This window comes from Notothenia rossii, assembly GCF_949606895.1.
Source record: "Notothenia rossii genome assembly, chromosome: 9".
NCBI lineage: Eukaryota > Metazoa > Chordata > Actinopteri > Perciformes > Nototheniidae > Notothenia > Notothenia rossii.
Genome location: NC_136907.1, coordinates 20,919,105 through 21,060,973, shown reverse-complemented (window position 1 = coordinate 21,060,973; position 141,869 = coordinate 20,919,105). Strand labels below are relative to the sequence as shown.

At 41.7% G+C, this 141,869-nt stretch overlaps 11 protein-coding genes and 1 long non-coding RNA gene across 18 annotated transcripts; 6 read left to right on the top strand and 6 right to left on the bottom strand.

The window, feature by feature from the left end:
* Positions 1-4,164: 4,164 nt before the first annotated feature.
* LOC307019835 (olfactory receptor 52D1-like) lies at positions 4,165-5,133 on the top strand (the record flags this gene model as incomplete). Its single annotated transcript, XM_079650939.1, has 1 exon — positions 4,165-5,133. The coding sequence occupies one exon, from the start codon at positions 4,165-4,167 to the stop codon at positions 5,131-5,133; it is 969 nt and encodes a 322-aa protein (XP_079507065.1).
* Positions 5,134-30,087: 24,954 nt separating this feature from the next.
* LOC307017603 (connector enhancer of kinase suppressor of ras 2-like) lies at positions 30,088-68,203 on the bottom strand. Of its 5 annotated transcripts, none has more exons than XM_079647225.1 (22): positions 68,079-68,203; positions 61,001-61,164; positions 53,984-54,186; positions 52,606-52,711; positions 49,030-49,071; positions 48,815-48,934; positions 46,402-46,461; positions 46,184-46,252; positions 43,023-43,169; positions 40,937-41,070; positions 39,515-39,720; positions 39,257-39,346; positions 37,401-37,591; positions 37,233-37,281; positions 36,926-37,104; positions 36,745-36,818; positions 35,753-35,824; positions 35,467-35,534; positions 34,532-34,632; positions 33,967-34,453; positions 31,315-31,517; positions 30,088-31,230 (listed from the first exon to the last, which is right to left on the bottom strand). In XM_079647225.1, exons 1-22 carry the CDS (start codon positions 68,089-68,091, stop codon positions 31,183-31,185), a joined length of 2,826 nt encoding a protein of 941 aa, XP_079503351.1. In that variant the 5' UTR covers positions 68,092-68,203; the 3' UTR covers positions 30,088-31,182. The 5 variants fall into 5 exon arrangements, with proteins under 5 accessions (XP_079503351.1, XP_079503348.1, XP_079503349.1 ...); XM_079647222.1 differs by lacking the exon at positions 68,079-68,203 and adding an exon at positions 65,331-65,804; XM_079647223.1 differs by lacking the exon at positions 68,079-68,203 and adding an exon at positions 65,331-65,804 and having other exon boundaries at positions 40,937-41,055.
* On the top strand, positions 59,737-60,422 carry LOC307017604. The gene is made up of 3 exons (XR_013802224.1): positions 59,737-59,802; positions 60,171-60,223; positions 60,307-60,422. It is a non-coding gene; the product is annotated as an uncharacterized lncRNA (long non-coding RNA).
* An 864-nt stretch (positions 68,204-69,067) lies between the features above and the next one.
* On the top strand, positions 69,068-77,924 carry nlrc3l1 (NLR family, CARD domain containing 3-like 1). Of its 2 annotated transcripts, XM_079649089.1 has the most exons (8): positions 69,068-69,123; positions 70,172-70,257; positions 71,238-71,499; positions 72,296-72,397; positions 74,604-74,681; positions 74,780-74,888; positions 74,986-75,226; positions 75,707-77,924. In XM_079649089.1, exons 3-8 carry the CDS (start codon positions 71,312-71,314, stop codon positions 77,281-77,283), a joined length of 2,295 nt encoding a protein of 764 aa, XP_079505215.1. In that variant the 5' UTR covers positions 69,068-69,123; positions 70,172-70,257; positions 71,238-71,311; the 3' UTR covers positions 77,284-77,924. The 2 variants fall into 2 exon arrangements, with proteins under 2 accessions (XP_079505215.1, XP_079505214.1); XM_079649088.1 differs by lacking the exon at positions 69,068-69,123 and having other exon boundaries at positions 69,857-70,257.
* On the bottom strand, positions 77,921-80,489 carry LOC307018717 (interleukin-1 receptor type 2-like). Its single transcript, XM_079649092.1, has 5 exons — positions 79,490-80,489; positions 79,369-79,410; positions 79,226-79,288; positions 78,768-78,894; positions 77,921-78,633 (listed from the first exon to the last, which is right to left on the bottom strand). Exons 1-5 carry the CDS (start codon positions 79,584-79,586, stop codon positions 78,456-78,458), a joined length of 507 nt encoding a protein of 168 aa, XP_079505218.1. The 5' UTR covers positions 79,587-80,489; the 3' UTR covers positions 77,921-78,455.
* A 138-nt stretch (positions 80,490-80,627) lies between these two features.
* On the bottom strand, positions 80,628-92,662 carry rnf121 (ring finger protein 121). 2 transcript variants are annotated; one of them, XM_079649090.1, is made up of 10 exons: positions 92,519-92,662; positions 91,880-92,041; positions 90,132-90,169; positions 89,568-89,709; positions 89,148-89,302; positions 88,466-88,573; positions 85,653-85,773; positions 84,975-85,108; positions 83,819-83,920; positions 80,628-81,169 (listed from the first exon to the last, which is right to left on the bottom strand). In XM_079649090.1, the coding sequence occupies exons 2-10, from the start codon at positions 91,955-91,957 to the stop codon at positions 81,049-81,051; spliced, it is 999 nt and encodes a 332-aa protein (XP_079505216.1). In that variant the 5' UTR covers positions 91,958-92,041; positions 92,519-92,662; the 3' UTR covers positions 80,628-81,048. The 2 variants fall into 2 exon arrangements, with proteins under 2 accessions (XP_079505216.1, XP_079505217.1); XM_079649091.1 differs by lacking the exon at positions 92,519-92,662 and having other exon boundaries at positions 91,880-92,160.
* A 138-nt stretch (positions 92,663-92,800) lies between these two features.
* LOC307018713 (ribonucleoside-diphosphate reductase large subunit-like) lies at positions 92,801-100,254 on the top strand. Its single transcript, XM_079649087.1, has 19 exons — positions 92,801-93,008; positions 93,786-93,874; positions 93,996-94,173; positions 94,397-94,497; positions 94,587-94,646; positions 94,729-94,768; positions 94,871-95,033; positions 95,150-95,291; positions 95,754-95,837; positions 95,939-96,100; positions 96,412-96,491; positions 96,581-96,782; positions 97,183-97,332; positions 97,422-97,643; positions 97,721-97,797; positions 97,884-98,019; positions 98,725-98,820; positions 99,538-99,726; positions 99,810-100,254. The coding sequence occupies exons 1-19, from the start codon at positions 92,990-92,992 to the stop codon at positions 99,999-100,001; spliced, it is 2,382 nt and encodes a 793-aa protein (XP_079505213.1). The 5' UTR covers positions 92,801-92,989; the 3' UTR covers positions 100,002-100,254.
* Positions 100,255-101,723: 1,469 nt separating this feature from the next.
* Positions 101,724-107,701, bottom strand: LOC307019834 (short transient receptor potential channel 2-like; the record flags this gene model as incomplete). The annotated part of the gene is made up of 13 exons (XM_079650938.1): positions 101,724-102,565; positions 103,036-103,153; positions 103,246-103,318; positions 103,397-103,524; positions 103,609-103,801; positions 104,066-104,158; positions 104,264-104,426; positions 105,004-105,204; positions 105,281-105,455; positions 106,052-106,216; positions 106,318-106,518; positions 106,598-107,290; positions 107,687-107,701. 13 exons carry the CDS (start codon positions 107,699-107,701, stop codon positions 101,724-101,726), a joined length of 3,060 nt encoding a protein of 1,019 aa, XP_079507064.1.
* A 1,845-nt stretch (positions 107,702-109,546) lies between these two features.
* Positions 109,547-128,660, bottom strand: rb1 (retinoblastoma 1). Its single transcript, XM_079647561.1, has 27 exons — positions 128,203-128,660; positions 127,164-127,284; positions 126,416-126,519; positions 126,000-126,134; positions 125,875-125,913; positions 125,445-125,494; positions 125,115-125,225; positions 124,617-124,762; positions 124,422-124,499; positions 122,606-122,715; positions 122,444-122,521; positions 121,649-121,736; positions 121,436-121,552; positions 121,290-121,346; positions 120,940-120,971; positions 120,714-120,790; positions 120,390-120,613; positions 113,052-113,167; positions 112,587-112,729; positions 112,183-112,328; positions 111,989-112,093; positions 111,782-111,895; positions 111,508-111,656; positions 111,101-111,131; positions 110,852-110,994; positions 110,716-110,762; positions 109,547-110,612 (listed from the first exon to the last, which is right to left on the bottom strand). The coding sequence occupies exons 1-27, from the start codon at positions 128,307-128,309 to the stop codon at positions 110,548-110,550; spliced, it is 2,733 nt and encodes a 910-aa protein (XP_079503687.1). The 5' UTR covers positions 128,310-128,660; the 3' UTR covers positions 109,547-110,547.
* On the top strand, positions 113,713-116,160 carry lpar6b (lysophosphatidic acid receptor 6b). The gene has a single exon (XM_079647562.1). It carries the CDS (start codon positions 114,474-114,476, stop codon positions 115,572-115,574), a length of 1,101 nt encoding a protein of 366 aa, XP_079503688.1. The 5' UTR covers positions 113,713-114,473; the 3' UTR covers positions 115,575-116,160.
* LOC307017789 (lysophosphatidic acid receptor 6) lies at positions 116,370-120,306 on the top strand. Its single transcript, XM_079647563.1, has 2 exons — positions 116,370-117,715; positions 118,787-120,306. The coding sequence occupies exon 2, from the start codon at positions 118,842-118,844 to the stop codon at positions 119,820-119,822; it is 981 nt and encodes a 326-aa protein (XP_079503689.1). The 5' UTR covers positions 116,370-117,715; positions 118,787-118,841; the 3' UTR covers positions 119,823-120,306.
* Positions 128,661-130,454: 1,794 nt separating the features above from the next.
* slc6a7 (solute carrier family 6 member 7) lies at positions 130,455-140,702 on the bottom strand. The gene is made up of 14 exons (XM_079647221.1): positions 140,327-140,702; positions 138,197-138,434; positions 137,578-137,709; positions 136,919-137,126; positions 135,547-135,685; positions 135,291-135,425; positions 135,074-135,177; positions 134,864-134,988; positions 134,634-134,746; positions 134,406-134,543; positions 134,209-134,308; positions 133,802-133,920; positions 132,183-132,356; positions 130,455-132,096 (listed from the first exon to the last, which is right to left on the bottom strand). Exons 1-14 carry the CDS (start codon positions 140,390-140,392, stop codon positions 131,929-131,931), a joined length of 1,959 nt encoding a protein of 652 aa, XP_079503347.1. The 5' UTR covers positions 140,393-140,702; the 3' UTR covers positions 130,455-131,928.
* Between the last annotated feature and the right edge of the window lie 1,167 nt (positions 140,703-141,869).

Below are 141,869 nucleotides of genomic sequence, written 5' to 3'. Positions count from 1 at the left end.
CGTAAAGAACCGGGTGATTTGCTACCGTAATATCTCGTTGGAATATGAGGAAATGAACTGCGGTCTGGCTCTCCCAGTCTGGAGCGCTTTTGGGTCGGCTGGGTCCATTTTTGGTCAGTTCGTTCTGTCACGACCTCGACACAAACTGGAGAACCCAAATGCACGACCTAGAGACACAGTCTTGAATGTAACAAAAAATATAATTTCGATGAACAAAAAATCCCTCTTAACAGAGTAGGTAACTAGTATAACAAAAAACGCTCACAAGGAGGAAAAACAAAACGTAAAAAAAAAGAGAACTTAAGATGAACTCTTACCCTCAGTGGTTGATGTTAAGTTTACAAATATGGTAAAATATCACAACCTGACTTGACTGGAATCGATCCTCTCTATGCTGAGGCCTGGCACGACCATACGTGGAAACGAACAAGACGAACTGACACAGGACAGGGGGAGACAGGACTATTTAAACATGAGGTGAGTGGAAACAGGTGGAAACAATCAGGGGCGGGGCAGACGGTGGCGATGGCGGGAAAACACACAAAGGGAGGAAGTAACAGGGCCTGAAAAGAAAGACAAGAGGTAAGTATAAGACAGACATGACATGACGTGAAATAACATGAAAACCTGACTTGACATAAATACCTGACTAGACATGAAGTGAAAGACATAATACATAAATATAACTAACAAATTTGACGAGACACAACAGCCCGCTTTCTGTTCTCTTTTGTGTAAGGGGTCAGATCTTTCCATCTTACACAGGATATTAGAAACAGATGTTGCATTGAGCGTGTCTTATGTGTGCTTTGACACGTTTTGTAGAAAGGCTCCTGCACCTCACCCTCAACTTCTTCAGGATTTCTCTCCAGGTCTGCGGTCAGTTTTGCATAACGCTACCCAATGTTGAAAGAAGTACGCAGATCCTTTACTAAAGTAAAAGTACAGATACTATGGTCTTAAAATAAGCCACTCCTGGTAAAACTTGTCATTTCTAAATTTGGCTTCTTCTAGTACAAAAGTAAAAGCATAAAAAAATGCTTAGAATATACGCATTCTGCAAAATGACCCGTTTCAGAAATATATAAAGTACAGAAGAATTATAAGCTAAATATACTTCAAGTATCAGTGAAAGTACTTGTTCGTCTTTTCACAGTATTTTATTATTATGGCTTTAATATTATCTTGTTTTTATACAAGTAAGAGCATTTTAGTATTGAAGTTGGTCAATGTGGACCACATTTTTAAATGTGTAGATTAGTAGGACAGTACTACATTTTACTATATCAGCATATATGTGTTATTTTGTGTACAAAGTAACTAACTGTTAAAGTAAAAATAAATGTAGTTTAGTAAAAAGTAAATGTACTTAGTTACTTTCCACGACTGAAACTCTCAGGAAATCTGGGGGCCAGTCTTTGAATGCTGGAGGTTAGTTTTCGTGTTTATGCTGTTTCATTTGGATTTAACAGTTGTGTTAGAGCCAGTATTTTGATTTGATAAGAAAGGCCACCTAATCGTGACGTCTGTAGTCAACGCACTATAAAGGACTACAATTCCCACGGCGCCTGTGCTAACGCCACAGTGATGGGCAACCTGTTGAGAGACGCCGTCGAGGAACAGTTTTTAACTGTAATGTAACATACTCGTACTTGCACTCGTACCGTATACGTGCACACGAACCCGTACAAGTACCCTTTAAGTTGTGAAGTTATAAGCATTATCACGAAAGAAATAATTCCTAAGTTGTTTGTTTTATTTGAGTTTTGCCTATTTCTTTTGAATATTGTAAAGGCCTATTTTTCTTTGTTGCATGTGCAAAAGTTTGTTATTTTATTTTGAGCAAACACATCGCAACATCTTCTAAACCATCGGAGGCCAAGCAACACTTTAGAACTGTCTGTTTAAGGCGTCTAGTGGCTTGATGGAAAAACAAGGAAGGAAGCCACGACAAGTTGTATACATGCCTGGTTAACACACACACACTCACAGGCTAGTTGAACTAAGTTTTAGTGATTACACCAAAACTATGAGTAGACATCCCCCAAAATCCATATAAGCAACTGTGGTGAATATGTGAGAAAGGGAAACTGAAGAAGAGGTTCAGGAAGCCAAATGATGCATTGAGAGACATTTGAACCTTAAAATGAGCTTCAGTTTAATATGAAGAGATTTCTGAATGAAAAGCAGAATGTGGACAGCATATTGATCATTTAAATAAATGTGCTACAACTAGGGGTGTAACGGTATCCGTATTCGTCCCGTACCGTCATGGTTTGGACGTCACGGTTCGGCACATGCAAGCAAACGACGAATACGCCTTTTTTTTTATGAGTGGGAAAAAAGTCTGTCATTCAGGGCAGTATCCATTACACTATTTATAATCCAGGGGGCGGTATTGCGCCTAAAAGCTGTTTGCCAGCCGCCCTCAAACAAAAAATGAAGAACAAGAAGAAACACAACAACAAAACGAACAAAATACAAGAAGGAGAAAAGTTAGTATGGCGATTTTAGATAACACACAGGAGTTATATAACCCACCTGCTTCTTTTAAATCAGCTGTGTGAGAACATTTCGGGTTCCCTGTGGACTACATTAACGATGAAGTGTGCGAGTGGTGGATCGGACGAGGACGCCGTTTCTCAATCGCGAGGATACTGGCTTCGTAGTCACGTACTTCCAAGTCACTTCCTTCAGAAACGAAGCAAGTATACTTCCAAGCCACGGCTTCGGAAAACAAAGAAGAATGGAACAGGCTAACAAGTGTGCCACTCTCTCTAACGGTTTCAACATAAGCTGTACCGAAAATAAATACCTCACGATGTCTATCTAATTATGAACTTACTTTACAGTACTTTCACGGAACACATTTTTGGTGATAACAAATGCAACAAAGTAACATATTTACCAACACATGTTCTACGCCACTACATACTTACATTTAATTGTGTGCTGTGCTGCGTCGGTTCAGCCATTCTCCGCAAGGGTTTTTGAAATTGGTCCGTGCGCAAAGCATTGTGGGGATTTGAAGGACGCGAAGTCTACCCATGTGCAGCCTCGAAATTGCCCCCAAACCAAGGACGTGGCCTCGGTGGAATTCCGAGTATGCTGGAGATTGGAACAGTCCTTCGGCGGCGCTCGATGACGTAGTATCCTTGAAATATTGGCTTGGAAGCCAGTTTCCTCGCGATTGAGAAACGGCTGTCGGCGTTGTTTGATAGCGGTGCGGTATGCTAATGGGAACACACGCCAAACATGCTAAATGATATCAGAAGGCATCACCCAGATTTGCCAATCACCGGAGCCCGCAAAAGGCAACAGCAGTTCAACAGCTTATCCCCGCTGTTTTTAATAAACCAATAGACATGAAAGCCGTGCGATCAAAATAAATAAGAAGCTTTTGGCATATGTTTTTCAACTACTATGCGCTCTTGAAACACTTTCTTATTATTTATGATGTAATATTTTCAAGACATTCTTTTTATTTTTTCAGCTTGATGAAACCTTTTTGTTTGACATCAGCCATTATAGATAATATGGCCATCTGAATGTGCGTGGTACTGTTTGTGGTTTGTTTTTAACTGTTTAATACAGTTAATTATTCAAAATGTCAGAGTTCCTTTTTTTTAAACTGAAACTTGCACTACTGTTCAAAAGTAAATAACAACAAACCTGGAATTATGCATTTGGGACTTTTTTTTGCTTTTCCTTGTTGTACCGAACCCGTACCGAACCGTGACCCCCAAACCGAGGTACGAACCGAACCGTGACTTCTGTGAACCGTTACACCCCTAGCTACAACCTTTTCAAAGGTGTCTCAATCCATCTCAGCCATTGCTTGTACATTTCCATAACTTACATCATACAGGAAAAAACTTTCATAACTATGGTAACAAAAAGCACATTGATGAAAAACACATCGCTGGTCTACTTTGAGCCATATTAATAGGGCCACCTGAGCCTTGAGGTGCACACTGTGTGGAGGGGGCACACAGGTGAGTGCAGACTCAGGGTGTGTGTGTGTGTATGTGTGTGTGTGTGTGTTTTGCAGTCAACTCAGAATCTTTAGAGGATATGTCAGCAATGAAATTTTTTGTCAAATTTGTTATTTTGAACAATTAATATTGTGTTAGATTTCACCATTCTTTCTTTTCAGATTGAAACATGGATAACACCACAGCCCTAACATTCACAATGACTGCATACATTGCCATGGAAAACTACAAACACGGGCTGTTTGCTGTGTTCCTCCTAGTGTATTTCATGATTATTACTTTGAATTCCTTGCTCATCACTATAATACACCAAAAAAAAGAGTTGCATCAACCCATGAATATGTTCACGTGCATGTTATCCATCAATGAAATGTATGGCAGCACTGCATTGTTACCTGTGATTATGGCTATGCTCATATCTGAGATGCATGAGATATCTGTGAAGTGGTGTATGGCTCAGGTTTATTTCCTACACACATATGCAAGTGCTGAGTTTTGCATTTTAGCATTGATGGGATACGACAGATATGCTGCCATCTGTTGCCCCCTGCGTTACCACAGCATCATGTCTTATTCAAATATATGCAAGCTTGTTGCATTAGCAAGTCTGTACCCTCTCATTGTGTTCGGATGTTTTTACTCACTAACCATACAGCTCAGTTTCTGTGGAAAAGTAATTCCAAAATTATACTGTGTGAACATGGAACTGGTTAAAAATGCATGTTCAAATGGTAACACATCGTTCATAAGCACTGTGGGACTTGTACTTATTCTGGTTTTTGTTGTGCCTCAGGTAGTGATGATTGTTTTCTCTTATGCATACATTTCAAGAGAGTGTAAGAAATTACCCAGAGAGTCCCAGATAACTGCTCTTAAAACTTGTATTCCACATTTATTATCTCTTCTAAACTACACCATCGGTTCTTTGTTTGAAATTATCCAAACTAGATTTAACATGAGTCATGTTTCTGTTGAGATGAGGATCTTCCTCTCATTATACTTTATCATTATTCCACCTATTGCCAACCCAGTGCTGTATGGACTGGGCACTCAAATAATAAGAGTTCATATACTGAAACTGTTTGTTAAAAATAGGATAGTTCCAAGACATTTAGTAAAGGCAATAGTTGCAGCTTAAATAGAGACTAACAAGTGTTATGTTGTAGTGACATTGCAGTCAAAACTTTTAAATTGTAAAGAACAAAAACATTTATTTGTAATGCTTTTTATCAAGTGGTTAATATTTTAAGGTAACCTGGGTTACCTCAACTGTTAATGTTGTTTATTTTGCCATCTGTATTTATTTGCATTGTGCTGAAAATGAAGTTATTCTACATATCCTGTCATTCAAATCAGTGGTTCAAATTTGGAAGTGGAAAACAAAAAGGTTAATTTTAAGGAATTGAATATGATACTCTTCTCAGATTTGATGATATAAGTTGCTTTCGTGTTAACTCATATTTATGGTAGTCAACACCTAAGTGTATAATAAGTATAACTATGAATGTAGAGTTTATAATATTTTACTGTTAAAGTATGCATTTGAGTCATTACTGACCCTGTTGTATTTTTTTATAAAATAATCATTTTCAAAAGGAAGAATTTCAGACCTAACAAAGGAATTGCTTGTAATTTGTTGTGCTGCATTTATATGTACATTGTAATTCTGCATTGTAAAAAAATTAAAGAATATATAAATAGTTTTGTGGTAATGTTTTATCATAATTAAAGCCAACACATGAATATAAGTTTCAAGAGGAAATATAAGATTATTTAGTATTTATTGTATACATTGTGTATTTTATAGCGCAGCCAAGTGTTTAATAAACCCTCTTATGAGTATATTTAGGATGACCTGTGACATAATATTTGCCAAACTGCTGTTTTAATTATTTAGATCACATTTATGAAGGTTAAGTGTCAAACCGGTAAACCTTTTGTTTTAGCACAATGCTTGCTTTTTATGCTTTATGCTTTTGATACTTATTAATATATTATTATAATATTATCTTTACCTCATGAACCGAACATAGTTACATCATTTTGCAGTTTAACACATTATGATTCTGCACTGTAAGTATCCAACCCAGTCTCACGGCATTGTGTGTTATAGTCACGACATTTAATCTATTGATTCGTGTTCACTAACACGATTTTCCACTTTTTTTCGCGTCACACAATGATTTTAAAAGCAATGTATTTCTCATGGTAGTATGTTTCGTGCCTGCAACACGTCTTTTTGTCCGGTCCGGTCTTGGAAGACCGGAAGCTGTGTGGTTCATAAAAACATGTTCTTACTCAATATCAAGCCACGATGATTGTTTTTTATTTTAAATCGTATAATGTCTGACTTTTTTTGCCGTCTGCAAGGAAAAAAAATTCGAGTTACCCAAGAAAAGTCCAAGTCAAGTCCGAGTCACAAGTCTTCATGTATTAATCTTCGTGGATGTATGTGTACATTGCTTTTATCCTGTCATGTTATACTAATGTGTCTATTGAGCTGCTGTGAAGCCAGTTTGGCTACAATTCTTGTAATAGGTGCTACACAAATATAAAGCTTATTACTAATATCAATATTATTATTAGGGTTCTGAGACCAGATGTCGGCGAGGACCCTATTGTAACACACCGAAAACAGGGAAAACGACCGGCAAAAACTCATAAAAATGAGCCTAAATCATGATAGTAGGTAGCCCGCGCTCCTAAAGTGAAGTGGGCAAAGCCCCCGCAACATAATGTGAAAACTCACCAAATGTTGTACGCGTGTCAGAAGTGGTGAAAATTGCGATGTGCAATTGATTCTGGAACTTTACGTAAAAAATTGCGTTGTCCACGCCCACTTCCGGTTAAAAGATAAAGCCCGCCACTTTCACGTTAACAAACGAAACTCGCTACGCATATCTAGGGTGCGGAGATGAACCAAAAAGACTCTTATAGGGGTATAAAATGACGTACAGGAAGTCGGCCATTTTGCATTTGGCGTTGGAAAAACGCGATTCATCTGTTTATCCTCCGTACTTTAACTATCTCCTCCTCGGGACTTTATTCGAACGACTCCAAATTTGTCGGGTAGCGTCTCGAGACATGGGCGACAAAACGATAGCACAGAACTTTTTTTCTTTCGCACAGCGTGATTTCGCGCCAAAGTTCGTGTTCGCTCGTTGCTAGGCGATCCCTCGCCATGGAACACGATGATGTCATAACACCAACTGACATGCTCAAAACGCCACATAACTTCACATGATGGTTAACACTGCGGCCCTGAACAGCTCTACTTTAAATCTGATGTTACATAATGTGGCGTTACCATGGCAACGAATCCCTCGCCATAAAACACGGTGTCACTGTAACTCCAATGGACACTGCCCGATCGTCCCGCAATCTTCACTTGTATGTCACCGATCCATGCCTCAACAGCTCTACGTGAAATCTGAGATCTCACCGTATGCCGTTTCCATGACTACAAATCCCTCGCCATGAAACATGGTGTTGTCATAACTCGATGGAAAGTCGCCCAAACGGCACCAGACTTCTGATAATGGTGAATGGTCCGGCCCTGAACAGCTCTATGTCAATTATGGGGTGTCATCATATGCCGTTTCCATGGCAACGCATCCCTTGCCATAAAACACAATGTTCTCGTAACTCAATGGAAAATGGTCCAAACAGTACCAGACTTCAGATGACAGTTAATGGTCCGTCCCTCAACACCTCAATAAGACAATAGTGAGTTTTCCTCAAAAGCTGTTGCCATGGCAACGTATCCCTCGCAGTTAAGCACAATATTGCTATAACTCCTGTGGAAATGGTCAAAAAGTGTTCAAACTTCACAAGTGTCCTAACGGTCCAGCCCTGAAGACATTCAGATTTCGTCAAATGCCGTTGCCATGGTAACAAAATGGTAGCCATGAAACACGGTTTTCTCATAACTCCATTGAACTTGCTCCAAACGGCCCAAAACTTCACAGGTTTGATAACGATGCAGCCCTCAACAAATCTAGGCGTATTATGGGGTGTCATCAAATTCCGTTGCCATGGCGACAGATCACTCGCCATCAAACACAATGTTTATGATACTGCTGTAAATCCTATGCACGTTGTCTGATCGGCCCGAAACTTCCCATGTGTTGCCAACGGCCGAGTCCTCGAGACACCTACGCAACACGTCGACGTGCGGACAAAAGCCTGCAGAGCGTCGAAGACCCGCTCAACGCTGCTTGCTATTTTTATTATTGTAAATGACCTTTAATATGTCTAACTATATTTAAAATGAGTTACCTTTTAGAGAAGTGATTATATTTGTATGCCAATATTTTCTTATGGTAAAGTTTTCGTTTTGCACTTTTATTTTGATAGTAATAAGATCAGGACTCTTATTTTGAAGGAACTTTTACCAGAAGTCAATGGTTAATGGAGCAGTGTAAACACACATGTATAATGGAAAATTAACATATACTAAATAGTTGCATTGGGTTTTTAGCAACTGGCTGATAAGGGCACAAGCTCTTACGTTGGTAATGATTGTATAAAAGCAAGGGTGTGCAATAAACAGATACCATCAGAGTCTGACCATCATTCAGCCGGGGACGCTATATCAATCAAGATTAAGCCCCAGAAAGATCATGGCTACTTAGCATGCAAAATGACGACATTGTAGAGCAGATGAAAGGGAGTCAGAGGTGGTGTGTTCAGAATGGAACTCCACACTTCTGCTTGCTACTACATGTCAAGCTAGTATAACAACCTACACACGGTACCTTCACTAACTGGTCCGTGTTGCAACACACAATAATACCACAGTGAATTATGTCCCATAATGTGCCCCCACACAAGCCCCCCCAGAATTCACCCATAAACAAAGTATGTGCGTTGAGGAGGAACGACAGGCCGGCCACCACGACTCTTGAGCATGGAAGCCGGGATAGCAACCCCCGCAGGGGCGGTCACCGGAAGAGGCGGAACCTGAACAATGGGTCCCAATGCGGTGACAGGGATTAAGGCCGGGGGGCGGCCCTGTCGCGGAGGCCGTGTCAGCACCACCGGCTGGTCCAAATCCAAGTAGGCTGCCTTCACCCGGTCCACCGAGACACACTCAGCCTTACCACCCAGGTCGACCACCAGGTGTTTGTACCCGTGTTCCCAAATCTGGAAAGGTCCATCGTAAGGAGGCCGCAGGGGACCCCTGTGCGCGTCGTTCCAAATTAAGACGTACCCCGCCGAGCGGAGATCCGCGGGAACCCGGGACACCTGAGTACCGTGTTGAGCAGTGGGAATCGGAGCAAAAGCCTCGGCGGCGTCCTGCAGGCAAACCCGCTGGGCCGACGCCGAAGAGGGAGCCAACGCGTTAGGGAGGAAATCCCCTGGATCCCTCAGCGGCCTCTCAGCCGTGGAACACTGCAGATCCTCCTTAGGCGCGGTCCGCAGGCCCAGCATTACCCAAGGCAGCTTCTCGACCCAATTGCCGCCCTTAAGGCCTGCATGGAGCGATAGAAACGTTCACAGAGGCCGTTAGCCTGAGGGTGATAAGCGGTTGTCCTGTGAAGCTTCACCCCCAAACCACTCGCCACGGCGTTCCAGAGCTCGGACGTGAACTGCGAACCCCGGTCTGAGGAAATGTCCGACGGGGTGTGAAAACGACACAGCCACGTCGCAATGAAAGCCCGGGCTATGTCAGCCGCCGATGTTGACACGAGAGGGACCGCCTCCGGGCCAACGGGTCATCCTGTCCACCATGGTAAGGAGATAGGAAAAGCCCTGAGAGGAGGGCAATGGACCCACTAGGTCGATGTTGACGTGGTCAAACCTCCTCTCTGGCACCAGGAAATGCTCCAAAGGGGCCTTCGTGTGGCGGTGCGCCTTCGTGTGGCAGCCACGTGCTTAATGTCTGTGGTGAACTCCGAGATGTAAGAAAGCTGCCGCTGCTGACGTGCAGACCAAGGCTCTGCCACTTTTGACATGGCGAACGTGAGCGGCTTGTGGTCAACAAACGCCGTAAATTCACGGTCTTCCAGCAAAAAACAGAAGTGCCGCACTGCCAGCCAGAGTCCAAGGAGCTCTCGGTCAAAGGCGCTGTACCTGCGTTCCCTGGGCGTCAGCGCCCTCCACCCACTGCTCATGCACCACACCAACGGCGTAGTCCGATACGTCTGTGGTAATGGAGATGGGAGCCGTGGATGATGGGTGCGCCAACAGGGCCGTCTGAGCCAGCGCGGTCTTGAACTCCTTAAAAGCCACCTCAGCATCCGCCGTCCAGTCGATCTCCTGGATGGGGGCCTTACATTTCAACGTCTCATACAGCGGCCGCATAATGTAGGCAGCCCGGGCAATGAAACGGTGGTAGAAAGTCAACATCCCCAGGAACTCACGGAGCGACCGGGCCGTGTGCGGGCGAGGAAACGCTGCAACAGCCTCAACCTTCGCCGGAAAGGTTGCTGCACCACCTTTGGTGACGCGGTGTCCGAGGAAGTCAATGTCAAACACCCCGAACAGGCACTTTGCAGGATTGATTATCAACCCGTGTTGGCTGAACCTCTTGAAAAGGGCTCGGAGGTGAGACAGGTGCTCTTCCACCGAAGCGCTGGCGACGAGTATGTCGTCCAGGTAGACGAACACAAACAGCAAGTCCCGCAGCACCGAATCCATCAGGCGCTGGAACTTTTGAATGTGCGGCACCGGGTAGCGGTCAGTTGTCGTGGCGTCGTTGAGACGGCGGTAATCCCCACACGGGCGCCAACCGCCATTCGGCTTGGGAACGATGTGCAGAGGAGAGGCCCAAGGACTGTCAGACCGGCGGATGATACCCAGGCGTTCCATGGTCGAAAACTCTGCCCTCGCTACTGCAAGCTTAGAAGGGTTAAACCGCTGGGCCCTGGCGTAGACTGGGGGACCTTCGGTGGTGAAGTGGTGCTCCACCCCATGCTTGGTGGTGAGCGCAGAGAAAGTGGGCAGAGTCAGGTCTGGAAATTCAGCCAACAGCCTGAGAAAACTGTCCGCCCCCGACAGCGAGTCCGACAGCCCGTCGTACGCCGCCTTGCCAAGCGTACACACAAGGGAGGAAAACGCCAAGGCATCAACCAAGCGTTTCTTTTTTACTTCCACCAGGAGTCCGTGAGACCATAACAAATCTGCCCCGAGGAGGGGAAAAGAAATGTCTGCCGTCACAAAATCCCAGTTGAACCGCTGTCCTCCAATACACAAACACATAGGCCTCACGCCCTAGGTACGGATGGGGCCGCCATTAGCCGTCGTCAACCGCGGTCCGTGTCGCCCTCGAGTGACGTCCTCCCTCGACGAAGGAACAACACTCCGTTGAGTGCCCGTGTCACAAAGAAAAAAGCTTCCCGAGACACTGTCGCTAACAAAGAGAAGCCTGCTCGTGCCGCCAACGCTCAGGGCCACTACTGAGCGCTGGCGCTGGTTTCCTAGAGGTTTGTAACTGCAGGGAGCGATGCATTTCTTCGCCCGCGCGTGGTAAAAACACTCTCCTGTGCCCCCACGCCAGCTTGGTACCGTCGCGGCCAGCCCCCCCCAAGCCTTCTTAACTGGTGAGGGGGCACTGAGCATCACAGCTAGCGCCTCTGCACCGGTCTGCTGGGTACTTTCTTACTTCTTCCTTCTCTTTGTCTATACCTGTGTACTCTCATGTTCCGATTAACCCAGCTTCCCCAAATGTATTTATTTCCGGGATCCGGAGTCATGGATGATCCTGCGGTCCTGTGTCCTGGATCGCGAGCCCTGGATCTTGAGTCGTGGCTGTGGTCCTGGATCATAAGTCCTGGATGGATATCCTCGTCGATTCATCTTCCTATTATAAACACATGCATTTCCAAAAATGTTGACTACCTATGTTGCAAATGTATTATTGTTACGGCTGCTGCCTTCCTGGTCGTCTGAGTGTTTTCAGCTGTGTGTGTTCTATGTAAATGAGCTGTGCGGTTGCCCTCCCGGCATTGGCTGCCTTCTCCTGGTCCGCCCCTGAAGATTGCGATTGGAGAACTCCAATCGCAGCGCACAGCCGGCGCACACCTGTTGGAGATGACTACAAAGCTTGGGGACAATCATCATTCTGGAGGCTCTGTATGTGGACAGATGCCTCTCGCTACTTGCTCTTTGTTCTGGGGTTAAACTTGTGTGATTAGTTGTGTCTAGAGTAGGTTAGTTAGAGTGTAGAGTAGCTTAGTTAGTGTTTAGAGTAGTTTGGGATTCTGTGACGGTTGCCTTTAGTTTAGCTGTGTTTTTGTATAGATTCTTTGCGTTAGTTGTAACACTTTTAAAGTGAGGTTTTGTTTCGTTCTTTATTTAGTATATTAGTATTTATTTTCCCTGTATGTCTTTAGACTCACCTTTTAGAGTCCTCCGTTAGTTTGGTTGCCCATTTAAACTTGCGCCTTTGTGGCCTCTATTTGTTTGTTATTTAAACCGGTGTTTTTGGCTCTTTTGTTTGTTTCAGGCTGTTTGCCTGCCATTTTGTTCACTTGTTGTGCATTAAAACCACTTATAATTATACCAATACCAATCTGGTTGTGTTGCTTCCCTTTGATTCCCCTAGCTCAGAAGGGAACGTAATAATTATCTTTTCGATTTACACACGGCATCTATTGCACGTCTGTCCGTCCTGGGAGAGGGATCCCTCCTCTGTTGCTCTCCCTGAGGTTTCTCCCATTTTTCCCTTTAAACTGTGGGTTTTCTCCGGAAGTTGTCAAGGAGTGAACTCTGAGGCATGAACTCAATTGCACGACTCAAAACTCAGACTCGGATAGTGTTTAAAAATAAAGACTTTACTGGGATTTGCACAGTAATGAAAACAAGAAAAAACAAAACACTCTTTGGAGGAAACTTAGAACAGTGATCAATAACATAGATCCGTGAGAAGTCAGTGAGATAAGCAGGAACGTAGGTCATAGAGAGACAACGAACTGACAATGAACCGGAGGGAGCTAACACAATATATACACAGGTAAAGGGGACACAGGTGGAAACAATCAGGGCGGGGAAAATAATCAAGGACGCAGGAGACAGAAGGGGGCGTGAGCGTGGAGGCCTGAAATGAGAGGGAGACTTAATTAAGGGAATAAACATAAAGCACAGGACAAAGGGACATGAAAAAACTAAAGTTAAGAATAAACTTTCACTATAAGTTTCTTAGACATGACAGAAGTTTTTCCTTGTACGATGTGAGGGTCTAAGGACAGAGGGTGTCATATTGTCATACTGATATTCTGTACAAACTGTGAAGTCCACTGAGACAAATGTAACATTTGTGATATTGGGCTATATAAATAAACATTGATTGATTGATTGATTGATTGATTGATTGATTGATTGATTGATTGATTGATTGATTGATAGATAGCCAGGAAAAAACGGTCGGCCTCTCCCGCCAAGGCGCGGGGTTCAGTAATGGACGTGTTGGCTAGCGCCGTCTGAACCCGGGAAGGCAAGTGGCGCAGCAACGTCTCCATAAACAAAATCCGGGGATCTAGGGATCCCCCCCCCCCCCGCAGATTCAGCATTTTTTCTCCATGAGCTGAGCTGGCTTGCTGCCTTCTAGGCCTTAAATGTCAAGAATCTGGCGGCCCCTCTCCTTAGCAGATAAGCTAAATGTCTTAAAGAGCAACTTGCAGGTTAGAAACACCAGTGAATAAATGTGTAGGAAAATGATGAATACACTAGATTTTCAAAAAAATATACAGAAATATACACTACAGTGACATCTGGCGTCGTTTTAGAAAGACATTTTCACTTCCGCATAAAAAAGCCTCCGCACGTGACCTCCCGCGTGTGACGTAACATGGGGGAGAGCGGCCGGTCTAACGTATGAATAAACATGGATCACAATGCTAGTTTTGATACGGAAGAGGTTGAAAATATATATTCGAATGCATATGATTATAATTATGAGCCTGCTATGCGTCCAAGAGACCAGGAGCAGCCAAGGATTAGAAAAAATAACGGCCATCGGAGAGAAATGGAGCTTTGGTGTGTGGAGAACCAGTGGAGAACAGAGTAGCTGTCTTGGTGAGTGACCGGCGTTAGCTACATTTAATGTTAGCTAACGTCAGTCACATCACAACATTGTAAAGTTAGCAATCATATATCAGACTATAACTAAAGTAGTATTGATAATATAGTAACGTTACTGGCAGGACTGTTGATACTGATCCATAACAGAAACGAATGCGCAAGTATCAGCCGTATCTCGCGTTACCTAATGCAACTCCACACTACGTCTTACGGTGCTGTGTACCGGAGGGGAGACGCGAGATACGGCTGATACTTGACGATCTGGCGGAGAAAGGTTGTGGAGCCTCCGTTGATATGCCGTTGTAAATAGATTGATGGAAAGCAGGTGTGTAGTCGGGGAGGGTGCACAGCTGATTGCAGCAGGTGAGTGGAGGTTGAAACGGGAGCCAGGAGTGACAGCCACCACGCACACACAAACAACACAGACAGGGGGAAACAAACACAAAGTAGACGGCTGGAGCAGTACAGCCACCACAGCGTTACCTAATGCAACTCCACACTACGTCTTATGGTGCTGTGTACCGGAGGGGAGAGAGAGAGAGAGCAGCGAAGGGGGGAAGAGAGATGTAATATGGTTTCCTGCTAAAGCTGTGGAGAGTATGTGCTGCAGGGAGGTGGATGCACAACGCACCCAGGAACGAAAGCTAGCTACGGTCCTTTTCCCGTGATGGAAACTGTAGACTCGATGTCCTGACAGGCTGGAGTTTGTGCAACCTGCACAAACTCCAGCTCACCATGATTACAAATGGTGAAATACAATGTAAAATTACCGAAAAAAATACCAGCCCACTAAATCACAACCGCTCAAACCAACTACAAACTACTACCGCGGATTGGGCAGAGAACGAGTCCGAGAAAGTTGCTCCCCCATGCGACGTAATATGACGCGTTTGACGTTAAAAAAAAGCAGTTTTTAGTAGCAGAGCTCAAAAAGGCTCCTTTTCCTCTGAATTCCTGCCGTTATGTCTTGTAAAACATATCAAATCCTGCATTAACATTCTTAATTTTAATTTTCAGGCAAGGTTGAGCATAAATGTATAGTAAAAAAAAAAACCTGCAAGTTGCTCTTTAAGGAGAAGGGCCTTAATCGCCTCATATTTGCCATGGTGTGGGGGGTCTGCGATAAATCCAACCAACCTGGACGACGTGGAGCTCCCCAGTGCTGCTACCTCGTGAAAATATTTCACGTTCCCGTCACGGACCTGTCGGCAGGCAAAGTGTGCCTCCACGTGTGCGAACCCGCTGCAGCGGCATGCTCCCAAAACTCCGGCAGTTTAACATTAACGTCGCGATCAGCCATGTTAATGCTCCCATGTCATGCTTTTCCGGTTATTACCCGTCCCCTTGTGTGTTACGAAGGTTTTTCTGCATGTAAACAGTGTGCTATCACGAAAACGTCAGGGTCACCAGTGTAGAGCCGATGAAAGGGAGTCAGAGGCGGTGTGTTCAGTATGGAACTCCACACTTTATTTATTTTTTTATCTGCTTGCTACTACATGTCAAGCTAGTATGTCAACTAGGCTTGGGCGGTATCATTTTTTTCATACCGTCACACCTTGCTGACATCATACCGTGGTATACGGTATATGACGGGATGACTTGGGTCGACTTGAGTGAGGTGGCGTTCGAACGGCGGCAAATAGAGGTTTCAAACGGTATATTATATGTTCGGTGTAAAATGCAGCCCGAGCCGGGAGACGCTCGTAAAGTGCCGCGACGTGCGCGCAAGTACAAAACAAGGGCTGCATACATGACACATTGTGCAAATGGCACATTTTGAGATCGGATACAGGACGCGTTTGTAGATGTCCGACGTTGTTCCCATTGTGAGCTAAGTTAACAATATATCATCATACATAAAGATTTTCCGGGAGTAAATACTTGACTTATTGAATAAAGTTTGCTATATTCACTAACTAGTTTGGCAATATTATTCCGTGCATGTGTTAACCTTATTTCCATTTGATTCATTGGATTACTCGCGTGAATGTTTAGCACGTAAATGCTTTCGTTTTTAAAACCATCCGACCTCGACTACAAAACCATCAACCAGTTACATAGGATTAAAAAATGTCAACACTCACTCACCCCGTCTTAAACATTCCCAAAGAAGTGCCTCTGTCTCTCGTTGTGCTGGATGAAGTCACTGGCGAAGTCATTGGGAGTAAACCCAAAATAGTCCCAAACAGGCGCAGAGGCATTTTTCTTTTTTACTAGTTCTCCGAGTTCGGGGCCGGCAAATGCTGCCGCCATCTTGCTCAGCTCAGCTCTGTCTTGAGAGCGGGAACGACGGACTGCCCTCCCCTGCCCTCTGCTGGCGCGTGCTGTGCATTACAACCAATGTCGTCCCTGTCAAAACTCCGTTTCAGTGTAATAGAATGAAACGCATCTGTGATTTGGCGCACAGTCTGTGACGTCACGGTATTGAAAATCATACCGACGGGATTTTGAAATACCCTGGTATACCGTAATACCGTCATACCGCCCAAGCCTAATGTCAACCTACACACGGTACCTTCACTAACTGGTCCGTGTTGCAACACACAATAATACCACGGTGAATTATGTCCCATAATGTTCCCCCACAACATTCGGCATGTTAAGTAGCCATGTGCTTTCGTGTTATCAGCTGAATCTTCATTTAATGATTAGATCACGTTACTCAGATGATAGTGTTCAAGACAGCCTATATGTCTGAACTCAATCCTTAGAGTAATGTGTTACGGAGCCTTCTCTTCAATCTTTTTTCCACATAACGAGCATTTTGCGCTACTCTTTTCCAATGTGGAAGCAGAATGTGTGAAAGTGGACAGCACGAGGGGGGTGTCTCTAGATATCGTTAGACTAGAATAGCGGGGCCCAGTACGTGAACTCGCCTCGCATGTGCACACGCCAGGATAGAGGACATCAGACTACAGAGAAAACTTGCTCGAGTCCGAGTCCAAGTCGGAGCGTCAATGTACAAGTGGAGTCCGAGTCATCGTGGGGGGAGAAATTCACGAGTCCGAGTCCAAGTCATCGTACGCGAGAATTCACGAGTCCGAGTCCTAGTCATCGTGCGTGAGAATTCACGAGTCCAAGTCCGAATCGCGTCAATCAGTGCGCGAGCCGATATGAGTCACGAGTTCCGAAAATCGCCACTCGAGTCCGACTCAAGTCAGAATCCAGGACTCGAGTACTCCATCTCTGGCATAACTACACCGTAGTTGTGTATATGATATGTCAATAAACCTTTGAAAATCTTGTAAACCTCTTGGAAACCTGTGTGTATGTGGAACTTCCCCTTCGATTATATTGGCTCTAATGGTTAAAAAGAGGTGTCAATCACCAACATCGACCAATGGGTTCCAGAGAAATGGCAAATCCACCCAAATGACCCCAAAGGTGTTTTTTGTTGTTGTGCGTTAAACCTCTCAAAAATGTGAAATGTCACTTGTTTTGCATCAATCTTGATACAGGGTACTTATATGTTACATTTTACCCAGATTTAAATTATACTGTGTTGCTGGGTAAGGACATAATACAATATATATATTCTTTCATCACTATGGATTCCTTTTTTCAATTAAAAAAGTTACTTTAGACCTGAGCCTGTAACAGTTTGAGACTGACCGTTGAGCGGCCCGACCAAGCAAGGAGGCAGAGGCAAAATGTCCAAAAATATAACCCCGACGTGGGCATTTATTAAAATCATGTGCACAAAGTTCACAGCCTCAATCCTGCTGTTCTCCGTGAACACATCCTGCAGCCACAAAGATCTCACACACACTACCAGCCTCCAAACAGACAAGGAAACAGAGCCTAAATACCTACACACTAATCAGCACAACAAGACACAGGGGAGGGGGGAGCAATTAGACACAGGTGAGGGGGAAGGAGACAACATAGGGCACCAGGTGCACACAATCAGCAACAACATACATGGGGAACAGGGAAGTTGTCGTCAATATACCCCACACAGTACAATGACTACATAAACACGTTAACGAGAGCTCCTCGTTACATTCCCCCCCTTTTCTCCTAAAGCGCACAGTACTTCAATTTTCATGTACCGGGATAGACAGTCTGCCACCAAGTTGGCTTTCTTCAAGTCCTTGAGTGTCTAGAACGGACATAATAGATCCCTCCCCTGAGGCTATGGACAGAATAGATCCCTCCCTTAAGGCTATGTACACACTAGATCCCTCCCTTGAGGCTATGGACCTAATATATCCCTCCCTTGAGGCTATGTACACACTAGATCCCTCCCTTGAGGCTATGGACCTAATATATCCCTCCCTTGAGGCTATGGACACTCTAGATCCCTCCCTTGAGGCTATGGACCTAATATATCCCTCCCTTGAGGCTATGGACACTCTAGATCCCTCCCTTGAGGCTATCGATACTCTACATCCCTCCCTTGAGGCTATGGACCTAATATATCCCTCCCCTGAGGCTATGGACACACTTTCAAACGTTGTCATAAAGTGCTCTTCCTCCAATTGCTGATCTCTGGATGTATTGAAACCATAGATTGAAACAGACAAGAGACTTCACCATGTTTGTCAATTCCTCCCGTTGCTCAGGAGTTTTGTCTGTCGCCGCCCCCTGCTGGACAGCCGGTGCACTGTCATCTGGCTCCATCTGTTGCGCTGGCTTCTTTGTTCCTCCTCAAAGTGTTTGTTAGGCCTTTACTTCTGAAACCACTTGTGAAGCTGTTTTGGCCTGTTGTAAGGCGTTGGTCTGCCTCTAGCACGACCCAGGTTCTGTAGACTCCTCGTGGGTCCGGGTGCGCCTCCTCGGCCTGCAAACGCCGCTCCTCCCGCTCGTCTCCCGTCTCCTGCTGCTTGTCTCTCGTCTCCTACTGCTTCAGCCGCCGTGGACCCCTGGTCAGTTCCAGGCATAGCCACCACAAGCCGCGGTTCCTCTCTTTGGTCCCTCTTCTTTCCTCTCGTCAACTTTACCTCCTCACTTGGTCAATCCCACTTCTGACACCAATTGTGAGACTGACCAAGCAAGGAGGCAGAGGCAGAACGTCCAAAAATATAACCCGACATGGGAATTTATTAAAATCATGTGCACAAAGTTCACAGCCTCAATCCTGCTGTGCTCCGTGAACACATCCTGCAGCCACAAAGATCTCACACACACTACCAGCCTCCAAACAGACAGGGAAACAGAGCCTAAATACCTACACACTAATCATCACAACAAGACACAGGTGAGGGGGGAGCAATTAGACACAGGTGAGGGGGGAGGAGACAACACAGGGCACCAGGTGCACACAATCAGCAACAACATACATGGGGAACAGGGAAGTTGTCGTCAATATACCCCACACAGTACAAAGACTACATAAACACGTTAACGAGAGCTCCAGTAACGGCGTCTCAATACATTCAGTAAGGGCAGCGAGTGAGACGAAGATGGGATTGAAGATTGAATGTAACAGAGGGTGTTTGATCTGTTGAGAAACTGAAGGGGTTAATAACCTGTGAAGGGAGCAGATGTAGGCTACTGTAATCTCTGCGATCAGGGAGGATTCTCAGAGCGTTTACATGAGTGGGTTTGAGCAGGAATAACACCATGCTAGGGCCTTAGTTTAAAAAGACACTGGGTATGTGAGTTGGAACAACTTTTTAAACTGTAGGTTGAATGGAGGCCTACACCTGGTACGGTACGTCCGCACAGCAGCTTTGAAAAAATCTTGAAAATCTTGGAGCTGGGCGTGTCTGAGAGCTTGGGGATTTTTGCGAGCAACGCGATCAACAACCAATCACATGAATATCCCGCCCCCGACGTACAAAGCAAAAACCCCCGGTTCTTCTCCACTCAGAATATGTGCAGAAAGGAGTATGACATTGTGTGCATTAATGTGATAATAAATATAGTCTATGATGTGGCAGAGGTAAAGTGTCAGAGGGAAGTGCTATGATGAACATGTATGAGATTAATGCCTATGGTGCTATTTTATGCTACATTCCATGCTGGCTAAAGATACTGTCTATGCTTGCTAGCAATGTTTAAACGAAGTAAACTGGATATAAAATCCCCAACAGGCGAAAACCTAACAGTTTCACCCACTATCTCTGCCACCTCCATCCATGCCTGGTTCCTCCGGTTTGTATCCCGGTAAATAGTTGTGGTCGTAAAGAACCGGGTGATTTGCTACCGTAATTTTTCGTTTGGAATATGAGGAAATGAACTGCGGTCTGGCTCTCCCAGCTTGCACGCGGTTTGATTGGCTAGCGCTTGTACTGTCAGATTTGCATAAACGGGAATTGATTGGCTGACGCTTCCAGCTCAGCTTCAAAAGTTGAACATTGCTCAACTTTTGAATCCGGAAAATCCTGAAAATCCTGGAAATCTTCGCTTTGCTTCCCCACAATGCAGTTCGGCGAAAAGCGAGGCAAAGTGACGTCATCCCCATTCAAAGTCAATGGGCAGAGAAGCGTTGGAAGATTTTTTTAAAGCTGCTGTGTGGACGTACCGTTAGTATAAACAAAGCCTTACTCCTTGAAAGCAAAGTTATATACACATATTGTACAGTGGAATTCTTACAAGCACTCATTCTTCACAACCACAACCACGCTCAGAAAAACAAGAAATTACAGTAATTGAGTTCAAATCTAGCACTAAACCAACTGGCTAACAATTTTAGGCCATTGATTTGTCAGTCTAAAAGACTAATTTTGCAGTTCTCATTCATAACACTCCATTCGATGTCTCACTATGGGATGCGCCTCATCCGCGGAGCAAACAGAAGCATCAATCTCATTACGCCAATCCTGATTGGCAGGTGATTCTTGACGTCAGCGTCAGGGAATCCACCCCCTATAAGTAGCTTGCGCTACGCCGCATGCGTCATTCATTCAAACTCCTCTTCTCGCTTCAGACCACATCTCTATATTGGTAGCCGGGCTAGCTCACACAGTCCACAGACGGAACCAAGCTAACCAAACTAACTTCGGTCGACGGGCGCTCGCCGGCTACTTTTATATATACTTCTGCAAGAAGACTGTCGGTACTAACATACCAGTTAGTACCGCATTCGACCTCACCTTTTTTCTTTTGTCCGGAAATCAAAAGGTAAGGTTTTGACTTCAAAATAGCAGCACACCACGTTGCTAGCTTGTCTCCCTCGCTATCGACACCACGACGGCGAGGACTTTTTTCTTCTCTTCTCACACCAGAGAAGAAAGGAATTAAACGACTATTAACACACCAGTTAATACTCTTTGGAAATAAATCTACGCCGTCGCTTTTCTCCAGATTAAGGACGGGTTGGAAGATTTTTTCCTCTGCAACTTTCCTGTTGAGAGCGGGCCCTCTCCACGCCGTCACCACGGCGGGCAAGATGGACGCCTCTCTCCCTCACACCAGAGGAGTCAGGAACTCGGTTGCTCAGCTCTGCGACTGTGGGTTGAAAATTTCAGGCACAGACACACACCAGGTCTGCTCGTCCTGCCTCGGGCTGGAACACGCCCAGGAGGCTATTGGCAACCTCAGCTCGTGCGGACATTGCTCCCGCTTCACCCGAAAGAGCCTCCGCCGACGGCTAGCGCGCCAAGTTAGCTTGTCGAGAATGGACCTCCTCATGTACACTGATGCGCCGGATGGCTATCAGGACACGAGGGCGCCCACCGCTAAGATTGAACCCCGCACTGTGTTGGTCTGGGGCTCATCTACAGCGGCAGCTGCAAAACCAGAGTCCCGCCCTGTGTCAGGCTGGAACTCGGTAGCGGCTAGAGACGCGAGATTGGGGCCCCACGCTACACCAAGCTGGGGCTCCCAGCTGGACCTCACCATGGCAGTTCCTTCTCTCTGACTCGGATGTGCAGGAAGAGGACATCTTCACGCCATCAGCTCAAGCTGCAATGCCAGGAGCGATGGCTGCTCCCCCGGGCGATAGCACACCAGCTTCGCCCTGTCTGGGTATGGACCTGCAGGCCGTGTGTCAACATGCCGTGTCCAGGCTAGACATTCCATGCCCTGAGATGGCCAAGGAGACCTCTAGGTCCCGCTACGAGGGGAAAACTGTGCCCCAAGCAGCGAGGAGAAAGAGGCAACTCCTTCCATTCTTCCCGGAGATGCTGGATGAGGTGTCGGTCTCCTGGAGAGACCGTCTGTTCAGCAATAAGGCCCCAATCCAGGGTGCCTCTTCCCTGGACTGTGACGGTATGGAAAGGCTCGGCCTGCTCCGCATACCGCCCATGGAACCGCTGGTGGCAGATCACCTCCAACCGAGGCTAGCTCCGACACCAAGCAGGAACCCCACGCTACCGGTGAAGGCAGACCGATTGCAGTCCGCGTTGGCTGATCGGGCCTTCAAGGCCGCAGCGCTGTCCGCCAAAGCACTCAACATTTCCTCACTGCTAACTGCCTAGCAGGCAGAGCTCTGCGGGGATCTGTCGAGCGAATCTGGGCCGGCCATATGGGACGAGATCGCAGCGATCACGGACATTTGCCTCCGGGTGCAGCGCTGCGCGGTCCAGGCCACGGGCAAAATAGTGGGCATAATGGTGGTGCAGGAGGGAACCAGGTGGCTCGACCTGACCAACCTCCCAGACCGGGAAAAGGAGGATGTATTGGACATGCCTATCGTTCCCGAGGGTATTTTCGGCTCCGCTCTAGTCTCAATGCAGCGGAGACGCGAGTCGAAAAAGAGGGAAGACGAGGCCCTTCACCTTTGTCTCCCTCAAAGGGTCCAGCCGCTACCCGCAAAGGTTTCACGGCAGTCCTTCGCCCGAGATGCCTCACACCCTGCCCGGTTCGACATACCGAGGCAGCAGAGGCCACAGCCCCCCCGAGTCCCCAGCCCAGGCAGGAGACGAGGGCGAGCTGGCCGAGCAGATCTCCGGTTATGGCAGCAGCCGACCCAGATCCTCAGCCACCTGACGGGAAGAAAGAAGCGGGCAACCTGACAGCCTCCTCTTCTCCCTTCTGTGACAGAGCTGCATTCCCCAGCTCCAGATGTGTCCCGCTGCCTCGAGCGATGCCTCAACGCCATCCTCAAGTGCACGAAAACACATGTCTGTCACATATTGTTGTGTTTTTTTCTGTATAAAGCATTTCCGCTGACTCATCCAGGCTCAGGCCGAGGGTGCAGCTAAAAAAAATGAAATAAAACAACAATAAAACAACAATAAAATCAATAAACAGTCCGCCTATTGTTCCCTTTTGAGAGCAGCTACGGCCTCTCTCAAAAGGCGGACATTGGACGGGTCCGTGAAGGCACCTCCGCCACGCGCATGCGCAGTGACGACTGGGGTTGTGAAGCCACCATCATCACGCGCAGGCGCAGTGGCGACTGGGGCTATGAAGCCACCACCGTCACGTGCAGGCGCAGTGCCGGCTGGGGTTGTAATAACACCACCGTCACGCGCATGCGCAGTGTCTGTGCGGATTGTCAAAATGGGGTACCACCGTGTTCAGACACTAGAGGGCCCCATAACACAATAAATAAAGACTCTGTGGGACGGAGACGTGACATCTCTGCTGACTCTAAGGAGAAAATAGTGGAAGATGCTCACAATGTCCGCTTGGGTTTTCAAGAAGTCACCCCCCCCCCTCGCTTCTCGGGCGTTCTGTATTCACAGGCCCGAGGGGAGTCAGCCCACATTCTAAAAAGAGAGATCCTCTCGCTTCCAGAAAAGAAGGCTATATCTATAATACCCGCCGAGCGGAGTCAGAGAAGCTTTTATTCCAAGTATTTCCTCGTTCCCAAATGGGGAGGGAACGGAATTCGGCCAATACTAGATTTGAGGGCTCTGAACGTGTATCTAAATAGATACGAATTCAGAATGCTCACTCACACATCTCTGCTGCGTCTCGTGCGACGAAACGACTGGTTTACATCAGTCGACCTGAAAGATGCGTATTTCCATATCCCAGTATATTACCCACACAGGAAATATCTTAGGTTCGCATTTCGGGGGGTCTGTTACGAATACAGAGTACTTCCCTTCGGGCTATCTCTCAGTCCAGGAGTGTTTGTACGATGTACGGAAGCCGCGATAGCCCCGTTGAGACAACAGGGTATTCGCCTGGCAACCTACCTAGACGACTGGTTGCTCCTCGCACAGTCGGAGCAGGAGGCTATTACGCAGAGAAATGTCCTCGTAAAGCACCTGCTCAACCTGGGTTTTCATAATAAATGCAGAGAAGAGCATGCTGTGCCCGGCACAGACTGTACTCTTCCTGGGTTTACGCCTAAAACTTGGTGCCCTTTACAGCCCGCTTGTCGGCGGAAAGAGTGAAAGCTTTCAGAGCATGTTCTCTTCAGATCATGTCTGCGGTTACTGGGGCTCATGGCGTCAGCCATTCTGGTCATACGACTGGGACGCTTACACATGAGGGAGTTTTAGCGCTGGGTAGCCGCTCTAAGACTAAACCCCGCGCGTCAGGGCGCGTGGAGAGTGATGGTTGCGGCGAGATGCGTAATGGCACTGCGCCACTGGCTACACCCGACTTTCTAGTACGGGGCGTATCGATGGGGACTGTCCTTTCACGGAAGGTGGTCACCACGGACGCATGTCTGACAAGCTGGGGGGGTATTTACGAGGGTCGCCCGGTGAGGGGTCTCTGGAGCAGAGACCTCCAGCGGGCGCACATAAATTAACTGGAGCTTTTAGCGGTGTTTCTCACCCTAAAAACGCTTTCTGCCTTTTCTCAGAGGACACCATGTCATCGTGAGGACGGACAATACGACCACGATATCGTATATAAACCAACAAGGGGGTTTGCGCTCTCTCCAGTTATACATGCTGGCATGCAAACTGATCTTGAGGAGCTGCGGCCGTCACCTCTCTCTGAGAGCGGCGCACGTACCAGGGGTATTGAACCTCGGGGCAGACTTGCTGTCCAGATATGCAGACTGGACTCTACATCCAATGATTGTGAGCCGGCTGTGGGTGCGTTACGGCCGAGCCGCAGGTGGATCTGTTCGCATCAAAAGAAAATGCTCACTGTCAGATTTTCTTTTCAATGCGCGATCGAAACGCACAGTTGGGCGTGGACGCGCTCGCGCACGATTGGCCTCCGGTCCTCCTGTAAGCGTTTCCACCCCTGGCGCTGATACCACAAACTGTGGACGTCCTGTGGACCTGGCCCGTGAGTGGTACAATCTGAATACAGTGGGTCTCCCGCAGAAGGTGATGAATACTATTCAGAGTGCGAAAGCTTCCTCCACTAGGTCTCTTTATGACTGAAAGTGGAGGGTGTTTGTGGGATGATGTCTTAGGAAGGACACACCTCTTTTTCAATGCCCTGGCGGAGTGATTTTATCATTTCCACAGGACTTAATTGAAAGTCCTGTGTCACTGGTGACCTTATGGGACTTGACAGTGGTTTTAGATGGGCTCGCCCGTACCCCATTTGAACCTCTGGAAGACGCTGAGACGAAGCACTTGTCACTGAAGACAGTGCGGTTACTGGCCCTGACATCCGCCAAGCGAGTCAGTAACATTCATGCGCTATCTGTAGCCTACATCCTTCATGCACTTAGTTCGCCCCAGGGAAGACTAGAGTGTTGCTGAGGCCCAACCCTGCCTTTATCCTAAGGTGGTTGGTTCAGGTACCCCAATTGACATTGAGGCATTTCCTTCGCCGCTGTGTCCCTCCGGGGAACAGCAGCCGAATTTGCTATGTCCAGTCCGTGCTTTACGCACTTATATGGATGGATCAAAAGAGTTTCGTCGTAATGACCAACTCTTTGTGTCCTGGGCTAACCCTCAGAAGGGCAAGCCTGCTACTAAGCAACGGCTCTCTCACTGGATTGTGGAGGCAATTGCTTTGGCTTACACGAGTCAGGGTCTGCAGGCACCTTCGGGTTTGCGTGCTAATTCGACTCGTGGTCTGGCTACATCCTGGGCTTTGTTCAAGGGTGTCTCCATCCAAGACATTTGTGCAGCGGCGAGCTGGTCCTCGCCGCTCACTTTTGTCCGCTTTTACAGGCTAGACGTCTCTGCTCCCAGTGTGGCCCGAGCAGTGCTGGGCACCCTGTTGATTCAGAGCTCTACCTGTTAAGTTCTGGTTGGTTTGGTGCTTTTCGAGATAAGCTCGTCTGGCAATACGGGAGCTACAATATCCCATAGTGAGACATCGAACGGAGTGTTATGAATGAGAACTATAGGTTACTTACGTAACCCCAGTTCTCAGAGTAACATGAAGTGAGATGTCTCACCAGACGGCCCTCCTTGCTATGGTGAAGCGAGAAGAGGTGCTTATTTTGAATGACACATGCGGCGTAGCGCAAGCTACTTATAGGGGGTGGATTCCCTGACGCTGACGTCAAGATCACCTGCCAATCAGGATTGGGGTAATGAGATTGATGCTTCTGTTTGCTCCGCGGATGAGGCGCATCCCATAGTGAGACATCTTACTTCATGTTACTCTGAGAACTGGGGTTACGCAAGTAACCTATAGTTTTGTATTATTGCTGGTCACTGTGGTACAGTTTGTGTTATTTTTCAAAATAATATTTTTTTCTTTGTTACAAGTCTGGTTGGTTAGTGGTATGTTCACTTTTATTCAGTTAAGTTAAGTTGTCAGGGCTCATTTCCTTAGAGCAGAAATAAATGCCTTTGTTCCTTTTTGGCCTATTACAAGTACAATGCAAAGGTAATTAATACATGTTGTATCATCCTGTAAAACATTTTTTAAAAGGTTTCCGTTAAGTCAATATAGAGTTAAGTTCTGTTTGGATTATTGTTTTAGAACAAGTAACTTTACTCAAGTACTGTACTTAAGTACAATTTTGAGATACTTTTACATTACTTGAGTATTTTAATGCTTTGCTACTTTGTATTTCTACTCCACTACAATTCAGAGGTAAATCATGTACTTTTATTCCAGTACATTTATTTAGTACCTTTAGTTACTTTCCAGATTTTGATTAATAATGTGAAATATAATCAACACTTAAAGGTGACCTATCATGCAAAATGCACTTTTGTACGTCTTTTATACATGAATATGTGTCCCTGGTGTTCCAGGGAACTCACCAAGTGTCAGAAAACACAACCCTCTCTATTTTCCTCCATACCCAAATCTCTTAAAAAGGGGCTGCAACGGATCTGATAGAAACTGATCTAGATTTGAACACTTCTCTGACGTCACAGAAGTGGCGCTACGGCTATTGGGCCAACTCCACCAATCAGGAGGGGACAGCCACGGAAAATGCCATTCCAAAGCGCTGGAGACGCTGTAGTACATATGCCAGGCCTGTAGATGGTGCTGTTCTCACAGAATCTGCCCATGTAAAGACAGTGTTAAATTGAGCGAAATGAGGAATGGCTAAAATGCATGATCTGTTTGGTATTTTGAAAAATAAAAAGTATAAATATGCGTTATATAGGTATGGTCCTACACTATATTATTCAAATATAGCATGATAGGTCCACTTTAAATAAGACTTAGTGCCTTGAGTACATTTGCAATCTACTGTGCAGTATACAAAGGAATTAAAACTAGCTGCACCTTTACCAGCTTTGATAAACACATTAATACATCAATAATTATAATATAAATATAAACATGTATTAGATATGATTCTGGTACTTCTACTTTTACTTAAGTACAATAACTGAGTACTTCTTACACCTTGGCCTGAAAAAAATAGCGTTACAAACTTTCCAAACTTTTGTAATTGCTTAATTCTTTGGAGGAAAAATCCTCTTTTTGGAAATCTACCAGTGACCTCTAATGCCTGCCAGCTTGATCCCTCACACTTCCTGACACATTGTATTTGAGCTCCTCTTCATATATTTAAATTTAGCTCAGCTCATCTAGGCATGTTTAGTAGAAGCCTATGTTACATTTGAAGATATTTTAAGTTGAAATGAAGCCATTGAATGTACATTTATCAATCCTTTATTTGTAAATGTTGTTATTTCTTTTAATATTTTGAATTCTTCATCACTTATTTGTGAATCAACCAGGGAATTGGAGGCGACTCAGTGGATAAAAATGCTCATTAGCTGTCAAGTGTTTGATGTCCACTGGGAAGCAATTAGAAAGTGGTTAATAATGAGAGTAAGATACCTGACCTGCGGACAACACCTTTACACCTTCATGTAATAGTGATAAAACAACACATTATAAATATTGGCTGATTAGTAATACAAATAATTATGTGGCTTTACCTTGTTCTGGCATTTATCATTGTTTTAACTTTCACTCTTCGGCTGTGCTTTTGTGAAAGAACCATGGGGTACTGTCTAAAATACTACATAGTGAAACTTGCCTGTACTGCTACATCCATTGCTAGCATATTTGACTTAGAGCTGTATGTGTACTTCTTCCGCCCATAATCATGATCATTCCCTCATATGTTAACATCCTGAAGATATGTTTAACGTCATACAGCACATCTTAGCTCAAGGCCCTCAAGGCTGCACCCCCCACATGCTCTGAGTAGTTAACTTCACTCTTGGGTGCTTTTTTGAAATAGCAAAACATTTGGTTCAATATCAGTCACCTGCCTGACCAAATTACTTTTTTTTCTATCACTGTACTTTTCGATACTTCCGTCCATTTTTAATCTGGCAATTTAGGGTTTCGGTATCCGAGAGAAGTGCTCAACTGTTTATGATTTGCAGCAGAAAAAAAGAGGCATGTAACAAATAATGTAGCCAAGAGGGCTGATTTGGTGTGTTCAAAGTGAGTCATGCAGGGGGTGAGGATTGATGCCTCTGGAAACACATGACATACAGAATCCATGTTGTTTATTCACATTAGCTATGTACTTTGCCATACAGCATTGTGAAAAACATTTGAGTTCAATTCATGTCATGTGGGGTTCCTTTCTAGGGCTTTGTGCACACAGTAGTTTCGGTCAGTTGTCCATGCTACCTGAAATAACAAAAATATATGCTGTGAGGAAATATGTTTCAGCATTCACTACAAGGTTTTGCTTTTCTGAAATAAATCACGTTTTACCACTGAAACTTTACACATTTGTCTTTCACACTTCTCTGCTTTAATGCTCTGACTACCCACTGTTTGTAATTGTGCTTTACGAAAAAAATATTGTGTCAGGTGAAAGGTCAAAGTGCTACAATGAGCTCCGAAGATATGAACTTTCAGTGACAAAAGTCTCGGTCTGTGCATGTCATTTAATGGAGTGTGCAGATTCTAGTGTTCAATTTTGTAATTTGCGATAACTAAAAAATCAAACATTTCCTAGTCCCTGTTTGAGATGTTCCCATCATTGAATCATAAATCTGTTATTTTTCTGTCTCCAATAACAACATGAATAATGTAATAGGTTGCTCAAAGCTGAAACTATAATGTTCTTCCACATAATACAAAACATCCAATCAGGTTTACTTGTAAATATAATAAATCATATATTACTGCATATTATTTGCGGGGTCTCTATTCCTCTATTGCCAAAATGTGACATCAAAATCTCACTTGGAGCAGTATTATTTTATTAGGCGTTGTTCACGCTGACTAACTTCAATGAATATGCAGAACAACTCCTACCTTACCATGCACCATTATGGAGACCATCACAAGAGCAGGTGGCAATATAAAGGTCAGTTAGATGGTATTATATATAGAGAGAAATTACACCATGGCTATGAAAATTGGCTCACTGTGCTCTATGTGTTGCATTCTGTTTGTTTGTGCAAAAATGTGTACATCTTTAAAGGATATACCCGAAAACAATTGCAATGTTCAGTGTACTTTGTGCAATTATTATTTTTGTTATATTTACAGCCATATTTTGTGCAAAACTACTATCATGTGCAACAACACTAAAACGTACTAGTAGACTGCAGCTAAAAAACCCTTACAATAATTCTTCATTGATCCTGGGGCCCTCTGAATCATAATGCATTTTCATCATCAATAATTTGTTTGTACATACTTACATTGCATCCTCTTCTGTGTCATTCGTTGTGAATTATATGCACCAAAATAAGAACGCCTGAGGCTTATACACAGGGTGCATGTCTATTATTTTTGCATATCATTATGAATCTCTGTGTCAACCAATGTTTGGCTCGCTGTTGGAAAAAGTGTCTAAAAATAGTAATCTCAAATGAAATTATGAGAAAAACACATTTAACAATCCTTCTTATGTGTGCTCTTGCCATACTTTATTCAATAAAAAAAGTAGTGTAGCTACAATATGGCACACTTGTGCAATATCAATCAATTTCCAATGGCATTGTAATGTGTTTTAGTTATACAAAGCATGCTTGTACATTAAACACTTAATAAATACAGTAATTTCTATTAACACTTTAATTCACAAAAAATTACATTTTGCAATTTCCAGGGGCAAATAGTAAAATAAATCTTAAAAACACAATGTGGCGAAGGAAGGGGTCGACACCATTATTCTCCGAAGACCAAACATACCTAGAAATACAAAACTGTCTTACAAACAATTAGGTAGACGGCATGCATACAAAAATATACAACTATTTTCATCATTTCTTTGTAATTTACAATACTGTTTCATTATTGCCAAGCGTTCTATTTTTGTGCTCCTGTTTTGAGGAATAGCTTGCTTTCTCAATCTTCCCTCGTCCCTCTTGGAAAAGTACAATGTACATTCACAATCACTGAGGCACAGCACTTGATTTACAATTTGTATAGGTACCCGAAACATTGTTTAGTCAACGTTGTTTAATGTAATATTAAATATATATATATGCTCAACACTCTGTACACTCATAGAACAAACATACCCCTTTATCATATCACACATGCATAACAAAATGTTGTGTACATCCAAAATAGCTTTAAATTCCTTCATCAACTTACTGAGCGGCTGTACACAACTCCAGCATAATGTTCCAAACCGTTCAACAGAAGCGCGGGGAGGTGGCCATGCAAGTGAGCGATGATTTACAAAGCCCTCCGTCGAGTCTTTGACACGGAAACAAAGTGCTTATTTTCCAGTCATAAACCCTGTTATTTTAACAAGATAAACATATTATTTTGCCTTTTTGTAAGAGCCCTCATCTTTAAAAATAGAGTGGAGAGGGACACAAAGTCTGGGTGCTCCTGCACGGTGAGCGAGGTTGAATGAAAGAGAAGATGTAGAGCCGAGCGAGAAAAATAAGGGTTTTGGTGCCTTTTATCTCCAGCAGAGGGATGCCAGAGGTGTGAGGCACAGGCAGAGTCGATATACGTTTGAGGTTCAATCAACACACTGATCATCAGTCTACCCTAAAAAACCCAAGGACCGGTTTGCGTCTTGAAGAGGAACATTCTGGAAGGAGGAAGAGGTACTGATTAGTAAGTAATAAAACACACGTATGGCAGAGACACAAATGCAAAAAAATAAGTAAGTTACCTTAAGTGAGCTTTGGAGGATCCGGAGGCGATGAAGCTTGTCATTGAGGAGGGGGTCATTGACACGGCGGACAAATGAACGCTTGTACTCGAGGCGGCTGGCTGATCTGTGGTCAGCGGAGCTGGACAGGCTGGTCTGCTCCAGAGCCCGGTACAGATCTCCCAGAGAGTCCGCCTGCATCCTGCAGTCCCGCCGTCCATGGCCTGATGAGAGGACAAGCAATCAACAACGGTTTAACATTACATTGAATTCAAGGATAAGATTCATAAGCCACAAGAAAAAAAAATACAAGTCAACAGCCTGCAGAATTCTTTATTTAAATCTCCTTTTTTAAAACTGAATAAACACACCTACTGTAAGAGACAAACGTTAACAAACTAGTCTTAGCAGTACATTTCTCACCACTCCACTTTGAGGAACTGGCAGTAGCAGCAGCCTGCCTCTGCCCACACATTAACATGGTGTTTTCTACCTGCACAGCGTGAAATGGCTGAAGATTTGGCTTGTCAAGGGACTAAGATAAACCATCTTGCTGTCAACCTGCTTTAATTTTGAGTAACCAGGATTTCTTTTAGGAAAGAAATTATGTAGTAGGGTTTTTTTATATAGTAAAAAATGAATTTGATCCATCTCCGCTGCATTGTAATGTAATAAGATTGAAATACTCAAGAATGTCATGGCAATAAGCTGAATTGAAAAATCATATCATTTTGAACGTGAACAGTTCTTCTGTGAATTGTTTATGGAAGCTCAATTTATTGCAATTATTTTGTGTTTTTCTTTATCCTCTCCCATTTACTCAGATAATATGATCTTCCACTACGCCTCACAGGATGCACATTTCCACTCTTTGTTACTCATCATTCTGTGGTGTGCCGTTCATTATGGTGTCTACAGTCTTCATGAGTGAGGCGGCACAGCTCATACATAAGAATTGACCAGGCCCCCTGTGTTTCATGTTTAGATCCACTGCCCTCTGTTGGCATGATGCTGACACTACACCAGGGCTCTGAATCTGTTTGTCGTCACTCTATTTTGGGGTTTTGGTGGTGGTGTGTTCTGAAGCTTTGAGGCTGTGCTTTGAAATGTATCAAGCTTTATTTTCCGCCTGTTTTGTGTTTCTGTCTTGTCTTTACAGCCAGTGGTGGAGAGAGTGAACGGTAGAGCAATAGATAAATGAGGACAAGAAGAAAGGAGCCCAAGGCGTGCTTCTTTATCCTGTTCAGAATTCAACATTAACATGGGCTGAAAGGGTTCCTCCTCGCTTCACCATTCAAACACCGCCGAGAGGCACAATGACATCTCGATCGAGCATGAGAGAGAGGATAGAGAGAAAGAGGGAGCGTGAGTGTGAGAGAGAGAGTGGACTGCCAAGATAAATCACTACCAAATAAGACACTACATTTCATCTCGCCGCCCTGGAGGTCTTTGAGGGACGGAAAATGGGCTGGCTTCAAATCTAATCCAATAAAGCTATAATAGCGAGTGTTCAACCTTTGACATTCGCTGGCTCTGACTGCCTGTTAGCAGCTTTGATCAAATAACTGATGACAAACAAGCACACTGGCTCGACGCTGTGCAGAGGAAAACACTGATGTTACAGTGAGATTTCAGATCACAGCTATTTCATGTAAAGCACAATACCTCAAATACCCCTTCATCAAAACCAAACCTCATGCAGCAAATATATTGAGGTTTATTGTAGTCATGATCAACAACATTTTAAACTAAATGTTTATTTTAGTTAATTTAGCACCTTAAAAAAAAACTGATTTCTACTTTATTATTTACGTTTTGGATGTTTCATTTTATTTGTGTGAACTTATTACTATATTCTTTCTTAAGTTAGATTGTGTGTTGTTTTAAATGCCAAACTGTGACCATTTTATGTTTAAAAGTCGCTACAATTATACATTGGATATTATTATCTTTAAAACCTTTTTTTTTTTAAATTGACACATTGATAAAAGAGATCACAGAGATCCTGAAAATGTCCATGTTTAAAATGTTAAGTAAAATGTTGAGTGGGACAGCAGAGCGGAACATTTCAAGGATTTTTCCATAATTTCTTCACTTCTCACTTGCAGACTCATTTTCATCGCAGCAGGTGGTGTTGATGTGCTAGAAGAGCCTCAGCTTAGTGGGAAGCACTTCCTGCAGTTGTTATTTAATAAATATTAGCCAACTTAATCCGTAATCATATTTGTCTATTTTCCTTGAAACACAAATATGTAGATAGAAGTTTTTACCAAATCCTAATTTCTTCTTTCTCTTACCATCTGAGCTACTTCACCTTCTCTCCAAGTTTACCCTTGTTAATTTATGAATGATAAATCATCCATGTTTGATGTAGGGTTGCAACTAACAATTATTTATTTGATTTGTCTTCTATTTTTGTTGCAATTCATCAATGTATCCTGTAGTCAGAAATGGCTAATGTCAATAAAAATGTCTACATTATTTTATACTGAAATGTTTAATTGATTATTACATTTGTTTGTTAAATTGTAGTCAATCATTTCTATGGATGAACAAATCAATTAGTCAAGTTTTGGTTCTTGTCTGGTGAACTTCACTATTTTCTCCTACAGGGTTGTAACTTTAAGGGTCTATGTTTCATGTGAAAAGGTGTAAAACTGCTGTGTGTCTGACCACTGCCTCGGGGCCGGTCCAGCTGGTAGTGGTGGGGCTCTCGCTGGTCGGCTGCAGCGGTGGTGGCGGTCAGGATGGCGTGGAGCCCGCTGTCCCGGGGGAGGGTGAAGCTGCGGGGTTTCCCTCCCACGTCTGAGTCGATGCTTGACCTGAGGGGCAGCGGCAGCGCTCGGTACTGTTCCTTCAGCAGGCTGCGCTGGGCGGGCAGGGTGGACTGCCTGCGATACTCCATCGCCAGGTGGTCTCTGTCCTCAGGACGCAGGGGCTCCTCCACTGGGAACGTCTGGAGGTATTGCATCCTCACGTTGCTCTCCATCTGGTCCTGCCAGGAGTTTCGGTGGATGCTCGTCTTCTGCCCGGGGGAGACGCCGTTGTTGCTGCTGCTGCCGTCCAGAGGCTCGGAGTGGAAGTCGTCATGAGAGGAGCGGGACTGGAACGTGTCGGAAGAAGAGAGGTGGCCACGTTTCGGTTCCAGGTAGGGACTCACCTAAACACAGACAGACAGGTTGCAAGTGAAACTGAAAAGTTGTAACATATCTACTGTACTACAGGCTGAAAGACTCACTGAGGATGCCCGGGGATAGGTGTCATATGGTGGTGGAGGACTGTCCTGTTTGGACATCGAGGGCATCTCCATGTCCTCGTGATCACTCTCACTCCAGTAATCTGTCAGTAACAGATTGTTATGTTTTTATTAATACATCAAAATAAAAAACAAGCCCTTTAAAATGCATAAAAGACAATGGACCATGGCTTTTGAGACTGTAGGTATGTTAGTAGCTGATAACATATGAAAAGTTAGGCTACTGAACTGCTGCGTCTTGAAACATCCGCTGTGCCCATAAAATGAGAGGTCTGACAGGTGTAGCTGCAGTGTAGGTGTGATGCAGGTCCAGGTCTGACTACCGTTGAGGCTATATATGGAGAAGGATGAATCTAAGATGTGAGAACTTCTGGAGGTGGCTAGGCTCTAATTTAGTAACATTTCTGGGAAGGAAAAAGCCCCCCTCTTCATGAAACCAAAGACAGACCTGATCTCACCCGCCCACATTTGCAGGGTTTCTACGTAGGCTCCTCAAAATAGAGCACAAGGGCTTGGTTACATCATGTCCTGTCCATTTGTGAGGGGCCAAAGAAAACCAGAATATCAAAAACAACAAGAACGCCTTCAGCCGCTAAGATTAGCATTTATATTCAGCACAAAGCAGATCTGCTGGGATCGGATGTGGAAATTAAAACCGGGGAGAGGTGTTAAAAAGCCTCATTTGCTGATCTGGAATCTGTTTGCATGTTTGAGCAGATGCACTGAGATGCTGCTGTGAACCTGTGATATGTAATTAAAACCTTGTCAAATGAAGAAGTTGCAAAATAATTATCCATGCGTTCGTCATCATTCAGTTATATAAGATTCCTTGATCATGGTGTTTTATATAATTGTTACCAGAGACCTGGGACAGACGGAGAATATTTTGCGGCATGGTGAACAGTGACTAATCTCACCTTGGTCCAGGCGAATTTTCTCCTGCTCGGAGTATCCTGCCACTGCCATACTAAGACGACTCAGCCACCTGTAGGGGGGGAATAACGCTCATGACGCACAGCAGCTTGACATTCAATAAAGCATTTTGTGTGTGTGCGTGTCTCCCTGTTTGACCAATCACCTTACAAAAGTGCTCTGTTCAAGGAGAGTGGGCAGACCCGTAGGGGGATTCAATTTCCGGTCAGAATGTGGCTGCAGATTATTGGGGGAGTTTACAGCATGACCATCACAGCCTCATAAACTCACCGGGACATGTCGTCTACATTTTCCGCCGCAAAGTAGAAGGTCTTTATCTTCGGATGGCAAGCCTTGAAAGCACTGAAAGAGAACCAAGGAGTATATTTAAATCATATGTAAGCACAAGAGCGGGGACCTATAGCTCATTAACATATGAATACAGAAGATTGCCGAGGTAAACGGGCACACACACACACACCCACACCCACACACACACACACACACACACACACACACACACACACACACACACACACACACACACACACACACACACACACACACACACACACACACACACACACACACAACAATTCAGGCTGACACGAAAACAGCAAGACGTTGCATCATAAAATAAACGTCTCTGCTTATTTTCAATTGCTGTAGGGATGTCTGAGTCAGTTTCATCAAGCATGCTCGTCCTTGCATACACACACAATCCTGAAAGCCAGATGCTGATGGGCATGGTTGAGATATATATGTGAAGGCAACACCCTTAACATGATTTTCAAGTCATAAGAGAACAAAATTCAGTTTTACATTTCTACTCTAATAACTGATTTTATTCCATAATCCCGTATATGTACTACTGGTAGTTTCAGTCCTCTGCATCGATTACATTCTCATATCCACAGTTATAATAAGGCCATAAATGTGTGCACCTGCTGTCTTACTATACTAAAATGCTGCTGGCACAGTTTGCAAGTGCAAACAGTTTGAGAGTCAGATGTCCTCTGTAAATTGTCCGTTTTGCGTGGTCAATCCCACAAATTATTCAATATATATGCCAGTTTTTTTCCTGCCGAGAGGCAATTTGCACAAGGTTACCGCTGCACTGAAAACACATTTGTAGGATTGTAAATTCAACGTGAGGTCTCTGCTGTCAGTTTTGTGAAGGTTTTTATCTATTAGTATTAACTTTTGCCATATGTTTCGGCTAAACGTAAAGCTAATCTAAGGAAATGTATCCTTGGGGTATCCAGGAGGAAATCAGTACTTACTACTTCCTTCTGCACTCAGTGGCACGATCGATGTTGAACTCTGGGAGGCTGACAAAGCCCTCTGCCTTCTCATCCTGTAATGCAAAGCAGAGAAAAATCACAGTGTCACATAGTTATTAAACAATTCACAAGTAATGCTGTTAATTGCTCTACTTTAAAAATCATCGACAATCATTTGTACCTCCTCGTTCATGTACCAGTACAGACAAGTGTCTTTCAGGATGAACCAGTACTTCTTCCACTTCTGTGAAAAATAGGTTTTAGCATCTTTCTTTTTCCACAGCCAGCCCTCGCAGTCGCCCTGACCCAGGTCTCTGCAGGAAATCCGCCGCTTGCTGATTGAAGACATGGGACTTGCTGCTGCAGGCGCCAGCAGGGGAGCAAGACAGATGGGGGTGTCAGAAAACACTCCTCCAAAAACACCTGCTCGTGCTTGAGCTTGAGCACATGTGAGCACTCAAGGATATCTCCTTACAAAATGCTCTCACCTTTGCACTTCTTCTTTGACCTTGACATCAGCGAGGAACGCTCAAACACCTGCAAAGCAAACAAGAATGATGAAACAGGAGGATCCCAGCTCTGCTAAATGCTCCTGCTTTTATGCTAGCTTACGACACATTTAAAAAAAATGTAATGCTCAGACATAGGGGACTGACATGGTAGAGGGAGGCCGAGTCGGAGCTGGATGTGGACAGGGACACTTCCATCTTCAGGGCGGGGACCAGCGTGTACTGGGTGGGGCTGCTTCCTCGCTCAGTCTTCCTCCTGTTCTGACTCAGGCTGCGTCCCAGCAGGAAGCCCTCCCCCGGGGCTTTATCTTCACTCGCAAATCGCAGCAGGGAGTTCTCTGCAGGGACACAACAGAGCAACACTCAGTCCTGCACACACACACACACAAACATTTTACGTCATAATCGACTACAAAATGCCTATACGGTTCCACTGAGTGTGTTTGAATTACAACATGCTGCAATAATAAAGAGTAATAAATAATAAAATAAAGAGTGATTTTCCATCAAGACTATGAGCTGTTATTAATTGTGGACCGATATGGGTCTTTCAATGGCAAATGCCTATATTTAGAGAGCAGAATGGATGTTGATTTTTTTCTTAAAATAATTTAAGAGCAATAAATGACATCTGACTTATTTTACATTTAATTAACAGTACCTTAAAAAACTGCGTTTATCAATAGATATCAGAATCTTCTCCAGAGACAATACATATCTTTTAAAGAGGCCCTATAATATATTTTGGGGTTGCTCTCTCCCGTGGTGTGTTATATAGGTAGTTGTGCATTTAAATGGTCTGCAAAGGCTAAAATCCAAAGTTCCCACCAGAGGGAATTTCTCTCCCACACACTCCCCCCCAGCCTGAAAGGCCTCCATTGGACTCCTTTGTTAACTTCCATAACACAGTGACGACAGTAAGTAACAATCACACTTCTATTGGGTAGTGCCGCAACCTTTATATATACAAACAGTCTATGGCTACAACGCCACAATACGCGATAGGCTAAGGGAAGGGACCTCTTTAAGCGGTTGACCAATCACAACAGAGCCGGCAAGCTAACCAATCAGAGCTGAGTGGGCTCAAAGACCTTTGTGACGTTAAGGCATATAAACATGTCACAGTAAACAATACAATCATGAAACCTGAAAATGAGCATAATATGGCCCTTAAACTTACACACATAAATGTAACAATGCTTAGTGGCTTTCCCTGGTGTTCTACTGTTTATACAATATTATAAACAATTAATAAACAATAAGCCTTGTGAGCACACAAATCAACATTTTATTTTTGGTCTCGCAATACACTCAAAGCACATATAACAAGAGTTTATGTCACAACACTGACAATAAATTATGATGTAATCTACTGTAAAACCAGTCAGTTTGAAAAGCTCTCTTTCGAAATGAGGTGCTGATGTTTCAAAAGACTACCTACAGAAGAAGGCTGTTGTCAGGCAGGAAGCCCTCAAAACTTCCAAATACTGTCTCTTGTAGATAAATATAGCACATTCACTTTTTTTTGGAAAGCCCAAAAGAGCAAAATATCACCATCATCCCCAGAGGAAACAAAACCATCAATCAAGTATTTCTTTGAGACTGAAATAAAGCAGTTCATTCTCCTCCCACTCATTTACCACCTAGACCCACAGTTACCAACAAAATGTGCAAATCTCAGGATATATTTCTACAGTTGCCAAAGCAACGGTGTACTTTTTATATCCAAACAGCGAGAAACGGCAAAGCTGAGAGCGAGAGGAAGGGAAAATTGGAGCAGTGGTAGATTGCGAACACATGGAGGAGATCGAGGCACAAACTGATATCCAGCATGTTATCGGTTTTGACAGACCAGCTCATCCTTCTATTTCTTGGCCCAGAGATCTGAGAGGGTGAGGATATTATGAGATATCCACCCACTCACCTTAGCTCCCTGTCCCTCTCTGTCTCCCTCCTTTCTCTGCCTCCCTTTCTGTTTATCTCTCCCACTGCCTCCCACTCACCTCTCCTGCTCTCTCTCTTTAGCTTGGCCAGGTCTTCGTTGTCTCCCACCCAGTTGTATTCCACCGGCATGGAGATGGGCCTGAGCCTCCCTGCAGCAAGGAGGCGCAGGGAACGTCAATATAACACAGCGGCCCACACACACATCAAACAGCTGCAGACGTCTCATAAACATCTCAAAAGCGTCACATTCGCAGGGCTCTGAGCTGTCGGCTCTCACAATCATAGCAGCGAGGCTTCAGACGAGGCCGAGGTCTTACCATAGGTGGGCGTGCTTCCCCTGCGGGCCAATGAAGCCTCTTGGTTCTGGTCGTACTCGTAACAGTACAGTATAGCATCTTCCTCCACCAGAGGAAATCGCCGCCGACACTCCTGGTCCAGATAGGAGTTTGGTGACTCAGATCCCTCGGCGACATGGACCACGTCCGATTGAGGATCTTCCTCGGACAGATTTCCCTTGTCATCTCTGAGGCAATGGAGAGGAAATACATTTAATGCCAGTGAAGATATTGATAATAAGAACCAACATCTGTAGCATGTAGAGCAGGGGTGCCCAAACTACCGCCCGGGGGCCAAATGCGGCCCGCGGACCATTTTGAGTCGGCCCTCAGTAAATTAAAAAAGTATAATGGAGTATGGCCCACAAATGGAGCTTGTGCTTGTCTTATATTGGACTTCTTAAATATGAATGTAAAAATATATTACACAGTAATATTCATGTGTTAATAAGACCACTTTTCAAATAAATTCATTCAATTAAAGTTGGAAACATTTTCTAACATATCTTCGTTGATAAGAAAAAAGCCCAATGACTTATTTGCAACAAGCTTCAAACCACTGTTTCCCCTAGTCATAGCAGCGGTGCTAAGGCACGTGGGCCCAGCATAATGTGAGCGTGTGGAATCTTTCAGTGTGTGCGCGTGCAAAGTGTGCCCCGCCAATTTGTTTCTATGTGTCTGCCAGCACAAGAAAGGCTCCTGAGGCCTAGTACCAGGACCGGTTCTAGCCAATTTGCTGCCCTAGACAAGATTTTAGGCGAGATTTTATATGTAAAGAATAAATGAAAAATCTCTACAAAAGACAAATACACTACAAAAACAGAAAATTATTGACATAGGTAATATACGTCAAAATGGCAATGGAAAACACTGACACCCTTCCTATTTCTCCTTATTATAATCTATCATAGGCTTCTGTTTTAAGGGATGAGCTGCCAACACTCACAAGCATCATTTACCTACATTTGATTGATTTTGCCAACTTATTACTGAACTTATGACGCAATATACCTCTAGTGAGTGGCCCAGCCCTTCGTATATTTTTCTGTATGTGGCCCTCGGTGAAAAGGGGGCTGAAGTAGTGTCAAAAACAGTCAAGTTTTTTCGTTAAAATGTTGAATCTGGCAATATTCTGTACAGTTTATCTGTTGTGGTCAACAAAGCCCAGGAAAAGAACAAAGCACAAAGAACAAAGCAACAATGTGTCCTTATACTTTCCAACTTATTCATATCTGTGGCCATTAGTCCTAAGTTCATTGGTTCTGTTGTAAAATTAAATAAAAATGCCACTAATGGATAAACTAAAAAGACTGCTCCATCGGACTTTCAATAATAAAAAAACTCAGCAGTTATTTAGTAATGCAGGCACGTCTATATGTTTTGTTTGTGTAAGTGTGAGTTCACCTGGGGGTGTAGGGTTCTGCGGGGGGAGGGGGGATGAAGAGGTCCTGCAGGGCACAGCTACTCCTCCTGGATGGAGTACTTAAAGTGCTGGTGGGGGTGGCGACGCTGCTGCTGGGGCTCTGAGGGAAGATTGGCTGTGTTTGAGTGAATGTGTGTGTGTGTTTGTTATGTGTGAGCATGAGCAAAAGAGAGAGGGACAGGCCGACAGAGAGAGAGAGAGCGAGAGAGGAACAGTTACAAAAATTAACACATAGAACATTTGGAGTTCACCGCAGTCCAGTCAGTTTGTCAGTCAGGGACCATTTGTTCGCTTCACACTGTGTTGCTGAGCTTCTCAACCGTGAAATGAGTCGTGTACTGTACGTTTTCTGATGCTCCACTTCTAACGAGTGCACACAAGAAGACGGGTGAGTGCGCAGTCTAATCGCCATTCTCATTCAGGTCAAGGAAAATCTGGTCGTAGCCTACATAATCTGTTAAACAGCTCATGTTCATGTTCCTAGTTTATACACGATGCCTTTAAAACTAAATATTTATTATCTTTGAGCTACATTTATGATATGATTATATCAGCAACTTCACTTCGGTGAATTGTAATCAAATCATAAGAAGCCTGTTGTGCAGTGATAAAACATGAACTTCTACAAAAAACACTTTAGAGCTTATTAAATGAGTAAGAACTGAGACTCTTACAAGAGTAGAATACTAATGTGTCACTGCTCAAACTATGCAAATATGTTGCGTAACTCACAGCTGACTAATATCAGCAATGTATTAACGGGAGATGTGCTCCATCATTAGACCATTATGTGCGTTAGAGCTACAGCAGGGCTTCTACAGCACACAATGTTCTTTTCAATAACTTAACAGACTACCTTGACATTGTTAATTTTAGTCACATTGCAGAGCAGAACACATTAGTTTCTATGATGCCACCCCCACCCTTTCTGTCCTTTAAAAAATACCAGAAGGAGAGCAAATTTGATTTAGGTGGAGAAGAAGAATGAGGATGTGTAGTGAAGGGGGAGGAGGCTGAGCAGGACAGAGCTTCTGGGCCTCAGGGGGGAGAAAACATTTTCTCTGGCCTAGGACTCAAAGAAAGGCTGGGCTCCATTAATACGCAGCCCTCTCATTTCCACCCATTCTGGCTCAGTCGCACGGTCCTAAAAATGTGCTTTGTTTGGCCGAAGTAGGACAACAGATGCCACTGAGGCCTGAAATGTCACATTGTGAATGACTTATACTGGAAACTCCAACCAATTAGTAGCAGGTAGTGCTACATAAAGGAAGTGGAACCTTTAAAAAGAATACCTGGGCAATTCAGTACAAAACCCATGGCAACAATTAACTCTCTGAAAAGGATTTGTTTTACAAAGCTAATTTAAGATTTAGGGATCATTTTGTTAAAATAATTGATTGCACCCTATTGTCAAAGTGGTAGTAAAGAAGAGACTCTACAGTAGAATAGCGTAAAAAATGGACACTATGAAACGTCCCAAGTTAATTACTTGCATTTTGATAATAATTTTTGTTTATCAGGTTTTTTAAATGTCCTGTTTGAATAGGAAAATAAGGCATTATTTTAAATAATAGAAGAACAAATCCTTCAGTAGAAAACTGTTCTGGCTCAGTGATGCAAATTGTCAGAATAAAATTGATGTTTTCCTTCCACTCTGAAAATGACAGGAGCAAAATAGTCCAAAAGAAATGGACCACTGCATGACAACACATGCTTCTGCCAGAAGTGTCTCGCTCTCGCTCTCATTTTTATTTATTTTTTTAAAAGATAATTATTTTGTTTTTGTCTCTTTATTTAGAACAGTCCCAAGAGAAGAAAGGGAAAGAAAGGGGATGAAATAGAGCAAAAAAACGGAGGTCAGATCCAACACGGGTCATGTTTTCTTTGAACCCAATCTTCACTTTGTACTATTAAAACTTGATCTTTTGCTATGTCTAATGTCCAGAGTCTTTGGGGTCTTGTTTTTTTAACAGACCGAAATACAGAGATATACACATACAAGTACATATTGACACACCAACAGGCATGCACAAACATATCTGTGGAGGGTGAAAGTGGTCATCATACTTGCAGGGCCAATGGTTTCCATCTCATGTTCTTGAGCAGCGCAGGGGTCGATGTGAGCGTGCTCTGTGGGCGTTTCTTCAGCGTCAGGGTGACACCTGCAGGGTCCCCACGCAGTAAGTTCACCAAGTTCTTCAGCTGCCAGCCCACCTAGCAAACAACAATCATGTGATGAGTGATTTCTCGACACACAGGCATTCCCCTGACTCAAGCTTTAACATGAACATCCAGTAGGTGACTAGTACAGGGATTCAATGTACATCCACTCCAGTTGCCATTTGAAATACTTAGGTGTCAAAAAGTTTCCCTTCACACATGTCTTGGATAGCCTTTTGTTATGCCCAGCCTACTTTCATGCTGTTGTGGTCGTTATTTTAATAATAGACAAGATCTTGATGGTTGTAAACTGCAGCACAGCCTCTGAGTTTGATGATGAGGTTTTGAAATGCAGAGTGGTGTGCTGAAGGGCATCTTGTACACCTCCCGTATTATCCGCCTGCAGGCGTTGTGATGAAGTGGTAAACCCGATGTTATGTACAGCTGCATGTCTTGTAAATAGTCTTTAGCCCAGTTTTTATGACATTTGGCACAAAAACATCTCGCCCAGAGAAACACGGTCTGCAGCTGAACCAAATATGCCAGGTTCAGTTTGGTGAAGAAAATATCCTCTCTTGCTTGGCTGACTGCTCCGAGTCTCAGTACATTTTATGTGTTCAGAGCAGCCTGAGAAACCGGGCACTGGCCTAGCAATCACTTTGTTCCTTTCCAAGTCATTTTTCACCTTGGCAACCACTACACAAAAAATCTTCACACAGAAAGTGCATTAAAATATACCGACAGGCTGAAACAGACACTTTGATACTCAAAGGCAGCTTCTACGATAAGAAATGCTGTGTCAGACCATATAAAATGTGTTTATTGAATCAGTAATCATGATTTTTAGCTTCTTCTTTTTTTCAAATATCTACTGATTTGCCTTGGTAAATGCTTTTTATTCTTCAAAACGTGTTTCACATAAACCGTCATCCCAATGGTTTTCCTTCTTTAATCTCCTTTCTGGGATTTTTTTTTAACACTGCAGTGTCAAGATTTACCATCCTTTTGTGTCTGAAGCCCTCCTCATTTATTGACCTGCACCAGAAATTCAATCTATTTTTGCTGCCTAGAGTTATTTATGTCTGACATGCAGTCTTAATTCTTTTTTTTACAGCCTTTCAATCATGTGCCCAATAGCTTATTCAACATGAGATAATACACTTTGAGTGTTAATCAAAAGGCAGCTTTTGCCTGGGAGGAGTTTTTCCTTCATTACTTTCCTTTGGTTGATGCAACTCCTTACCTCAGCACTCATTGCTTCTCATGATCGTTCTTAGACTGCCTCCCACAACAAACACGTCTAGTTCAAAACAGTGTCAACTTGTTTCTCCAAATGTTTCATCCTAACTAATGCCTCCCACTAATGGGATGTTTAGAAACAATTAAACACCAGGAATGTGTTCTGAACTTTAGACCACAGTATATTAAATGTATTAATAATGTTAAAGCTGGTTATGGCCGTCATTATGAGTGACAGTGCATTTGTGATGTGACGGACACGTCTACTCAGTTTTCATATTGCCATCATCGACCACTTAAACTTTCAAACTCACTCAGCTGCTGCTCAATTCTGCAGCACGACATCTTTTCTTCACCAACACCTATCACCGAATATAACAACATACAGCAAGTACAACAATATAACCCTCACTGCATAGTTAATACATAAGTAACAAACATGAATAAATATTAGATGATACAAGACAACTGATGTCAGTGAAGCTGCGGAGTTGGAAAGCTGCTGCCAATCAAAGATGAATAACATAAATCATGACTGGTTTTGTGCAAGTCGAGCCTTCTGACTCATCATTAACGTAATTAATTACACCTGTGCTTTTCCTGCTATGACAGTTTAAGTAATCTGCAATGGAAAGGTCCGTTGGGATCCAGTGTAAATCTTTTGGTTCCCCATGAGGAGAATGCAACAACACCTCCGCACTCTTGCTTTAGTCAGCCTTCAAACTGCGCTTCAATGAGATGAAAGAGTCTTGACACCAATTTCAACTCTGCATTTGCACTTGTTCTTTGTAGAAATGGCTGCATTCAGTGGGTGAGTTGACTGACTGAAATGAACCTGACTTGAGCTTTGTAATTATCATTCGTCTTGCTGTTGCACACACAAGTAGCAATTATTTCAGACAAAGGCTGCAGTATTTAAATAGTGCGCCACCAAAAGCTTTCATTTCCACTGAATTTGTACAATGCTATGTACAACAATGAATTGCAACATCCCCAGCAAAGGACCTTTGTTGCATGTCATTCCCCATCAGTCTTCACTTTTGTCTTCCTGTTATGTCTCTACTATGTATCTTATATAAACAAAACTACATTTAAAACAAATGCACCAAAAAATGTGCTTAAAATGAACTGTTTGAAAGTTGTCCCTCTCTAATAGGAGCAACCAAACTATTTCAAATGTTGAGGAATGTCAAAGAAGCACAGTCTACACACAGCCACCAGGTCCTGAGGAGGGGTGTAATTAATGGTAAATACAACTGTGTAAGTGCCTCATGGGTATCTGGGAGGTTAAACGTTACTACAGTGTTCTGTCTGGGGTTTTTTAAGGGCCCTAAGCAGGTACCTCTCAATGGACTCATGTGGTCATGTAATCACAAGTTCAATGATTTCAACTGACCATCCATCGGACCCTCCAACGGGCAAATAAACACATTTAACCAGAGATAAATATCCGCATCCTACAAAACGACCTATAAGAGGCACTACAGCCATCCACTTATACAGGAACCGCTCGAGAAGAGCTAACTGTGGATGTTCTGCAACTGCATACACACAATCTGAGGCAGGTTCTTTACAAAACAAGCATATTATGCAAAAATATATATATTTTTTTTTATAGCACTTAAAAGGTTTGGCTTATTTAAAGTGAATGTACTTGCTTGATTCTTGCTATGCCGAGTTTGTATCCTCATTGACTGATAAAAGAGTCAGTTAATTGAAATGTTATGGTATTAAACAAAATGGTATTTGGATAAACAATCTTCAAATGCAAAATGGACATAATTTAGGCAGTAAATATAATAAACACATCAAATAAATAATGGCCTTACCACTGTTTGAAGATTGACCTGAATGACTTCATCTCCAGCATGGATTTTCTTGCAGCGGTCAGCCAGAGACTGATGGACAGACAGAGAGTCATTTACTGCAGCTCCATTTCACGGCACAGCTTACTGTGACACCACCATAAGTGACACACCTCACTCCACAAATTAAACTACAAGTGAATGGGCAATGAGGCCAAGAACACAAAGAGGCTTGTACTTACTCCTTCTGTTGTCCCGGTGATTACATGCAAACCATCATATGTTGATTTGATATACATGCCCTGAGGGAAGAAAGCAAGAATATAAATGATTACATCACAAAGCAAACTTAAGGCTCTTTTAACAAAATGCATTTGCAGCCATTTGCAGAACAAACCAGGGCTATTGCAATCCATTTGTGTTAATCTGCTCGTAGTGCAAGAAAGGAGTAGGAGTTTTGATTTGTCTCAATTATTTAAAAAATATATATATTAAGCTGCAGTGCAAGTCAAAACTGTTTTACTGAGCTTGGCTTTGCAAATGTTAAAATGACAAAAGAAAGGTTCTTAAAGGTGGGGGAGGTAGGTAAACCGGCTCCAGTGTGCTAGAATTTGAAAATACACAACCAGAAAAAATCTGCCACCAGTTACTTTAGCCGGGCCGGCTAAAATCATTGGTCGTGCTTTTTACAGTACCACGGCTTCCACAGATGACATTTTTTTATGGACTTTTTGTCAAAGCACTTAAGATATTCATTGATATTGGGATGTTAAGAGCATTCCATGGAATATAACAAAAAGTGTATCTCGAGCCGGTTTCTCAAACTTACCTACCCCACCTTTAAATAATATTTTCAAACATAAAAAGGCACAATATGATTTGTAGTGAATCCACTCAAAGCTTTTTAAAGCAGACTGAATCAAACATGGAGGATTCTTTTTCTGCACATACGGTTGTCTGTATAAGAGCTAAAAGTTTCCACTAAAAGGGGTCTAAAAGGCATACTCACAATCATACAAACACACACCCGGACACACATTCGCACACAGATGTGCATGAGTAAACATGTACACTCTCACACAGATACACAGAAGCAGCATGCCAGTCTTCAAGATGAGTGTAAGAGGTTTATTTTTAGGCCACTTGTGTTCAGGTTTCACTGAACGGATGAGAGAACATCCATGCCCCCTGCTAGCGTTTGTGTGGGAGTGGGGCTTTTATTGTGGCCCAGAGCAGGGCGCTCGTGCCTGAGTATAGGTCAGTGGGAAGATGGAGTCCAACCACGAGCTTATATTGTTATAATGTGGTGGGAAAAAGAGATGTCCCTGCCACTAAATACAGAGCCTATGTTTGTCCCCAGAATGAGTGTATTCGTCATGAGTTGCATGCAATTACTAATTTAAGCATTTTCTATTTTGTTCATTTTAACCTTCACCACATGTTTTCTATGTTGAATTTTATCACCTGACTCATATGCCCACAAGCTCAGGAAAAACCTAGTTTTAGGACGGCTACAGTGAGCTTAATTTGACACTGGACAGTAAAGCAGAGCATCTTCTTTATGTCTTTTTTCATTACTCTCTCGTTTTTAAACGTTAAATGCTACAACGAATCATTTGGATGAAAATCGTGAACAGCAAGGGCTCTTATTAACCCAAGAAAATGTGGAGTTAAGATGTCTTCTATATCTCGTCTAATATTTCAGATCCCTCAAAACATGTGCAACAAAACCAAAAGTATTTGCATGACTTGTTATATTTAGAAGTATATCAACAAATATTTTTCTTTCATTCTTTACAATTTAGTTCAACCAACTTAGCCTGTGTGCTCCATGTTGCCAAAATTGTAGAGGTTTACAAACTCTGATAAAGCTGGCAGAATCAAATCAGGCAAGGTTAGTATTAGTGATTGAGCAACTGAATTGTTTATGTTTGCAGTGAGTGAGATGCATGCTGCAGGATCATTTGCACCTGCCATATTTGAATCAAACTCATGCTGTTTCCATTTCTGTGATTAGTTTTTCCACCATCCATCATTATTAGTAGTATGTACTTTACTGTTTTGGTAGCTTTTGCCTGTGTTCATTTCATCAAACCTGAAAAACAATTTAACAATTTAATAAAAGCGTACTCAAGTGTAATAAAGATAATAATTGAATAGGCACGTACCACATGTGTGGTAGGGTATTGGGTTTGTACGATTGTTACATTGTTGTGATTACTGCAATTTATTTCTTGCAATTTTCCTTTAATTTGTCAGGCTGGTATTTAAAATAGAGCATCCTCAAATGGGTAGGATGGTCAATTAGGAACTCAGCATGGTAATTACACCTTGTGGTTTCTTCTTACCTGTATCTATTTATAAATCACTCTTTTTTGGGCACGGGTAGCCAAATGTTAGAGGTATTTGCCTTTCTGCTAATGGAATTTAATGGCGATCAGAAACCGTATCACCGTGCAAAAGGAAGCGTGCATCCACTCATTAATGCTTACTCGTTGGCGAGTGTAGTTCAAAAAGAAAATAAATAGCTCCTACAAGAAACAGCTCACAAATGGCAACTCATATCAATTTAGATGACTAAATAGCACTACTTGTAAAACGAAAATATGTACTATTTTGGGGTGATCTGTCTGAGTCTGACGGGGATAGCCTTACCAGTCCTTCAGTAGATTTTATGTTGGCTAGCTGCACGACCTCCAGATGTGCAGCCTGGGACACCATGGGATCCGAGGACAGAGCGATAATCTGGTCGCACACTTCTGACAGAGTTTTACACTGGGGAGGGCATATAAGGGATGAGTAAAACCTTAAAGAACGGGCATTAGATATGTATTTACATCGGATCCAGTGTAATAAAGTCAGAGACTCACCACATGCAGGATTTTGTTTTCGGTTTCGTACACAGAGCATTCCTGGGGAACATTCAAAGAGCACTGTTACCTCCAGAGAATGTGTCAAAATTGGGTTATTATTGGCATTTTTTGCTGTAGGTGGTTTTAAGCAAAAACCGAGCAGCTTGGCACCTATAACCCCCAACACTCCCACACAGACATGCACAAACACAAAACAAATGAATCATCATTGCGGAGGCATGCCTCTCTCTCTCTCTCTCTTTCTCTCTCTGCTAGTCTTCCTCTCTCAGCCTTCAACTCTCTCCCTATCACCCTATTTCACTCCCACCTGCAATTTTTCCTATTTACATTTTGCTTTTAACTTGATATAAACATTCTCATCCACAGAGACCGTCCTAAAACCAATTAAACATCACTTGGGTCATTATTAACAGATTCTGGAGGGTTGCAAAGGGATCATCATGTTTAGGCCGAATACAGATGTACCAGTAATAAAACATGTGATCAATTGTAACATTTCATGTGATCTGCAATGCCTTTTTGTTTTGCTGAGACACCTGAATTTCCCTACGGGGATCAATAGGGGTTTATCTTATCTTAAATATGTAATCTAGTAATCTATGTAAACCAGAATATTTGTGCATAAACAGAATAAAGTTCACATTTACATCCATGGTTATCTGACCTGAAGTCATTAAGTGAGACATTTCTTTAGTTTATCTGCATCAATTTATCAATTGTTCAACCATTTATAAACCAGTTTTCATACATCAACACAGGCTCACTATTTGGCAAGATGACTAAGCCTTATATTGGCTACCTAGCTTACTTCGTCTTCTTCATCAGCCAGCAAACCCCTAAAGTGTGGGTACCACTTTACAATAAGACTACCCTTATTTAAGGGTTTATGAATAGTTTGTAATTCATTTATTAATTGGGTTGTGAACACTTTATAAATCATTAATAAGCTTTTATAAGACATGAGATAAACAGGGCAACTGTGACCGGTTGCTTGCCAAATAGTGAGCCCACATTTATCTGTACTGCTAAGCCTTATATTGGCTACCTAGCTTACTTCGTCTTTTTCATCAGCCAGCATCCTTGGTATCTGTTGTTCACTGAGTTGATTCCCCCCTTCCATCTTGATGTTTCTTGGAATCTCTTTATGACCATTTATTTATGAGTTACTAAAATTTATAACTGCCAAAAGGGAGCCTTGTAAAGTGTTAAAAAAAATCAGCATTTATTAATGAGTTACTAACATTTATAATGTGTTTAAGTTATATTAAGATTTAAAGTTATGCATAAATTAGGGCGTGGTCACATTGAGTGACAGGTCTGCTGCTGTTAGCTTTCTGCTCTGTTAGCATCTCCGTGATGCTACAGGGGCTCTGCCTGCTCAACTCATCCGGGGAACATAACTTGAACTCTGCCGTGTTTGTTGTGCTGGTGCCTTGTGGACTATTCTTCATGCTTATATCGGACTATTGTGACTCGCTCCACGTTTAAAACAGGCGGTGCATGAATGCAGTTTTACGGTAAGTGAAATTTGAGTACTTTATTTATGTGTTCCTTATGTTTTTAGTCAGCTAACGTTAATGAATGTTAAGGCTTGGGTTAGCATGTAAGCAAGTGGTAGCTACATCTCTGCTAACGATGCTAATCGTAGCCTCCAAGTTAAAACGTAATAGAGAAGTGTTAAGCATTAAGTGGGATAATACTGTAGAACAAACAGCTTTTGTTTGAGGTTGGTAACATGAGGTCAACTTTGTAAGTTAGAGAGATATTTTATTTGGTAGGTAACTTTATGCATTGATAAGGTTAATTAAAATTTGCTATGATCGATTATGTAGACAAGCTAACGTCAAAGTAGTGTTGAAGAGCGGCCTAGTGTATGTGAAATTAACCTCACAATAAGATGTGTGTATATTACAAATATGAATGTCATATTTCAAGATGATTACTTAGATATTACAATATGGTTGGTTGAGCTGGAGTTCATTATTGAGCTTACACGTTAACGTCACAGTTCATATCTGAAAAACGAACCCAAAACTTGTTATTTTTATTAATTGTATTACCAAATTGGTATCAAATAAATAGTAAGCATTGGTAACACCAATGCTGATACTTATTTGAGTATTTGTGTCTGGGAGAAGGTACTGTAACCAGTTCCTATGTGCGGCAGTTATAGACTGGGCTTTCTTGTAAAAGAGAATAAAAAAAATAAAGAAAATCAATATGGACCATTACTGTATAATTATCCTTAACTTATGTTATACAATGCACCTAATAAACAAGTAGGGCATTTTGAAACATGATGTGCAACCATTTTTACTGTAATTTGCGTACATTTTGTTGTTAACTAAGATGATGTTATGATTTATTGTTTGTTAATATGCACGTGGACGCTTTGGGCATACCTGGAGAAGGAAGAAATGGGTCTTTGGAATGATGGGAGTTAAAGGCAAAAGGCGGAGACTAGTGTTGAAACTAGTGGAGAAACGATCAAGATGCCACCTTGTCCCTCTGATTAGACGGCATGTTAAGTCAGGAAGTAGCATCATGACTGATGAGTGGAGGGCATACAGGAGAGTGATGAGTTACATGGGGTGCAACCACTACACCATAAAGCACAGCAGGTGGTTTGTGAACCCCCAGACTGGCAGTCATACCCAACATAATGAAAGAGCTTGGTCGACCCTCAAAGGACATGTCCGTAGACTGAGAGGAAACCGTACAGAGAGTTTGTTGGAGGAACACCTCAAGGTTCTTGAATGGTCATCTTGGCTTGGCTCTGCTCCTCTGATGGACTGCTTGGATGCTTGTTCAAGAATATACACAAAGCCTTTCCAGTCTGAGTACCATTATGTCTTACCAAGTCTTTAATTTATCTCTGAGAAAAGCTTTTATGTTTAAATATGTGTATCAGTCATAAACAACAGTCATTACTTTATGTCCTAATGTTCTTCATGTGTGAATAAAATATTTTGCTTGGCTCTTTTGCATCTTACTTTGCATTTGCAAGGCTCCCTTTTACCAATTATAAATGGTAGTAACTCATTAATAAATGGTGATGTGTTTCACACTTTACAGTAAAGCTCCCTTTTACCAATTATAAATGTTAGTAACTCATTCATACATGGCCATAAGAGATGCCAAGAAACATCAAGATGGAAGGGAGGGAATCAACTCAGTGAGCAACAGATACCAAGATGCAGATGCCAAGTAAGCTAGGTAGCCAATATAAGGCTTAGCAGTACAGATAAATGTGGGCTCACTATTTGGCAAGTAACCAGTAACAGTTGCCCTGTTTATCTTATGTCTTATAAAAGCTTATTAATGATGTATAAAGTGTTCACAACCTAATTAATAAATGAATTACAAACTATTCATAAACCCTTTATAAGGGTAGTCTTATTGTAAAGTGGTACCCACACTTGACTGAAGCTTCTAAAAACCAGCACTTTGGCATTACTATGATACTCATGTGGGGAATCAGTTTAGTCTTGTCTATGGGAGGTTTTTTAATCTCAAATTGAATTTAAAAAAAGTTGAGTTGCATAACAGTATTATATTACATCATATATTTACCTGTTGCACAATTGTAGTGAGCTCCAGACAAAGCTGGATCACGTTGTTCCTGGTCACAGAGTAATCTGCAACTGCAGCAAACGGAGATCTGAAAAAGAACGAGCATCTGGAATGAACCATTAGATCATTCTTCCTCTGAGACTAAATCATTGGTAAATCTGAGGGAACATTTCCAAACACGCAACGGTGAACATCAGCACGCATACAAATACACAGGCCTTATGACTGCTTCATTCTCATCCACATTTTGGAGGTTTTTTCTTACTCATTTAAAGTCTGATTTATGAGAATAATATTAGTGATACTTTGACCAATATCTACAGTTTATCATCCACATATAAAAAAAATTGTATAAAAAACTTCAAGTGTTAAATGTTTATATAGTATACAAAAAAAGTATCTTCATATAATGGTAAATACTTATGTGTGCTGACACTGCAAGCTTTTTTTACATGTTTTATTTTGATTTCAGCTTTTGTAAGCAAATTACATGTTGTCAACAATGATGCATTTAAACAGCAAATGCAACATTGGATATTGAATTTTTTATTAAAATGGATGCTGCAGATTTTAATTGCCAACATAGGAAAAGAAAGAGCATTTCACTTTTGTCTTTTCTTTTGAACATTGTGTGCTTTCAACTTCCAATTTGATCAAAACACACACACACACACACACACACACACACACACACACACACACACACACACACACACACACACACACACACACACACACACACACACACACACACACACACACACACACACACACACACACACACACACAAATAGATGAAAACACACGTTGGCACAATCCCACTGAGAAGCAAAGGGATAAAGCAGAAATATAAATAGACTTGCTCAGTGCATTTTTACCACCCTGTCAAAGTCCTCTTATATAAGGCCGTTACTCATCTGTTCTTGTCAGCTGATTGGTTATGGACATAACATGAAAAACAAACTGGTCTGTTGGTGGTAAGAAAAATAACTAGTAGCATCCCTAAAATACTACATGAACCAATGCAAGGTGCCAGAAAAACAACAGGCATTCCTATGTTGAAGTTATTTTGAAAAATTAATATTGAACCATCTATCATATAAAATCCAGTCCAATGCAGAGTTTTTATTTTTGCTTGAAAACGCAATCATAAGTAAGTATCCAAGATTAACTTAGATATGTCAGGCTGTCAATCATGATGGTCCAACATTTGAGACTTTATCAGACAAAACCAGTGCTGCTACTGTAACACCCAAATATAAAAACTAAAAAGGGGAAACCTTGCCCGTGTTTCAGTCTGCATGTTTTAATCCCTGTGTTGACACATGTGTTTAACAGGATCACACGTATTACAGGTGCACTTTTTCGCAAATCTCACCTGTCCAGCCACGCCAGAAGGCTTTTGGCCGCAGCGATCAGGTCCACCACGGAGGTAAGGAAGTCGTTGGGCAGCTTGTGGGATGCTCTGCCGTCGTAATGGCCGCTGCGCCGCCTGTCTGTGATGAAGCTCTGCAGGTTCTTGGCAGATGCGTTCAGTTTATGAGAAAGAGTTTTCAGATTCTCAGTCTCCAGCCCATAATTCTAGAAAAGAGAGGAAAGTAAACCCAATCTGTTTGACCAGTTTGTGAGTGTTTGTTTTCCAGGAATTGATCCAGTTCTGAGACAACTGTTGTCATGACATTGCTCTGTGAATAAAAATAGTAACAGAGGAGCCCACTGTGTCAGACTACAGAAGATGCTGCCACATGAGGTAAGAAACCACTGACCCATTCACCCCGCCTGCTCCCCTCCATCTGTCACATTGCATGTGGAGGGATAGCAGAGCAATCATTACCCGGGTACATGCACATGGAGGCCAGTCAGCGTCTGTCACGTTAGTTTCTCGAGAGGGGAGGCGCGGCAGGAGGGTCCACTAATCATATTCAATACAGCAGTGCCGGAGAGACTTAAAGCTAAATCCCAGTTACATAAGGAGCTTTGGGGCTGAAGCAAGGCCCCCTGTGCAGCGATGCGGGATGAGAGGACTTTAGATTCAGATTGCATCTGTGACCTCAGTCCATGAAATCTCCATCCAGTCTCTCGGGCTGAAACGTACCCATCTTCATTTCTATTCCACCCTCTCGCCTTCATTAGTGTGAATGCTATGCAACAGCATTCCACTATAGTTCTTCGAATCTTTATATCTTATTATTATTATTATTTCAACCAATATTTTGCCGTCCTATAACTTCAGCCTACGTTCAGCTACAGAAACCATTCAAATATCAAAATAGTCAGCCTTTTCAGCACATGATGGGAAACTTTCAACTTTTTCAAAATATTTTACACTTTTTGAAATATTCAGCTTTTTAAACTCTTTTTTTAACATGTAACTCAATGGGAGGAACCTTCAAATACAATTTTACCTACACCTTGCGCAAAATGCTTCTCCTTCCACATACTTTCAGCTAGTTAACATTAGTGTGTATTGCGCAGCTCGTTAAGTCAGCTTGCTCTGATCTCAAAACAGAGTGGACGAGTGCTTGAAATTCACCCAAAGATCTTTTTTAAACCTGCCATAATTCCCAAACCATATACTCCTTGGACATCATTTTTGATGAAAAACGTAAGAAAACCTCTCCTACATTGAAAAAATAAATAAAAATGAAGCAAAGAAATTAAACAAAATGCCTCTTGATGGCATGAAGTGACAACAACTTTCAATGTGTCTCCATTAACCTGTAAAGCCCCAAGCCTGTTTTTCAGGTCTCAGGCTCGAAAATGACATTCCCAGAACAAATGACAATAACTTCCCTTCTAAAAGGGGTACATTAATAATCTTTTTTCTCAAAGCAAGGATAAACCTGTGAGTTGGAAGTAAAAAAAAGTCAGAATCAATATAGATCTTTTTTGTTTTAAAGGAAATTCAGATTGAACATAGTAAAAAAATGTAAATTATAGTGTCCATCCAAAAATAAACCATTACTTATAGTGAAAACCACCCTTGAATGATGAGATAGTAGACTAAAAGCTTTAGGAATCCAAACTATAACATATAATAAGTACCCTGTATCGAGATTGATGCAAAACAAGTGACATTTGACCTTTTTAGAGATGTTTAGCAAAAACAAAAACACCTCTGGGCAGTGGCTTTTTCTCCTGGAGGCCAAGGGAAGCCAGGCTTCTCCTGATTTTTCGGATTGTAGTTATAATTTTAATAAATAAATAAAAACACTTCGTTTAGTTTCGGAAATTCTTTCTTGTGTGTTGCTGCCGGCCCGTCTCTCCCCCATTCTCATTGAGTATTTTACAAAGAGTGAAACAGCGCCCCTCTAGGTGTTACGGTGAAACAGTAGATTGCACTCTCTGTTGCGAGAGGAGGCCAGCCGAAATTTGCTTCCCTTAAAAAAAATGGAGGGATTGACCAATGAGATGAGGCTCACGTCATGCCCCTGCCAACATGTGATTGGTCAGGGCCATGCCAAGGGAAGCCAGAGGCGGCTGGCTTCCCTTGCCTCACAATCCAATCAAATCGCATCAACTTAGTGGTGCAGTGACGCGTCCCAAAAAGTGTAAGTAAGCTGCGCTCGGTTTCCCTCGACAAAATAGCAATGGGATTTCTCCATAGGATTTTGGAAAATAGCTCGAAAGAAGGTCAGTGGAAAACGAACCTGTTAGGTAAATGCACGTTTTGTTCAGTCGGATAATATCCAGATGTCTACCCTACTTTTATAATTTTCGAATCATAAATCTAATCGATAGAAGATAGATAGCGTCACTGCACCCTCTCTCACCGCCGTTAGAAAGTAGCAAGCAACTGAAGCAAGTGCAATTATGGAGGGTGGGGATTTGGAGTATTTAATCAAAAATAATTGGACTAAACTTCCGCTGCAGCAGCAACAACAAATACAATCTGGTGACATGCCAATGCCCAAACTGGAGCCGTTTACAGCGAGGAACAAAGGAGCGAACCGGACGTAAAACGTTAAAGGTCTCCTGATTTAGTTTGTGAATTAATGCTTATTAGAGTTTCGGCTGGAGAGTGCGTGCGGACCTGTCGGTCAGATAACAGGCGTGTGTAAGTCCTGCATCTGTATGATACAAATGTGTGTAAAATGATACCGGGCGCTGTAATCACTCATCTGGTTACATTATTACATTGACCACCACACCCCCCCCCACCCCAAAAGAAAGGAAGTATTATGGGCTTCCCCTAATTTTTTTCCCACGCCACGCTACTGCCTCTGGGGTCATTTGGGTGGAAATGAATGTATTTGCCGTTTCTCTGGAACCCATTGGTCGATTTTGATGATTGACATCTCTTTTCAACCGTTAGAGCCAATAAAATCGAACGGGCTTTCCACATAGCCACACGCAGTTTTCCCAAAGCAAAATCTTACGCTCTGAAAACTGAAAACTAGTTTTATTGCTGATGGATTATCAGAAAGCATTTCAAAGTGACACAGACACATTAGGCGCGTTCACACCGCAGTACTTTTCCCACTTTAGTTCATCAGAACTCTTTAGTTCTGATGAACTAAGTACAGATCGCGTTCACACCGGAATAAGTCCCCGGGGGTGGATTAGGCAAATGAAGCAGCTGACGTCGCTTCTTTTTCCTCTGCTTTGGGTTTATTGGCAGGCCGCAAACAACTTCACGGCATATACTGCCGCCCAAAATCCCCGGCCGGAAGTCCCCGGAGTTAGAGACTGTCTTCTGTAGAAGCTGCTGGGACTCCCAGCAGCTTCTACTGAAGCCTTCCGAGTAAATCGCCAGAACGCCGACACCTCCTCATCTCCACCGCTCCCATGTTTTATTTTGTGTTGCCATAAGTTAGTCTCTCTGCGTTTCTGCGCTGGGCTAATGCTAATGCTAATAATGCAATGCGAGGCTAATAAAATGGCGGCTTCACAAAACTATTTGGGAGTTTTACGGGGCGTGGTTTGCAATCCGCCCTGCCAATCAGACATAGGATCCTTTTTCTCCAACGAAAGTCCCTGCTCTCTAGCAGGGATGGAAAAGGGGGTAAAAAGGTTCTCATGAGCTAATTTTAGTTCCGTCTCTTTTTGGTGTGAACGCGACATTTCGGAACTATATCAGAACTAAAGATGGAAAAGTACTACGGTGTGAACGCGCCTATTGGATTAACCTTCAGCAGCCTTTTTATCGTTTTAATGCCATTGAAGACAACTTTTGATCAGAAAACAACAAAGGTAAGACATATTGCCGTATTGGCTACCTAATGCTACATGGTGTGATGTCTTTGTTAGCTTGTCGTGTCGCGAGTTCGGATCGGTCAGTAATGATACCAATACCTGTCTAATCTGTGCAATCTCAGCTTGCTAATCGACATATTGTTTGTGCAGATACGATAAGTAATAAGGGTATTTTAACGTGAGTTCTGTGCTAAGTGTGTTAGCATTTTTTCGCTCAGGGCTAATTCAGAGCCTTTGTTATTACCCTTATTTTTCGTTTTGCTAAAAATTATTAATATTGTCTAATAGCTGAGTTTCTTCCCGTTAAGTGGGTATTACACATTCATAGGTTTTTAAATGTTAAGAAGCCCTCAGATGCTGTTTCTTGCAGATGTTGCGATTTTTCCTCCGCCCGCGGGGGAATGGGGCTTAACAGGTTAAGGCCCATTGTAAATGCAGCGTCATCTTTCCTCCCAGCACCAGCTGCACACCTTTGGTAAAACTGCCAAAAATGCCACATTATTGACCCGAAATTACATAAAAAACAGACTCAAACGCTCGTCAGGGTCCTGAGACGCTTCACGCGTTGGAATGTCACCGATATCTGCTACGGTTCTTCAACAAAACATTCACAGGAAAGAGGTTTATCTCTAATTCAGATCAATGGAAAGGCTCTCTTCTCACTGATGACGGCACATCACCATGGAAACCTTTGATCTCTGGGCTCAAGCACAGGTGTTTCATAACGTGTTAGCTCAAACACAAACACCTGTGTGATGATGTCATAACTCCAACTGACATGCTCAACGCCACCAAACATCACATGATGGTTAACACTGTGTGTAAAATCTGATGTTACATAATTTGGTGTTACCATGGCATCCCTCGCCATAAAACACAATGTCGCCGTAACTCCAATTGACACAGTCCGATCGTCCCCCAATCTTCCCTTATATATCACCGGTCCATGCCTCAACAGCTCTACGTCAAATCTGACATCTCACCATATGCCGTTTCCATGGAAACGCATCCCTCGCCAAAAACCACGATGTCGATGAGGTTGTCGTAACACCTATGAAAAGGGTCAACACAGCACCAGACTTCAGATAATGGTTAATGGTCCAGCCCTCAACATGTCTATGTGTCAATAGTGCGTTTTCCTCAAAAGCCATAAAACACGATATTGCTATAACTATATGAAAATGGTCAAAAAGTGCTCAAACTTCACATGTGTGCTAACAGTCCAGCCGTGAAGACATCTATTTGACAGTTTTGAGATTTTTTCAAATGCTGTTGCCATGGCAACACAATGCTCACCATGAAATACGGTTTTCTCATACTGTAACTTCAGTGAAAATGCCCCAAACGGCCCAAAACTTCACAGGTTTGGTAACTATGCAGCCACCAACACATCTAAGCGTATTATGGGGTTTCATCAAATGCCGTTGCCATGGCGACAGATCACTCGCCATCAAGTTAGTTCAAAAGTTTGCAGTTAAAATACTCTGATGATTTTCAAAGCCTTTTGACTTTATTTTCTTCTCTTATCACATATTCATTCAATACTACGTACATCTGAAATGTAACTCCTTCAGCCTACTTTCAGCTACAGAAACCATTCAACTATTAACTTATTCAGCTATTTCAGGACATTGAGCTATACATGTTGTTGTTTATACCTTTTAAAACATTTTCTTTTAAATATTAAGCTTCTTCACCATTTTCCTACTCTTCCAGTTTAACATTTCAATTTCTCAACAAAATCATTGCAATGCAATTGAGCTGTAACCATTTGATTCAAATCATTTCACTTTTCTGCATTTCTCCGCTAAGTTCAGCAACACACTTGTTTTTTTAAGCTAAAAGCAGCTTTTCTCAACACCACCATAGTTGTGAATATTGGTAGGATAGCAAATATAGATATTAAAGTTTGTTATTAACATCCATGTTTACTTTCAAAACGGGAGTCTAACAAGAGGGATATTTCAGCATCTTGAGAAATTAATCAATAGGGTACAGCAGGTAAAGGACACACTTTCATACATTTAAAAATAATAATCATCTCAAATACAAAAAAAATGTATGGATAAATGGATTTACATAGACATTTAGTTACATTTCTCCTTTTAAAAGTTGTGAAGAGTTACATCCCGTAAGTGTTAAATTGCTTAGTTCTAGCTCTTCGAATTTGAGGATTTGCTGCTTTTATATCATTTTACTGTAAACCCACAATTTGAAGTCACATTAGGTTCTGTGAAATAGTTATATATTATCATGTCATGTTATGTGAGGATTAAATGACAATGTAATCTGCAGATTAGTCAATTATGAAATAAATGTTCGTATGCAGCCCAATACTGGTGTTTGAATTTTGAACTTTTGTGTTCTAGCAGAAGCATTAATTAACCAAAAATCATCCCAAACTTTTCAAATCGGAGAAAAGGTAAAGGCTTCTCCCTGATAGAAAACAAATACATCTTTGACCTAATTATCTGTTCTTGACTGAATTTAGTTTATTTCTTTCAGAAGCTACAGTGCCTGGATGGAGGAAGAGACTCCTGAAAAGGATGTTTCTTCAAAATTAGTTTAACTTGTGTCATTGTGGATTGAATTCATCCAAAAATGTTGTGCAACCTGAATTGTCTTCTGTACTGTCTTGTAAATTGAAGATGTTGCAATAAAAAAATGTATGATAACAAAAAAAACTTGTGTCATTGTGATGCTGCTCAGCTAAATCACAAGGTAAAACAGGTCAGAGGTCACTGCAGTGAGAACCGGGGGGAGTTTTACAATCTGTGCTGATATTAGACTTTTTCTACTGACTAGCACCTTAGCCATATCATCAACAGCAGTCTACTATCGTGCTGACACACACACAACTTTGTGATTCTAAGAGTAACAGCAGAAATCACTTAAGGGGGCCCTTTTGTGCTTGATTTAATCTTAAGCATTTCCCCGATCAAAATTAGAACTATTCCTGAAATGATTTTTGCAAAATGAGTAACAGACTTTATAAAAAGAACTCTATCAATTAACACTATCAGTTGAAATCTCACATAGACTAATCTTGACACCACATGTTGGGATTAAACCAATTAATTTGTATTCAAAAGCTGAGGAGGAATCAAAATGTGCTACAGAAACTTTGTCAAACAGCAGTGGTCTGGGAGAGGTGACAGTACAGAGTAGTGGGAGGACAGTGTGGGATTTTTGGACTCACCAGAGCACAAAGTAAATCCACAGCCTCCAGTATGAGCTCCTGGTGGCCGATTCTGGACACTCCCAAATCCTCCAGCTCCTGGTGGGTGATACGCAGCAGCTGGTCCCCCCCTACTTTCTCTTTCTCAAAGGTCTTGATGTACTGCTGTAGGCAGTCGTCCAGGCCTGAGGGATTCACACAGGAAAAACATTCAGTACAGCTCCACAAAATGAACATTTTGTTTGTTGGCAGTCTCAGACTTTCTGAGCACTTGTGAAACCCCCATTTGCATTTTGTGGCTAGATATCACTTTTCCTGTGAGGATAATGTGTTGATATCTGTAAAGTGTGAGCACAGGTTGTATTTTAAGTGTGAAACAGTCTGTGTCAAGAAAGAAAACTGACAGATTCCTCCTCCTCAACAGTCTTGAGGTGCAGTTTCACCTTTAAACTGAAAGCTTTCAACTAAGACGAGGCTGCTTGTGCTCAGCTAGTGTTACATCTTTCACTGCTGCAGCAGGTGTGAAGTCTTTTGGTGACGCAGTTGATGAAGAGGAGCAGACTTGAACAGAGTCTGATTCTGCATCAGCCATCTACAGCACTGATTTATACCTATTCAACAGAGGTTTAAAACTGTGCTAACACATGTAGCAATAGGGGGGTAGTCATAGTCATACATTCAGGAACACTTAGAAAGTAACTGAATCCAATACAACAACATGACTAAAAACCTCAAGAAATACCATAATGTTGACCCAACTTGCATGTTATCTGCAGACAGGTCATTTCAGTTTCATTGTATTGGACTGCATTTTCATATTTAGCTCTAAATCTGTGCTAACAGTGATAAATTATTTTGAAACCATAAACATTGGATGCTGTTTCAAAAAATGTAATAGTAGAGGTCCATTGAGTCTAAAATGTTTTCTGCAGTTGCATTCCCTTTCATATTATCAAAGACACAATTAAGCTGAAATAGAATAGAAATACACAGTGTTCCCATAGTTGATTAATGTGCTCATTGTGTGATTAAGCATTCGGTCTATAAAATGTCAGAAAGTAGTGAAAAATGCCCATCATAATTTCGGAGAGCCCCAAGGTACGTCTTCAAATTATTTATTTCATCTTATTTTCATCTTTCCAAAACTAAAACATTTGTGTTACTTTTAAAGAAGACAAAGGAAAAGAGCAAATACTGAAGAAAATAGTCCTTTTCTGTCTATTGAGGAAATGATTAATTGATCAACCATGTGAGCTCCAACCCATTTTATGTAAATAAACCACATTTCACCATACATGTCACCAGAAAGTGCTCTGAATGTTAACTCGTTGCTCATCTCGTCTTCTCATCGCCGCAGACCTTTTACATACATGCGTTTCAGAGCTTTCCCTAAACCTAATCAAGCATTCAGATCGGGTTTAGCTAGCAGCTAAACGGTGGAGGGGAAACATAGGGAGCTTCATGGTTTAGCCTCAAATGTAAAGGCTTAACTAATCAGCCTCTTTACCAAGTTAATTGAGACTCATTATGTCAATGAAGTATTCCCCATGTTGCTATAGAAACCTTGAAGTAGGGTTTTGGCAGGGGTACTCCCTGACCGCTGGACCAAATAAAGAAATGTGTGAAGAGAGGACACAATGCTTTCCAAAAAGTGATGATAGCATGAGAGATCTAGCCGACATGCTGAGTTCATCAGTAATAACTCTAAAACTCCCATGGGATTTGAGATGTTTATATGATATTGAATAGCACCATGTAGCACTATTGTTTATGAATAAAAAGTATTACTTTAAATGGTATGGGGGAGTTAAGAGATTAACGCTGATGCTGTTAATGGATGCTAAAGTTTCAATCTGAAATACATTCATACTTGTCCTCCTGTAGCACAATTTTAAAGGAAAGCTTCTCTAGATGGAGTACACTTTGCTGATTGCACTAAGGGATTTTCCTGTCCATGTCATATGCGGGTCGGATTATGAGGCACGCTGAGGAGAAATTAAAAGTGCAGCTCTGACAGCCTGATCTCATTTCTAGATAATCCACTGGTAAGGTAAAAGAGACACTAAACACTGTTAGCATCTCAAAAATTGATTCCTGTTAGTCCGACTTTTCATTGATCGCTTTCTTCGACTGTCACTGAGTGAAACAAAACTGAAAGAAAAGATAAAACTGATATACTTCACAAAACCTGAATTATGATAATGCACACTGACAGGAAGAGCAGAGATTATACTAAGCCTGCATAAGTATGCGCCTCCAAACACACACACACTATCAATGACAGTAAAACACACAATGAACACATCATGTGTTTGCACAGATACCACGCAGTAGTTTCACAACACATTTTCAGTGAAAGCAGGATTTTCTTCTCTCTTTTGTGACGAGGAGCTCTTCTTCAGAGAGGCTTTGTCACAGCTGGGGTCTTGCTCACACAAAACACCAGTGGGGGGGAGGAGAGTGGGATTGTGGGAAGGTCACAGGGTGCCCCTATTTGGCCTCCAGTGACATCATGGAGCGCTATGCTAATAATTGAACCTGTGAATGCTCACGACAAAACGCTGCCAGTCCTGAGGAGCTGAGAATGGATGGGAGACTAGACTGAACCCCCCCCCCCCCCTCTCCCTCTCCTCTCCCTCTGTGGCACTCTCTGTCCCTCACTTTGAATTAACATTACTGGGCTCTGGGCACAGAATCCTCTCTGCTCCACTTGCTGGATGTGGGACACTGAAGAGCCCTCTCTTATATGCCAGCTCCGCTTCTCGCTCCCTGCATTTCTTACTACCAGCTTATTTACAGGTCCTCTTAGATATCATTTAAACTGTTGTGGTTGTTTGCTTTTCTCTACCTACAAAATCACACTTCATTCTTTTGTCTGTATAAATCCTCTATAAAGCCATATACTTTACTGAGCCAGCAAACTTATAAAGAACACCTTGTTCGAAAAAGCAACATCAGAATCAGGTACTTGTAACACACAGCTCATACTAAGAGAGGTCTGGTTCTGCAATCATAATATGTCTGAGCCAGCAGAAAAAGGCCCACAGTCTTAGAATTATGACTAAGAGAGTGCGTGTGTGTGTGTGTGTGTGTGTGTGTGTGTGTGTGTGTGTGTGTGTGTGTGTGTGTGTGTGTGTGTGTGTGTGTGTGTGTGTGTGTGTGTGTGTGTGTGTGTGTGTGTGTGTGTGTGTGTGTGTGTGTGTGTGTGTGTGTGTGTGTGTGTGTGTGTGTGGAGAGGCAGAAAACATGTATGTGTATGATGTGTATGATGTGTATGTTTCATCCAAAAAGGGCTGTGGCCTGACAAGTGAGCATGTGGCTCTTCTTAACAACACACATCACTGAAAAAAGACTAGTATTTTGCACATTTCATAATAACAGACTTCCAGAGGCAAACATTTTGTAATACAAACAGACAAAAAGCAGAAAATCTAATGAGTTTTCTGTGCCCTGACATTGTGTGGGATATTTATACATATTCAGACGATTATCCTCTGAGGAGCCTCTCATCTAATATACCTAACAAACTTATAAAGGAAATAATGCATATTAACAATTATATAGGCCTAGGCCTTCATTCAGTTCATACAAAAGCATCACTTTCCATCAGGAGAGCAGTTGGCCTCAACAATGCTTCTGTTATTGGATCATATATTTGTGTTCAAACCTCTTTGTCTTTTGGGTGTTTCCCAAATATAAAATGTTTTCCAATTTACACAAGATGCTCTTATGCTAAATAAATGCCTATAATAATACTAAACCTGAGCTCAGCGCTGGTATACTCTTATACCAACATAGGGGTTAGAGTTCATCAGTGGATTTTAAGACTATTTAAGCTACTTGTCAGCTGTGACTTCTTAATGTTTTAGAACATCTGTAGATCAACATTTGGCACAGATGGCTGTAGGCTTTGACAATGTACAGCTATAATAGCTCTTATTCTAGACAGCAGGAATAACCCTTAACCGATTACTTGGAACATGGATTCAGAATGATCCAGTGAGAAGGGTTATGTTTTTAACTACTGAATCTCTGCTATGTTTCCCAGCCTCCAGCGATAACAAACCACCGAGGGACACAATAGAGGCACACTTGATCTGAAAGGACAAGTCGTCTATAGATTGAAACAGTCTGGAATAAATCGATCAATGATTCAAGGATGTAATTAAAAGCCTCTATCAGCCGCATGCCGATGAGGCAGCAACCCGAGGCTCAGCAGGTGTTTTGTTCCCTTTTGGCATCTCGAGTGAATCTGTGATGAAATGCGTTTCCACTCGCAGCAGAAGACTGTATTCATGCGATATTGCAGTTTGTGAGAACAGTTAGGCTAACATCGTGCCTGAAGCCTTACCTTTCATCCAGTCAACCACTTGACTGGAGCTCCACTTGCTCACAGGCTCCATAACCAGTGCCATAGAGAAGTTTGTCTTCGCGCTTGACAAAAGAAAAACACCCCAAACACGCCCACCCCCCTCAAAAAATGTTTTTTCTTTAAGAATAACAATTACAAATTAAAAAGGATAAATCAGATGGCCCTCAAAATTATTCTGTGGTGGGTTTGAGTGTTTACAAACAAAACGAGGTAGGTCCAAAAGGTCCAAAATATCGCTTTGATAAGCCCGAGTGCAGCCCGGCGGACTTCTGCACATTCCTGCGCTGTATGCTCGCTTGAAAGAGCTCTTTTTACTTGTCATTCATGTCAGGTTCAGTGGCTGTAATGCTGGTGGGTCGCTGTTACTCGACCCCCCCTTTCCAAATACATCCCAGTACCATCCAGTGCGGAGGAGAACAACGCACAGACTGTGTCACTTCATACTGGTGTCTGGAAATGTTGGGTTCGCTCTGAGCATCCTCCCTCACACACAGACATAGAGTCACAGCCCTCACCGTGCGAATTGTGTTGTATGAGGGGCGATTAGTGCCACAGAAAGAGGCAGGGGGAATTAATGACATCCAGTTTATGAATGTTGATAATAAAAACAGTCCAGTAAATGAACAGCTTGTCTGAGCTGCAGAACTATGTTGCATTGCAGTTCAAGCATGAGCATGCACAATTTATAAGAATGTTAAAAGACAAGTGTGTATAATTTTGGGGGATTTAGTAGCAGAAAAGCATTGAATACAATATTCATAACCATATATTTTTTAAAAGTCTATGGTCTCCAGACACTAATAATTAATGTATTTTGTTATGAACCCTATACGTAGAAAGTGGGCACGATTCCACACCATGTTGCTACAGTAACCCACAACAAACTAGAGGCCTTTCATGTTCCTTTGTTTCCTGAAGTCCACTATATGTTCACCATCACGCTTAGAAAGGGATATTTTTGCAACCGCATTCCTTTAGGTATTATTGAATCCTTCACACATGTCACTGTCCATAATAGATCTGTCTTTTAAGGAACTGTGCTGGTGGGACAATACCAGACCACAACAAAGAACCCATGAGTTGCCAATGCCAGAAAAAGGGCATGACCCATAATTGGCTTCCCAGCCATAGAAAATGTGAATGGAACAAGCTGAGAGCATTGCATCCATGGATTGGGTCCAGGTCTGAATGAGGGAATGTTTTTAATAGTTTTTCTGGATGTTCATATGGGGCACAACAAGCGATTGCACTCGTTAGACTTTGTTTCTGCAAGCACGATAAGCACTTATTGCAGAAACAATACATTATTTCTCCATAATATATACAGCAATATAGAACATGCAACCTGAGCCACCAATTAATCCATTCAACACAATGCCCAGGCTGACAATGATTCCGCTTCCTTCTCCATCAGTCCTTCGGGCACTAACCACCTCTCATACACTCCAATGTTTCCTCCTGCCGTCTTTGTCGCTGCTCACGCCTCCATCACACAAAGCGCAGTGTAGCGGTCACTAACGAGACAAGGAAGCGGACATGCGCCTCGCTTTTTTCATGTCTTGGTAAACAGCCTCAGGGTCTAAGCGTATGACTGCATGGACAATCCATCAAATGCTAAACTGAATCTCTTACCATCTATTTAAAGAAATAAATACACTGATGATGCACACTCTACATTTCCATGATATCTGTTATAATTTAGTAATCACGATATTTAAAGTAGGCCTAGCTTATTATGTCCATCATCTTGGTAAAATAAAAATCTACAGCATGAATACATTTGAAAAAGTATTCATTTGAAATTAATAGGCTGCATTCAAATGTAAAACTCTCAGACAAAGCATGCTGTGTCTGAAAAAAACATGTTTGACTTTTTGCAAGTGTTGCCAACGGTACAAGCAGGTGAATGAGCCAATAACGCAGAAACCCAAGCAGGGCTAGCAATGACATTCAACATAATAGATAAAGAAACATGGACAGGAAGCTTTTCTGTGTGAAGCTTGATAATGTGGCAGGACAAGCGAATATACAGCTCTGAAAAGCACCAGCTGTTATGATGTTTTTTCTTTTTCCTTTTTACCTTTATGACTCATATTTATGCAGTAGATAACAGCCAGAAGGACATTCCAGCATTTCACTGGCCATGCACAACAACTAACAGTATCAGACTTGTATAATTGCAGTGCCATAAATTAAGATGAGAATGTTTGTCTTCTTTAAGAATGCTACAAAAATGCAATATATAATAACATAATGCTAAACCATGCCTCGAGGTTAGTCTCAGTGTTGGATAGAGCTCAGGACGAGTTTGAAGCTAGTTTGGAAAGTTCAGAAACATATCCGGTGGATTGGATTAAAATAAGTGAATTTACCAATAAATTAGCGGCATTAGTAGCCTAGCTTTGAAGTCTCTGGCAAACCGTCAACAGTCGTGTTGTATTGTGGGTTATGTTGGCTATTACTATGAAAGCATAGAATAAAGTTGACAATATCTCCAGTTCAACTGCATTTGATCATTTTTTCAAAAGGTTTTTTCAAGCTGAAGTGTTATACAGCAGGAGTGCATTACTAAATCCCTGTAACGTTTTGTGGTTTAAGCTCTTTTGCTAATTAAGCCTGATGTGGGCCAGCTGTGCAACCTGTTTTCACGGTTTTCACACATGTTTTTAGAATTTATATGGATACAATTACAATTCGAAAATAATTTAAAAGTAAATCATTATTCACCTGCCCCTTTCATATTGTGAGATAACTACATGTCTTACAAAAGATTGCTAAAGCCGAGGCCTCGGAGCGTGTGTCGAGTAATCCCCGAAGCTTTTTGTGAAGCTTTTTGTGAAGCTTGTATCGATGCTTGTATCGTTTTGGGCCAGTGACGTCACCGATGACAAACGAAGCCTCGCTGCCCCTCAATACCACGTGACTGCTTCAGAAAGTGCTTTAGTTGAACCACAACGCTCATATTACCCATGGATGTACCCGGGCCCGGTGACATGATGGAATTAAGAGAGCTCAGACCCTCACTTATATAGAGGTCGGAAAATGTCACAAGTATAAATAAATAAAAGCATAAATAAATGTAGGAATAAAAACATGAATAAATAAATAAATGAATAAATACAGGAATAAATAGTATTCCGTTTTTTCAGATAGATCCATTGTGTGAGCTGTGGCTCAAAGTGGAAAGCGGTTGACTCACAACCGCAGGGTCCCTGGTTTAATGAATGGTCAATACGTATTTTTGTTGTTTATAAAAGCTACAGCTAAATGTGATAATGTAGTTAATAAATGTATTATTTGATATGGTTTAGCCTTTCTCAGGCTAGAGCAGGGGTCGGCAACCTTTTTGATATGAAGTGCCATTTAAAAAAAAAAATGTTTATCAGCGTGCCAACCATAGGTGCCAACGATCGAGAATTATCAACGGGGCAGGGGGGTTGAGGAGCTTGACGCTCGTGAACTATCAGCAGGAGGGCGGGGGAGCCTCGCTGGAAGCAGTGTGTCAGCGCAACTTACATGATGCCGAATTTAACAAACACATTTAAATAATTGGTTCAAACGGCATAATAATAAGGACGATCGTCCGTTCTGTGATTCTCCAGAGAACACATGTTATGATATTAGGGTCATGCAGAGTGAGATGAGATCGCTGTCCCTTTAAGAGAGAGAGAGAGGGGTGTGGCTTGTGCATGTGCGTTTGTGGATGGTAGAGCGACAGTGAGGGAACGTGTGTATGTTTCTGGAAGTGAAACGAGGCAGCAGAAAAACAGAGGTATGTGATGTATTTTGTGAAACAGAAGAACATAAATGCAACGGCCTCACAAGAAGAGCTCGCCTCTCTCCAGTCATTGAAGTTAAAGTGGGTTATTGAACCTGAAGCTTGTTGCTTCTGCCCCCCTCGACTACGGTCTGGGAGCCGACAGGAAAGTTCAACACACAGATGGCCAGTCCGCCCCTTTGTAGCATATTATTTCGGTGAGAGATGAGCAGATCGCCACTGGGCTTTCAACTAAATACACAGCCACGCAAAAACTGCGGCATGTGTACAGCTCCTTATGGGTACTGCAATTTGTGAAACGCTTTCCTCCGTGGTGAAACGATCAGCACTGCACCACGGAGGAAAGCGGCAGAAAGTCACCTGGAGTTAAAGAAAGCGGGGCTACGTTGCGTGCATGGCTTCCTTCTGCAGGTAACGGGGAGATGCGCTCTGGCGGCGGTCTCGTTCAGGATCCGAAAATACAATTTCAATATTTTGCACACTTATTCCACTTATTCCTAGTGTGCCACTGGTTACGGTGCCGCGTGCCAATGCTGGCACGCGTGCCAGGGGTTGCCGACCCCTGGGCTAGAGCATGGTTACGTTTACGAATATTATTAAGGAATACAAATCCCTCTTTGCCATGTTTACCAGCCTCCTTAGGCTTTTCAATCACAATCATTAAACTGGAATAAATACAATATTGTTAACATGAAAATATGATTTTATGTTCGTTGTTTAGAGTTATTTTAAGGCTTTAGTCATTGGGAACTCGGTATGAGATACAGCACACAGATGTCAAATCTGCCTGTTTTACACACTTTGACCAACAGGGGGGTTTGTGTTCAGATGAAGCCCATGATGAAGCCTAGATGAGCCCAAAGCTCCAAAGCTTCATAATAAGGCTTCATCTCGCCATCACTACGTAACAGCACATTTTGCTGTGGTTGTCACCATAGATATATATAAACACGATATGTTGTTTTTTATATCTATGGTGACAGTGGTAATGTACTCAAGTTGTTCAAACAGGCTGCATGTTGTTCACACTTCCGGCCTCTAGATGGCAGAGACTGCTTTGTAATGTGTTGCTACTCACGCGATGAGAAGAAGAAACTTTGACTTCCTGAAGATTCGACTGTACCAAAGGTGAGTTAACGTTCATTAGTTGCAATACTTAGTAAGTAACAATAATGTTTTTGTATAATTACACATGCTTTGATATTTACGTATTTTCTCATAGTAAAAGTAATGTTATAATTGTACGTGAAACTCACTTCCTTTATTCGTACGTATTTTCATTCCCGAATCAAAGTACTTAACATTACTTAACTTCAAGTTTAACTAACTAGCTGACGTTGGATCAAAAGGGATTTTGGAATTAGATTACATCATGTTCACTAAAGACTTAAGGAGAAAGAGGCAGAAGGACAGACACTATGCCACTGATATATCAACATGAGAAGTCAAGACCGAAGAGTGCAGTTAAAATACCATTAAATAGCATTTATGCTAGCTAGAGCTGCTACAGTTGTTTCTGTTAACAGCTTGGATGTATACAGGTTGATAGTTCGTCCGACTGAACATGAATGCAGCTACAGTTTTTGACATATGGTGACGTGATCTCTCGAGCGACCCAGAGGCTCACAGTCACACAAGTGTAACTTTTTAATTTAGCTTCCCATTACTGCACCTCTAGGTTAATATGGGGAGGAAACCGTGTAGTCTTGAGGCAGGTTAAACAACCCTGTTTAACGCTGTTAAATAATATGACCTTTAAATAATACTAAGTATGAAGCTAGGTTATTACATTGTTGTTGCTTTTGAAATGACTTAATTTGTATTCTGTATCTACCATTGAGTAGAATCTAAATGATTATACTACATCTTTCTTTGCCATCAATGCCATGTGAATTTGAATACAATAACAATAAATGGACATTTCTGTAACCTTGCATTTAATGGTTTTTTTCTTCAAGGTAATGCATTATCTTAGCGTACTGCACACACATGGGAAACAGAGTCCAACTGTAGAAACCTGAAAATCCGGTCTGGTGGAAACCTCTATACCCTGATAGAGAATTTGAGAATTGATATATATCTTATTTCCCATGTTTGTTCCTCTGCAGGTACAGACACATTACTGCCTAGAGACCAACCCTGGGAAACATGTTAGTCGTTGGCTGACCCTTTCTATGACAAGATGGACCAAAGTTATATGGCGGCGATGGAGGAGATGGACTCGCTGTCAGATAGCACTTCCATAGGGGAGGCCGTGTCTGGTAGAGGACGACGACGGCGTGAGTCTGATGAGGATGACGGCATCTTTTACATCCCTGAGAGAAGACGTTCACTCCACTTGGATCAGACTCCAATGGACACCAGCCACTGGTACTGAGATTTTTCACTTATGAGCCCTAAATATCCTTCCTTTCAATGTAGGGTCGTCATACTGTGAAGTTATGTTAGAAGGACTATTTCAAATCTAAAACATATAAACAACATCTAGCCTTATCTTATTGTTTTTTTTCTGCGAACAAGTCAAACCAATATTTAATAATTTTGTGTAGCAGCAAGGATAATGGGAAGATCTGCGGTTCCCCTAATGAACTGAATGAAGAATTTGACTTCTCTTTCTCCATCTTATCTAATCCAGTTGGGTGTAATACGTATACCCAACCCTTAATTCAATATGTTAACTGTATCTCATTAAATGTACATATATATGTGTATATATATATATATATATACATATATGTATATATATATATATACAATATTTTAGAAAAGCCGAGAGCGTTAAAAAACAAACAAAAAAACATTTATAGCTATATTGAGCAATCTGAGTTTCTTATTACAGGTTTGAGTGGGTGACCTATACCTGTCTGTGTATTTTGCTCTAAGTTAATAAAGGAAATATAAGATTTGTCTCAGTGTTAGCAACGCCACTCAACTCTCAAAAGATACATATTCATAGGCTTAGCACAATCTATACAAAGCCGATAATAATAAATAAAACCTTTTCCCCAACTCAAATTCTCTAGACTTGAATGTTCTCGGTGCTGCTTGAGGAAAAGGTTTCACATGAGCTGCTTATCCGACATGTATTATGGAAGAGTGTGATTGCTTGTTATAATGTGGCTACTAGGTAATTAACAAACTGTCATTCTGCCACTCTTTTTTTCAGGCAATATGTAGAGCAGGCATTTTCTCCAGCTCTGAGCTACAGATCAATGACAAGTGAAGAGAATTTAAGCAACATGGACGGCGAAGAAGGATCCCCCACAAGGTACAAACAAAACAAAGTACTCAGTCTATTAAAGGTCCCATGTCATGCTTTTCCGGTTATTACCCGTCCCCTTGCGTGTTATGAAGGTTTTTATGCATGTAAACGGTCTGCAGAGTCAAAACCCTCAAAGTACACCCTGTAGCGAGTACAACTCTAACACAGAAAATACCTCCCCAAAACACCTCGTTGGAGATACGTCACTGTCCATTTGCCGCGTTCACACCGGAGTACTTTTCCCACTTTAGTTCCGATATAGTTCCGAAATGTAGCGTTCACACCAAAAAGAGCCGGAACTAAAATTAGTTCATGAGAACCTTTTTACCCCCTTTTCCGTCCCTGCTAGAGAGCAGGGACTCTCATGCGGCTCTCTTGTGAGAAAAGAGCTATATTTCTGATTGGCTGGGCGGATTGCAAACCACGCCCCGTAAAACTCAAAAAAAGTGTTGTGAAGCCGCCATTTTATTATCCTCACATTAGCATTGTTAGCATTAGCATTAGCCCAGCGCAGAAACGCAGAGAGACTAACTTATGGCAACACAAAATAAAACATGGGAGCGGTGGAGATGAGGAGGTGTCGGCGTTCTGGCGATTTACTCGGAAGGCTTCAGTAGAAGCTGCTGGGAGTCCCAGCTGCTTCTACTGAAGCCAGTCCCCAACTCCGGGGACTTCCGGCCGGGGATTTTGGGCGGCAGTATACGCCGTGAAGTTGTTTGCGGCCTGCCAGTAAACCCAAAGCAGAAGAAGAAGAAGTGAAGTCAGCGGCTTCATTTGCCTAATCCACCCCCAGGGACTTATTCCGGTGTAAACGCGATCTGTACTTAGTTAATCAGAACTAAAGAGTTCTGATGAACTAAGTTCTCATGAACCTTTGTGGGAAAAGTACTGCGGTGTGAATGCGCCTATTGATTCTTCCGGGTAACTCATGATGTCATGCGTTACCCGGAACCAAATGGACCAATCCGTGGAGCCGTTACGTTACGTCCGCGGAGCCGTTACTTTAAGCCCCCGCTGATTGGTCCAAATTGACCAATCCACGGACTTCCTCACACACACACTTTGTGCATGCAGCTCTGCTGATCTCCCCTACCTGGCTGCAGGCTGATAACAGACAGTTGGCATCGCGGCGAAATTCTCTCTGTAGACCCATTCTCACAGCGTTTATCAACCTTTTTCTTACTCAATATCAAGCCACACTTATTGTTTTTACTTTGTGTGTGCTCAGGGTGAGTTTGGCTGTGTTTCGCTGTCGCTAAACAAGGAAACCACACCTCCACGGAGCTCAGCGCGATTCACAACGTCCCGACCAATCAGAGCACACTGTGCTCACAGGGAGGGTGGGGGCTGGAGCTACTGGAGCTACAACGAGCCGTTAAAGGCAGAGAGTGAAATTCAGTGAATACATGTAGTTTACAGAGATGCTGTATGAGAAACCAAAGTGATTTTGGAAAATTGCACAATATAAATCTATTCTAGTAGACCTCAACAATGGAATTATGATCAGTGGAAATGGCCATGACATGGGACCTTTTAAGTCGTGCATTGATCACGATTAACCTGGAAAGCAGCTGTGTGTGTACCTCAAGATACACCACACCTCAGTGTTTCCCCTACCATTGTCTTGGAGGGGCGCTGCGCCTCGCCAACGGAGCCCCACACCCCCCCTGAAATTCAAGGTGTTAAAAAAATATATATATATATAATTTCTTTTTATATATATATAGCACCAAATTGCAACTTATCTAGATCTACTCTGTCACTTTTCACATTGAACATGAGCTCTTTTATTAAATAAACTAAACGCTTTCATTTAAGTTGTGAAACACTGATGCATTAATCAATAACAATAATCCACAGCTCCTCTCTCTGCTCCCCCCCCCCGCTCAGGCAGCACCCCCCCCAAAGCAGTACACCTAGGGGAAACACTGCCACCTTGTTCCTTTCCTCCTTTTTTTTAAAGGCTGGATTACTCTTATGACATTTGGTAGTTACATTGAATAAAGTTTACTTTAATTTTTTTTTTTTTTAGGTTTCGTCCGTGTGGGCATGTGCAGGTGGAGGGAGGGAGGGGGGAGTGTAGTGAGTGTACTGTGGTACTGTGAAATTACAATATAAATGAAATGGCATCGATTACTGTACACTATAATGAAATAAAAAGACTTGTAAAAAAAAGAAGAAAGTTTACACCTTCTTGTTGTCTTGCTTTTAGGCTCCAGCTGAGAAGAGCAGATTCTTACTCCAGCTGCTACTCATTGGACAGCGACGATTGTGAAAAAATAATTCCCAAGTAAGAAAAACCACCTTTGCAAGGCACTAACATGTGTTAGCCGGTGTGATTACTAAACAAACACTATAATACTCTGTCTCTACTGTGGATTTAACCAGGGTGAAAAACAAAGATGAAACTGCCACAGAGGTTTCTGACACACCTGTGTTAAAGCACAACCCAAATGAGTTCAAGCATCCTGCTCTGACCGTGGAATTCACTTTCAAGGTTAGTTTGCATTTCTATTTGAACTTTAAAGAATTTAAATAAAAAAACATTGAGTTGAAAACCACATCATTGAATTCAACCCTTCATTTGGAATCAGGCTATTTGTGAAATCCTTGGGGAGTTGTCCGAAGACCACCTCTTGTTTTTCAAAGTAATGCTTTGGAAGCGTTACCCACAGTCATTCAACACTCCTCCCCAAAGCCTGGACTTGGTGGACCTTGTGGATCGGTTGCTGGAGTGTTACAACCTGGAGGTATCACTGCAGATCACCAAGACGCTTCTTGAGAGTATTAAGGAAAGAAGGCTGGTGAAATTACTCCAGTCTTTGTGCCTCAGAAGTAAGTAGGCCTATGTGTCTTAATCTCTCTTTACAGTCAATTTAACAACAGAATCAACAGCAAAATATGGAGACAAGGCAAAATAAGTAATAGTCAAATTAAATTAAAAGGGACATATCGTTCTCATTTTTAGGTTAATACTCTTTCTGAAAACACTCTTATCTTTAAGCCCCCCTTCAGAAAAAGAACGCTCTGATTTGCTTGTGCTAAAAATATGTTTTTTACGGCTTTAGCCGTTGTGGGTACTAATAAACCTGCATTTGACATAAGGATAGTAAACAAATCTGATCGCTGGTTGAATCTTATATTTTCTGACAAACATACAGAATACTGACAGGATTGTCATAGTATGTGGGTTTTAAGGTACCCCATCTTCATGTGCTTATGATATGTCCCCTTTAAATTCTTCCCAGTCCATTTCTCAGTTTGAAAGAAATGTGAGAATCTTGCATATTTTCATTCACATTTATCATTTTTCAGATGAAGTACGTTACGAGTTGTGCGAGACTCTGAAGAAGACATACGGAGAAATTGATGATGATTCAGCCTTGCAGGGAGAAAGAGGGCCCCCTGACGATTTCTTCACTAAACTGGACATAACCTCAATAGCTAATAATGGCCCAAATATTGAACATGAGGTCAGGACCATAGACAGGCTGGACACCAACAGCAGTAAACCAGTGGAACAGATTTCTACTAAGGATCTCATAAGCGCTGAAAGTCTGGAGAAGACCAACGTAAAGCTGGCGCTGATCACAGGAGTTGCAGGGTCAGGGAAGTCTATGGCGATCAAGAAGTTAATCCTCGATTGGATTGCAGGGCGGTCCCACAAACATGTGACCTTTATGTTTCCTTTGCCGTTCAGAGAACTCAACAAGTTCAAGGGTTCTGAGGTCTCGCTGTTGCAAATAATACAAACACTCTACCCGGAAACCAAAAAACTGAGGGATTATGATTATACCTGCGATGAGTGTAGAGTTATGCTTATCTTTGACGGTCTTGAGGAGTACAACGAGCCGTTTGACTTTCAAGACACTTCGCTTCTCACTGACCACACGGAGATCTCCACCCTGAACACGATCGTGGTCAACATGCTCAGAGCGAGGCTGCTGCACCGCGGCATATACCTGGTCTTTTCCCGGCCCAGATTAAGGGGCTGCATTCCTTACGATACGTCTTACGATGAGATTGAACTGCGTGGTTTCAGCGACCCTGAAAAGGACGAGTACTTCAAAAAAAGATTTCTGAACCCAGATCAAGCAGCTCGAGTTATTGAGTATACCCACTCCTCCAAAACCCTCCGCATCATGTGCCACCTGCCTTTGTTTTGCTCCCTGGTGGCTGATGAGTACCAGCGCATATTTAAGGAACAGGGATTACAGGCCCAGCTGCCCAGAAGCATCACCTACATGTACACAAAGCTGCTGTTGGCACTCATAGGTCAGCGCCGCACATTAGGAGCTTCACCTTGGGGCCCAGATAACGGGGGAGACTTCCTCATGGTACTTGGAAAGTTGGCCTTCAACATGCTGGAAAAGGGCACGCTCAAGCTCAACAGGTACGAATGGGAAGATCATGAACTGGACAATGAGGAAGCAGTGGATAACAGCGGCCTGTGCATGGTGTTTGTGACAAAGCCTCATCTCTTTTGTCATGAGAAAGTCCTCAGCTTTATCCACCCCACCATGCAGGAGTACCTGGCTGCCCTTTATGTGTTTCTCTCCTTCAGAAACCAGGGGAAGAACTTGTTTGAGCCGCCGCTGAAAGAAAAGTTCAAGGGGTATTTCAAGGGGCAGAAGCCAATGGAGCTGTACAAGAGCGCTGTGGACAAAAGCCTGCAGTACGACGACGGCAAACTGGACATTTTCCTGCGATTCCTGCTCGGAACAACTCTTAAAGCCAACCTGGACCTTCTCCAACCATTCTGCACACCTTCTCCAAAGTGGCAGACAGTCGCTGAGGACACTGCTGCCTTGATCAAGAAGAGGATCAAAGATAATCAGCACCCGAACAGGATAGGCAACTTGAAGTGCTGCCTGGAGGAGCTGGGTGTCTGAGCCTCAGAGGCAGCATCAAGATGGAAGACAGTTCAAAGACATGTGCGGCAGTAGTTGGTGAACTTCTCTTTCAGGAGCTGTCAGTACCGGTCGCAGAAGGAGTGGTTTCTTTCAAAAAAATGCCTTGATTTCATCCTGTGACAGACAATTCTCTATATCTGAAGCCACTTCTGAATAACATTAATGAAAGTGAAAGATGATATATATCCTTATGTTTTACATTTCTTCTTGTTTTCTAGTTTTTCATTGACATTACAACTTCTTGCTTGTGTTCCTGCCTTGGTCTTGATGTGTCTTTTTTAACTGTATTATTAACACTATATCATGGAATCCGTGACTATATTCACCTAAGCAATAGTTGACTGATTTTAAAAAGGAGTTATTTTGCAGTGCAGCTTGGCTGATTAATTGATGTTGCTTATTGGCTGCTTAAATTTGTGTTTTGTCTGAAATGCAGTAATCACATTGAAGAGCTGAAGTAAAAAGCATCTGTGCTATAAATGCATTCCTCTTATCACTACCACATATGAAGGGTTGTTCTAACAGTGATACCCATTGCTAAGAAAGTTATCTGTTTCTAATAATTGCTCAAATTAACAATACATTTCTAAGGAAACCACCATAAATCACGGTCATCTTGAGTTTGTGAGTGAATTCATTTATTTTCAACTTTATGGAAAGTATTTTGATATGGTTTCAAAGTATGCACATTTAAACTGGCTTATTGCAAACAAACAAAAACAAATACTGAAATGTTACACAAACATGGATAAGAAATATAGAAGTGTTTAAATATTTAAAATAATCTGCAGTCAATAGATTGTATCTTTGTGAGGTAACGTTGTGTAAATGACACTTATTTAGGGTGAAGTCAGTTCCACATACAATGTTTCAATATGAGGATGATCCTCAAAAAGCTGCGAGAAGAATGGAAGTATATTCTAGTTTCACTCTGACATTTTAACACTATTCAAAACCATCAAAGTAAGTTACTGTGGAACTGAATGCACCCTAAACATTGTGTATTTCTTCATCCAAGCTTTCTTTGGCATTTTCCCTACCTAACAGTATAAAACAGAATAGTTAAATGACAGACAAGTGGAAGCTGAAATATGAAATTGTTCTCAAGTAAAACATGGCTCACAGAAAACCACTTTAAACTGTAGTGACATTCAGTGTTTTCTCTTCCTCCCTACGTTACAATTTTTACTAACTTTTAAAACGATACGCTTTCGGGACGTTCCGGCGTCGTTCGTCACGACACAGGTGAAGGTGGATTTGAGGTCTTCTGACGTGACGTTCCTCAACAGTAAACTCCTCTGGAGGATCGTACCATCATCTAAAGACGATCTAAAACAAACACCGTCATTAGAGCTCAGCATGAGTTTGGATTCAGGATATTAAATCAATCATTAAAGACACAAGTCCCCTTCAATGTTGTACCCTGTGATGTGGTCATTTCCACCAAAGCTTATAATACTCACTCCTCTGATTCTACTATTCTGCCACTGCTGAGCAGGTCTTCAGGGAACGAGCCATTGACGAGCCAGTAGATGAGTGTCAAATCTGTACAATTGGCAAACGCTTCACAGTGAAGAAACAGCTTCTCACCTGTAAGTCAGAATACATCCAGTCATACACAACAAGAGTAAAGCTTGAATAATAATAAGGGATCCCTTTAAGTCAAAGTCAACTTTAATGTCAATCTTTCAGTTTGTGTGTACAGATAGAGATCGAAATGACGTTTCCAACAATCCCGAATACAAAAATGCAATACACAGATATGTATAGAATATGTATATCCTATATACACATTTACACATAAAGATAAAAAACACAACAATCAATATATATAAAATAACAGTCACTTCAATATCAATATCTTTGAAAGCAATCATCATAGAAAATACCCAACATTTGCAGGTCTTTTGTGTTAACATACCAGGATGAGCTTTTATTTTGACATGACGTGGCCCAATGATCTTTGGAGGTTCATCCTGAGAAACTGAAGATCACATTTATGTCAGCACAAAAACATAACCACATATTAATAAGACTTAATATCAACAATAAAATATACTGTACCTGGAAATCCATCTACAAGCAGCAGACACAGTGAACCCAGAGCTGTTGAAGAGACACAACATATTCAACCAATGCCATAATACACTGAAAAGGAATGATGTTGGTAACTAAGTAATCATACCTTTGACGGCGGATGACAGCTTCATATCGACTCCTTCAGTTAGGTCGTTTGTGTATTGACTGCGGTTTGGGAGTACTATATATATGCCCAACAGCATAATTCACTTCCCTAATCCTAATAAACCCAATGCGTGTACATGTGGTAGCCTACATGGGGATTTCCTCAGAAACAGCCCACGCTTTACAGCCTGTTTGTTGACACACAGTGGTTACATAAATCAACTTCACTAATTCACAATTCTAGGTCTTGTGATATTAATTGTCCAAATAATAAATCCAGGGGGAAATGACTCAGCTTTAAAACAAACCTGAAGGATGCATTGATAACGACTTCTACACCAGTACACACACTGAAGACAGTAATATCACTAAATCAAAGGCCTGTTATATTTGTTTGCATTCATTCCCTTTCTGTGAATACAAAAAAAGAAAGAGGCAATGTCTTGAGTACATTTATTGACCCGTATCATAGCTTTGGTTTGTGCTTCGTACAGTAGGTGGCTGCATTTTCAGAGCAGATAAAAAAATCACTGAAATAAAGAAAATCGATATTTTCCCTCTTACCTAGTAGTGTTGAGCACTGCAGTTGGTTTTTAATGTAGCTTTGTGATATCAGTCAACCACGTAAAAAATACTATTTCTTTGCTAGAAAGTAGTTCCAACGAAAACAGCTGTAACAAATCAGTATGGTTGGATAACTCTACAAGTGATATCTTTTTTATTTTTAGTAAGTTTGGGGACCCTTTAAGTAAAAAAAGGTAACTTTGTCAATGAAAAAAGTGACTTCCTCAAATTTAAATGAAAACCCAGTGAAGAAATACTGTACAAAGGCCGGAGGTCAAAGAAAAGATGACTGTTTTTTCCCGTTGGTATGGATGAGTGTCCATAAAGACAGTGAGGTCATTTTGAAATCCTGTAACATCCAGTTTCATCTCATCTCCTGTGAGGAATCCTCCGGTTCAGATTTTTTTCCCCACAATGACAGTGTTTTCTGTCATATGATGCATGAGACCGTACGTATGAAACGTACTAATGTCACAGAAGTTCAAAATAATGACTCAGAGTTAAAAGGCTAAACAAATGATTACATAAATGTGTGTATGTGCACTTTGGAGACAGAGGGAGGAATTATATATTACTTGTGTTTCCATTTAATCTTTATTACTCATGTGTGATAGCCATCAGACATGAGGACAAAGTCAAACTCCAGTAGGATCTTTTTTACTAAGAATAAACAAACACTTAAGACATAAATTAGTAAAAAGCACCCCCTAATGATTTTTAGAACCGATTTACTAGGCCATACTGAAAGATGCACCGAACAATTATCAAGTGTAACGCTGTGTGAAACAAATCCTGGGAAACTGACTGACATCCACATTGAGATTTACCAATAAAATTCAAATAAACTGTAAATACAGACAATATGTGCCTATAAATATATACACAAAAAGTATAGACACTTTTATTGGTGTTTTAGTTCAATGTTAGGCCCTCAGTCTTTTGAGCCAGTGCATATCATCTCCGTGTGGCGAGTTTTGTCCCTTTCTGCATCGCAGGTCACTCCAGACCCAGGACGTAGTTGATGCCTTGCACAAATCCAATGATAACAGGCTGCCACGCCACCAAGTACCGAAGCCAGTCCAAAAGTTGTCCATACATGACATGTGGCCTCTCCCAGCTAAAAGGAAAATGGGTTATGGAAAAAACTTGAACAGCAATCCACAATGGCTAATGAATGGATGCCAATTAAAGCGGTTAAAACACAGATTAAGAGCCAGTAGAAACCACTTTCAGTTTCTGTGAAAGAGATACAGTCGTCTTTAGTGTCAACTGTGAACAAAAAAAAAGGAACAGGAACTTAATATATATAACCTATAAATGTTTCACATCTCATTTCACCACGCCTTTTAATGAGCTGTCTGAAAATTGCAACAAAACTTTGCCGTCAAAAGTTCCCCCGCAGTTACAAGAAACACGTCTTGGAATTTCTGCTTCAAAAACACCCAATTTAGATTTCAGGCCCTACTTTCACTTGTTTTATCTTTTATACAGTCTGAACGTGGATATTACTGTGCTGTTAATGATATCTATAATTAACTTGTAACGATATAATTAAATCCAAACACCATGACGACCTCCTAACCTATCAGGCTCTCCTCTCCTCTTTCTCTGCTTCCATCTCTCAGGCAAAAAGCACTTTCTTTCAAGATAAGATCCAATCTTCCTATTCCAATCCCAAAAAACTATTTTCTATCTTCTCCACCCTCTTGGACCCCCCCAAAGCACCTCCCCCCTCCTCCCTTCTGTCAAGCGACTTTGTTAACCATTTTGAAAAAAAGGTTGATGATATTCGCTCTTCTTTTTCTGACTCACCTTTACTCACCGCTGGGTCACCAGACCCTCCCTTCACCCACACACTGACCTCCTTCACCTCTGGGTCACCAGACCCTCCCTTCACCCACACACTGACCTCCTTCTCCCCTCTCTCTCCAAGTGAGGTTCTTACCCTCGTTACCTCTGCCCGTCCTACCACCTGTTCTCTGGACCCTATCCCCTCAAACCTCCTTCAGACTATCGCTCCTGATATTCTACCATTTCTCACCCATTTCATCAACACTTCTCTAACTTCTGGTCACTTTCCAAACAGTCTCAAGGAGGCAAGAGTAAACCCTCTCCTAAAGAAACCCACTCTCAACCCGTCTGATGTTATTAACTACAGACCCGTCTCTCTCCTCCCGTTCCTGTCTAAAACACTTGAACGCGCTGTCTTTAAACAACTCCTCTTATCTCCATCAGAACAACCTTCTGGATCCGCACCAGTCTGGTTTCAAGGCAGGTCACTCAACAGAAACTGCTCTCCTTGCTGTCTCTGACAAACTGCACACTGCTAAAGCAGCCTCCCTCTCCTCTGTCATCATCCTTCTGGACCTGTCTGCTGCATTCGACACGGTGAACCATCGGATCCTCCTTCGCACTGTCCAAGAACTTGGAGTTTCAGGCACTGCACTTTCCCTCCTCACCTCATACCTCAACGACCGCACCTACAGGGTTACTTGGAGAGGGTCCGAGTCCGACCCTTGTCAATTAACTACAGGGGTCCCTCAGGGCTCGGTTCTTGGTCCCCTCCTCTTCTCCCTGTACACAAACTCGCTCGGGTCTGTCATTAGCCCGCATGGTTTTTCATACCACTGCTACGCTGACGACACCCAACTAATTCTGTCCTTTCCCCGCTCAGAGACCCAGGTCGTCGCACGCATCTCTGCTTGCCTAGCAGACATCTCTCGGTGGATGTCTGCTCATCACCTCAAGCTCAACCTTGACAAGACTGAACTGCTCTTCCTTCCGGGAAAAGATTGTCCCACTCTTGACCTAACAATCAACATCGGCACCTCTGTTGTTTCCCCGACTCAGACTGCAAGGAATCTGGGTGTGGTCCTAGATAACAAACTGTCCTTCACTGCAAACATCGCTGCTACAACCCGCTGCTGCAGATACACGCTTTACAACATCAGGAGGATACGTCCCCAGCTGACCCAGACATCAGCGCAGATTCTGGTCCAGGCTCTCGTCATCTCACGCCTAGACTACTGCAACTCCCTCCTGGCTGGTCTACCTGCATGTGCCATCCGACCTCTGCAGCTCATCCAGAATGCAGCGGCTCGTCTGGTCTTCAACCTTCCCAAATTCTCCCACACCACACCGCTCCTCCGCTCCCTTCACTGGCTTCCAGTAACTGCTAGAATCCACTTCAAGACACTGGTACTTGCGTACCATGCTGCGAATGGATCTGGCCCTTCCTACATCCAGGACATGGTTAAACCGTACACCCCAGCACGTGCACTCCGCTCTGCATCAGCCAAACAGCTCGCTGCACCCGCACTGCGAGGGGGACCCAAGTTCCCGTCAGCAAAAACACGTGGGTTTGCTATCCTGGCTCCAAAATGGTGGAATGAGCTCCCCATTGAAATCAGGACAGCAGATAGCTTACACATCTTCCGACGCAAACTGAAAACTCATCTCTTTAGACTCCACTTCGAGCGATAGAATTACTAACAAAGCACTTATATACTAATAAAGGGCTGGCTTTCTAAATGCCAGTTGAGTAGCACTTGAAATGTTTGGCTCTATGAAACCTGATGTACTTATATGATTCTGTTTTCTTAAAGGTTGTATCTTCCTGGTCGAATGCACTTATTGTAAGTCGCTTTGGATAAAAGCGTCAGCTAAATGCAATGTAATGTAATACACAAAATACAATTTTTAATAATGCAGCACAGAAGAACAACAGGGAAAGCCAACATGTATAAAGAACTTAAAAGAAGGATACGGGTTGCTGAACATCCTCTTCAGATCCACCTTCTCTTTGCAGTACGGACACATCTGCTTCTTTCCGACGATACACCATCCTCTTATGCAGAACTCATGGAATCTGGATGTGGAGTTAAGGCTCGGCACTGAAATATGTGAGGGTCGGTTCAAACACTGGCTCAAAATGTCATTACTAACAAAATAACCTTATTGTTGAAATATGAAATGTATTATATTTGTAGCCACTGTGAATTCACCTGTTGGGTCAATATTGTTGAAAAACCAAAACAGTTCTAGAAAACAGACATGTTACTTTACCTTAAAAACTGTTTAAAGTAAAATACAGTATAGTTACCCACTAAAGGTTAGTACATTTAACTGGCAGAAAAGGCACTAATGTTACAGTGGTAAAATACAAGTCGCAACTATAAAGTTATTTTCTTTCTTTTGGTAAAACAATCTTTGATATTGTATTCCATATTTCTATTTGTTGGATACTTTCTGAACCTAGGCACAAAATGATTTCACTAAATGTATGACAAAAAATAGAGATATCCATATAATTGCTAGAAACCAACAATTGTGGATTTTTCGTGTGGATCTCCAAGTCTACTTTTGAGAGAATACATTTATTTAAATGTTTGCATTAACAGTATTAAAATGTCGATGCCGAATGAATCGCGTTCTATCCTCTTTTGCAACTGAACAATTTGCTGTCACCATTGGCAGTCACCGTGTAAGATAACCACACATTTTCCACAGTAAACTCAAAGGGATAAAAGTTAAAATGACTATAAAAATAAATAAAACCACCGTCACAAAATATATCAAACATGAAATATATAAATAAACGTTCTATTATACAAGTGGCAGTATACGATATTGTACGTTTTAAAGTAGTGTTGTTTACAGTGGAAGCTACACGAAATAACAATGGGGGAAGTAATATGCATTCAGATGAACAGACTCATAACATCCACAGTAAGACATAAAGGTCAGGTTGACTAATTCCCTTTTGCCTAGACAATCACGTACACAATAAAGTTGTCACAAAGTGTACCATGACTAAAGCTTTTTATAGACATGGAATACCCCATCGTGCAGATCAACATCTCTTTCGCTGATAAAACATATAGCTGCATGACAATATGTCCGATTCTCACGAGGAAGGATACACATGGTTGCAGGATAATCTGTACGTGTTCTCGATAATCCCCTCCTCGCTGACATCTACGAGGATGGGCTGCCCACACACTGCACAGATATTGTCAGAGAGGTGCTTGGTTGGCATGCCAGATGCACTGTAGTACTGGAAAACAAAGAGAGAAAGAGGTGATACTTTAGCTCAGTGGTTCCCAAGTGTCTCGTATACCCTTGAGCTGGTCTCTATTCTATAAGAACCCCCTCACTCTGATGATACACCTGCATTTTTCCTTATGTAAACCCTTAATAAATCGTATTTAACCCAACTGCTCCTTAGATGAAATTCAATTGTATAACCCTGAATACAAATGTATTTAAACTTGCACTTATTGTCAGTGAAAAAATTATAATATTAAGACTCACTTCTAGCAGTTTCAACATCTTTTGTTAAGACTCAAGCTTTTAAGAGACACCTGAGCTTGCTTGTCTTTCATAAGCTTCGATAGTTCTGGGGGCGGGACACAAGGACTATGAAAATAGATTTTTTAAATGTTTTATTGTGTGGAAATATATTGCAATCCCTAATCTTTCTACTCCCCTTGCAAACCCCTGAAGTACTCTAAGGGGTCCCCGTACCTCCGGTTGGGAACCACTGCTTCAGTTTACAGTTGTTAACCTCACAGCTTGGGGCCTACAGTCTGTCTACGTACCCCAACAGTGGAAGCCATGAAGTCTGCACACATCTCTGCAAAGTCCCTCCCCAGGACCCCGTAGTACAGACCGTAGAATAGTAGTGAGACACCAAAGTCCATCGCGTCCTCTGGCTTTATCCTGCAGAGAGAAGGCACTGCATCACGGCTCAGGAGGGGTTCAACGTTAGCTTTAATTCAATTCATTAAAAAAGTACAAAACATATGGGCTAGAATAATTCTAAGGATCAGCTGTACCCGGAAACATGTTTTAAATGTACAGCTTTGAATCGTAGTTTATTTAAAAAAAAGCCCAATAACTTATTTGCATACCAAGCTTGAAATATACCTTTGCTATTTTCCCTTATAAGCAATCTGAGGCTTCTGTTTGAATGGATGAGCTGCCAACACATTTTGTAACAAAATAAGATCAATTACTATGGAGAAATGTGATGTAGGCTGTTAGTTAAAGGTCCCATCATATGCTTTTCTGTTTATTACCCGTCCCCTTGTGTGTAATGTAGCTTTTTCTTCATGTAAACGGTCTGCAGAGTCACAAACCCTCAAAGTACACCCTGTAGTGAGTAAAACTCTAAAACAGAAAAAAGACCTGTCTATGCTGCCCCAGAACGCCTCGTTGGAGATTTTTCTTTTTCCATTTTTTTCTTCTGGGGCCTATTGACATCACTAATTCTGGACCAATTGGCACACAGCTATAGAACAATAAGCACACTCTCTGCCAGGGTTGACTCCCGAGGAGCTCAGGAGTCCGCCCCGCGAGGCTCCCGGAGCGGACAGTGTGAGGCGGATTTCCCACTGTGTTTCCCCAGATGCTGGATATAGACTAAGTGCCATGCCAGTGCGAGACCGCGGAGCTCAGGCTGAGCTCCGCCATGTCCCGCTAACCCTGTCTCGCTGACCCCACGCAGCAGCCAGGAAACGACACCAGTAATCCACCTCACACTGTCCGCTCTTCACAGCAGCGAGCCTCGCAACGTCCACGCAGTATTCTTATCTGTTTGTCATTTTCTGGTTGCTAACAAACCCTATTATAACACATAAACACTGATGTCCAGCTGTAACAGTGGTGGACTCATCAGAACAGAGTGGGCGAGCCGACCAATCAGAGCACAGTGGGCTCATAGGGAGGGGGGGGCAGGAGCTCCAACAAGCTGTTTAGGACAGAGCGTGAATATACATACTATATAGAGATGCTGTATGAGAAACCAATGTGAGTTTGGAAAATTGAATAATATAAATCTATTCTAGTATACCTCAACAATGGAATTATGATCAGTAGAAATGGCCAAAACATGGGACCTTTAAAGCATATTCAAGTATCAAGCATAATTGTTTTACATTTGATTGATTTAGCTAACTTATAACTTAACATATGAGGCAATATACCTCACCTCTAGTGAGTGACCCACCCTTTGTATGTATTTCTGTATGTGGCCCTCATTGAAAAATGCCTGGACCACCCTGCTCATGTGGGTTAACTACTATAGGACATTTTCCTGTTTTATACTCAGCTAAATTTAGCAACTTCCACTTCATGTGCGTAAGAAGCAGACAAACTATAATTTCTCTGACCTTTCCAAACAGACAGAATAGATCTTTGTCATTGCCTAAAGGGAAGTATCTGAGAGAACTAAGCACGTGTGTATGTCATTTTGTTACAGAGGAAATGTTTTTAATAAAAGGTATCACATTGTGTTTTACGTGACTTCTCACACAACCACAGGTAACCTTAGTTTGTACACATAGACCTGAGGCCAGCTATGGATTATGTAAACACCATGAAGCAGGCAGTCAAAAGAGTTATTTGCTCTTGTTCCTGCCTAAATCAGTCAAATTAAATCATCCTTCTGCGTGCTGAATTATTGTAGTGCTTCAATGCACAAAATGAAATGCAACCAACCACAGGGTCAGCTCATAAAAGACTTAGACCCCGTTTACACAAGGACGAAACGGGTTGTATCTGCATAGTTTCTCGAGTATAGCCCCTTTGTTCACACGAGGCCATAACGGAACGGCGGAAACGGACCCCGCAAACGATAACGGGTCCCAAGGTTGATAGATCTGCAAACGGAACGCTCTGGGGGGCCAAACGGCTCCGTGTGTACGCCCTATATGATCATTTCCCGACAGATGAAGCCATAGCCCCGCCGCTCCTGCTCACTGCTGTAGCATGGTCAGTAGCTACTCTCAGTAGCTACTGACCATGCTACAGATGTTAGTGCAACATCTACAGCTCCTCTACCACAACCAACAAGTGGACATAGAGAATTACATGAACTACATGTTGCTCAATCCACCGCGGGGCATAAACAGAAGGGCAACCATGGCAACCATGCTCCGGGGTCTTCTTCGCTGCTTTTGGTGTATTTTGTGGCAGCAGCAGCGCCATTTACAGGCCCGGCATATGTACTACAGCGTTTCCAGCGGTCTCGTGTGAATGGACACGTTAAATGAATCGAATGCGTGTGAACGGAAGACTTTTTTGAAAACGCATACGGTGCGTAAACGCAAACGTTCCTGTGTAAATGGGGTCTTAGAAAAAGACAAAACGGAAGAGCAATTAGTAACTCAGATGACTGGTGGATATTGTGATGATCAAAAAAGGTATTAAAAAATACAAAACTAAATGCTACATGTAGAACAGAGAACCAGAAGAAGCTGAACTTCAAACATCCTAAAAATTAAAAAAAGATGACAGCTCCTGTCAATAGCAGCCAACCGGTTTGAGTTATTTTTTAACTGTGTAAGTACATATCCAGTGAAATACAATATTATGATTCATTTAGCACCACTGAAAAGATATGAATACATACCTGAATATAAGGTTGATACCAAAAAGTGTAAACATGACCACAGTGTAGCCGGCTATTCCTGTGCCATAGCTGATCTTGTAGAGAAGGAGGAACCACTTATACACCAACCTGCCAAACCAAAGACAAGGAATTTTCTGTCAGAAGTCAGGGATGTCATAATAAAATAAAACTGAAGCACTAAAATGAAAAATGATATTTTATATTAGAAATATTATTAGTAATGTTGACACAAAATAAAAACAATATCTTTAAGAAACTTGAAGATTATGGTCTGGCTAAAAATCTAAATCAAAATGAGTAAATTATCTCCAGTTTAGTTTTTTTGAGCTATATCACTATCATTAAAAAAGGAACAGCAGGAATTCCCATTACCCCTTGTGATGTAAGCACCTTGACCTCCCAGGAGATGGCACTATGCCGCAATTTCTACACAGTTTTCCTACACATTAAGCCAACCATGTCATTGTTTGTATATGTAACTAAATACTTCTGAGATGTTATAGCTGCCCCTGACAAAAAAAAAACTTAAAGTAAATAAAAGAAAACCAGAACAAGCAATCAAATTGTGAAAAAAAGCTAAACCATTAAAACCTTGGTCAGTATCACAAACTGTTAATTCCTCATAACAGCAAGGCCTTTTAATTGAAAGGGTTTGATTGTGTGTGTATGAGGGTTATTATACCTGGGTGTGGTGCAGGCCAGGGGCTTGCGAGTGGCACGGAAGGAGATGTACGCTGTGATGACGGAGAAGATGAACCACGTGCTCAGGAACCTCCACCAGTGAAGTTTGGTGGTGAAGTAGAGAGGAACTACCCACATCTGGAACAGAGTCACCAGCTACAAGGGAGCAGAGGGCAGACGTTATAGGAGGCATGAACGCCAGGGAGAAACAGTAACCAGCATGAGACACTGTGTAAGGAAGGGAAATACCATCCATCAATACTTGTTCATTGAGAGAACAAGTATTGATGGATGGATACTGTATGATGCACCAAGTGTTGCCATACGCCATGTGCTAGTACTTATTATCTTATTTCCCCCTTCCCCATCAATGCAAACACACACACACACACACACGACCAGCTCAAAGTCTGTGTCTTACATTGTATGACTTTGAATGTCTCTGTTTCCACTGCACGAGGACTAGCTGTGCGACGACGAGGGTGACGATGAGGATAAGCACCATCTCGGCGTGCATGGCCGCATGACCTTCGTGTTTGGCGTGCATTCTTGCATGCTCCACCCTGTGGAAAGATAATACAACATACTCAACTGATGTTACGTAGCTGGGAGCCACAGTGTTTGTTGTCGTCATAACAAACTCAGGATAGGTGTGCCCTTAAAGGTGTGTATCACAGCCCTGCACAATAGCATCGCCTTATGGCAGTCACTGTAAACAAACTGCAGCATTTCTGATACGTTTTTAATATGTCAGTAGTGGATGTTAAGAACACTTATCTTAATATTTTTCATTTTAAATTATAATGTCTGAAGTTGTTTTCTATACCAAAAACATTGTGTATTATTCATAAAAATGCTTGCAAGAGTAACTCTGCATTTAGAATTTGTGTTTAACCGATAAGTGGTCCTTCTATCCAAGTGCAGTTCATATTATACGTTGCAAACATAAATGCATTACAATTAAAAGTGTGTCCAAAACACTAACCTCCACTTCTCTTCTGGTGAAAGCTTGGACAAATCCAACTAAAGAAAGGAAAAGGACAAATTATGACCAATAATGTTGACATTGTATCGATTAAGGTAAACAAACTGATGACAAAAATCACAGAAAATGATACACCTCAAATCACAAGGAGAAAAGAAAACTGTAGTTTGCTTTAGTGCACTGCATGAATCACATTTCAACAGAGAAACTGTAATTATAGTAGCACCAAATCACTGTTTTGTACATCAACTCTCACCCAGTTGACTTTAAACTTCCAAATCTTACATGCATATCAATTACAGAGCAGATAAAGCAACCAATTGTGCAGCAATGCGTGTCAAAGCCCAATAACTATATTTAACAAGGGTGAGGTTATTAAAGTGCAAGTCCAAGTTTGTTTAGTGATTACAGTCCCTCCCAAGTTGTTGGGCTTGTTAAGCTACTTAACCATGACTGAAATTAACAGCCAGCAGCTGATGAAGTGTTCTCTGGTTTTTAGAGCTTAATATCCGCCAAAAAATGAAAGAAGGCTGACAGTGTCTATACCTATAAGTATCCAACTCTGGGTACAAACATATTTCTTACTGAATTCACACAGCCTGATAGGTGAGTTTTTCAGTCTGGGTCCCCATTTGCCCCTTTTTACATTTTGACAAGATAGGATTCAATCCATAATGCCAGTATGTTTGTGAATTGCAAAAGGATCTTAGCCCTTTTATTAAACATAAGAACACTGTATGTATTGTACAGTGTAGTGTAACATGCACACTACTTTAATTGCTTAATGTTTATATACATATTGAATTGTTTTATTTTAATTGAGTGACTGTTACAAAATCCAATTCCCCCCCGGGATAAAAACAATATATTTTATTCGTCATATGTTTTGCTCAGCAGATGAATACATTTGAGTCTTTTTTCTTACCACTTGATATAATAATAAGCAGAGAAAAATAGCCATCAGGACACATCAAGTCTAAATGTTACAGATTTCCATTCAGAAACCTTAATCATAAGTGAACCAAACACAAGGATCTTCAGTGTATTTTGCCAGCCTATTGTGATGGCAGCCGTGATGGTGTTCTGCGTCTGCATGAGTAATGACACCTGTAAAAGCACACCTGTTTCAGCGCACTCTGGGGTCTCCCTTCACATTATGAGCCCCTGCTGTGGTCAGCTTGACATCCAGGTTTGGTTTGACCAGATGATTGAAATCCCACAGGAAGTGGATTGGATGCTTCCCTGTGGCTTGACACTGATACACATATTGCACCTTAGCACAGAAAAGGCCATATACTTGACCTTTGACCTAATGAGCCACATCATCTTTATGAGTTCTCTGAACGTATGGGTGTGGAAATGTGTTATGCGTTATAAATGCCGATATAATTATTCTTAAACAGCGTGTTAGCTTCTTTTACCAGATGAAAGCAACTACATGATATAAACGTTAGCCGGCTAGATAGCTTAGCATAGCTTAATGCTGTTAGGGAGATGGCACTGCCTTTATAACGATTTGCTATTAGTGACATGCAATGGAAATGTATTTGTATTTAAACCCCATAACGATACCTATGCTTGGTAACAGATGTCTAAACAGTAGCAAGCTGCTTATGTTAAGCTAAACCCGTGAGTAACATGAGTAGCTAGCTAACACTGCGTTACGAGTTAGCAGCTAGAACCCCAGAATACATTCACCTCCATCTGTTTATCTGTCATAAAATGTCGCTGGGGTCAATAACTCTCACCTGGTGCGGCTCATCGTGATGTGGGAGTCCATGGTCATGCTCTACACCATCAACCTCCACCTCAAACACCCCGGCCATCTTCGGAGTGCTGCTTTACCGTTCCGGGCCATTAGCATTAGCAACAATCCTGAGTGGCACTTCCGGTCATGTTTGGTTAAGTTTCTTTCAAAATAAAAGTCGGAGATAATGTAGGTCAAATGTTTGTTTTGTTTTTTAATGTAGGTCAAATATATGAAAATGTGATCAAATAGTAAAGCCCTGACTTTCTGTATTTGTTTGTAAAGTCTGAGGTCAAGCCATAGCTTGATATGAATGAAAGGGATAGATGCTTATATCAATATATTTAAGACCAATATACTATTCATGATCATATTTACTGTATTATATCAATGTCGTTGTATTTATACGATTTTTATAATGGAGCAACTTTTTTTTAGAAGTGCTACTCAAAGCAATGATAATTGCAATGAATGCCACTCATTTGTAAAGCTTTAATAACTCCATGGAATAACACACGATGTAAAACATTGCCTACACGAGTCAATAAAGTGAAAATGTTCCATTAAAAAAGTAGACTCTTGCAAGTAGACTAATATTGCAGGTATTAATAGCATATAAAACATGCACCAGCAGAGTTACCGTGAAAGGAAGGCATTGCACAACAAACAGAGAGCCAGTCACGCCTTCTATAAACCCTTGTTGGATATTTGTACATTGCAACAAAGAGCCCACATGAAGCAACCCTGCTGCTGAAATCAGACAGGATAATTACATGTTGTGTTAAACCCGTTGTTTGGAAAATATCGCGCCAGATTTGGCCCGGAAACGGAGACCGGAAGTTGTAAAATGATCTATGATGCATTTTTGATTGGTTTATAAATCTGACTGAGTCTTCTCGGATTGGCTGAGCTGCTGACACAAAGCGTTGTAACCATGTTTGTAACTGGCACTGGCAGGACAGAGGAGGTTGGCGCCCTCAGTTTGAGATTCAAATGCCAGTTGTCCTTATAATTTAATAACCTGTTATAACATCTCAGTAATACAGATCACTTATCTGTTTCGAAGCTAAAAACACAACAACTGCTGTCAGAGGAAAACATTGTTGCCAACATGCACGTCATTAAGCGAGGTAAAGTAGCTCACTTTAACTTTCTTTCTGTCAAATAATATCGGATAATGCAATGTTTCGCGGGGGTAATTTGAGGTCCTGGAAAACGTTTAAAATAAATTAAAATATGTAAACTGTAAGAAACGTTAATACTCAAAATAAAAACTGCGCTTCTGCAAATCTTTTCCTCCTTGTTAATAATGTACAATTGTACCTATTTAGCTATAGTGTGTTTCCTTTTGTTTCTTTGTGCATGGTTCTTGTCGACTTTCAACAAAGACTTGAGTTATGAAAGAACAACAACTGACAAAAAGATTTGTATCCGATTTTAAGTTTGTTGCTTGTTTTGTTTTTTATTTGAATAACGTGTAAGCTTATTTTTTTTCAATAGTAACGACGATATTAACTTGAATATCAGGCTCGTTTTCCTGGTTTTACTCTCTAACACCTGTCCAAAAAGTTTTTTTAAGGTAATAGCGTTGTCCACTATTAGGAGTGTATATGAAGAGGATTATTATAAACATGTATTTTCATCATTTGTGTTGGCGCAAAGTAAGAACGTTTTGTTTCCCTGGTTACACAGGTGTTCAGCGTGCGCTTTATCTGAGTTAATTGATCATTGGAACGAGTCCAATTTACATTTATGGGATTGATAATCTTGTCTGCTATTTCAATGTTTAGAACCTTTCATCATATTTTACAAGTTCTTTGATGAACAAACTTATGTCTAGATTTCTTTGAGGGAATTGACCAAATACAGTTTTACAAACAATGTTTAATTTAATTTTTGTTTTTCAGATGGACGCGAGGAGGCGATAACTTTTGATAAAATCACTTCTCGCATTCAGAAGCTTTGCTATGGGCTCAACTCTGAATTTGTGGACCCTGTAAGTTAAGACCGTAAAAAGCCATATCAATGTTAAAATAAATGTGAAAGTTTGACGATTTCTACTTGAATTGAAAGATAATCTACTATGCGTTCAACCCTTTATCTGTTTATTTGCGCAGGCTCAGATTACGACGAAGGTGGTCCAGGGTCTGTACATTGGAGTCACCACTGTGGAGCTGGACACTCTGGCAGCTGAGACGGCTGCCACCCTCACCACCAAACACCCTGACTACGCATTTCTGGCTGCACGCATTGCAGTGTCCAGCTTGCACAAAGAAACCAAGAAAGTGTTCAGTGGTGAGTACAAGTTGCAATAAAAAATACACTGTCTATTGCAAGATATGCACCTTTTGTGTGTGTGTATAATAAAATGTGTTTGTAAACATGAAATAACACCTTTAGTACATACACATGAATTGAGGAATTGTCCAGTAAATGAGGATGCTGTACACACAATATTGTTAGAGTGATTATCTTATCCTTACCGATGTTGCACTTTATTTCCTCTATGCTTGTGTAGATGTGATGGAGGACCTGTACAACTACGTGAACCCGTTAAATAAACGCCACGCTCCTATGATCTCCAAGGAGACGCTCGACCTTGTACTTGAAAATAAGGGAGTAAGTCACATTTTATGAGGCATTTCTTTCATGTTTTAAAATGTCAAGTCATTGCATTGTGTTTTTACATAATTTTCTATATTTTGCAGCGGCTCAACTCAGCCATCATCTTCGACAGAGACTTCTCCTACAACTTCTTTGGCTTTAAGGTAACTTTTATTCAAATGTTACATTCAAAATCTCAATTAGATATTGAATTCTAAAACTAATTTGTATTTTTTGCTTTAAAAGACGCTCGAGCGGTCGTATTTGTTGAGGATTAACGGCAAAGGTGAGAATGGCTTTTCCTGGAGCATCTTGAGAAGCATGTTTATGTGCTGTTTGGATATCATTTCAATTGTTTATTTGCTAATTATTGTCTCTCCTTGTGCAGTTGCTGAGAGGCCTCAGCACATGCTAATGAGAGTGGCTGTCGGGATTCATAAAGGAGACGTGGATGCAGCCATTGAAACCTACAACCTGCTGTCAGAGAAGTGGTTCACCCATGCCTCCCCGACTCTCTTCAATGCCGGCACCACCCGGCCACAGCTGTCCAGGTGAGATAAGATAAGATATACTTTATAGATCCCAATTCACTCTGAGCAGTGACATCTCATGCTTTTTTCTACATTCGATTGTTTTCTTCTTTCCTTAATCTAATTTTTTTTTGCAGTTGTTTCTTGCTGACCATGAAGGATGACAGCATTGAGGGTATTTACGACACTCTGAAGCAGTGTGCCCTCATCTCCAAATCAGCTGGAGGCATTGGACTGGCAGTGAGCTGCATCAGAGCCACAGGCAGCTATATCGCTGGGGTGAGTCAAATTCATTGTTAATATTCATTATTAATGTGCTGCTTATTTTTCAGATTAATAATTTGATATTTTGGTCTATAAAAGTCAATACCAGTTTCCAGTGTTGTGCTTATAAAAAATGTTTTTTTAAGTCCGAAACCAAAGGATATTTAGGTTAATGTAATTTATACTATATACTATATTCAGGTCAGCCTTGAAAAAGAGATCAATGATCTCAATGGGATTCACCTGCATAAATAAAGGTTTGAAATGAATACGGAAGAATAGGAGAAATATCCATTTTTGAGAGGCTGAAAACAGGATTGCTGTCATTTTTATTCACTATCAAAGTATTTGCCGTTTCTTTTTTGGTTGATTGATTGATAATTTTAGCTCTGCATTCAAATCAAACTGAAAAAGAACAGTTTTACTTGTGTCTTAATTGTATGACTTACAGTAGTTCTTGTTTTGTTTGTTTTGCAGACTAATGGCAATTCCAATGGGCTGGTTCCGATGCTTCGGGTCTACAACAACACAGCACGTTATGTAGACCAGGGAGGCAACAAGGTGAAGACACACACTAATGGAGCTGGATGTTGTTGCCGTAGAGACACCTCTGGTAGTAAATGTAATGACCTCTCTCTCTCTCTCTCTGTTCCCTTGTTCAGAGACCCGGGGCCTTCGCTGTGTACCTGGAGCCGTGGCATTTCGATGTGTTCGACTTCTTAGAGATGAAGAAGAACACGGGCAAAGAGGAGCAGAGGGCCAGAGACTTGTTCTTTGCCATGTGGATCCCAGACCTGTTCATGAAGCGAGTGGAAGCCAATCAGGTGAATATCTGAGGGAATCCCCTCCATGACTCACTTTCTGCAAAGGTCACAGTTTGAATGAAATGATACACTTTATGCTGCAACTAACTATAATTGTCATTGGTGATTAATCTGCTGATAGTTTTTTCGATAGTAATACTTTGGCCTTTATAAAATGAGTGAAAATTGTGAAGAAAACTTCACCCCAGTATCTCAAAATCCAAGTTGATGTCTTCAAATGTCTTGTCTAAAACTACTGTAAGTTTGCTGTGGGGTTTAATCTTCCTGCTCTATCTTGAACACTTCTGATTGCCCCTCTTCTGCTTTCCTAGGACTGGTCTCTGATGTGTCCCGGTGAATCTCCCGGGCTAGAGGAGTGCTGGGGAGAGGAGTTTGAGGAGCTTTACACTCGGTAAGACCAGCGACACAACACAACTCTCTTCTGAACAACCACCTGACTTCTCCTTGCTGACCTGTCCCATGTGTCTGTGTTCTCCTCAGCTATGAGAAGGAGGGCCGGGCTAGGCGTGTGGTGAAGGCTCAACAGGTTTGGCACGCCATCATCGAGTCTCAGACAGAAACCGGGACACCATACATGCTCTACAAGGACGCCTGCAACCGGAAGAGCAACCAGCAGAATCTGGGCACCATCAAATCCAGCAACCTGTGCACGGAGATCCTGGAGTACACAAGCAAAGATGAGGTGAGGGGGGGGGGGGGACTGTTAGGTCTGCTGTATTCACATTAAATATGTAGTTTTTGCTCATTCAGCTTGTCCTCCCTTGTGATTGTTCTGTGATTATACCTCTTTCTTCAATATGACAATGCATACATATATTGATGAGGCAAGATTTAGCTATTCTTTTATTTCCTTATGCAGTCCTTTAGCAGTTTCACACATAACAATCAATAGACTCTAAAAACATCACATAATATCTATCACGCCTACTATTATGAAGATATTTTAAAAGCACCCATCAACATAAGTATTAGCAGATTTATCAGAACTACTATAACATTAAAATCATTTCAAATATAACACTTGAATCACAGTCAAATTAAAGGTAACTTAATATTCATTTCTCTTCTCGTGTTCTACTCAGGTTGCAGTGTGTAACCTGGCATCTATTGCCCTCAACATGTACGTGACCCCAGAAAAGAGCTTTGACTTCAAAAAGCTTTCTTCTGTCACCAAAGTCATTGTGAAGAACCTGAACAAGATTATTGACATCAACTACTACCCAGTGATTGAGGTAAGCTTTAAACCAGTGTTCCCTCTCTATCCACTGTGCAGTCTGATGTGCTCCATGGTAACCAGTGGCTCCTCTGTCCTGGTTTGCAGGCGGAGAGGTCTAACAAGCGCCACAGACCAATTGGAATCGGTGTGCAGGGTCTGGCTGATGCCTTCATCCTGATGCGTTATCCCTTTGAAAGCCCCGAGGCCCAGCTGCTCAACATCCACATCTTTGAGACCATCTACCACGCCGCCCTGGAGGCCAGCTGTGAGCTGGCAGCGGAGCTCGGCCCCTATGAAACCTACGCCGGATCTCCTGTCAGCAAGGGGGTGAGTACTTTTCACATTGTCTTCAATCCATCCCAGGATACAGTTCAGCAGCTCAGCTCTGATCCTTTGATCTCCAGATCCTTCAGTATGACATGTGGGATAAAACACCAACAGATCTCTGTGACTGGGGAGCATTGAAGGCCAAAATTGCCAAGTAAGTCTTTAAATGTCTCCCTTGTTGGTGTTTTTCTTATGTATGTGGGGGTTGTGGCTAACCTCTGCCCCCCTGTGTGTCCTCAGGCACGGGGTGAGGAACAGTCTGCTCATGGCTCCCATGCCCACAGCCTCCACCGCCCAGATCCTCGGCAACAACGAGTCTATTGAGGCGTACACCAGCAACATCTACACCCGCAGGGTTCTCTCCGGAGAGTTCCAGGTCAGCACTGAGAGCATGCGCTGCTACAGATTTGGGAATTTGACATACTATGCTGATACATTTGCCTAGAAATATCCCCACATGAACGGTTGGAGTTTTTGTCAGCGAGTCTTTTCACTCTAAAACAGTGCTTCTCAAAGTGTGGTCCGCAGATCACTGGTGGTCCGTGAGCGCCCCCTAGTGGTCCGTGACTATATTGGTAACATTTCTTATTTGAAATAAATAAATACATTTAAGTTTTCCACACTCTCGTGGGAATATCTCCGCAATGGAGCGAGGTTAAGTTTCACTTTCGATTGCATGATATAGCCCAGTGCAACACCTCCATCAAACATTTTGCCACTTGTTTGTACCATTTTCAATTTCATCATTTCTAATCTGCTCTAGAAAAACGATGTGTTTTTTGACATTTGTGGAGTTCGGTGGTCCGCGAGTGTTTTTTTATTGGTTAAGTGGTCCTTGGTATGAAAAAGTTTAAGAAACAATGCTCTAAAAGTATTTCAACAATGTAATGGTCAGGTATCTTGGCAATATACACAGGAAATGACAGTAACATGGGTACATGAATAAGTGATCACACATATTTTAAAATGATAACCGTTAATTTCATTATTTCTTATTTTTTACACACATAAATATCTAATCAAAACATGCTCTTAAATTGACCTCCCTTGTTTCTGACTTTCTTTTGTGCCTCTGCCACAGATTGTGAACCCTCACCTGCTGAAGGACCTCACAGAGAGAGGGCTGTGGAGCGACGAGATGAAGAACCAGCTGATTGGTCAGAACGGTTCCATCCAGGTGAAGAGTCACTATTCAGTATCATTGCTCTAAATCTTGTTACGCCCAGGTCTACGGGAACCTAGGCACAGCACAACATTTGCACTCTCCCCACTCTTCCCACTCCCAAGAACACGGACACCGAGTCAGAGAAAGCGTTTGGTAAATTGATTTACCAAATATATACAAAAACAGGAGTAGCAAAACTAACAAAAAAGAAACAAACCTTACAAATCCAAATCTTACCTAACCGAGAAAATAAATATACAGGCTTCTTACCTACACTACCTTAAACATGAGAAAACGATCGATCCAAAAGGGAAAAGAAAACAAAAGGGTTTGCACTCCTGAGAACCTAAACTGTCTTGCAAAGACAGGTAAAGTGACACTGGCCCGCAGCCAGAGGAGAAGAACAAACGATACCAAAGTGCGCTCAAAACACCATAAAACAAAATATCAAAAAGCACCGCGATGGGAGTAGGCGAAGTGGAGTCAGCGAGAGCGGCCGAGGAACTGCACGGCTGCCGCTTAATATGCTACTGTCTCCTCAGGTGGACCATCAGCATGCAGGAGGTAGCTAATCAGCTAATGGGCACCACCTGCTTGCTCACACACACTCACAGACACAGGAGGAGGGAAAAATGTACACACAAATGACCTAACAACCCAGGGTCGTAACAATCTTCCTATAATTAAAATATGTGTTGGTAATCAACATGCTCTCTGACTTGTCTGCAGGGTATTGAAGAGATCCCTGCTGATCTGAAGCAGCTGTATAAAACTGTGTGGGAAATCTCCCAGAAGACAGTCATCAAGATGGCAGCAGATCGTGGGGCTTACATCGATCAGAGCCAGTCGCTAAACATCCATATCGCCGAGCCAAACTACGGCAAACTGACCAGCATGCACTTCTACGGATGGCAGTTGGTAAGTCAGGACTGAGGGAATACTCAATGTTCATCGCAGTGCCAAGAAACAAACGTCCTAATGCCGTCTTCTTCTCTCTGCAGGGTCTGAAAACCGGCATGTACTACCTGCGGACAAAGCCTGCCGCCAACCCCATCCAGTTCACCCTGATCAAGGAGAAGCTGAGGGAGGCCCCGGCAAGGAACAGCGAGGAAGAGGAGGTCAAAGAGAAAAACATGGCTGCCGTGGTGTGCTCCTTAGAGAACAAAGATGACTGTCTGATGTGTGGCTCCTGAAAACACACTTCCCCTTATCCACTGTTAAAAAAAACCTTTTGGAAACACCCTGCTCTTTTTTTGTATATTACGTTGGAAAGATAGTTTTACATATGCAGCTAGTTTCAGGTCTCATATTTATATTTACTATTTTCATCATGAATTGCTTGTTTGTATATAATGTATAGGGTACAATGAATTCATACATGCTCTTAGTATTTTTTAATTATTATTTGTATATGTGGGTCATTTTAATAAACATGATTGTATTTTAGATGTGTGGGAATTGAACTTTTTATACACAGGTCTTTATTTAAGTCTCTTTATTTCATACGCTGCTGTACATTTTTCTAGCTTTGGTTATGCATGTATTGTTACTGATCATATTTAGACCTAAATGTATTGAGGCAATGGTTTTCTTTTACATTTTCAAAAAAGCAAAATATTTTGTACTCACATGGAGGAAAGGAGAATGTCTGCATGCTGTTCTAAAAACGTGTTGTTAATTAGGAAATGAAACTCATCATCTAACAGGATGGTGATTGTGATTGGCTGGTGATAAATCATGCCTGTGCACGTAAAACATGAAATACATTACCTGGTGCTAAATGTTGTGGGCTTTGGTGTCAGAATGAATAAAGTGTGATATTTAATTATTTCGTGAAGCAGGTTAACAGAATAGACACTGAAAATAGAAATGATGATGGCATCAGTCACCAATAACAGCGACAAAGCGTTACGTGCACAGGTGTGTTCCACAGGAAGAGTGTGCATGTGTCGGGGGACAGGTGGAGCTGCAGGTGGTGATTTAATGAACTGATTCAAGCTCAGGGGAGCAGAATGTGTGAAACAAGCTGAGACCTGCTCTGTCACACTGTGGCGGGCTGCTGGTCGTGAGTTAGCAACACTAATCAGCACAGAGTGAATGTTCTCCTGCATTAAGCTCAGGAAAAACAGAAATTAATGATTTCAAATGTTTTAATTGTGTTACAAAGTTTCTATTGTGCAATTATTTTTATTGAGCACAATTCTACTTTCTTCTGATGTTTAAATTTCAACAGAACTACCCCACCAATCATCATTTTGCAGTTTCAAGTTACTACATTCAGCTGATTAATTCGTGTATTTTTGTAATGGTAATACACTGTAACCCTATTTAACTGCCACTGATGCTTATCAAAGCCTATTGATTTCAGCATCGTGACTTTAAGATGCACAATTACTTTTGAACATGTTAGCAATTATAAAACAAATTGAATTTAAACTGATTTTTAATAGACATCTATTTTCGGAATCAATGAATTGTATTGCCTAAATCTGACGAATTTAAAATATTGGGGAATCAAAGATAACGTTTGCCAAACAATGTTTTTTTAAATAACTTTTTAAGAAGAAAGTCAAAGGCTTTCTGTGTTAGAGCAAGATAAGGTTTCTTCTTATTTCACATACAGGTTTCTGCTTACTGATTTTCTCACATAACTAAGTACTTAGCTAAATGAATTGTGTTTTGCGTTACGCTAGATGAAAAGTCAGATAGCACTTTCCAGTCTGCAGTAAATATGAAATATGAGCAGCATTAGAGCATTAGATGACCTTTTCACAACACGGGACAGCTGCTCTGGAGTTCATTAATTAGCACATTATATTTAGTTTTAGGCACAAAAACAGAGAAAACAAATTAGAATAGGCAAGGATATATTTCCCAATATGTGTAACTTGTCACTTTTAAATAATTATAAATGTCTACGGCCTCACTACCGTCCCTCCAATCGCCCCATCCCCTTCTTCTGATCCGAAGCCGGTGTCCTGAGAGAGGCTGCTTTCTGTTGGGGAGGGGACGGTTGTTGTGGCTCCAGGCTTTGCATTGCCCTCTTTGACAGCAATTTCCCCTGCCGCTTCATGTTCAAACTTTTTACCTTGCTTCCACTTTGGCTCCACTTTCTGTTCTTTCAGCTCTGCTTCTCTAAACTTGTTCATTGCTGACTTTGTTTCTGTCTTTTCACTGTTGAATGTGTCAGGAGTTGTATCTGTGTGTGTTTCACTCACCTTCCCCCCTGTCAGCTTCTCATCTTCCTTTCCTTTTCCTGCCTTGGGTTTAGACTCCTTTTCTACATGATTAAAACTTGTCCCTGCTACCACTTTAACTTCATCTTCAGTATTTTCTCTATTGGCTGCTTCCATCTGCTCTTTCTTCTCAGGTTCCTTCTGATCCCCTACCTCAGTTTTAGCTCTCCCCTCTTCCATCTTCACCACATCACAGTCCGTCACCTGCTTCGATCCTTCTGCTTCACAATCGCCAACAACATTTTGATTGTTATCTGTTTCAATTTGATCTGTAACCCCTTCTTTCTCTCCATTGTGCACTGGCACTTTGAGTGATGACGCTTTCTCATCTGGTTTGCTGTTAAATCCTACAAAATTGTTTTTGGCACCAATGATGTATTTCCCCAGAAAAGAGGAGCCCTCATTGGTCAGTGGGTCTCTTGCTGGGTGTCCCTCCTCCGTCAGAAGCTGCTGGACCACCTTGATGTCCCCGTGCATCTTGCTGACCGTTTTGGTCAGCAAAGTGATCCGATTGCCGATATCTGAGGGAAGGGAAACGGCATTGGAGGCACTTTAAAGGGGCCCTATTATGCAAAATTCACTTTTTCATGTCTTCTTTTATACATAAATATGTGTCTCCCCCCCCTGTCTGAAACGCCTTCATTGGACACCTTTGTTTTCTTCTGTAACATAGTGACATCACTATTTAACACTGACACTTCTATTGGCTAGCGCTCCAACACAATGTTCGTGATAGGCTAATGGGCGGGATATCTCTAAGCGGCTGACCAATCAGAACAGAGCCGGCCAGCTAACCAATCAGAGCGGACTGGACTCTGGTTTCAGACAGAGGGTGAAAAGAGGTGCTGCAGCACAGCAGTATGAGAAACAAATGCCTTTTAGATAAAAGGCATTTCTATCATTTATCTTTGTAAGGACCTTTAGTAAATAAGAAAGAGTAGAAAGATGGAACCCAACAGGACTCTCAGACATTTATTTCATCCACACGTACCTTTCCTCTTGTTCTCCTCGAACTCCCTGCGTGCCGACTCAATGTAGCGCTGCACCAGAGCTCTGATCACCTGCTGCCGGTACGGTATCTGGTCCTCTTCAGGCTCCTTATCATTGCTCTTAAATCACATGACATCACAGCGTTTAGCAAATATTATGAAGAACATTGTTTTTTTCTAGTCACACTGCTGAATATGAGCAATCAACTTACCATAGAGGGAATAGGAGGATATTTGTTCTCAGCATTTGAAGTGCAGCAGCAGCAGATTAGTCTGAAGAGACCTCTGGAACAGAATCCAAAAACAATCAATAAAGACGAAAATTGAGACGAGTCAGCAGTTTCCATTGTTTTTAAAGCTCACCTTAACATGTAGTAGAAGGCTTTGGGTGAGGGGATGATGTTGAAGGGCACGGGAATGGTGAGGCCCTCTCTGAAGTAACTGAGGTACAGCTTGGAGCGGGCAAACTTCCACTCAACGTCTGCATCATCCTGAGATAGAAATGCTCGGATGTTAGCGACAGTCGTTAGTTTCTGCCTATCTTTCAGGTCTGACAGAAGAAAATACCGCTTTACCTCAATTTTCTGGAAGGTGTTGGTGATCATGGCGATAAGCATGTTGAGCAGGACGATGACGATGACGAGGGTGAAGATGCCGTACAGAATCCTTCCTACAAACTCCGCCACCACAAACTGGGGCATGTCCACGTAGTCCTGGTTAGCCACGCCAAACATGGTCCAGAAGAGGAAGTGGAACGTCTCATTAAACCTGCAGCAAAGCATGATGGGTCGGTTTTCATACTCTTTTAAATGGACATGCTGAAATATATCATGTATATTATTAGTTTTAGAAACTGTCTGATGTTATTTCCTGTGTTGGATTTACAAATGGAAGATTTTATTGGGCAATTACAACCTTATTAAAAGTATAAACAAGATGAAACTTGCTGGGTGATGTGAAATCAAAAAGATTCTGTAAGTCCTTATAATGTGTTCACCTTGCAGCTGTAAGAACAGAATCCTTTAATCATACCTGCCAAGGTGTGGAGAGAGGACATAAGGAACATAGACATTGTTGATGCCGCAGAGGAAGGCTGTTCCGATGATCATCAATATAAACATAAATCTAAAAAAGAAAGAAAAACATTCTCATCAGCTCTGTCAGGTTAAGTCCCCCTCGGTCAGTGATCAGTACAGAAATGTGCAGAATTAAGCTTCAGGATGCTTATACCTCATCATGTCATCGATCATCTTCCCTATGGAGATCTGCAGAGTTCCCAGGGACTCGTGAGCTGGCAGGATGTAGGCCAGCCGCGTGAAGCTCAGCATGCTGGTCACTGCAAACAGAACCTCGGCCAGCAGCTGGGGGTCCTCCTGACGCCAGTCCTCACGCACTGTGGGACACACAGTCAGACAGAGAGCCAGGGGTGAGGGAAGTAGTGAGCAAAAGCTGGATAAAAGCAACTTGGATTACAATTCACACGATGTGAGAGAGTTGGTAAATGATTTAGTTTGACTGTTGTTAAACAAAGACCCCATTCACTGTGATTTGTCAAACTTTCCCCTGTCTTTAGATTCTTCTATTTAATAATTCAAGGTCACACAGGGTGAATAATTGATATACAAATGACCATTTTGTGTCCTAAGTGTTCATTTAAGAATTCAGCTATTTTGGATGAATGATCTTATCATATTTGGATCTTATATATTATTACAGTAAACAGTAATTATTCTACTGTAAATAATTTAATCTTACATCCTGTTTAGTTTTGTTCTGTTTTATATGTGCACATTTTTCTTATTCCTGCAAATTACTTTAATCAATTTCAATTGCATTTGTTGCACGCCTTTTTTCTGTTAAGTCTGTTGTATGTTGCATCTTTGTAGGAGGACTAAAGATGTTCATTACCAAAACTACTACTGTGTGCATATGACAAATAAAGTATTTTAACTTTTGAAACGTTTTCTCACCAGCCTGAGTGAAGTAAACGCACTCCTCTGTGACATCGTGCCCATGGCACACGAAGAAGCCTTTGAGCATGATGAGCAGACGTAACGCGAAGGAGGCCAGATACATTCCGAGCACCATCACGTCCAGGCAGTTCCACCAGTCCAGGAAGTAGCTGCGCAGCCCCTCGATCCACACCTCCTTACACTCGTACCAGAAGAACCCTGCCGGGAGACCCCTTAGTGTTAAACACTGAGTTTCCTGTGTGTCCTTCAGGCATGGTTACTTTAAGGAACTCACCGACCACCCACACCATGTGGAAGGAGCTGTGCAGCATGTCCTGATGCCGGGAAGCAAATTTGGTTCGATACATCTCCATGGTTATTGACTCTCCCAGTAACGTGATGAGGAACCACAGGTAGGAGGCTGAGTGCAGGAGGAACTTGATCACAGGAATCTTTAGTAACTCTCCCACCTGGTGAAAAACAGAAAGACGATTTTAGGGCCAATATACACATGCATGAATGGATCTCTAAAGGGGCCCATGTGGAGAAGGCCAAGAGGTTGGGGGGCCTTCTTTTTTGAATGCCACTTGGAATGAAATGTATGGCCAATTATTTGCTAAATGTTACCGCCATCTAGATCTGCGTGACTTTTATGCAAGACACATTTGGTAAATTATTTTAAAATATGCTAGAGCTTACCAATTATTTTCAAAAATACAAAAAACTATGAATAAAAATATGTTTTCTATGTCTCAGCAAATATAATAGTTTGGAAATATAGATTTAAGACATCCAAATACCAGTCAGGAGCTTTTTATTTTTTTAATTAAATAATAAAAAGGATTTCATTACATTCTATAAAGATCTATAGGAACCCTATAAGAGATACAAAATGACTATAAAACAAAAAAAGACTATGTTTTGCATCTATAAATGGACAGGGTAGGGGGCCCTTAACTAATTTGTTCCCGAGGGTCCATTGTCTCATATTCTGTGCACATGCACATGTGTGTTAATCGTATTTTCCTATCTCATGGCAGTCTGTGACATTTTCGTGTGATATGACCTTTGACCTTGGAGCGACCCAGTAGACGAGGCAGAGGAAGGGCATGGTGAGGAAGATCACCATGGAGACAAACAGCTTCCAGGCCGTCCTGCTGCCCCGCCATCCAGCCAGGTTCCCGCACCAGATAGAGGAGAGCACCTGCTGGCAGATGGGGTGGGCCACAAACTTCCACAGAAACAAACACACAGAGAGGGAGGAACACATTATGGATTGAATCTTCTTACTTTAATCCTCTCTGACTGACCGTAGTGTCTGCATCCAGCTACCTGCTTCTGGTTGAAGTTGACAGCGAGCCGCAGGCGGGACAGGTTGGGGATCCCCTCATCGAAGGCCTGCTCCTCCAAGGAGTCCTGGCTCTCATCTCCGCAGCTGTTCAGGATGGTGGTCACCTCGCTCTGATTACGACACATGCCCAGCAGCTCCACGGCAAACTCCTGGCAGAGCTCCTCCAGGCCCAGGTACTGAGGCTGCAGGAGGAGAGTCAGGTTACAACACAGACAGCCAACATGAACAGGAAGTGAGGAACGTGTACCAATATCACCGGACCTTGAACTCTGGCTCTTTCTGCGAGAGCATGCGGAGCTCCCTGCTGAGAGTGAAGGCTCTGAGCATGGCGTCCTCAGAGGTGACGGACAGGTAGGCGCGGCTGGCGATGCCGCGGTAGGTGTTGATGCGAGACAAGGAGAACTTCAGAAGGTCGTACTGCCGGCCGTTACGACACTCCAGACAGATGCAGGATATCTTGTGCGGCCACGGGATGACGTGCCCTTTCCGGGTGAGCATGGCGACAATGTCGTACAGGTCCTTCTGGCAGGCTAAGGTCAGAGGAGTCACACCAGGAGCAAACTGGGAGTTGTCAATTGACTGGTCAAAGATGGCCTGGGAGAAGGAGCGCACGTCCATCTTGTTTCCTTTCTCCTGGTCGAGGCGGTCCAGCAGGCGCTTCACCACCCGGGGCTGGTTGGTGTCCACGGCCACGAGCAGGGCCTCGTGAATCTGCCGGAAGTCGAACTTGACCCCCTGCAGGAGGACATCCATGCAACTCTCGTTGCCCAGGCGGATGGACAGGTTGAGGGCCTCCCTCCACTGGCGGTCCTCGGACTCCTCCAGCTGGCGGAGGATGCCGTCGCCGGTCTTCAGCAGCCCACGAAGATGCTCTATCTTCCCCTCCTGGATGGCAGCGATGAGCTCCGGAGGGAAGCGCATCTTCCGGTTCATTATCTCGCGCCATTGTTCTGGCTGAGGGACAGGACAGCAGAAGAACCAGGTGGGCATTTAGACATTTTACGATTTTAAGATTTTAAAGTCAGATTTCATGGAGAAAAAAACTAACTTCCAATTTATTTTCATACGATAAAGCCTGAATTTGAGACAATTAAAGGATCAATAAAAACCAAGGTAGATTTTACAAATGATTTCAAGTAAAAAAACAACTAAACAAAATGTTCAAACAGTTATTGAATGACTGTTAGCAGATACTTGAGTACAGATTTATCTCCACATCATAACATTTAAAAAAGAAATACACTAACAGTTTATATGAAACTGGAACGAGAGATTTACATTGAACCTTTGGCCTAGAGTTACATCTACTTAAATATTTTAACAAACCCAACTGTATAAAACTTTGCTTACCGTGAGGTTTTCCATCGCTGGTGAAAAAGAAGAGCAGTAGATCCTTAACTGGGGACAGTATCACATTCTCTGGATACATCAATTATATTTCTTATCCCAGCAACTTTAGGCTTCACAAATGAAGTAGAAAAATATGAGTAGGTTTCAGAAATAGGAGTACTGAGCACTTGGGTGTCCTGCGATCATGTGCCACCGGCTGACTACATGAAAACAGCACCAACAACCTCAATAACACACTTTCACCCCCCATGGGGCAAGGCCAATTAAAAACATAGTCTGTTTAAAGTGTCTCATGCTTGGCTGGGCCCAAGCCAAACTGTTTCTGTGTTGAAACATAAATTAACTCTGGTCTCCTGTTGGAAACAGTGCCATGTTACAATTAGGGAGACTATTACTGAGCAGGCAGCAGCTGTCAGTCCCAGAGGAGAGTCCACAGCACGGGGAAAACAAGGAGCTGCAAGCGAAATATATACTGACATTTTTCTTCCACCTTCCTGTTAACATGTTAAGCTCTTATCCTCTCTGCTTTGATTACTTTACTGGCTCTTTGTCAGTACAGTAAGAGTCAAATTAACTGTAGCCTATAGTGAGTGTGGTAGAATTATTTTGTAGTTTGGATGGCGATGGCACATATTTGGAAAGTGTTACTTGGGCATACATTTTTTACAAACCAATCAATCAATTAGCACAGAAAATAATCAGTAGGCCTATATTCAATCACAGGAAATGTTATCTTTTGTTGCAGTCCGGTACCAAATTGTAAACAAAATAGAGCTCAACCAATAAATATCCACATTAATAATACTCAAATGATATAGTATATAATATACAGTATACATATAGTATATTAAATATAACTACATCACATTGAAAAAACTGAAACCTTGACCTGAATTAAATACGCCAATTATGCCAACAAATGTCACATTAGGCGTGTGTATTTAGTTATATATTAATATTAAGTTCAACTTAATATTATTTCTTTAACTAACCTAATACAGTGATGTGAAATGTGTTGAAATGTTTTCAGTGCAGTCAGAGGGGCCAGTTTATCTGTATTGAGTACATTTACTTTTTTTGACTGATAATACTTTTATCAATATTTCAATGCAAAAATTGAAATGTATTATTTGTACAGTGTGGAATTAATACTTTAAGTATTTAATAAGCACTGTGTTGCATGTGTTAGATTTAAAGGATGGCCCATTTTTGGTCAAGCACAGCCAAATATGACCATGTGCACAGTGACATGTTTCCCTTTATGTCTGTGATCATGTGTGGAAGTGAATCCTGATTGGCTGTTTCCCAGCAGAGGGGGTAAAAGGACCCTAGTAGACCTAAAGCTATTTTGTTATGACTGCAATTCTAGAAATACAGAAGATGATAAAACATGACGGGTGGCAATAATGAATCAAACAAATGTATATTCTTGGTAGAAGGTTTGGCTAATATGGGTTTGGATACATTCTGGATTGTAACTAAAAATAAAGATGTTCTTCTCTCTTAATTTTTCTGGGCCTGATCATAAATAATCTTGGTTGAGATTATTTGAGTCATAAGACATATTTCATGATATTTTAGCCTTTGGGTGGGAAACAGGGCCCTGTACAAGAGCTGACCACAATAAAAGAGAAATGTACCCTGTGAATCCTGAAAAAGAAGAACTAAAATTAGTCATGTTTCTTTTTCTGAATATTTCACCATAGGAAAACTTGCCAAATTGTCAAAAGACCACACAACCCCTTAGAGCACATTGTAACAGCCCTGACATCAAATCAAAATCAGAATAAGTAAAATCATAATGCTCAGTCTTTCAGCTGGTTATTCAGTTACAGCCAATAACGGAAAACAACCAAATCATATTTTCAAAAGAAATATTTACTACATTTTCAAGGAACTACTTCAATAAAGTACAATATAAACACATTTTAATAAAAAAATGAACTCTGTAGTTGACATTTCTAGCAATGTTTTCCCTTGTAGTACTTGAGTTGACATTAATGCTGTATGTGGTTTGTATGTATCACCCCCCCCCCCCCCCCTTTACCAACTTGTTGTTAACTGAGAACATGGAAAATAGTCATTAAGATAAAACCCATCAGGAGGTGTTTGATGTGTAGCCACTCAAAAGTAATACAAAAGTTACTATTATTGTATACAGAAAGATAAATGAGCAGTACATCAGATCCTATGATACTACACATTTTGGTTGAGTGCAAATGATAAACTATATCATTGTCCTCGTCTCATCTTATTGTTCCACTTTATGACACAAACTAAACTTTTTCTAGGTGTTCTAAGAATTTTCCCATTCAAGACATGAGTTTGAAAGTAAAGACGCTGCACGGAAAGACATTTGGACTTCCATCTGAAGCGACATTTAATCCTTTCTGAAGAGAAGGATCATGATTTAACACCTGAAATGTTGCATGGTGATAGAAACATTTGAAAAGAAGAACGGTCAACATACGAAGCTCCTAATGTTGGTTCAACTGAATTATTTAACGGGAAAACCAACGATACACCTCGACAGCGCTTTGACAATTGCGAACCTCCTTGAGAGTGAAAACTATGATTCCTAATAACACCCACAAATTAATACCACTCTTAAAACACACTTACATTTTTAAAGTAAAAATTCAAATGAAATTCAATGACCTCATCCATTATTCAGTTAAAAAACACACACAAAGAGGAGAAAGTCCTCTATATTCACATATTACTCCTCAAAGACGAAGTTAAATACAAACTCAAATCAAATACTAAATGTACAGAGGAAGGTGTTTTTCACTTTGTGTGTGAACAGTAGAAATAGTGTTCACGTTGTGACAAACAGTGCAGGTCGGTTCAGTAGCGTAGAGTTATTCCTTCCTCAGTTCTGCGTCCTCCTTCATCTTCTGCTCCTGCACGCGACTCCGAGTGGAGCCTACAGAGACCAATCATCAAGATGTTAGAGGACCAAAGATGTGATTGACAGCAAGGACACATGAAGAAGATTTCATATAATATATAAAGCGGTTTGCACTCACTCAAATCTGTAAGCCTCTGTATGAGAGTAGACTCTCCTCCAGGTTTGCTGTAAATAAAAACAAAGACAGTGAGCCCTATTCATGTTTGTATACCATGATACATTGTGCTGTAAATAAAACCCTGTTTGTGACCAACCTGCCATCGGCTTCATCTTGCCCGTCCACGTCGAAGCGTAGCCTCTTCAGGGGCTTCGGACCGGAGCCCATGTCCAGAGCCCTCTTAAAGGAGCGGTCGCTGCTGTTCACCATCTGGTTGATCTTCTGGAAGCGGTTGGACAGCTGCAGATGGAAACAGACAGATAGAGTAAGTGAGAGAAAAAATAAATGGAATTGTAGATTAATTTTAATGAAATGCTCAGTGATTTTAAAAAGAAGATGTACGCACCCCGAAAGATTCCCCGATTGAAACCAGCATTCTGTGGAGGGAAAAACACGAATGAGAGAAAGTTGTGTGAAGATCGTGTTTTTTGCAAGTGAAGTTGGAATGTTATCCGGTTTGCCCTATGTGGATAATACATGTTCTGCAGTGTTTGATCCAATACATCAAAATCTAAATTATTAGAAAAAAATAAAGTATAATATTGATTCAACAGAAAATAAATGCTTATTTTCTCATTAAAAAGAATGGTTACATGACATGAACAAACAGTTTTATTAAAGGGTTACATTTCTGAAAAGACATGATTATATGGTAGTGAGGGAATGAAGTGATTCATCAAAGTAAAAGTTGAAATTAATTAGTAATATGTAATTTTATGGCAGTTAAAAAAAGTTTTAAAACACTTTTCTCACCTGGAGCGAGGAGTCATGATCCCCGGGGACATGCGGGGGTTTTTCAGAGGGGAGATGTACACGTTGTTGCTCCCAGGCACCCGGAGGGGGGAGTTGGGGAACTTGTAGGGGCTGCACGGTATTTGTGGGATCGGAGAGAGGGTGGGTGGCTAAAAGAAACAGAACAGCAACAATGAGAGGGTTTGTTAGCCGTGTGAGTTGATCAGATTATGACTGTATCAAAGTCAAACTGCAGATCCAACGTGGTGGAGGGGGGGGATGGGGGGGGGCTCACCCTGGTGGAGGCATACTGCAGGATGTTGGTTTTCAGCCTCTGCATGAACACTTGGTTGTAGAAGACAATGATGGAGTCGTAGTGGCCTTCGGAGATTAACACGTGCTTAAAGGTCTGCAACAAACAAAAAATGTTCACAAAAACATTGAAATGAAGTGTGATTAAAAAAGCAAAAAAAAGGATAGTTGTTAGCATTAAAGGTGTCACCTCCTGGTTGGTGTTGGCCATGTTCTTGTACGCTGTGACGATGGTCTTGAAGCGCAGATCAACGCTCTTCACTTTACATATGGCATACATGGCTGACATCATCAACTGCAGGAGAGAACAATGAGAGGCGGTTTGATGTAAACAACAGAGACAAAAAAAGGCAAGAGCAAACAGACGGGTGTATTTAGGGTTACCTGGTCCAGGTGGCGGTCTCTCATCAGCTCGTGCTCGTGCTGCAGTGTGTGCTGGAACAGAGTCCATATGATGGGCTCCAGCTCGGGGTGCGAGGACAGCAGGTAGGAGCACAGGATCTTCAGCCTGCTGTAGGCCAGGCGGTACACTGCAGAGAGAGGACACCACAGAGACGGTTGGAAATGAATTAACTTGATTTGTCACCTTGTGTTGTATGTCTCCACGGGAGCTTCCCTAGATATTTGTGTGAAATAGTCATAATTAGAAGATTAATTATTGACTTCAAAAACATGCTTTGGGAGGTCACAGTGACCTCAATCTGACCAAGGGAAAACAGTTGAACATTTTTCTGACAGTGATGTTGATAAAATGAGAATAAATATCTTCGGTTGGAAAGTCAGCTTACATTTTTTATAGAAGAGGCTGAGAGAGTTGGACTTTGGGAGTCGTGCGTTCTGGGTCGAAGGCTGAGAGGAAACCTGAGAGCTGGGCGGGGCGGGGGAGTCAGGAGGCAAAACACGGGAGCCGGGACGCATGGGGGAGAGGTATCTGTAGGGACAATAGGGAAACCGCATGTCATTTACATCATAAACATTCAAGATAACAATATGTTAAAATCACACAATGGGAGGTTTTAGTAAAACAAGGTGAGAAAGGCTCATGGTGAGTTAGTCATGGAATGTAACAATGTCTTTTTACTAGTATTATGATACATGCAATGCAACTATAACTTAATTCAAGTTGTACACTATGTGACTTGTTGTAATGAGTCATAGTGGTTTCCCAACAGTTTAAAGAAGTGTAATAAAATTCTCAGAGCTGTTTCTCAGCAGCAACTGGCAGAGAGATAAGTACGTTATGGTTGACTCACAGGTCGGCTGCAGTGTGGTTGTGCTGCAGCGGTTGGCTGAAACTGGCCGGGGTCTCCACCTGCTCTGCGGCGCCGCTCTCATGCTCCTGTGTTAGCAGCTCAAACAGTGGTGAGCCCTGCAGAGACACAAACAGGATTATATATAAATATATTTACAATATTTTGCCGCCTCTTTCATGGCTTACATGTTTATTCAGAAAAACATTTACATTTTACACACCTAATTTCCTTTGCAAAAACACACCTGTCAAATTATAACTAGGGGCTGCTGATATGTCTGTTCCTCATTGTATACACAATTTACCCAAGCACACTCCCTATAGCATCCTATCTGATTTGACTGATAACCGAAAGACCTTCTAAATACCAACATATCCAATCCTGCCTACACACTGTAACTATCCTCAACAATTCTCAAACAACATTTAACTCCAGATGAAATGACATACAGAGCAGTTTAGTACTGGATTATCAGCATCTTTACACCAGGCCAAAACTCAGTGTTCAGATCATACAGGGGAGTGGGTGCGGTTTACTACTCAGCCATTTGCACAGCGGCTGCAGGTATAAACCTGTCGTTAGCACATTCTTTGTGCAAAACATGCCACACCCGGCTGTAGCGGATTACACATTTTGAAAGTACACTTGTATTCGATTGCTATGACAGCATGCATAGCGGATGCCAACACTGCAATGTTTATTTAGGGAAACAAAAACGCCTGTTTATTTAAGTACAATTTTAAGATTTGGGAGGTTGATCTAAACACACCTCTATCAGTCAAGAAGAAAATAATGCAGCACAACAATGTCAGACTACATATTCAAATGAGTGTAAAAACAAAGCAGTGATGGGAGGACTTTGACTCCAGAGGACGCTCCTCCCTGTGTGTTTGAACAGTCCAGTAGATCATTGTGTAGCAGCAGTCTGCTAAGAGGTTTCTGGTTTCCAGTCTGGCCGGAGCAGAGTCAAACCTCTGGAACTCAAGAGGAACAAACACCATGCCGCGCGGGGCTGCTACAGGAACTGACAGGAAACAAAAGAAGGGAAGAACCACTCGAATGCTCACGCTGTTGAGGAGAGGCACACGATTCTACTCTTACAGGGGATAAGAGCTGTGAAAGACTGGGAAACGTTCTGAACGAGGACTTTTGGCTGCAGAACTTTCCCTTTCAGAAAATAAGGACTTTGGATACTAATACAGGTATTTTGAGGAGTTGCCGTATACTTTCTGGTATATAAGATAACCACACAAACTGAGCCTTCTTTAGTATTCAAGGACTGCATTTCCTACCCAAATGAAGCGTAACGTTTCGCTGCCTATAGCACATGATTGGATTAAGAGACTGGATTTTTATGACTGACACAAGTACACGATTGAGGAGCACATTTGAACTCTGTAAAAGTTACAACCCGGTATAAAAATGGATAACTACACCTCAACCACACCAAGCTCCGTTCACATTTTCATGAATTGCAGCAAGAATGACGGCTTCAAGTACACACTGTACAGCTCGGTTTTCAGCGTGGTGTTTGTTGTTGGTCTTGTATTTAACATGGTGGCTATTTACATTTTTGGCTGTACACTGAAGCTGCGGAACGAGACCACGACCTACATGATAAACCTTGTAGTTTCAGACTTTCTCTTTGTCCTGAGCCTGCCTTTTCGGATTGTTTACTTCATTAGACGCGACTGGCTGTTTGGTAGCGTGCTCTGCAAGATCTCTGTGGCCCTGTTCTACACCAACATGTACGGCAGCATCTTCTTCCTCACCTGCATCAGTGTCGACCGCTTCCTGGCCATCGTGCACCCGTTCCGCTCCCAGGCAATCCGTACTAAGAGGAACGCCAAACTGGCATGCTGCACAGTGTGGGTGTTGGTTCTTTCTGGAAGCATTCCCACTGGCTTTCTTTTGGACACCACTTCACCCAAAAATGCCAACTCCTCTTCCAACTTCTGCTTTGAAAACTACTCTGAAAATCAGTGGAAGGCGGAGCTGTCCAAGGTGGTGGTGTTTATTGAGACTGTGGGCTTCATCATCCCATTGTTGCTCAATGTCTTCTGCTCCATAATGGTGCTACGGAAACTGAGGCAACCCCAAGTCCTCTCCCGCGGCGGGACCCTCAACAAGACAAAAATATTAAGGATGATCTTTGTGCATCTTTTCGTTTTCTGCTTCTGTTTCATTCCCTACAATATTAATCTCATATTCTACGCCATGGTCCGCTCCAAAGTCCTAAAGGGATGCAACGTAGAATCTGTGGTCAGAACCATCTACCCCATAGCGCTGTGCATAGCAGTGACCAACTGCTGCTTTGATCCAGTCATTTACTACTTCACTTCAGAGACCATTCAGAGCTCCATCAAACGCAAGTCCACAGTATGGCACAACGGTGCGAGGCTATTTGAGAGACTAACGATGGACAGCTCACAAAGCAGTCCAAACACAACACCCAAAAGCCTGGCCCTGCAGTCTCCGAGAGCCCAACAGAGTCTGTGGACTCACAATGAGTCCACAGTCTGATGTCGACTCCATTATGGAACATGATAAATAATGAATTGATTGCTGGTGATTTCAATCTGAGGATGTAGGTGACCTCAATAACAACACATCAACACAACGGTTACTAAGGAGTTACTCTCATCTACTGGACGCCACAGAGCAGAGACTTTAGACTTGGAGTTAAGACACTGATCCCTTTTAAGTCGATAGAAGAGTGGAACAAGTCAAGGAAGAACAGGAAGTGTGTCGCAGCATAGATACTCTTGTGTGGGCTACCAGTTCACAACGCAAGTTCGAAAACAAGTGTGTATTAGTGGAAATGACAGATGTGTGTTTTAGCCATGGTAATGGGCACTGGGCTGAAAATAAGTTTCAGCTTTTGCACAGATGACATCTTAACTTTAGTCTTATTTCCCAGAGCAGATTCTCCTTTTTAAAAAGTCTGCTTTGGCAATGCTGAACAAGTATTACAACCCTTTTGATGTACTGTTCATTTTACAAGTATTTGTGGCCTGATTATGGCTTTGAACCACTTTATGGAGAATTGCGTCTATAGCAGCTTTTTCCCTATACACTGAAAGCGAATAAAAGCATTTTTAACTTAAAAGGTTTTGAGTTTGAAATTCGTAACTTGTTCGATATTGTCGTGATATATTTGACAGTATCAGGGTATCAGTTTTTCATATGAAACACTTTGGGTGCAACCGAATGGTTTGTCGACACTGATTAGTCATAAAGCACCAGCGACACAACCACAGGTACTGTGCGCTATGAAGGCACAATGACTCAATGTTTAACAGATGCACATTGCACCGGTCAACACAGCCAATGGCCTTATCTCAATAGGTGGTTATGTCTGTAGACAAGCCAAATTTGATGAGAATTATTTAAAAGATCTCAGCTAGGCTGGCTACACATCGGACCATTATGTCTGTTGAAAACAGCTGAGAGAAAGTGGAATATGCTGCAGCTTGAATATTTGTTCATTCTTGGAGAAGCTGTGTGCTGCAAGACTGAGCATTGCAGCATTCCTCATGTTGCCCGAGGGTCTGCAGTGACAGCAGGCGAGCGACAACATGCCTCACGAGAGAGAAGTGCGTTTACAAAATAAGGCACATTAATGCAATCCTGAGAAAGATCTGGAAAATAACTCGGAATGTAAACTTAAAACTGGCATCTTAGAGAAAAGCAACCCGCACTTTATTAAGTCTTTTTTTGCTATGTTTGGGCTTTGTTGATTACACCATTTAAATAGATTTAATATAAAGAAGCAGCTGGACCTTTTCCAATCAGCATAAAAGCAATATTTTAATGGATAACTGGTTTTAAAGCAGGGTAGGTCATTCAAATGAGGGTTGGTTTGATAATCACACAACCATGTTCCAGTTTCTCAATCAAGACATGTTGTCTTCCCCATATATTACTTATACATTTCCATCTAAATGTGTCTGATAAGGACCAAGTGGTGTGTAGTTAAATGGTAATGTTTTATTAGCCTAATATTCTCCAAATCAAGATTATTCAAACAGGGCCTAACATAGCTTTAAATAAATTCAAATTTTGTTTGGGAAAATCTGATGTGAAAATGAAATAGAATCCCTCTTTACTGCATTTTGATTTGTTTGAATAATTCAGACACACATTACATGAAAAGGCTATTATCCACTGACTCAGATCTACACACTGACTTGTTGATCCCTGCCAGACCCAAGGCTGACACACAGGACACACTTTCAGTGAATTATTGCTATTCCTTTATCAGCACAGTTAATGATTACCTCCAATCAAGCGTGTATGTTTTTAACAAGAAGCCATAAACATGACACCCACCATGACAGTCATGAAACAACCTGTGCTTAATTGTAAGGCTGATCACAAAATGCAGTCAAATAAGAAAAGTCTTTCCTCAAGCCAACTGTGTGAAGAGTCATTTTAAAGCTCATAAAATGTTTTTATATTAGGTAAATAAAACCAACTACAAAACATGCGGCTAGGAGAGGAGGGAGAGGAGAGGGAGAGGAGAGGGGGAGAGAGGGAGACCCTGACCTGTGAGTAGGTGTAGGCGTAAACTGCTCCCATCAGTAGCATGTGCACCGTTACAGCATCCTAACAAATGATCCAGCTGTCTTCAAGAATCACTTCACGACTGCGACTTGATACTGGTGAGTTTATCTTCCAATATCCTTTCAGTTTTATATGCAAAGACTAGAAAATACTTCAATTTAATGAAATGAAAACAGCAATTTACTGTATAAGCCTATCAAGATGTAGTAGAAACTTAACAGTTGAATCCACAACAAGTATCTAATGACAGAATGCACAATGCTTGAGAATTTCTTCGGCTTTTAGGGCTAAGGAACCACCGAATAGGATTTGATCTTAGGACACAAAACATGCTTTGCAATTCTTAAAACAACATCAAGATCATTTCAACAGCTGGATACTCATCAGACACTCAGTGTGACAAGTGAAGGATTATACAGGAGTGGATTTCAGATCAATAATGCAGGCAACATAAATATGAAGGGAGAAAAAGAGTTTTGAAGAAAATATGTTTCAATTCCTTGGGTCATAGAGAAAATAAGTTTTGTCAACATTGTTACTGATGATTAAAAAAAAAAAAAAATGAAAATGTAATCGAGAGACTGAAAGTGATGATCGATGTTCATGGACTCAAAACAGTCTCACATTGAAAATGTATCTTCATAATATTATTCTTCAGTCATCGGTATTGTTTAACACAATAGTTATTTTGGGACTTGAGTGTTTAGACAATTAATTAAAATAAAAGAGGACAAGGTACAACAATATCCTGATGACGTTATGTATTCCAAAAGCAGGAAAAAGACGCATTTGTAAAGAGTTCTCACAATCATACTCTTACCAATAAAGACTCAAATATAACAATCAACTTCACCAAATGTGATTTTACTGCAGGGGAACGGTGTCAACACTCCAGTGAGGTGATTCTTTTCCCCACCCCACTGCATGTAATGAAACGACATGTTTGCTTGTTTTATGAGCAGGAAGTTGCAGTCAAAACGTTATTGACAGTTAGACTATATCCTTACATATGAAATATATATATATGTTAGCTGAAGCTGTGTATTCATGTCACCTCAACATATTTACATTCCATAAAAAACAGCAGAGTTTAATAAGACTTTACGAGCCACAGGTTTAACTGCCATTAAACCTGTTCTTTTCACTCACTTTAATCTTATTTCCTCCAGGTATACGAGTGACACTGCGTTAACTGTGTGCTGGAAAAGTCAATCATTTTAAGACATGGACGTGTGGAATATGAGTGATGTGGCAGCCAAGCCTGTGTCCCCTCTGTCTAACTGCACGGTGGACACCAGCTACCGCTTCACCTTCTATCAGGTGTCCTACAGCATCATCTTCCTGCTGGGGTTGGTCACCAACAGCCTGGCTCTGCGCAGACTGTGTCTGTCTCCCTGCACCATGAACAGCACAGCCATTTACATGGTCAGCCTCTCTGCTGCTGACATGTTTTTTGTAATCTCTCTGCCTCTGAGAATATTCTACTACCACCAGAGGGCCAGAGCCAAGACAGGAGACTTGTCCAATTGGACTTTTAGTGTGGCGTACTGCCACCTCACTTTCACCCTCAAATACATCAGCCTGTACGGGGGCATCTTCTTCCTGGTGTGCATTGCTGCAGACCGTTACTTTGCCGTAGTGCACCCGCTGGCCTCTACGCTCCGCAGGCTGCGTGTCGCACAGCTGGTGAGTGGGGGGATCTGGTGCCTGGTGCTGGGGCTCAGTGTGAGTCTGCCTCTGCTGCGCTTTGCAGCCGCTCACCAGCACCAGCCCTGTCTGCTGGACCCCTCCTCCCAACGCCACCGCAAAATCATCCTGGTAGCTCTGGGCCTCGTCTTGGGCTCATTTCTGCTGCCCGCTCTGCTTCTCCTCTGCAGCTACTGCAGGGTGCTGAGGGTGCTTCGCCATCCGAGACACCGCTCTCGCAGCCAGCGCCGAGGACGCCAGCACACTCTCACCATCATTTACTGGGTGCTCGGCATCTTCCTGCTCTGCTTCGTCCCCTATCACGTCAACCTCCTGGGATACACTCTCACACACGTGGGACTGCTGCCCTATTGTGGCTTGGCAAAGGTGACCAAGGCGGTGCACCCCGTGGTGCTTTCACTAGCAAGCTCTAATTGCTGCCTAAATCCACTCATCTACTATTTCTCCAGCAGCATGTTGCACAGGGAGGCTCCCGGGGGAGGCAGTGGCAGCCAGTGACACAGATCATTTCTATCATTATCTTAAAAGCACTCAATTAAGATTCATTCAATTGTCCAGGACTTTTTCTATTCTACTACTACAGCATCCTGTTGCTCCTACTGTGGCTGCAGTTCTTCAGAAGTTAAACTAAGATAACTCTGTGTGTGTTGAACATGTACTCTGTATTATTGTAAGGAATTATAATGTTGAGCAGGCTTGTGTGTTTGCTTTGGTGCCATGCTACTATAAGAAGCACGATGACAGCTTAGTTCTTTTGTGTTGTGTACTCCGACAGTTTAATGTGCCAGTAACATATTGATATGCCGTGACTTTTCTTTATATGTAGTGAATGTAACATGTTGCCTCCTTTTCCAGAACGCTGCACGAACCTTATAAAGTATGTTGATCTTGTTTATGTAATTCTTAAAATGTAGTAATAATACCTTAGGAAAATAATTGTGTGTATTTTTTTCTTTGCAAATGATTAAATATATAATATGTACATGTTGTGTATGCATTAAGCTCTTTAACATCCTGAGAGATTATTGCTAGCATACTGTAGTGGTGATGAGAGATCAAACTCACCGGCCTCCATGCAATCCTCTCCATGATGAGGTTCTCGCTGGTCTCCAGATGTTTGACGATATCTTTGCTCAGAGTGGGCTCCGCCTTGATGAAACTCTCGATGACTTTGTAGAAGTCGAACGCAGAGAGGTTGACCACATCCAGGATCCAGGGGAAACACACGTTTGTTTCAACGGGATCACCAGAGCCCCCGTGGTTGTATCCTCCAGTCTTAAAACTGCTCTCTAATCATGAGAGGAAAACAACATTACAACTTGCTACAGATAACTGTAAGATGAAAGGAATTATATATGACAGTTATTTCCCATTTAGTTTGAAAATTACCTCCATATGTCGCCATCACTACCTCCAAAGCGCAGGCGAGCAGTGATGTGTGGAACGTGGAGTCATTGAGGAGTTTACTGGAAGTAAAACCATTTGATTTAGCTCAAGGCAAATAACTCTTAAACGCTTATCTATTCTTCACCTCAAATACAATATATATAAAGCATGCATGAACAAGTCATTACAACGACTGGTTTCACAATTGGGATTTAATAAAAACACATACCTGAAATTCTGCACGGAAAGTCGCTTCTCTTCCTATAAAATGGGGAGGGAACAATATGAATACGTTTTTCAGACATGTATAAAGTCTACAGATCATGGTAGTTGCCTTCATTAAGATATTCTCTATGCTCTTTAAAGCATAGGAAGTAAAAAAAAGGCAAACAAGTTATTGTTAGCAAATATAAAGTAGATGTATCAATTATGGATTCCTAAGATACATTGTTTTGGGTTAAACTGGGAACTGCTACATTTAAACTTACCTAAGCGTTTCAAATAAATAAAAACAATGCAAATACAAAGTAAGTAAATAAAAGACAGTTGGAAACTTAATAAATCAAATAAACCAATTACCGATTTCAGCATGGCTTCCATGACTTTGTAATACAGTCTGACGCCGAGTTTAAATCTCTGAAAGAGGAAAGAATACACACAAGTCAGACACAAGATTATTTAAGCAATGGAGTGTTGCCATTGTCTTCTTCAGTGTTGGTTTATACCTGCAAACCGAGAGCGACACAGCGCAGGCCGACAGCCTGGCCAAACCTCTGGCTGAACACCTGCCCGAGGGTCTCCAAACGCTTCAGCACTCCCTGCGTCGGGTCCACGGTGCAATTCTGATCACAGGTGAGAAGAAAGCAGGTCCAATTAAGTTAGTAAAGGTGAAGTTTCATGGGGCATTTTAATCAGTGGCAACCCCTCTAGAGACTCACTTTGAAATATGTAGCCAGGTTAGTGGATGGCTGATCTCCACTGGAGGTGAGGTCTCCTCTTAACTGCTGGATGGAGGTCATCGCAGCTCTGATGGGACAAAACACAAATCAGACAGTGCTGAAGGATGGACATAAACCCAGAACAATGCACACAGTGAAATATGGGTAACAATCTTCATATGGCGCAAGAAATACCAGAACAATCTCAAATGTCCGGCTTCAATATGTAGGAACATATACACGTTAAAGGTGGGGTAGGTAATTTTGGAGAAACCAGCTCGAGTGCGCTAGAATTTGAAAATACACAGCCGGAACAAATCTGCCACTTCCTTACAGAGCCCCTCCTCCAACACACACGAACGTGCACATGACCAATGAGGGCACGAGATAAGTTTGTGTACAGATGGAAGGCTGACAGGCTGACTAAAATGATTGGTCGTGCTTTTTACAGTACTACGGCTTCCACAGATGACACTTTTGTATGTTTTTTTTGTCAAACACTTAAGATATTCATTGCTATCGGGATGTTAAGAGCATTCCATGGAATATAACAAAAAGTCTATCTATATTTATCAAAGTGTTTCCCCTACCATTGTCTTGGCGGGCACCAAATTGCAACTGAAGTAATCTATCTACGGTCACTGGATGTTATTTATCCAATGTATGTGCATGCTTCAGTGTCCACTGCTTTGTGTATTCACATTCTCCCTCCGCTCTGTTCCTGAATAGCGGGGCTCCGCTACTCCACTGTGATGACAGTAAATGATTATTTAAAAAAGGAACATGTGAGCTCACCTGATTGGAGTTTGGGGAGGGATGAGTAGGCCATCTTCATCTGGGAGGTTCTTCTTTGGCGTTCTTTCCACCTGTGATCTGAAAACAGGAGCCAATTATCAAACACGTTTCTTTAAACGATTTAAAGTGATGAACCAGACTCTGAATGATAATGGACATTACATCTCGACTTTAGGTGGCACAACAGTCTCATCTCTGTCAAAAAACAGCCGCCCATCGATGTCTCTGCTCTTGAGGTAGTGCTCTTCATATTGTTGGTTGATGTCATTTGCCTGTTGAAAAAGAAAAAAGAAAAGGTTTACATTACTCTGCCTTCTGCCATTCTTTTGAACGGTTCTGCAGAACACAATGAACTGAAGAGAACTCCATTCAAAGTTATATTTTTGACAGTGAGAAAACCACGACCTGCTGTATAAGACAATTCACTGTGGTAGAATTCCTAACTACTCTTTATTTTTGATTGTTATCTTGAGTTCCCCAAAAGCATTACATTTCATTACCTAAATTAATGTTACAAATGGAACATTTTAAAAATAAAAGATGGATCGGCAATCATATAGATCAGCTAATGAGACAGAAACTGTCACAAGAAACCCCTGCACACAGTAGTTCTGTTGTAAACAGCCGAAGACGGGCACAGCGGCATCATTACACCCATGCAAAATCACGACAATAATTTGGATGTAATCAAAACGTCTGGATTCCTCGTTGACCTCGTACAAAACTTGTCTGGAGATTGCAACTCTGTGTCTGTATCTGATAAGATGTGAATCTCAAAAAGTAAACATCTAAAAAAAAGAACTTGACTACAGAATGAACCTCATACACATCTGAGCTGTAAGAGAACCTGGCCCACCTTTCAATTTATTTTTCCAATAATCCAGAACTATCATAGATCAGATTGATAACAGGATATGATTATTTACATAGGACTCTAAATATTGCACGCCACCTGTTAGTTATTGGGGTAATGTACCAGTAGAATAAATATGTCTAGTAACCATGATAGGAGTGTGTTGGTGTGAGTAAACAGTAGCATCCTGTCTCCTTTGTTTTACAGCAGCATTATATGACACTGAGACAATATGAAAGGATCCCCCGTTTGAGTACACATTTTCCTGACACTATGTATGAGAAACCAAACATGTATGAGCACTTACACGTTCAACACAGCGAGGGGGATAAGAGTAACAAATAAAGACAATACTGTAATTTTTGGACTATAAGCCGCGCCTTTTTTCCCATTTTTCGACCCTGTGGCTTATATAGCGGTGCGGCTAATCTATGGATTTTTACAGCTAACGGCCATTAGGGGACCTCCTAAATCTATGGATTTTACAGGTTACAGTCCAGCACCTTTAACTCTATGGGCTCTATGGCCGGTCCACGCCCCCCACCTTTAAGCGGCGGGCTCCAGCAGGAAAAGCTGGAGGCCGGAAAAGAGTGAGACAGGTAGCACGCAAAAGTAAAAGTGGAACCGAGAGTGGTACGAGAGACAGAACGAGAGCAAGACAGACAGACATTACGAGAGCAAGACAGTTTGTCCCCGTACCACTGGTTGAAAACCACTGCTGTAGATCACTGCCGGTACGTGCGCTGGGAGCGCACCGTTTAAGTTTGAAAGTTGAAAAGTTTGTGTGTCTGAAACGCTATGTGATACAGTACAGTTTACACAGCACAGTACATGTTCTGTAGCTACTATTGCACTAAATGGTAACACTTGAATACGTTATGCAAATATGCAACTTGTTTGTTGAAATGTTAATAAATGGGAGCTTCCTCTAACAGCCATCTCTTTCCCGACAATCCCCTCTGTGCACGAACCCTTACATATGGTAATTAAACATTAAAACACCTGCGGCTTATAGTCCAGTGCGGCTTATATATGTATACATCATTCAATTTAGCTGCTGCGGCTTATATTCAGGTGCGCCTTATAGTCCGAAAATTACAGTACATGAAAAGCAATTGCCCCTACCTGAGGAAAATCTGAAGATCTGGAAAGATCCAGAGAGTCCAGGAAAGCTGAGAAACTGGTCTGGTATACATTCTTCACCTGGGGATATAATTAGAATAAAAAGGAGCAAATGAGAATAAATCCACCCAGATCGAAGGGCAAAGAAAGACATGTGCGTGATGACTGTAAGGACAATACAAAGAGGGGGGCTCTGACCTCTTCTGCGTTGCATTCATTCTCTTCGCACAAGGTTTTGAGGAGCTGCAAATCCACCTCTGGCTCGGGAGGTCGGGTTTTGACTTTGCTCTGGTTACGGCGAGATGTTCGTGTCGGAGGGCTCTGAACTTTGCTGAGAGCCGATTCTGAGAGAAAAACATTGAAGGGCTTAGAAAATCCCCAGGTGCTGTAAAAATTCCTTTCATATCACAGAATGTCCAAAGTACAGTTTATGTTTTCCATTTTCTATGGCCCAAAACCCTGAATAACAGAGATAATATTCTAAACAGATAAACTACTTCATTGTTCAACTATTGTATGATTTACATATGCTTATAAGCAAACACCGAATTGATATCACATGTCCATCCTTGGTACTGAGAGGAGGGATAATTATTTGACGTTTTTTCTTTTCCGACTTTAAGACCTGTTTGTACGATGAGTAGTCACAACAGATTATGACAAAAGACAGAGGCTTAAGATGTGAATGAAGCTCACTGTAAAGAGGCTGCAGGAGGTCTGAAGGGTAGCGCTTGATGAATAACTCCAGTGTACAAAGCAGCAGCTGGAACGATATGACCAGGTCATCCTCCATCTGCAAGGCTCTTCCTGGAAACAGCAGAGATGCAGCACATGAGAAGCTGCTTCACAACAATACCACTACCAATGAAAACAGACAGTGAGGAGAAACATTTACACTTGAGCTCTACGGCTGAGCACAGACAGGAAGGAAGGATGGAAAGGAGAAGATGGAACACTTTGAAAAGTATTAAGTGTGGTAACAGCTTGATGCTACTTGCGTTTGTTGTTGTTAATGTGTTAACCTACCTTTGGCCAAAAGAAACATGGTCCAGCAACTCCGCGTGGTCTCCCTCTCCCTTTGAAAAGAGACACTTAACCATTAATCATAAACCTGAGTTACATCGTATTAACGCTGCAACAATTAATCTACTATTCATTTATCTTTAAAATGATTTTTCATGCAAAAAAAAAAAAATGCAGATTTCAGATCCTCAAATATGGAGATTTACTGTTTTTCCCTGTTTTATATTATATTTAACTGAATGTCTTATTAGGACATATTAAACATGATGATCTTCACTATTTTCTGACATTTTACAAAATTATTAGTTAATAATAGATACAATCTTTAAGAAAAACAACAACAACAACAACAACAACAACAACACAAGAACAGACTAAACATGAAGTGTTATAAGTACACTTTACTCATGTGGGAAAGCAGTGTCAAACTTACTGGTCATCAGAAACCAAAGCAAAGATGTTCTTGCATGTTCTGAAAAACAGGGGGAAAAGGATGTTATCGATAACAACTCTGCTCTCAACAGTTGGATCAGGCAGTTGTACTTTAAGTTGACTCACTTCTCGAACCGCTGGTAGAGAGCCAGCGTCACATCGTACTTTTTCTCCACTCGCGTTAGTGCTGAGTTCACTTTGGTGCTTATAGTATCCATGTTCACATCCAACTTCCTCACCAGATCCACAAACTGCTTTACACTACAAAAGAGAGTGAGAAGCTTTCATTGTATAAAACTGAACACAAAATTAGGAAGGAAAGTCTAAATATCAAACAAAGGGTTCAGATTTACTGCAAATCAATGAGAACAAATACAAAAATATTCAGCATCGCACCTCAACTTCATCACAGCTTGCATTCGGACCATTGTGCAAAAAGCAACCATGCGTTATCCATTTACAGATTGTCCATGGAAATGACTGATATAACATGCATTAATGTGTGTGAGTATTTGTCAACAACATGCATGTTGAGTACTTACTTCAGACTGACTGCTTTCAGAACCTGAGTTAAGGTGAAACAGGAGACATCCACGTCGATCCCCGACACAAACAGACAAGCTCCCCACACCCTTTTCTGAGTGTCCTGAAGTTATGTGAACAAAGAACATGAACTTATGTATAACGAAAAGCAATATTATTTGTATCACAGACACCATGCCATCCTATTCATATCATCCCGTCCTATTATCAGTGGGGTATTTCATCTGTTAGAACAAAGCAACCTCACCTTATATGTTATAATTCTATTAAGCAAAAACATTTTTTTTACGGACTGTTTAAATGTACTGGTTAGAAATCAAACTGAAACAGAACTTGGACTGCGATAGTACCTTCATGTCTGATACTGTATTCAGATACTGTTTGAAAGGCAATACAATACAGTACAGTTTTTGAGTAGTACCACAGTTACTGTGGATAATCATAAACTTTGGTTTAAACATATTTTTAATTGTAAGGATCATTTGAGAAAGCTTTTGAATCACTGACATCAAGAGGGGTTTGGTTGTGATGGCATGTTCCTTTGTCACTGCTGCAGTCTGAATGCTATAGTGGCCATTTCAATCGGACCAAACAGCATAGTACGCAGGACATTTGATTGTTCTCCTAATGTGTATTTTTCATCCAAAGTAATACATATCCACCTATTACCGCCCATTACATCGCCTCAAAAGGACAACAAACAGGATTATATCTTTACAAATCTGTCATATACATATAAATACATACAGCGATTTCCGCCATGGAGTCTTCAACAGATTTCCACAGCTTCCAGGCACGGTCACATAGCAGGTCTGTCACATGAAGGCTCTTACAAAGAGTAACAAATTCAGCGTCCTTGTCTCTGTGTCTGGAAGAAGAAGAAAACAAAATCACAGTTTCAGTACACCACAACATGCTGCCCATGTGCAGAAGTGGAAGACGTATTCCTATCTTGTACTCTAGTGAAAGTAGAAATACCACATTCTAGGGAATACTCTGTTATTGTAAAAATCTTGCATTGCAAATGTTACTCGAGTGAAAGTACAATGAAAGTAAAGTAAAAAGTACTCATTATGCAGATTGGCCCATTGTATTATAAATATATTATATGTTTCGATTATAGTTATTGATGCATTAATGTGTTTATCACAGCTGGTAAACATGGAGCTAATTTGAATTGCTTTGTATACTGCAGGGTAGGATGTGGATTTTCTCCAGTTGTAAATAATGTCCAATTTTTGTGCTGATTATATATTAAACATTTTTAAACCCTATCTGCAAAGTAGTTAAAGGTACAACATAAATGTAGTGGAGTAAAAGTACACTTTTAATCTCTGAATTGTAGTGCAGTAGAAGTACAAAGTAGCACACAATTAAAATACTCAAGTAAAATAATAGCATATCTAAATTGTACTTAAGTAGTATATTTGAGCGTATGAACTTAGTGACTTTACACCACTGCTGATATGACAACAACATCCCTGACTGCTAGTCCAACTCTGTCCCAGACTCAGATGTGTGTGTGTTTGTAGTAACAGTGTTATATCTAATTTCTCAAGTGTGACTGTAGAGTCTTTGTGTATCAAAACAAAGACGTTAAAGCTGTGAATACATGCATGACTTTGTTTGAAGGAGCTAGCTAGTGAGCTGACGGTTAATAACAGTTAAGCTAGCTAGCAAGAGTCAAACACAAATAGCTTAACATTAAGATACATTGTAAGCAAATGTAACTTAATGAACAATTAATTCGCGGTCTGTTGAATAACTCAAAAACAACTTCTCTTACTTTTTAACAGATAACTCTGGGCTGTCCTTCTTGTCAGGAGAGACACTTTCAGCACTCTTCAGCTCCTTGCTCTGTGTCGTCCCCGTGTTGCGTTTTTTAGGTGGCATCTTTGTGTCCGTTTTACAAACAGACTAATATAATATATCTTTTTTTAAATAATAATTTATTAAAGGCAACAAATGAGCTTCACTATGTTTAAAGCCCACTGCACAAGTTCCGTGGCAACAATACAACAATACCCCCAGGCTGACTGGCTTCCTGAAACCGGGGTGAAGAGGGTGTTCGTTTTGTTTCACCGGAGTGCGCGGTGGTGTGCCATGGCGGGCGGGGTCTTAAGGTTTAGGAGACCTCCACAGTCAATGTTCACAATCCCGTGTATGCTAACCGGTTATCTAACCATTTATGATCGTTTGTGAATTTTAAATAGATTTGTATTTCTCTTAAGTCGTTTAAAATTTGAATGTGTACGAAGCGTGCGCTCAGTGGGATCACGTGATAACTTTAAACGAACTCACCCAAACTCACAAGAGGAAAACGCGGGAAAGTATATACGCAACATCCGCTCATTAGCATTTATCCCGCCATACAGAGGAGTTACAAAGGGTTGTCCGCTGCCCCGTACTGTAGATAAAACATAGGCGACTCAACATTTCAGGCAGTAGATTGTTATTATATTCTCAGTACAATGACGTAGATCGTTAATATTCGTTTCTTTACATTGCCCATTTCAATTTGTTTGTCGTTTGTTTTCCCCTTACTTATTAGGTTATTACCAGTCTATGGTTATTACGCAGTGTCTTCACTTTTAGTCATTCCCCAGAGGAGCATATTAGAACTAGAGAATGCAATTCCTGAAGAAATCGCTAGTGGGAATGCTTTATGCTGAAAAGCTGATGCTAAACTGCTATGCTGAAATGTAATGTGTAAGAAGAAAGTGAAGAATTTAGATTGAAATGATACATGAACACTGGGGGCTTGAATGTGTGATGAGAGAAGAAACAAAAGTAAAAAGGCTTGGAAAAGCAGCAGAATATTTGAAGTGCAAACTTTTTAACTAACTTGATGGCGAATGATCTGTCGCCATGCCAACGGCATTTTAGGACATCCAATAATACGCTTAGATGCGTTGATGGCTGCATCGTTTTCACTTAAGTTATGAGAAAACAGTGTTTCATGTCGAGCATTGTGTTGCCATGGCAACGGCATTTGAAGAAATCTCAAAACTGTCCCATAGATGTCTTCACGGCTGGACTGTTAGCACACATGTGAAGTTTGAGCACTTTTTGAACATTTTCATAGGAGTTAATGTATAGCGACATCGTCTGTATATGATGACATCCCATAATTGATGTAGAGCTGTTGAGGGCAGGACCATTAACCATCATCTGAAGTCTGCTGCTCTGAACATGTCAAGTCAGTTGAAGTTATGACATCATCGTGTTCCATGACACAGGTTTCAATGGTGATGTGCAGTAATCAGTGAGAGGAGAGCATTTTCATTGTTCTGAATGAGAGATAAACCTCTTACATGTGAACGTTTTGTTGAAGGAGCAGTTAGCAGTTGAAATCGCATGAAGATTTGTTGAATTCTGAAGAATTTCTCCATTGACTTCCATGTTAAAAATTTGATGAATTATGGGATGTATCTCTGGAATTATGAAAGTTATGAATGAGAAAAGTAATAGCTATCGATTCCCGACCGAGCTGAACGTTTTGATGTTTGAACGGAGTTTCTGCGATGTGGAATGTGGGAGAAGAAGAGGTGCAAAATCCCGGCGGAATAATAATAATAAAGAATTCCGTGCTTAGAAGAACAAGTAGTTGGAATGCTGTATCAGCATTCCCACTAAATTATCACATAGGCTATAGTAAAATACATTCTGTCTTTTCCTCCTGTTATACTGCTAAAGTGAGGTTTCATCAGGAGAACTTGGATTACATGTTTAAACCTTGCTCACTTTGTGCAATTATTGCCCTATTGTGGTAATATTCACACATTGTTAAAGAACTGAGTTGTTTAAATGGGATTGTGCTATTAAGACATTTAGAAAACAGCCTCTCTTGCCTAAATTATACCATATAACCGTATAACACAATCATTAGCAGGCATTTATCGTTACAAAAGCATTATTATGGAGGGAACTCTGAAAACTCAGATAAAATTGATCTTAACTCACAGTCTTAAATATTTTCATCAGCCATCTTTCAAAGAAAGTGGTATCCAATAAGTCACAAAAAAGGAATGAAAGATATTAAGGCAAAAGCAATATTTATTCACTGTGCAGTGCACAGCAATATACAACAGAATGGCAACACGGTGTACAAAGGCAAAAATATGTTAAAATTAAAGAAAAAACATGAGTTACAATCCTAAAATAAAGGATAATAAAATGTTCAAACATTTCAAAGTTTGCTTGAAAGATGCTTTAAGAGAAGGTACTATTTTCCTTTAAAAAAATATATACACGCCTTAGCCTAGTATGCTGGAATTGGAACAGGACACGAGGGGCCATGAAAACAGTTTAGGAATGTACAGCCTGAAATGGATGGGGGGGTCCTCTTAGTGAGCTGTCTCCCCTGATTCCTTATCATATGATTGTCTATATGTCCAGAGTTTGATATCATTAGCCTTTAGGGTCTTAAAAAACAGTATTTGTTAAATAATTGTCCAACATCAAATGTAAATAATAAATTAAGCAGCGTGGCCACTTAGCCAATAAATAACATTCAAACTGTTTTTGAATTCTTCTCTAAAAAAGGCCCTGAAATCCAATAACATTTGTGCCCTCAGAAAGTTGTCAATTATAGTGATTTAGTGACAATAATCGTGAGCTAGAGGGAGTATTACATTAATGTCTGTAGCTAATACATTTATGCAATTAGATGCAATCTACCATTAAGAACTGTCAAAGTTAAGTTCCAGTAAATACTAAAAACTAAATGCCTACTAACTGCAATCTATTTTCTTCTTGAAGTAGTAAAGTTGGTTCGACTTAAAGCCTGCATACAATACTACTATAGAATATTTGTAAACTTCATAATATCAATATATACAGAGCAAGTGAAAAAAAGTTAACTGATTGCTACATTTTCTGCAGGAACTGTCAGAACTGCAGATGATCACACATTGACATTACTTAATAACTTAATAGTTGATTTGGCAAGTTCTATTTACAAATGTACTTATTTATTGTAGCCCTGATTCTAGCAATCATTCATTTAAAAAGTAAAATGTGTTAAAAGTATTCCTGACTCAGTGCAGTTTGTATTCTGGCAGGCCGATGATTTGTGGTCACTTTTCCAGCTTGCTGAAGTTAAGCTTCAAGAGTCACTGCACTTTTTTGTCCCTTCTATTCGTACATGACTCAATCTGTTCCCTCAGCTGCTGTCGAGTGTTGTCAGTGATTATTCTTTGCACTTTGCTACTATGATTATAAATAAATCTGATATTATGCTGCATTACCATCATCCAAATGTCTCATTATGCCATCTAAGGTGAAGCCGATCCCAACTCTATAGCTGCAAACTTACATTTTACACAATGTTTAACAAAAGAGTTTGAAAATGAAATTCAAACATACAGTACATAGTGATATAAATAAAGCAATAGTCCACACTGCCCTGCAGGACACACAGGCGGTCAGACACAGCCTAGCTGGGGCGAATAACATAGATACAAAAAATTGACAACCTAGTTTGCTTATCACTTTGCATTGATCAGTGCTCTCACGCCTCACTTCCCGCATCCCACGTCATCGCAGTAAAGTCCATGTCTGTGAGCGTGACGGTGAACGGAGCCTCCACCCTCTCCGGCTCCATGTGCTGCTCTACTCTCGTGGAGCTGTTCAAGTTTACCCTCCAGGAATTCAGGGGTCGGATCGATTTCTGGAAACGCTTCAAAAAGGGAAGCAAAGGACATATTTAAAAAGATACTCTTCGTCAGTTTAATCATGAAATAGTGGCATGGTGCTGATACTGACATCTTTCAGTGTTCCTGTTTCTTTGCACAGGGCCACAATTGCCCAGATGGGGATCTGCATACAGCAGGTCGCTCCGATGCAAACGCCCAGCGCTTTACCCCACCGTGGATACACATAGGGCCCGTAGTGGAGTGATGTGTTGTACATCTCGATGAAGATGTAAATCAGGATGAGCTACAGCCACAAAGGGAAATGGCAACAGAAGAAAGAGTGAATGAGAAGGACAGCAGAGAAATGCTACAGGGGGGAGGATCAGATTGAATGTCAGTTTCTCCTCTTGAATTATTCACAACTGCTGTTTTTCAGAACAGTGGGCTACATTTCAAAGTAGTGGTGTACTTTATTTTCTTAGTTGGAGCAGTTTGTTAATAGACTTATAATACTTGGTTCTCCCTCAGTTTACAAATAACTCTTTAGTCATTTATTGGGATGATTTTAACTCACTGGGACAGTACATTCTGTCACCCATCATCAAATTACCCTTTGACTGTAAGTGCAACATTTCTATATCAAGTAGCCTCACTGTAAATGCTTATTTTGCTTTAGGTGACAAGAGCAGCAGAAATAAAAGGGACTGATGTAACATGGATTTTGCTACGTATGCAAACCGACAATACTGTAAAGGATCAAATAACATTTAATAACCTTTCAGCTGGCAGTGAAGGTCATTTCCTTGATATGGCCACGTTTAAGTAGAAATAATTATACAAAAACCTATTACATTTAATGCATTTGGATTATACAGAGAAGATAACACTTACTTTATGTTAATGATAACACAATAACCCAGCTGCATTTATGTAAGTTTAAAAGGTCCCTAGTATCCTCATTTTAAAGTTCATATTTGTATTGTGTGCCTCTACTGTGACATGGTTTTGCATGTTGTCAACTAACAACACAACAACAACAACAACAACAGTACAAAGGCCTGTACTACGAAGCCGGATTTTCACTTAGCGAGCTAACTTCAGGGAAATCTCTGGGTTTCCGGCCCTACGACGCTGGTTCACTTCTTACCGGGCTAGATCTACATGGTAACTTATGCTGAACGGCTAGCCTGGTCCGGAGCAGGTTAAGTTCCAGGATAAGAGATCAACTCAGTGAAAGCACTGCCTGCTGACCAATCAGAGCTCAGTGTGCGGAGTTGAAAGCTATCAAGTCATATTACTGGAGAAAGGAAATACAAAAAACTGCCGTTGCAGGAAAGACAGCCGGCAAAAATCAACTGACTGTGTAAACGTGAAAATTAATAGAATGTCACCTCCCATCTTCAGAACAATCTGACTAATATAACATTAGCGTTAAGAAAGCTTACTTAAATATCTGCTCAAAAGTAACAAAGGATCAAAGTAACATTACGTACAGTCCGCAGAACTGTGAGTGCAGACGTCGATGTGTCCCATTATCATTCATATCACATCATATCACTGTTCACATCATAATGTATCATATATTTCCTTATCTGAGTCAGCTTCTTGAGTTACCGAGTTGATTACCAGCGTCGTAGGACCGTTTAGCGAGAGCGCGTTTGTTTTGGATTAGGTAAGCCGGGTAACTCAAACATATCCAGGGTATGTTGAACTGGATTCGTAGTACAGGCCTCTGGTGTGTTTACTCACCAGCAGTAGAAATGGAGTGCAGAAAACCCAGCACGCTTTGAAGTAATACAGCACTTTAGTGCACCAGGGGGGACAATGGCGGATCATATCAATAATGTCCTGACAAAACTGGTTCACTCCTAAAAGAGAAGTTCATAAAGACATGCATGTTAGGAACACTGGAAATACCAATATATCATCGAAACAACAGAGCTTAACTGATGTGTTCACAAAATGCTGAAAACCTTAGGAAGCACACATCGAAATGTCCATGCTCAAACAATAAACATCACACAGCCCTACTATGAACATTCACAATACAGAAAGTCAAGGATCTCCTTCTTTACAACTTGCTAAGAATCACGTGTCCTGAATTCTTATGAATGATAGGAGTTTGACACGAAGGTTAGGGGTGTTTGATGGGCTACCGTAGAAGAAGGAGATGCCCATGCACATGAAGAGGGTGATGATGATGAGGCCAAAACTAGTGCTGAAGGAGTCAATGAGAGTGAACCAGTAAATTCCTCCCTATGAAGACACAGACAGCATGGGAAATGTGAGTCTGATCACAGAGCAGAGGCATTTGAACCCACATTCATCACTTCCTAAAGTTAAACACACTCACATCTGTCACCAACAGGAGACCCATCAGGTAAAAGCAGAAACACAGAGTGCCTAAGAACAAGGACTTGTGCAGCGTGTTTGTTCGGAGGTGCGGGAACTCATCCAGCACGGCCGTGGTGATGCCCTCCATGTTGCCAAACTGTGGAGCATCACAGCAGGTGTCAAACATACAGAGGGGGACTCATTGGTCTTTATTCCTGCTCAAATCGTTTGGGGTGTGTGGCCTTACCAGCGTATCGACCCCCATCATGAAGAGCATGAGGAAGAACATAATGGACCAGAAAACCGAGCCCGGCAGCAGAGCAAGGGCCTCTGGGTAAGCAACAAAGGCCAACCCAGGACCTGTGGGTGTAAGGTGAAATGTACCTTTAAGATTCACCTTTTGATAAACACGTGTTATTTAATCTGTATGGATTTCCGGATTAAAGAAGGACCAAAGGATTACTAAACAGTATCTACCTGTATCAGCCACCTCTCCGACAGGCACTCCCTTCTTCCACGCCATGTGACCCAGGATTGAGAATATAGCAAACCCTGCAAAGAAGCTGGTGCAGCAGTTTCCTCCGGTGATAATCAAAGTGTCCCTGAAAAATAAAAACTGCGAGTTAGAGACCAAACCTTTAATGACTGCAACAATGTAGCAGTTGGAGCAGAAGAGCACACACTCACCTGATTACATTGTTGTCAAACTTATTGTAAGATGCCATAGAAAGCAGTCCTCCAACTCCAATGCCCAAAGAGTAGAAGACCTGGGAGGCTGCGTCATTCCACACCTGTAATGTATCAGACCAAAATACGCCTTAAAAAAATGAAAATATCTAGATCACTTTAACACAGCAATTAAATCATCGTACCCACATGAGTTCCAGTCTAACATCAGAAGTACCTGTGCGTTAGCTAATCGGCTCCAGTCTGGCGTGAGGTAGAAAGCAATGCCCTGAAGAGAGCCTTCCAGTGTAGCCCCTCTGATGATCAAAACAATGAGCACAAAGTATGGGAAGGTAGCTGTTACATAAACCACCTGAAAACACAGACAGCACACAATAACATTAAACAAGATGTGCCAGCACAGGGCAGGACGGTGTGCGTGTGTTTGTGTGTGTTTTGTGGGAGCTGACAATAACAACAATGTGTAAATTCACCTTGCCAGAGCTTCGGATGCCCTTGAGCATACACAGGAAGATTATGATCCAGGCGGCCAGGAGGCACAGGGCCAGGGGCCAGCGTACAGGGCCCGGGTCGTGGAGGCCCTCACTGTTCACTACACCGAGCACACGCTCGCTGCAACACACACGAGTCAAACATAAATAGATCAAATGACTCGCCTCTTTCCTTAGCTAGTGGTGCTACACTTATTACGCATCAACGCAAGCAAGCCTTTGAGTTGTCATTTCTTCCTCTTTCTCTTCTTTTCAATTCAGTTCCCCAGAGAATTCTAAATGCCTCTGAATGCTATGCTATACGAGTAGTCCTCGTTACAGGGGTCAACAAACTCACCTAGATATTGTATCTTGCTTCAGTCTCTTGTTTGCTGCATATCAATAACGTCTAACATTTACTGAGACAGAGACACAGCCTTTCATACAAGATGTATTAAACGAGCTGCAGAGTAACTGTTATAAAGTATTACAGTCATGAAGTTTAACAACTGTTGTTTGAAAACATCATAGGAATGTATATTGGCATATTGAAATGTATTATGTAGATGAATTGTATTTCCAGCAACACATAAAAGCTTGTTGCAAGGTCCTGAGTCATATTAGCTCAAAAGGTGACAGTTTAACCAGTTTGAACAGTCCAGTCATTGTGAAGAATATTTGTGTTTGTTCAAGAAAAACAAATGGTTAAGAAGTTTTGTGTGCAGCATTACTGCCAGGTCCATTTAAAAAACGGCCAAATATTGAATATAAATAGCACTTATGGAGTCTGCTTAACATGCTGGATTACGTTTTGTAAAGAATATAGGATGACATTTACATTTTTAGGATGGTTCCAGAGGACAAAAATACATGTGTAGCTATTTATTGCCACGGTTTTGTTTACATTTATCTCCAGACTTTTATCGTTTCATAACAGCAACAAGGTGAAATCAGAGCTTTCTAAAACAGTATTGTAACCAGCATGGGTGTGGAATAAGCTGCAATATATGATTACTCTAAACATACTTCAGTCTTTTACAAAATGCACTGGACATAATCCAAGGCTCAGTGTAATGTGTTATGGATTGCTACTGAACGCCTCTCTTCCTTAACTATTTATATCGTGGTTTCTTTATTTATTGTATGTGTTTGAAATTGTTTTGATCTGAAACTGGTTATGTTACCCTTTTGACTCTGACTCCCTGGAAGAAGGGAGTTTGTATTGTGAAGGAACCTTCTGGCTGAAGATGCATGGAGAGATATAGTAGACTTTAAAGCAGTCCACACTAATGAAACATTTAAGGTTATTTTTTTCAAAACAGCCGGTAGAATTTTGAAAAGCATTTTATTTTTAAATGATAAAAGAACAACTTACTTCCAGAATCTTTCCGTGGGGCTGAGGCCTCTACCAGCAGAGCTGTTGGTGGTAATGTTTCCACAGAGGCCTATATTGGCAATAGCATCACAGGACCAGGGCAGGGGGCTCTGTAACGAGCTAGCCAGGTAGTAAAACGTCCAAGCTATAATGACGTTATAGTAGAGACACACCAGACAGGACACGCAGAGCATCCCAATACCAATACCTACAAGAAAGAGAAAGAGAAAAACTAGTCGTACACAAGAATGTCTTATATCCGTTTTTTTCTGGCTATATTTGTGAGGTCCGAAGGTTTCTTTATTATTGATTATATTTAGAAAGTGAGCAACAGAGCTCTCAGGAATTTTCAGGGTTTGCCACATGACGTATGCTAGTGAGGTGGCAAACTGATGCGAGTCAGCTGGCTATTTTCCTTGTCGGGGCTGACTGATGACAAGCATTTGCATGTCAACTTGAGATCCTGCTTACTCAAGTCATTGCACATGGTTCAAACTGGATGCTCAAGAGTCCTGGGGATTTAATATAGAACTGTGATTTAACACTTTTAACTAATTATGTTATAAGTCCCCACCTTGACCTAACTATCTCTTAGCGTCACTGAATTACGGTGTATGTAAGTGTCCTGGGATAAAAAGCTTGGTGCAGGAGGTTGTTACCTTTGAGCAGAGGGCAGCATTTCCACACAGTGATGGGGCCAGCTGCTCCGTACTGGCCTAAGCTCAGCTCCATGAGGAACAAGGGCACACCCGTAACAAAGAGCATAATGAAGTAGGGGATGAGAAACACACCTGTGAAGAATAGGAATACAGCAGTTTGAGAAAGTGTGGTGCTGGGGGGAGACTTCCACATCGCTACATGTAGACGGCCTGTAAAGGCAGGTTAATTTATATAATCTCTGTCTAGGTGGCAGCTTCACAGACCAATGACATCATCGCGCTTCACAGTTAGTCAAGTCTAAACATGTTGGATTTCAGATGGAGATGTATTAGCGTGGGTTAGACAGGCAGACCTTGTGTCTAGTGTGTAATCAAGGAAAACTTGTAGGATTAGTCAATGTTTGGTGTGTTAGTACTAAAGGCTGCCATGGAGACCACTGGACTGAGGGTGGAAAAAATAAGCCAGTGTGGTGAGGAGGACGGTGCACACCCATTGGCAGGGGGAAGAGGGCCCCTTGCCCAAATGGGTGTAACAAATCAGTACAGACGTACGGTACACCCAGGCATTTAAAGCATTTGAGACTTCAGAGGCCATTGAACATGCTTGTAGACCGCTCACCTCCTCCATTGCGATAACAAAGGTATGGGAACCTCCACACGTTCCCCAGCCCAACACAGTATCCGACACAGGAGAGCAGGAACTCGTACTTCCCTCCCCACTGCTCCCTTGGGATAACTAGAACTGGAGAGGGTGCAGGGCTCGGGGCTCCTGAGCCAAACTGTGGCTGCGGTGCAGGTGTAGCTGTCGTGTTGTGGCCATTTTTATTGATATTATGCCCGTTTAAGTGTAATGAATTCTAGAGAAAGAACAATTACAGTCAGAAAGGACATTCATATACAGGTATTAATATAACTCTGAAATTAACTAATTCCATTTTCCTTTCATGACAAGGTAGTCAAGTTGTTCATATGTGGACAAATAATAATGCAAAATATGTGGCAAAATACATTTTTCATTAAGTCAAGCAGAAAAACATGAATCAATTACCTTTCTTATAATTCTTTATTAAGCACATAACCAAACATTTGCTGGTTACGATGTTAATATGACATTTTGACTGAGTCGGAAATAACCACCATAGGTTTGGCTGAAAAACAAAATGGAAACAACCCTAATACTCAGCCATAAAAAGGGTTTGATTGTTGACCCTGTGGTTCTTATGCACATAGATACCAAGTAACAGACATGATGCTAGCTTGAACCAGTACTGGGTACCAAAATGTACTCAAATTTGGTTCAATATTACAGAGTTTGTCTTAGCGTGTAGATCTTTAATTTCGAATGTCAAACAAGCTGCGTGTAAAGTCTCCCCATTCTGTCTGTAACTCTTGAAATGTGAAAAACCACAAACTGTACTTTATCTTCCTCTTCCGTCAATCAGACAATCCACTTTGAACAAGAGAGGAACTATCTATCTCTGTCTCTGAACATCTCATGTCAGGTAGCAGGGAGGAAGTCTGACAGAATGATATAGCAGCCAGGCTTCTGCTTTTTATTTAAAGGCAATAGTTATGTGTTTAAAGATGAATAATTAACCTTTTATTTAAATGACACCCACACAAAACCACAGTTAAGTTCTGAGTCATTTGAAATGTAATGTCTTTTGAGATGTATGGTCTCCCCAAGTAGGGCCTGCACAACAAGAGTATGTGTTCATATGTAACTTATGGAGGCAAAGTGTCAAGTAGTTGTCTGGCAAGTTGTACTGCAATATGTAGTTGTGTTAACAAGATGATATAACAGAGGAATCTGTTTAAACAATTGCAGTGCCTAGAGTAACCTGAGGGCTGATTAAGTTTCAAATAAATGTATCAAAGATTGTGCAAAAAGAGCGAAAGATATATCCATTCCATGGAATATAACAAAAAGTGTATCTCGAGCCGCTTTCTCAAACTTACCTACCCCTCCTTTAATCAATTCAAATCAGAAATATGTACAGAAAATAAGCACAGGTGACATTGAAAAGCCCCAGGCAAATGTCCTAGCCAAGATATCAGCATCACTGGAAGATGGAGTCTGGCGAGGTTTGGTGTTATGTTGAACAAATAATCCTTTATAATTTGAATTGCTGGTGATTACCGTCTTCTCCATTGACTAATTGCTTATTAAATTAGATTGAAGACTATGTTTGATCATTCCAGCTCTCAAAATCAGAATAAGAAATATCTATTTGTTGAGGACTTTCCCAAATGGCTTAAAAAAAAAAGCACCAATGTAAATGTTAGCTGGATCAGAGGTACATGAAAAAACTCCTGAATATTGTATCACAAAAAAAAAAAAGGTTTCACCTCAGAGAAAAACAATGATTGGGGAAATAATTGTAATGCCAAAGTGCTTTGATTAAGTTGAATAACGGGATATACCATCATTAAACCACCACAACCATCATCTGTGTGTGTGGTCGTGTAAAAACTTGGGAAATGTCTGGGCACACACATCTGTTGAGTACACACGCTTTATCTCTACTGTCTGCAGTGTGAAGGGTGAAGCTGAAGGGTGAAGCTGAAGGCAAGCCTGAGGTGAGAGCGATGTGGACAGACAGGTTAGACTGCTTAATCTAAACAAATGTTACCTGTCCTGCCACGAACACTGTAAACGCCAGGGGACCTGGGGTAAACTAATGAGTGATCCACGTTTCCTTTTGAGTCAAACAAAGTGATGTGGTTGGAGTGTGAATAACAAACATACCTGCGCTGTGGTTGCACTTGCTACTGCGGGGTTGCCGAGTGCCGCTTTGCCACTTTCGTCCTGCATTTCCCTCCCCCGTTGCAGGTGGTGCTTCCCTATTTTATTTGTACCCTGTTAATCCATATTTTACACGCTAGAGTCCTCTAAGAAGTACGCCACGTTGCTGTAGTTTTAGAGGTAGTTGAAGAAGTCCTGTCGCTCGGTGTTAACCGAAGCGGCAGCGGCAGGGAGACATCGGCGGTGACGAGGAGGAAACAGCAGGCCGGGAGGTGAAGGGCAGGGAGGCAGAGCGCAAGTGCAGGAGAGGGAGACACCTCCTCCAACCTGCTCTGCTTTGTGTGAGAGGAGGCCAGGGTGTATTCAGATATGTTAGTCATGTGAAGGACCATGGGAGGGACATTGTTTAATAAAAACAAAATATATATCTGGAAATCTTTGTCATTATGTGGTGCTCTGTCTGTCCTGTACATGAGATCAACGCACGGACTGGAGTGTATGTGGGTGTAGGCCTACTCAGTGAAAGTTTTGAGTTTTAAAAGTGTTAACGAATACCTATATGGAAGCCCATTTCCGCCACTTAAAAAAAACTAAACCTCTTAAAATTCATAATTATGAGATAAAAAAGTCATAATTATGAGATAGGAAAGTCGAAATAATGAGATAAAAAGTCAATATGAGATGATTGCAATTGTCAGAATTATAATATACTTTAACATGTGATGAATTAAAATATAATTGCAGCTGTTTGAGACACGTCAAAGATGTACCAAATATTCTCAGTTCATATATTTCTAAGTACACACAAACAAAGTAATGTGTTGCCCTTATATTAACTATGTGTAAGAACAGAATGCAAAATACACACATGTATGAATTGAATTATTTATTCAATTATTTAAACAAATAGCATACAAAATTGCTGTTTTCATTTTGACTGCATTTTAATCTAACTTGCTACAGCATCAGCAGCCTTTAATCGTAATCCATCGATACGTTTATGAGTGATTTAAATGCCAAGCTGTCTTTTGGTAAATAACAAGAACAGAACCTTAATAGAATAGTGCTTACAAAATGATTATGTCAATTGTAACACATTGGACTATTATGTGACATCTCTTATTTTTGTAATAAATCACTTATTTCCCAACATGGTAACGGGTGAACCGGATGTCAAGTGTTGCTTCTTCAAAAAGAACAGTGGGGCTGTTTATTTGGTGCATGTGTTCTGGAGGTAAGATGAACGTCAAATGCTTTCCATTTTCAATAAACACAATTTGTAAATAAAACATATCACAGAGTAAGGTTGTTCCATTTGTCTTTCATATCCCAAATGACCCTAGACATTACCATATATAAACCATGTAATAACCATAACTGTATGTTGTCTGAAATAACTGATTTAGACTCAGGTTATTAGTGAAGTCTAGCAATATAAACCATCAATCTCAAACTACTTCCTTAACTGAGGTATTCACAGAAAGTTCTCTGCATTGAAACGTAAACATGTTCTTAAACTGAAAACAATGTTCCACAAAAGTGTCTA

Excerpts from the sequence above, each read along its gene's own strand:
- LOC307017603 (XM_079647222.1), bottom strand. The coding sequence starts at position 65,394 with ATGGCACTGGTTATGGAGCCTGTGAGCAAGTGGAGCTCCAGTCAAGTG. Across the intron at positions 49,072-52,605 it reads TCACTACAATTGTGCAACAG|GAATGCTCTGTGTACGAAAC; the intron begins GTAAATATATGA and ends AATGTTCCCCAG. Across the intron at positions 35,535-35,752 it reads AATGTAGACGACATGTCCCG|GTGGCTGAGTCGTCTTAGTA; the intron begins GTGAGTTTATGA and ends CCCCCCCTACAG.
- rb1 (XM_079647561.1), bottom strand. The coding sequence starts at position 128,309 with ATGCCACCTAAAAAACGCAACACGGGGACGACACAGAGCAAGGAGCTG. Across the intron at positions 121,553-121,648 it reads ACCTGGCTACATATTTCAAA|AATTGCACCGTGGACCCGAC; the intron begins GTGAGTCTCTAG and ends ACCTGTGATCAG. Across the intron at positions 112,094-112,182 it reads GAGACCGCCACCTGGACCAG|TTGATGATGTCAGCCATGTA; the intron begins GTAACCCTAAAT and ends TCTCTCCTGCAG.
- slc6a7 (XM_079647221.1), bottom strand. The coding sequence starts at position 140,392 with ATGCAGGACGAAAGTGGCAAAGCGGCACTCGGCAACCCCGCAGTAGCA. Across the intron at positions 134,989-135,073 it reads TTTGACAACAATGTAATCAG|GGACACTTTGATTATCACCG; the intron begins GTGAGTGTGTGC and ends TTTATTTTTCAG. Across the intron at positions 132,097-132,182 it reads AAACAGGAACACTGAAAGAT|CGTTTCCAGAAATCGATCCG; the intron begins GTCAGTATCAGC and ends CCCTTTTTGAAG.
- rnf121 (XM_079649090.1), bottom strand. The coding sequence starts at position 91,957 with ATGGCCGGGGTGTTTGAGGTGGAGGTTGATGGTGTAGAGCATGACCAT. Across the intron at positions 89,710-90,131 it reads TCACCAGAAGAGAAGTGGAG|GGTGGAGCATGCAAGAATGC; the intron begins GTTAGTGTTTTG and ends ATCTTTCCACAG. Across the intron at positions 89,303-89,567 it reads GACATTCAAAGTCATACAAT|CTGGTGACTCTGTTCCAGAT; the intron begins GTAAGACACAGA and ends GCTCCCTTGTAG.
- nlrc3l1 (XM_079649089.1), top strand. The coding sequence starts at position 71,312 with ATGGACCAAAGTTATATGGCGGCGATGGAGGAGATGGACTCGCTGTCA. Across the intron at positions 74,682-74,779 it reads TGTGAAAAAATAATTCCCAA|GGTGAAAAACAAAGATGAAA; the intron begins GTAAGAAAAACC and ends GGATTTAACCAG. Across the intron at positions 74,889-74,985 it reads CCGTGGAATTCACTTTCAAG|GCTATTTGTGAAATCCTTGG; the intron begins GTTAGTTTGCAT and ends ATTTGGAATCAG.
- LOC307018717 (XM_079649092.1), bottom strand. The coding sequence starts at position 79,586 with ATGCTGTTGGGCATATATATAGTACTCCCAAACCGCAGTCAATACACA. Across the intron at positions 79,289-79,368 it reads GCTTGTAGATGGATTTCCAG|TTTCTCAGGATGAACCTCCA; the intron begins GTACAGTATATT and ends TGTGATCTTCAG. Across the intron at positions 78,634-78,767 it reads AGAATAGTAGAATCAGAGGA|ATCGTCTTTAGATGATGGTA; the intron begins GTGAGTATTATA and ends TGTTTGTTTTAG.
- LOC307017789 (XM_079647563.1), top strand. The coding sequence starts at position 118,842 with ATGGACGTGTGGAATATGAGTGATGTGGCAGCCAAGCCTGTGTCCCCT.
- lpar6b (XM_079647562.1), top strand. The coding sequence starts at position 114,474 with ATGGATAACTACACCTCAACCACACCAAGCTCCGTTCACATTTTCATG.
- LOC307018713 (XM_079649087.1), top strand. Across the intron at positions 94,769-94,870 it reads GTTGAGGATTAACGGCAAAG|TTGCTGAGAGGCCTCAGCAC; the intron begins GTGAGAATGGCT and ends CTCCTTGTGCAG. Across the intron at positions 97,644-97,720 it reads GATCTCCTGTCAGCAAGGGG|ATCCTTCAGTATGACATGTG; the intron begins GTGAGTACTTTT and ends TTTGATCTCCAG.